Source organism: Dromiciops gliroides, chromosome 4 (genome assembly GCF_019393635.1).
Source record: "Dromiciops gliroides isolate mDroGli1 chromosome 4, mDroGli1.pri, whole genome shotgun sequence".
Lineage (NCBI taxonomy): Eukaryota > Metazoa > Chordata > Mammalia > Microbiotheria > Microbiotheriidae > Dromiciops > Dromiciops gliroides.
Window position 1 is genome coordinate 266,609,220 of NC_057864.1, and position 144,179 is coordinate 266,753,398.

At 37.8% G+C, this 144,179-nt stretch overlaps 3 protein-coding genes and 1 pseudogene across 3 annotated transcripts; 2 read left to right on the plus strand and 2 right to left on the minus strand.

Moving 5' to 3' along the window:
- Window positions 1-24,793: 24,793 nt before the first annotated feature.
- On the plus strand, window positions 24,794-38,112 carry C4H6orf141 (chromosome 4 C6orf141 homolog). The gene is made up of 3 exons (XM_044005627.1): window positions 24,794-25,340; window positions 25,912-26,033; window positions 37,554-38,112. The coding sequence occupies exons 1-2, from the start codon at window positions 24,987-24,989 to the stop codon at window positions 25,927-25,929; spliced, it is 372 nt and encodes a 123-aa protein (XP_043861562.1). The 5' UTR covers window positions 24,794-24,986; the 3' UTR covers window positions 25,930-26,033; window positions 37,554-38,112.
- On the minus strand, window positions 33,464-67,528 carry LOC122756367 (cytochrome P450 2K6-like). Its single transcript, XM_044005626.1, has 9 exons — window positions 67,343-67,528; window positions 64,246-64,408; window positions 61,162-61,311; window positions 59,997-60,157; window positions 55,181-55,354; window positions 52,097-52,238; window positions 50,992-51,176; window positions 44,401-44,542; window positions 33,464-33,717 (listed from the first exon to the last, which is right to left on the minus strand). Exons 1-9 carry the CDS (start codon window positions 67,526-67,528, stop codon window positions 33,530-33,532), a joined length of 1,491 nt encoding a protein of 496 aa, XP_043861561.1. The 3' UTR covers window positions 33,464-33,529.
- A 6,873-nt stretch (window positions 67,529-74,401) lies between these two features.
- RHAG (Rh associated glycoprotein) lies at window positions 74,402-108,807 on the minus strand. The gene is made up of 10 exons (XM_044004637.1): window positions 108,558-108,807; window positions 88,682-88,862; window positions 86,820-86,970; window positions 86,284-86,434; window positions 84,433-84,599; window positions 83,316-83,453; window positions 82,386-82,507; window positions 80,005-80,078; window positions 77,746-77,819; window positions 74,402-75,406 (listed from the first exon to the last, which is right to left on the minus strand). The coding sequence occupies exons 1-10, from the start codon at window positions 108,730-108,732 to the stop codon at window positions 75,332-75,334; spliced, it is 1,308 nt and encodes a 435-aa protein (XP_043860572.1). The 5' UTR covers window positions 108,733-108,807; the 3' UTR covers window positions 74,402-75,331.
- Window positions 108,808-137,780: 28,973 nt separating this feature from the next.
- LOC122753526 lies at window positions 137,781-138,319 on the plus strand (annotated as a pseudogene).
- The last annotated feature ends 5,860 nt before the right edge of the window (window positions 138,320-144,179 follow it).

Below are 144,179 nucleotides of genomic sequence, written 5' to 3' on the forward strand. Positions count from 1 at the left end.
TTTCAATTTATTGGGGAGTCCAGAAGTCCCTAATTAATTGGGTCCAATATCTTCCTCACAGTTAGAGACCCTCCCCTTGGGAGTTAGCTACTTTTATACACTTGGGAGAGCCCCAAAAATAGAATGAGGCAGTACAATTTCATGATTGGTTAACACCAGAAAAGTGGAGCATGGACTCTATGATTGGTTGAGGGTCAGGTCTGTCAATCATAACCACTTTGTCAGGAAGTTTTTGAGTTATTAACTGCAGGTTTGTTTGTTTGTCTGTTTTCCATTCAAGGCATTCCACCTGCTACCTCAGCAGGGGTTTCTCTAGGAAGTCAAACTTTTGGTGTTTTGACCTGTAGTATCCTAGGAGTGAAGGAAGTAAGGAGTGAAAGGAAAGGTCAAAATGGAGCAGTGACAGTGATTCAAAGGGGTAAGGGGTACTGATGCTGCTAGGAGCTTCAGGGTCAAATGTAACGTGTTACTCAAAAACAGTCATTTGATTTATCCTATAATCTTCAATGTTATTACCAATAATTAATATCAATATCATTAATATATTGGAGGTTATTTGGTCCTAACATATATAACTCTTAACAGCATTAACATACATAACTAACTTGAACTTGATCTTCTTCAGCTTAGTTTACTAACACAATCACTGATAGTAATCAAATCAGTATAAACCTAGTAAATACTAATTGATTTGAATACAGGGTATTGGAATTATGGTCACATGACTTACTGTGGCTTTCAGTAAGGTATTTCACTTTTCTGGGTGTGAATGACTTAATAGATAAACTTTACCTTTCTAACTCCAACATTTCTTGATTTTTTTTTTATTCTTCATAATTCAAGGTTTTTAGGGTACTTTTGTTTCATTATTTCTCTTGAAGCATATTTTCTGACCATGACACACACTTTATGGTCAAATGCAAAAACAAATCAGAGATATTTTTAACTGAGCTTTTATTTTTCTTGCTTTTTCAATTGCTGGATGAGGTGGGAAGTGTGAAGGAGAGAATACATCTAAAAATAAAATGTGTGGGTCTTCTTTTTAAGAAGAAATAAGAACCCCCAAGACAAATATCACTTTTTCGCAGATAATGCAGATTTACTTAGAGAACACTTGAGATTAAACTACAACTAATTGAAACAATCAATTGCATCAGCAAGGTACCAGGACTTAAAACAAATACAAATAAATCACTACTATTTTGTGTATTTAATAAGGATTGGCCAGCTGTGGGGTGGTAAGAGGGCATTATTATAACTATATTCTCAAAAGGTTTTGTCCACTGCAAACCCTGAAAGTGTATTCTTCCTGATTTAAAGTACTTATATATACTTAGACTATTTGCTATCTGCTTATTACAAAATGAAGAAAAACCTTTTAATTGTCTACAGATCCAGAACTCATAGTACAAAGGGTTCCAATGAAGAAACTTGATGTTTCTCTCTTTTTGTTTCATAGTAGCTATCAAGGAGAAAAATTGTAAACCAAAGTTGTCAAACTCCCAGCCCACTCCCGAGAGCAGAGCAGAACCAGATTAAAATATAAATGGAAAGAGTTTACCAAAATAAATAAAACTACAGTACAACATAGCTAATGTTAATTTGTGGTTTTCCAAGTCAATATGCAGTTCACAAGGATCATTGTCTATTTGAATGTGACACCAGGACTATAACTACCGGGTGGGGAAGAGAAAGAAGCCTTTGGCTTTGATCTCCTCTAGCCAACCATGTGGCTTGTGAACACCTGGCCCTGTTTATTCTCTTCTATGTTCGGTGGAGTAATGAAGATCAAATGAGCCTGTGAGCTTCAAAATTTTAGAAAAACCATCAGCTTTCCAGCAACGAACCCCCATGAAGAGCTAGACCTTAGAACTGACCTGCTTAATCCAAACCAGAAGTGTATGGAACCTGGGGCAAAAACATCATGTCCTGTAAGCAAGGGAATAACTCATCTATCAGCAATTCGGAACCGAGATTTTGGGAACCATGAGATGTCATCCTCACATCCCCCTCCAGTGAAATCTTATTCATCATTTAAAGACCAACTCAAACCCTAACTCTTCCATGAAACATTTCCTGATCTAATCAGTCAGTAATTGCTTCCCTTTCACAAGGACTTGGTTTCCACCTCTCTTAGGCACTTAGTACATTATTTTCTGTTACAGTTATTTGTGAAGTGGTAGCAGACACAATAAAGAAAAGAATAGATTTGAATTCTGGGGCAGCTAAATGGTGCAGTGGATAGAGTGCTGCACTTGGAATCAGGAAGATTCATCTTCCTGGATCTAAATCTGACCTCAGACACTTACTAGCTGTATGACACTGGGTAAGTCACTTAACCTTGTTTGCCTCAGTTTCCTCATCTATAAAATGAGCTGGAGAGGGAAATGGCAAACCACTCCAGTATCTCTGCCAAGAAAACCCCAAATGGGGTCACAAAGAGTTAGATACAACTGAAAATGATTGAACAATAATTTGAAATCAGGAAGACCTAGGTTCAAGGCCTTCAGATGCTCTAAAACTATATGGTGCAGAAGATATGGCTACCTGCAATTTGACTTGTGAAAGGAATGTCTATCCCAGAATTCACAACATGGATGAATCACTAGTTCATCTCTCTCTCTCCACTAAATTTAAAAAAAGAAAGAAAGTTTGTGAATGCCTTACAATTCCTATCACTCTATAAAGACCAGTAGGGAAGGAAATTAATCTTACCTGATCTTTATCATCTCCCCAAGCACAGTACTCTACCTGCCTATTAGGTAAGTCATAAATGTTGATTTGAATAGATCCAGATTTTGGAAAGTTCCCTTTATTTTTGTCAAGGCTATGCAGTTATTATAATATGCACTAGATGGCAGACCTGAAACCTCAATGCAGTTCCACTGTGACTAGAAATAGAATTTTGGACACATGAGAGACTTTGTAGCATCCTTAACAACAGGGGATAGTGCTTTGGAGATTAAAAAAACAGCAAAAACAAAGGGCATTGGGTAGTTGACAGTCATATTATTATTGTGTTTGTCCTAAGAGATGCTGTAAATAAAGTGAAAATTACTTTTAGTTCCCCTCTCACTATCCTTTTCAACACACTTCTATTTCAGGTTGTCCTTCCTCCAATCTCTGTTAAATATTCTATGCTCCATTCCCAGTGGCCTTGCTCTCAGTTACTTCTCAGTAACCTACTATTGTGTGCAAGAATGTAATAAAAGAAGCTGGATGAGGTGTTAATTAATATTGACTTAGGGTATTATTCCACTTTCTGGGAAGTATTTGCATTTTAAAAAGGTAAAATCAATAACAACTTCATTTGCTTCCTTAATGGGCATTAAAAAAAAATAAAAATTTGGTGAGGCAGTTGAGGTTAAGTGACTTGCCCAGGATCACACAGATAGTTAGGGGCAAGTGTTTGAGATCAAATTTGAACTCATGTCCTACTGACTCCAGGGTAGTGGTCTATCCACTTTGCTACCTAACTGCCCCAAGGGCATTCTTCATAACAATCTTATAATATAAATGCAGTTGAGAATGCAAGGGCTTAGAGAAGTTAAGTGACATACCTAGGGCCACTGGGCTAGTGAATGAAGAATGAAAAATCGGAAAACTAAAAGACTGATACCAAATTCATTAACTATTCCATAAAGTTGCATTCATAGAGTTCAGGCATATTGACAGGCTGATAGGAAGGAGATTTATAGGCTAAGTGACATCACCTCTCAAATCATACATATAATTCTACCTACTCAAAATCTTTCTCAACACTATTGCATTATCAAGGGGAAGTTTGCTGAGGGACTTTCTGTGTTATTTAGAAATGGAAGGAGGTGTGAAATATTGCTTTCTCATAAATAAATGCCATTGCCACTATTTTATTTAATAATAAATTATATAATAGGGTCAGCAGAATGGTGCAGTGAAGAGAGGACTGGGCCTAGAGGCAGGAAAACAAGAGTTCAAATCTAGCCTCAGACACTTACAATCTGTGTGAGACTGGGCAAGTCACTTAACCTCTGTTTGCCTCAGTTTCTTCATCTGTAAAATGATTCCTACCTCCCAGGGTTATCATGAGGGTCAAACAAGATAATAATTGTAAAGTGCTTAGCACAGTGCCTGTAAGTGCTATATAAATGTTGCTAAGTCTTTTTCAATTATGTCTGACTCTTTGTGACCCCTTTCAAGGTTTTCTTGGCAAAGATACTGAAGTGGTTTACCATTTCCTTCTCTGACTCATTTTACAGATGAGGAACAGGGTTAAGCGATTTGAACAAAGTCACACAGCTAGTAGTACCTGAGACCAAATTTGAACTCTGGAAAATGAGTCTTCTTGATTCTAAGTCCAGTGCCTCTATCCACTGTGTCATCTAGCTGCCTGTATAAATGTTACCTATTATTGTTGTTGTAAGTTAATACATACTATTTATGCTGCTGCTGAAGAGACATTAAACTTATTTACATAATTCCAAAGCCTTCTGGCCCCAGAGCCTAGGGTATAGAAAGAAGTAAATTTAAATTGGACATAAAGAAAAAAAACTTCCTAACAATTAGAGTAGCACTCAATGGATAATGAGTTGCCTTGAATGGTATTGAGTTCTCCTCGCTGGAAATATTCAATCAGAGACTAGACTATTACTTGTCAAAAAAGTTAGAGAAATTTCTGCTCCGACAGGAGTCGCACAGAACCATACTTACTAGCTTTGCATTCATAGACATGTTATTTCCCAACTTTAAACTTCCTCATATTTAAAATGGGGAGCATACCTGTAGTACTTATCTTATGGGGCAGGTAGCTGGCTCAGTGGATAGAGTTCCAGGCCTGGAGGAATTCTTCCTGAATTCAAATCTTGCCTCAGACATTTACTAGCTGTGTGTTCCTGGGCAAGTCACTTAACTTTGTTTCCCTTAGTTTATTCATTTGTAAAATGAGTCAGAGAGGTAAATGGCAAACTACTCCAAGTATCTTTGCCAAGAATTCCAAATGGGGTCATAAAGAGTTGGACACATCTCAACACTTACCTCTATGAGGATCAAATGTGATAACTTATATAAAGTCCTTATACTTTGTCCTAGGACATTTTTCCCAGAGTTTGTTTTATATTCAAGATATACAGAGAGAAGGGAATAAAAGCTCCTACTTTAGAGTTAAGGCAAAGGGGAAGCTGTGACTATGCATCATGACAACATCCAAACTCAGTGGCTCTGTGATTTCATGCTAAAACCAGGACATTGTTATATTATGCCTTCCTTCTAAGCAGTGTTATGCTCTATGGATATTTAAGGAGTCCAACCCTGAGGTATACCCTGCCTGAAATGATCATTTGTAATGCAAAGTGAAGCTTTGAGATTTCTTAAACAATAGAGATCATGGGGCAAAATAGCCCCTTTTGGCTTTAATTTATCTTTGATCTTTATGGATTCTAGAGATTCTGCTAGGTAGAAAGATTATGTGCAAAGAACAAGGTACCTGGATTCTAGGGCTGACTCGTCCACTAACTAGCTGTGAGACCTTGCTTGTCATCTCTTCCCAGGCCTCAGTTTGATCATCTGTGAAATGAGAAGGTTACAAAAGCAAACTCCGAATGATTGTAATAACCAAGGTTGATCTTGGAGGATGGATGATCAAATATAACTTCACATTTCAGGTAGAGGGCTGAGGGAGAAGTTTAGTAAATGAACTGTTGGATCTGAAATCCAAAAAACAGGTTTGACTCTTGCCTCAGTCATCTACCAGCTGTGTTACCCTTGGCAAGTGCCTTAATCTTTCTTGACCTCAATTTCCTCACCTGTAAAATGAAGAGGTAGAAAAGATGACCTCTAACGTACTTTCTAACATTTATGTAGTGCTTTGAGATTATTCAACAGGTGAGGAGAGGCGCTATTATCAACATTTTACAGATGGGGAAACAGAGTAGGATTGAAGTGAAGTGACCTACCTATTTGAAACCAGGTTTTCCTGACTACAGATCTAATACTCCATCACACTACATGATCTATCTTCTTATAGTAATGGTCTTATGACTTCAATAGAAGAAAGTTGAATATTCAATATTATTTTTGCTTAACAGCTTTTCCTTTACAAGCTTCTTTCTTTTTCTATTACAAAACTCTGTGCTCATTAGGACATAATGACTGTGATATTTTTTAAAAGCATCAATAAAATTTTTTAAAAATAAAAATAATGAAAGATTAATTATATGCTCTCTTCTGACTCTAATGTTTTAAGACTCTGTTTGTTTACCTTAGCTCTTCAGCCCAGCCCATTTCTCTGTTTACTTTAGCCAAGTAACACTTAGTTCAGCCTCCTCAGGATAGCTAGACTAAGGCATAACTCACACCCTTCTAATAATTTATTGAGCACTGAAGGAATTGAGGGGGTTAGGACAGCAAGTGGCTAATTGTAGGAATTGAGTGAACCACACTGACTATATCTTGTGACTCAATTCTGAGGCTAGCTTAGTATCTATTCAATTATGTGTCAGGGGCAGCTAGGTGCCTCAGTGGATAGAGCATCGGCCCTGGAGTCAGGAGAACCTGAGTTCAAATGTGACCTCAGACACTTGACACTTACTAGCTGTGTGACCCTGGGTAAGTCACTTAACCCCAATTGCCTCACCCCCCCCCAAAAAATTATATGTCTAGTACAAATTCTGTCTTTTGAATGCAGGGGGGAAAAAGGATACCTTAATTTGCGTGGGCCCCTCAATTAACCAGGTAACTAGAAGACTGTGTGAGGTCATAGCTGAAATACCAGCAGTTCCTCATGGTGGTTCTCTGAAGCAGTTTGAACTCATCTACAGAGACTTTCTTTTGTCTTTATCTTACTGTTTATGCTCAAGGTTTGAACTGTCAGATTGTGAATGGAATGAGGAACCCAAGTATTTGTCATTATCAGCACAGGTGGCAGATTCCTGATTGTACAAACATCTCGTTTACTGGGAAAAAAACAAGGCCATATATCTTAACTGTACCCCCTAAAATTGTGACCATGCTGTTTAAATATCCCTTTCCCCGAATTAATGCTGGGTCTCTCTCTTGAGAGTTCCTATGCATGCATGTTTGTATTGCTGAGCAGAAATAAAATAGGTGCTTATCCAGACCAGGGCTTCTTAAACCTTGACAAATTTTTGACTCAGAAATTTTTATGTGACTCTGGATCTATAGGTATATAACAAAGCTTCTTAACCTTTTACTGTTGCCAAATTTTTCATGACCTCCACATTCAATGGGGTCACAATCCATAGTTTAAGAAGCTTTGATCTAGACAACTGTGTTTCACTCTTTCTTTCCCATGGAGGACAGGTTTCTGTTTATGACATGAAAAAAGTTTATTCAATTGTGACAAATGAGAGACAACCTTCTTGTCCTGAGTGGCTGGGAAGCTAGACCAACTCTACCTGCTGCTTAGAGACTCTTAACTAAAGTTATAGTGACCAGAAACTCAATGAGATCCAAAGATTGGTGCAAAGAGCTTTCTCACAATTGTACATCTCAAACAACCCATATGCCTTATCTGAAAGCTGGCCCAATACTCATCAATCAGTTCTTATTTTCACGTTCCTCTGATTGTTTGCAGACACTTGGGAAGAGGGAGACATCTCTTTTTCTGAATTCATAGAATTGCACCTGTTTGCTCTCCTCCTTCCAACTTGGAAAATCTCTAATCTTCCATTCAATTAGAAATCAGATTATCTAATGTTGTATTATTACCTTTTCTATAAATGGCCTTATTTGATTAATTGGCTTTAATGTATTGTTTAATTGTTTTGTTTGTTTTTCAGGGTGAGGCAATGGAAGTTAAGTGATTTGCCCAGGGTCACACAGCTAGTGAGTGTCAAGTGTCTGAGTTCAGATTTGAACTTAGGTGCTCCTGAATCCAGGGCTGGTGCTTTATCCATTGTGCCACCTAGCTGCCCCCCTGTTTAATTATTTTTAATGTCTGTCTCCCCCCAATATTCAGGATCCATCAATGAGCTAAGAAAGGGGCCTGGTCATGCTTTGTTGTGAATAAATCAAAATTCGGTGAAAATCTTTGTTTTCCTCAGTCTTTTCATCCTTCACCCACCACAGCACCTACTATTTGCAAGGGATTGTGTTTAGAATGTTATGAGAGCTATAAGAGGTGTTAAATGCAGTCTTGGCTTTCGAGGTTCATGTCTTCAATAGGAATGGAGATACAATGGAGATAAACAAATAAAACATATACAGATTAAAATAGTTAACCAAGCCAGGCACTGTGCAATGCACTAATTAAGTGATGGATAGAAACATTAAAATAGAAAAGAAAAAATGACAAATGGCATAGTATTTCAGGGGAAAGAGAAATAGACTGAAGAAGCTGTTACTTGAACAAGTCCATTCAGAAAAGTCCTTCTCTGGGAAGTGGAATTTGAATTGGGTCTTGAAGCATGTACAGAATTGGAACAACTGGGAAAGAAGAACTGTATTCCAGGAATAAAGGAATTGTATGCAAAGGTGATAGTTCTGTTTAGGGGACAACTGGTGTCTTTAGCTTCAGCTAAGGGTGTATAGGGCAGCACTGGAACATAGGCTGAAAAGAAGTTAGACTTAGAGTCAGGAATGAATTATTATTCTTATGCTTATTGATTATATGGCCCTGGGCAAGTCAACTAACCTCTCTCAGCCTCAGTTTCCACATCTGTTAAATAACAACAACAATCAACACATCCTCTACAGGGAGGGTTGTGGTGAGGTTCAAACAAGATACTATATGTAAAATGTTTTGTAAACCTTAAATTGATCCAAAATGTTAACTATTATTATCCATTAAGGCTTCTTTTGTGATATAAAATATGAGCAATAGGTACTAGACCTTTAATTTCATTAGGATAAGAAACTACTGAGTGAGGAAAATCCCTCTACCTATGCAAGTGGGTTCCTTCTTTGAAACTTTTAGTTTTAAGAGTCGCTTACTTGCACAGGATTATTCAACCAGTACCTATGAAAGGCAAGATTTGAAAGCAAATCATCCTGGCTTCCGAACCACCTCTCTTGCTATGCCACAATGCCTTTCAAATATTAGTATTTAAAATATTGAGAAAATATTATCACAGTGACCTGATCTAAAGTCTTCACTTTCACTGGAATCAAAAAACATAATCAGTTTTTATAACAGAACATCTACTTAAATTCAAAGAGAGACCTTGGTTGGCTCCTTGAAATTAAGATTAGATAATAATGAATGTCCCTTTGTTACACAGAGGAAGTATTGCTCAGTTTATTGTGGCAAAATAAAACTTGGGAACCCCCCCCCTTTTCCAGAACTAAGGCCTAGCAAGCAAGCTGTGCCCTGAGCTTGGCAGGACAACAATCCTTTGTGATCACGCTCTGGATGACCTCACCCTCTGGGCTAGTCACATAATTCACCAGGTGTTCTCTGACCAAAGGCAAACACTGGATAAACTAGGGAAGTCCTGCAATGAATCAAACTTGTCATATGCTTGCTGCTCTCTCATTATCAGGGCTATAGCTCACTGGGCAGTCACTAGTATTTAAGTATTGAGATCTCCCTATACTACCTCAGGTACCCCCACTAGGGGCGGGGATGCCCGCACATGTATCTATAGCTCCTCCTTGCTTGCAAGCCTTTTTCCTCACTCTAAAAATAAAACTTTATTTAATTCCCGAGTCTCCTGTTTCTGGCCTGCTTTGTTCATCTCCTGTCATTCACAGGTTAGAGGCTGGTTCCGTTAAGTTGACAATTGAGAACCAAATCAAGAAGGGAATCAGAACAGCTTAGTGGCACAGTGGATAAAGTACCTGCTTTGGATTCAGGAGGACATGAGTTCAAATTTGGCCTCAGACACTTAACATTTACTAGCTGTGTGACCCTGGGAAAGTTACTTAACCCTCATTGTACCCCAAAACAAACAAACAAAAATACCTGCATACTGATTTCCTCAAAACTTGGTTCTCAATTTCACTTGGAAGAAGGTAATCTCTTGCTCACCTTTAACCTAAGAAAAGAGTGAGTGTCTTTGTTTAATTCAGTTAAGAGAAGTAATATTGTGAGTTCACCTTTTACCAGATTGAAAGCGGAAATTTTAGAGGAAGTGGTTAAATAGGGAATAATAGGCTGAAGGGCAGATATTTCTCATACGGTATGCCCAATATGAATATTTTTATAGTTCTGTTTAGTAAATCAAAAACCAGTATCAAAACTTTGTATCCTTGTATAAACCAAAGTAAATACTCTCTGAAATAGGATTTAGATCTCTCTTTCACCAAAGGAGAAGACTGAAGAACGCTAAGGCCAGTTCTTCAGAAAATAGGCCAGTTCTTGAGATTTAAATCCCTTTCTTCCTAAAGGGAAAGAAAACCAGAGAAAGACAAAGCCTGTAAAAATTAAAAGAAAGGTTTTATTAAGCAGGGAAGAAAACCTAGCATCATCATGGATGCTATTCAGCCTATTGGTGAATAGGGCACTAAGCAGTAGATTGGAAGAGTTTATATACAGTTTAAACAAAGACAGGTAAGGAATTTGGAGGAAAGGTGGGCTTAAAAAGGCCCACTCCCAAAGAGAGGGTATGTGTGTGAGGGATTCCAGGGGTGGAAGATATGGCCTTTGATACCCTATCAAGTGGTGTTCTCAGTGACAGGCAGTTCAATAATTCAAGGCTTGATTTTGCAGATTTTTCTTCAAAAAGAAAAGGACTGTTCCAAAGCCAGAGAATACCTGCAGGTACATATTCATAGTCACATATCCTGCAATAAAATACATCTTTGATTGGTTTGATTGATCAGGGTTACTGATTCCCTATAGGTGTAGCTTGGGTTATTCTCTGTCACACAAAGGATTGTTGGTGTGTTAATCAGTGAAGTCAGTCTTTATACAGTGGTTCTGGTTACCTGTATAATTGGGAGGGGGAAAGGGAACAAACAAATCAAGGTACTCATTTTCACACTGGTATCCATATTTCTGTTGAATTTTGTTTTTTGTCTCATGGTTACTATAAAATGTAGGAAATGGGTGGGGCAGTTCCACTTAGCCCGAATCAAATAGCACTATTTGTTATTAAATGAATTGTCTCTGTCAGACTTTGGCTAAAAAAATCAGAGAAAAGAGTTTTTCCTCCACAATTAGTGCTCTGAAAGTAGAAAAGCAGCAGTCACTGAATCACACACTATGTGATATTGTAAATAGAGTGTTAGATTCAAATTTCAAGAAGACCCGAATTTAAATTCTGCTATGTATATTCCCCAGTTGTGTGACCCTGGGCAAGTCACAGCCTCTGTATGGCTCCATTTCCTCATATGTAAAAATGGAATAATTATAGCACCTCCTTCACAGGATGGTTGTGAAGATCAAAGGAAATAATGTTTGTAAAGCTCTTTGCAAATCTTAAAGCATATACGTGATGGCTGTTATTATTATTACAGAATCACAGCTGGAAGGCCTTTACAAGTCATCTAGTCTAATAACTTAATATTACAGATAAGAAAACAGGCCCAGGGAGGTTATTTGACTTCTGCAAAATCAGGTGCTTTCAACTAGTAGATAAGAAGGAGGGTGTTAACATCTTCTCTTTAGCTCCTACATATTTCTGTGCTTTATTTCATGGTTTGGGGATTGAAATGAATTGTTTTAGAGGAGGTGAATTGAAAACTTAGAAAGGAATCAGGAAACATGTGGGTTATTCATATTTATTGTCAGAATAATTTATTATGAATGTCCAGCTAAATTCCAGGTCTTGCCTCCACCACTTATAAGCTGCTAGATCTTGCTTTATCCTTATTGGAGCTCCACAGTATTTGAATTCCTTTTTTTCTAGCTCCTTGCAATATTTTCTCCTTGACCTGGGAGTTCTGGAATTTGGCTATAATATTCCTGGAGGTTTTCCTTTTGGGATCTCTTTCAGGAGGTGATCAGTGGATTCTTTCAATTTCTACTTTAGCTTCTGCTTTTAGAATATCAGGGCAATTTTCCCTGACAATCTCTTGGAAGATGGTGTCTAAGCTTTTGTTTTGGTCATGGTTTTCAGGTAGTACAATGATTTTCAAATTATCTCTCCTAGATTTATTTTCCAGGTTAGCTGTTTTTCCAAGGAGATATTTCACATTGTCCTCTATTTTTTCATTCAATTGGATTTGCTTTACTGTGTGTTGGTTTCTCATAAGGTCACTAGCTTCCATTTGTTCAATCCTAATTCTTAGGCAGTTATTTTCATCAGACAGTTTTTTAATCTCCTTTTCCATTTGGCTTTTCAAACTGTTGACTTTTTTCTCATGACTCTCCTGCCTCACTCTCATTTCTCTTTCCATTCTTTCCTCCCTTTCTCTACATCTTCTTTCTATTTCTCCTACTTTCTCTTTAAAGACCCTTTTGAGAGCTTCCCAGTGGAGAGTTTAAAATCAAATAAGAGCGAGGCCAGGCAGGGTGAGAAGAAGCCCAATCATCCCCTGGGCCATGCTGTAGCTCGAACAGTGTGTCCTGGAAGCAGCGCCACACTTTAAGAAGGAGTTAAAAGTCAAGAAATAGTAAGCCAGGATGAGTAGGCAGAGAAAGCAGAAGACCATCGAAAACTTCTTTGGGGGTAAGGTAGACCACAATACAACCTCAGAAGAAGAAGATAATAACAGGGTCAAAGTTCCAACATCCAAAGCCTCCACCACTTATAACGCCAGTGTTGTATCTTTAGGTCTTAAGGGTAGAGAAAGAGGTAGATGGAGAAGAAAAAGAAGTAGGACCATAAAGAGAAGCAGAGGACTAAAGCAAGAAACAGAGGCAAAGAGAAAGGAAAGAGAAAAGAGGAAGTCAAGAGAAGAGGAAATGGAAAACAGAAGAAAAGGGTAGGTACAAGGGCATGAAACTCCAGTACTAAACCATGTGCCTGTAAGACAGCAGTTCTAAACTTTTGGGGCTCAAGACTTCTTTAAACTCAAAAAGTATTGAGGACCCCAAATAGATGGATATAGGTATAGGTATAGGTATAGATATAAACACAGATACAGACATGTATGTATATGTATTTGTGTGTGTGTGTGTATATGTATATATATATATGTATATGTATATATATATATGTGTGTGTATATATATATAAAATTTGTTTAGCCAGAAAAGATGTACCTTCTCACCCTCCCATGATAACCTTCTTCTCCTAACTGAGAACACAAGAAAAGCAAAACCCATTACAAGCATGGTCGATCAAAACAAATTTCTGTGCTGGCTGTAACCTAAGGGAAAAAATGTGTTATTCTGAAATCTGAGCCATTTGCCTTTCTGTCAGGAGATAAGTAGCATGTTTCATCATTAGTCCACTGGAATGCTCATTGATAATTACTCTGGTATGAGTTCAGCCCAATAGTATTCCATCACAATTATATATCATAACCTGTTAATTCATTTTCCAATTTATGAACACTCTCAGATTCCCATTCTTTGCCAGCTGAAAAAAGAGCTATATTTTTGTACATCCTTAAGAATTTGCTTTTTTTTCCCCCGGGGCAATGAGGGTTAAGTAACTTGCCCAGGGTCACACAGCCAGTATATATCAAGTATCTGAGGCTGGATTTGAACTCAGGTCCCCCTGAATCCAGGGCCGTTGCTTTATGTACTGTACCACCTAGCTGCTCCCAAGAATTTGCTTTTGATCTACCTTCTAATTCTTCCTCCCCCTTGTTGCCTTTCCCTCTCATTTCTCTGTTGAGTGAAATGGACTTCTATACCCAACCGTGAATGATTATTCCTCCTTCTATTAAACAGTTCAGATGGGAGTGAGGTTCAAGGGTCAACTGCTTTCCCCAAACCCTCCTCATTTGTTTGTTTAGATATCTACTAGTGCAACTAGATTATGGAAGATAATATTCCCTAACCCCTCTTTCCCTTCTCCCCAGTATATTCTTCTTTCCCTGTCTTTTCATTCTTTTCTTAACATCATCAAGACATACAAATGTATAATTTCCCCATATTAGAATGTAAGCAGTTTATGCTTGTTTCGTTCCTTGTCTTTATTATTCATGTTTCTTTTTTAAATGTTTTTCTTCACTTTTTTTTTTTGAACTTCAAAATTTCTCAGCAGCACTGGACTTTTCATCAGGATGCTTGGAAGTCTTCTATTCTCTCCCCTGCAGCATTAAACTCGATTTTGCTGGGTACATTAATTTCGGCTGTAAACCCATATACCTGCTTTCTGGAATGTCATATTCCAAGTTTTCCTCCCTTTTAAAGTGGTGACTACTATATCAGGTGTGTGATCCTGACTATGGCTTCTCTGTCCTAGCATTCTTTTTTTCTGCCTTCTTAGTTATTTTTCTTTTACTTGGAAGCTCTGGGATTTGACTATGATGTTCCTGAGAGATTTCTTATTAAATATAGGGTCGATCCAGGGTTGATCATCCATACATTGTATCCTTAGTATGATACATTCACATGCTACTTTGTAAGTTACTAGAGGGAGTTAGATATCTTTGGAGAGAAGGCCCTGTACACACTGGAAATACTGTTGATAAAATATTTTTGGAAGCAGTTATCATGTACAATTTTTTTTTAAAGCTAGACTGGGTTCTAGTGCTATCTTTCTAACACTAATCTACTACCTGATAGGGTAAATTATTTTGCCTCTCTGGGCCTCAGTGTCCTCATCTGTAAAATGAATAGGTTGGACTAGATTATCTCAAGATAAGTCCTTTACATCTATAACATTCTGATTCTGTACCTGAGGGGATAATTACATCTCTAACCTGGCCTTCATATAGCATTAATTTAATGTAATAATTTGAGAGGCAAATGATTTGCTTCTTTTTCTCGTAATTACAGCATCTGAGGCCTCCCTCAAAGGTTTGAGGCACCTTGTGAATCAGTACCCACCCAAACCATAGGTAGGAGCTCCCACCAATATGTCTACTTTTACCAGCCAACATGAAGGCGTAAAAACAAAGGCATAGCAAACCAAATAGTAAAACCAACAAAAGAAAGAGAAAATATAGCAGTATAATCCCTCCGCAGCCTTTTGCACATACAAACCGCACAATAATTTTTGATAATAGCTGAATTAGGATTGGTTTTAGCCACAATCAATGCCTCACTAATTATAAGGATGATTTTACTTGAAAATTCATCTTAATAAATCCTAACTGCCTTCATAGTTTTACTGCTGAATCCTCCCTATATTATTGAATGCTTCCAAAATGCTGAGAAAGTAATGTTTTCTCCTGAATCAGACCTCTGTTTGTTGAGGATGAATAAGGGCAAAAGCACAGAGCTGCCATGGGGCTGCAGGGTAAGGAAAGAGGAGAATCTGGTTCTCTCATTATCATCACTACATTGTGATGCAACTTCCTGTTGCACCTTGCTGACTAATAGAAATAGGCAAGCCTCACCTGAAATCTTGCCCGAAGCTAGGATGAAACATTAATTGTGTGATGGGTGAGCATATTAAAATAACCTCTGATACTGGAGCTATTTGATTCTAAAGTAAAATCTGAATGAAATCCTCTGATTAGTAAGAAGGTCCCAATGAAAGTGCCAGATCCAGGAGCTTGGCAGGCAAACGTATTCTTTGATTCAATTTTAAAAAGAAAATTGTTAAATGCCTACCATGTCCCAGGCACTGTGGATACAGAGATAAAAATGAAACAGTTCATTGAAAATGTAATTATTCTGGGACGGCTAGGTGGCGCAGTGCATAGAGCACTGGCCCTGGATTCAGGAGGACCTGAGTTAAAATCCGGCCTCAGACACTTGACACTAGCTGTGTGACCCTGGGCAAGTCACTTAACCCCCATTGCCCTGCAAAAAAAACAAAAAACAAAACAAAATGAAAATGTAATTATTCTACTAGGGGAAGGGTGAATAGCACAAATGAATCATGTATTAAGTACCTACTGTGTATCAGGAACTGAGATAGGCACAAGAGATACAAAGACATAAAAGAAACAATCCTTATGGTCAAGAAGCTTACATCCTTTCTGGGGATGCACACATACAAAATACATACAAGATATGAGATGGCAGGTTAGTTAGCAAGGAAAAGAAGGAGTAGAGTAGGAAATGAAGTGGCCTCATGGCTGGTGGTGATTGAGTTAACCTGTGAAGGAAACTAGGCATTCTAAGACATGAGAAAAAAGTTCATTCCAGGCATAGATGGATGACAGTCTTTATAAAGGTATGGAGGAAAAGCTAGGTGACAGAGTGGATAGACCACCCTGGAGTTAGGAGGACCAGTTCCAGATACTTAGTAAGCTGTGTGACCCTGGGCATGTCACTTAACCCTGATTGTTTCAAAATAAATAAATAAAGGCATGGACATGGGAGAACTTGAGTGATGAATAGCACAAATGCCAGTTTGATTGGAGTGAAGAATGAATAAATGAATGTAACATTTATTAAGTGTTCACTATGTGCAAAGTACTGGGCTAAACACTGAGGGTTATAAATAAAAAATAGTAAGAGAGACCCTACTCTCAAGAAGCTCACATTCTAAAAAAACAAGTAAATAAATGGAAGTTGTGTATAATAAAATTGGAAAGGTATTCTGAACCATTTGTTAAGGGATTTAAATGTCAATAAGAAAAAATTTTATTTTATTCTAAAGGTAAGACTATTGGGTAAGGAGAGACAGAAATTTACTATAGGAAAAGAGAAAAGACTTGAGGCAGAAAGACCAGTTAGGGAACTATTATAATAAATAGCCCAGAGGAGAGGTTATGAGGGCCTGATCTAAAGTGGTAGCAGTAAAAGTAGGGAGAAGGTTAAGGTATGCTGGTAAATGTTTAACAACAGTCTCCCTGGAAAAAGAAAATTATATAATGGCAGACTTTAAAACTTAACCTGTATTATCAACACTTTTTCTATCATTTTCCTAAGTCTAGACAATAAATAAAATAGTCGAGACCTGATTTGTGATGTTTGTAGATTTCCAAGGTGTAAATGTTCACTCTGAAATTTTAACAATTGGAACTCTAGAGCCAAGTCAGCCACAAGACATCACTGAGAGATAATTCAAGAGATAAGGAAGTAGTGGGGCAGCTAGGTGGGTGGGGCAGTTCCAGCTCTCTGGATTCAGAAGGACCTGAATTCAAATCCAGCCTCAGACACTTGACACTTACTAGGTATGAACCTCATTGCTGAGAGAGAGAGAGAGAGAAGTGGAATCATAAAGTCATAAAGTCTTGGCCATTGATTGCACACATAGAGTATGGAAGAACTAGTAGGATATGACTCCAAGCTTGAATACAGAAATAAAATAAATACAAGATAAGGATTAAAGGGTTTGAGAGATGGGGGAGAATAGACAAAACTCTAAAATTATTCAAGGGGGAGGAGAGTAAGATAGTTGGGGTCCTGGGGAATCTTTCACAGAGGAGCCTTGAAGGCAAATAAGAATTCTGACAGATGGAGATGAATGAAGAGAGAGTACATTCCAGGCATGAGATGGAGAGGAGAGATTGGGAGGAAATGCATGAAAGCACTAGATGAAATGCTAAATTTGGGGATCAGCATCTAGTTTAACCTGAATATAGAGTTTTTGAGGAAAAGTTATGTGAAATAAGGATTCAAGTAAAATGGTAGGCTTAAATGCCAGGCTGAGGAGTCTATATTTTGGCTTAGAAGCAAAAGAGATCTAATGAAAGTTTTGAGCAGATTCATGTGAGACATGGTCAGACCTATGCCTTAGGGATATTATTTTGGCAGCTGTTTTAAAGATGCACTGCAGAGAGGAGAGTCTGGTGTCAGAGAGTTTTATATTTAAACCTCAAAAAGCCTTGGCAATAACACTGAGGGAGAATAGCTCCTCCATATAACAGATAAAAAACAAAACAAAATGAAAAACTGCATCTGAGAGTAGTTCTTGTATCTTGAGAGAGAGAGAGAGAGAGAGTTGTTAAACTGCAAATCCTTCCTTCTCCAGTTCACCCACACTGGCTTCATCATTTAATAATCTGTACAAAGGAGCTGGGGGCAAAAGCTCTAGGTTCCAAAGGCTCCTCTGATGCTCACTAACTGAATTAATTTGGGCAAATCATTTAACCACTCTGATTCAGTTTCTTTCTTTGTAAAAGTGAGTAGGCTGGACTAGAAAGGCTCTAAGATTCCTTTCAATTTTAAATCAATGATTCTATAATTTCATTTGATCTTCACAGTTATCCTGGGAGGTAGATAGGGTAAGTATTCTTAACCTCATTTTACAGATGAGGAAACTGAGGTTATGGGAAATGAAATGACTTGCTCAAGGTCATACAGGTAGTTAGTAGAAGAAACCTCCATCTTCCAATTTCAAGTCTAACCTCCTTTCCACTGTACCATGTTGGTTCTGTTTCCCCTTAGTTAAAACCATGACATCCCAAATCATAAGAACAATCTACATACTATACTCTTCCTCCAAAAGAATACATGTTTATTTAGTGACAATTGTACAGGATGATGAGATATTTAGAGCTTTCTATCTGAATATCAGTGAGATTACAGAAGTATCAAAGAAATAATCATAAAACCATAGAATGCTAGGGCTGGAAGTGACCTTGAAGATCCTCTGAGAGATAGCATGTAGTGTAAAAGGCATGGAAATTCAAATTTCATCTCTGCCTCTTAGTAGCCATCTAGGCTGCTGGGACACACTTATGCTCATTGACTTTGTTCTCAGTAACATGACTTGGTAATTTCTAGGATTCCTTCTAGCTTTCAATTTAGTCCTTCATTCTCACAATCTAGCATTTATTCTAGATTCCTCACACTCTCTCACCACCACCCCTCCTCCCTGCCCCAGCCATATCCAAGCTGTTGCCAAGGCCTGACCATTTCACCCTTGCAATATCTCTTGAATATGTCCCTTTCTCTCCTCTGGCACTGCCAGAACTCTCTAGCTCAGGCTCACATCATCTCATGCCTCAATTACTGCAATAACCTGTTGGTGGGTCTGCCTGCCTCAAATCTTTCTTGACTCCAATACATTCTCGATTCAGCCACTAAGGTGATTTTTCTAAGATGTAAATCTGATCATGTTACCCTCTTTACTCAATAAATTCTAGTAGCTTCCTATTGCCTACAGGAGCAAATACAAAAATGCTCTGTTTGGCATTCAAAGCCCTTTATAATCTAGCCCCCTCCTACATTTCTAGTCTCCTACTTTACTCCCCAGCATGTACACTTTGATCCAGTGACACTGGCCTCCTAGCTGTTCCCCAAACAAGACACTCCATCTTTTAGCTCCAGGCGTTCTCTCTAGCTAGCCTCTGTGCCTGGAATGCTCTCCTTCCTCCACTCCAACAATTGACCTCCCTGGCCTCCTTTAAGTCCCAACTAAAATCCTACCTTCTGCAGGAAGCCTTCCTCAACCCCTCAATTCAACTGTCTTCCCTGTTAAGTATTTCCTTTTTATATTGTATGTCCTTAATAAATATTGAATGAATGAATGAATGAATGAATGAATCTTATCCCCCTCCCCTTACAAATCAGGAAATGGAATTGTTCCATGTAGTAAACACTTTCTTTGAAGGCAGAGATCATGTCTTTTTACCCATTCTCCTTACCTACTGCTCTGTACCTAGCAAATGCTCAATAATGGTCACAGAATTGACTAGCTGAGCAGCTTTCTGAAAAGAAAGTAAATGAACACCACCTGTTTAAAGAATTCAGGCCCATTTGGCTTCAATAATGGAAAGCATGAATAGGCTAGCCAACCAGTTAGCTAAAGGTTAAGAGTAGGAAGACTAAGACCTCTATTCTGAATGAATGACTATTGTTTGAATGGCCATCCATTTGCCAGAATCAACAAATAGTTCATCAATGTGATCTTCCAGCCTAACCCACAACTCTGAAGAGCAAACTGTGATACTAGCTATTTCAAGATACTATATAGTGTGCCTATGCCTCAGGAACCCTTGTTGCCAAACCTTCCTTAGGCAAAAATGATCATTTAAGGGCAGTGATGGTAAATGTTTAACAACTAGCTCTCAAAAAAAAAGTTTGCAGGATAAACTTTTAAATTTAACCTTTATTAACATTTTCTCCATCACTTTTTAAAGTCTAGAAAGCCAGAACAATACATTAATCCCTGAATGGTAGCATTTGTCAATATCTGAGGTGTGAATGCTCAGTGAAAATTTAACAATTAGCTAGCTGCTTCAAACTGGCTCCAGCAGACCCATGTATAAGGGTAATGAGGATCTCTGCTAAAGCAGAGCCCTTTGGTACAATGCTTAATACAAACCTTCTTTGGTATATTTGAGGAGGAAAAATACTCTCAAAATGCCTCCTCATGGTTTTATTTTCAACATTTAATTAGACAAAAGAAGCTTCAAAAACTTGGCATTTTCTACCTTTTGCCCATTCCCCACATGTGAAAAGTATACTTGATCCTTCATGACTAGGTCCTCAGGCATTTACCAAGTGACAACTACCTGCTTGAACAGACAAGTCAATTTACTCTCTAAGCCATGGGAATTACTTTAAAATGAAAATTTCTGACTAGTCAGGAAGGGCAGGCAGTGCAGTATGTGTCCGGGAAGTCCTAACAGAGCTTTTTCTAAGGAATGACTGTTAAAAATTAATTCTTGAGCCAATAATAAACACAGGAACATCTACCCTAGCAAGATAATGGGGGTAATGGAAGACGTGGGCAGGTTTCTTATGGATCTGAGAGGGAAGATTATAGTCACTGTAAAACAGTGGGATTGACATCTTTTCTATCCTCTTCAGAACCTCAAGAATCTGATATATCTACTTCTCCACAGCTACCTCACACTTCCAGTTCGACTGGGCAAGACAGAGGAACAGGGAGGAAGTCCACCTTAGTACTACTTATCTCCAAGTTTTAAACCATTCTGGAAGTTTTCCAGCCCCCAAATCATAACAGCTATTATACCCTAGTCAGTATCCCCTCCCTACTCCTGTCCCTAGAGAGACCCACCTATTCCCAGTTGAATTTGCCTGCAGACTTCATTCTTCTGGATTTGATTAATTTTGACTTCTCTTCATATGTCAATTTTCTATGATTTGTGTTGGCATGGGACTTTCCTCTCTCATACTACAACTCTTGTATAAAATAGGGATAAAGACAAGTGTTGTACCTCTGATTTTATTGGTATAGGAAATCTCCGGGTAAGAAAACTCTCTCTTCCAATTCAAGTTGGCACCTTCTCTGAAACTTACAAATTTTAGAGAGTTGTCTAGATCAGGGCTTCTTAAACTTTTTTCACTCTCCACCCCTTTTGGCCTGATAATTTTTTACCCAACCCCAGACATATAGGTATATAAAATACATTACTTTTTACTTTTGCCAAATTTTTCACACACACACACACACACACACACACACACACCCCATTCAATTATGCTACCCCATATCAGGTTTCCAGTTTAAGAAGCTTTGGTCTGGAGCAGTAACTTGTGCATGGCCACACATCTCTAGTATGTATTGGAGGTGGGACCGGAATCCAGGTTTTCCTGGTTTCAAGGTCCATTTTCTATCTACTACCCCACACCATTTCTCAAGACAGGGACAGAGTGAAGGCAGAGCCCAGTGCAGGAAGGACAGAGAAATAGGGTCAGAGAGCAGAGTCCCAGGGAGGAGGGGGTGCGTTTCATCCTAAGCACACCAGAGGTTCCTTGGCAACTTGGTGCTAAATAATTCCTAGATAAACTGCTTCTAGGCTGGGGTTTCCTCTATAGTAGGGCACTATCTTTTCTTTCCCCTCCCTAATCTATTAAAAACTCTTCTATAACAGTGGGTAAATTCTAAGGAGTTGCCAGAGGCTTGTAGAGATTAAGAAATGGCTTGCCCAGGTTTATACTACTCATGTCTAAATTTGCATTTCAACCTCAGTATTATTATTTTCATGATATAATTTTTTTTGGAAAGCCACTTTATTGCTCCTCTTTTTTGGAGGTGTCAAACACATGGCCCACAGTACTCATGAGTGCCAGATAAAAATGTAATTTAGATATATTTAACAAAATAAATTTAAAAACAATAATACATGGGTAATATTATTATGTGGTTTTCCAAGTCAATATGTGGTCCCCAGTGATCCTTATGTATAGTTTAATGGCCCCTTTTTCTATTTGAGTTTGAGACCACTGTTCTACTCCATGTCAGTCAAATAATAACATCTATTAAGGGCTTACTATATGCCTGGCACTCTGGTAAGTGCTGGGATTGCAAAGAAAGGTGAAAGATAGTCCCTGTTTTCAAGAAACTCGGTCAAATGGGGAAGACAACATGTAAATAACTATATATAACTATATATATGCACACACATACATATCTCACACACAAATATGTATATATAACATATATAACTCATATATATATGTGTGTGTGTATGAGATAATATATGTATACATATGACCAACTGGAAATTGGAATTAATCAACATAACCAACCTTTTGACATGTAGAGATTCTCTTTGCTAAAGGTTTTGAATGAGGAGCAGGGTCCCCTCCCACTCATAGATTCATTTTATTGTAGTTGCTACAGAGGTCAGCTAAAGAATGCAGGAGTGACAACCCACTTATACTTAGGAGATCCCTCAATCAGAACCCACCACAGTTGTTATCTCAGGAATCTTCACAACATTCCTAGGGGTGGAGGTGAGGGAGAGAGAGAGTCTAGACTGCTTTTTACAGATAAGAAAATATAATCACATCTCACAGTGTCTTGAGCCATCTGCTTTAGCTCAGCCTAGTCTAAATTTCTATTATTTATTGTCTCATACTTCTAGATTTTGTCATTAATGTAAGAAATTTCCTGCATAATGCAATCAAAGGGGTGATACAAAGCACTACCTCTCTCCAATACCTCCCCTTTCTTCCTTGTCCTTTGTTCTTATCAGGCTTGAAATTCCAATCTTTATACTTATTGTTTTGAGTTAGACAAGGGAATTCTCTCCAGAAGGCTACCTTTAACCTGCTGTCTAGGGGAGGGGGGAGGGAGGGGAGGGAGGGAGAAAAATCTGAAATTGTAAAGCTTGTATAAACAAAAGTTGAGAACTATCTTTACATGTAACAGAAAAAATAAAATACCTTATATGTAAAAAAAAAAAAAAAAGAAGGCTACCTTTAAACTGCATACAGAAGGAAGGAGTAGAGGTCCCTCTTTATCCGTATAGTCTTCTCTGAGACTAGCACAATAGCTCAGATTAGTTTGTCAGAGTAAAGAAGAGGCAAAGAACTTTGAACTAAAGGAAAGATACACAAGGAGAAACCTGGGGTGGAAGAAAAGCCACAAGGTTAAATTCTAAGTAAAGCACATAGATTTCACTGAATATAGAGCTATCAGACCAAATGCCAAGGCAGTGTCCTGAGCCTTAGAATATCCAGATTCATGAAATAAAGACAGAATTGTAATGGAATAAGACATTATCATTTTGAATGGGACAGTACTTGGCTAGATAAGGAATCAAATGAGGCTCTTTTTCCTCCTTAAAATCCCTGCCTTGTCAAGTCTGCCCCTTTCCTGGATTACTATGGGCAAGCCACTTGGTTCTCTGGGCTTCAACTTATTTATATGTAAAATGACGAGGGTGGACAATATGATCTATAAGGTCCTTTCCCACTCTAAATGGATGATCTTATGATTCTCCTTTTTCCACCTCTTCTATCTCCAGGGTTCAAAAATAAGAGGGAGAAAAATCAGTGCCACTGAAAGAATCAGTTACTTTAAACGTTAACCCATACATGTCACCCCAAAATGAACAGTCAGAATGTATTTTATAATAACAAACACCAACCAAGTAAAATGAGTGTAGGAATTCTAAGGAAAATGAAAATAGACTAAGCCTCTGTCCTAGAAATCCAAAAGAGGCAAGACAAAGAGAAACACAGCATAGAAAATCCTGTTTGCCCCAAGGCTTGGTGCTTCAAGGTGTAGAGGTAGAAGGACATTTATATAAGTGAAGTATAAAAGGCAGCAAAAAGAAAAAAAAATCTTGTAGGTTTTAGGAGTTTACTTCTTTCATTTGAAGGTTGGTTAGCCAGCAAAGCACTACTTTGACTTGGGGAAATTCAGGCCCTGCTGTTTCCTGTTTGTTGGTCCAAAGGTCCTTTAATTGTTCCTTCATCAAACAATTTTTAGGGCCAATATGATTGTGTTCGATGCAGAGGCAAAAGTTCACTCATATACAAATCAAAATGATAAGGTTGATCTTAGGGAGTGTTGGGAGGGAAATGAAAGATGAGAGGGAAAGGAGAGGGAAGAGATGGGAAAAGAGAAAGGTGGGTGGGAAAAGGAGGAAGGAAGGAAAGATGGGTCAGAGAATCAGAGGGCAGAGAAGATAAAGAATAATGGACGAAAAAAGAAAAAAAAAGGGCATTGAAAAAGAACACCCAGTAATGAGGATACACTGTAGTGGATACTGCACTACATGTTCTGTTTTATATATATACACACTTCATAAATATGATATATATGTAATGTGTGTGTATATGTATATATGTATAAATATGTATATGTGTGTATATGTATGTAGATAGATATAGATATAGATAACACACACATACACACATATATATGTATCTTTTGTTTTTTCTTAAAAGGAATTGGAGGAGGGGAAAGATGATTCTAGAAATGTTACAAGGGGCGGGGCAGAGAGGAGGCGGGGAGACGGAAAGGTAACTTCTGCCAACTTTAACATTTTGTTCAAGGCTGCCCCGCTTAGCTACAGACCTTTAGTACCGTCCCTCTTTTAGCCCCGTTCCTCTTTTAGCCCCGTTAAGCTGTATAAATATTTGTTGAATGAATTAAAATACTCCTCCCCCACGTGGGGACTAAAAAGTCGGTTCTGAGCTGGAAGGCAGGCTGATTCACTTAACCCACTGACTGGTGAAGATGAGGTGGAAGTCTGGACTGCGGAACCCACTTGAATTTCAGAACAAGTTGAGTCTTGAGACTTCCTTTGCCTTTATCCAACTCAGTTCACTCTTCACAGTCATCCAGCAGCCGCAGGAGCCAACGAAAACGCCACCAGAAGTTCGGACCCAAGGAGGGAGAGATGCATCCTCAGCAACGGCAGAATAAAGAAAAGGAGAAAGAATGGACCACCATTACAAGGTCAGAGAAAAGGTGCTCTTTCTTCTCGACCCAGAGCGGTGGCTCGGGATTCACAGGGACTACAGGACAAGAGGGAATGTGAGCGGTGGGGACCTGAAGAACGAGGGAGAAACTGAACAGAAGCTGCACAGCCCTCCTCCGGGCTCTGAGAGAGAGCCAACCCCCGAGAGCAGTCTAGAAGGCCCGTCGGGAACTGAAGCCAGGAACTTGCCGCCCAAACCCCCCAAGTCTGTGCTCGTGCGGGTCTTGGATTACCAAGTGAAGCAGGAGGTTCTGCAGACCGAGTGGATGAAAGGACAGATGACTCTGAAAACAGAGGAGCGCTCCATGACTTCGGTTAGTTTCTGGACCTACAGGGGGTAAAGAAAAGTCCCGAAACCTACCTGGAAATTGGCTGGGGGGGGTGGAGAGGAGAGGGCGGCGGCGTATGATTTCAAAGGAAATCACTTTGTGCCTAAACCCTGAAAGGAGGGTCTAATCAGACTCCAAAAGTCGTTTATTCCTTGAGGAGAAAGAAAACCGGGGGACTAGTAAATGCCCTGAGTGTAAATGATGAAAACTTCTAAGAAAAAAAGATACTTTAAAAAATTTTGGAAACCTAAAACGTATCAGCCCCCAATTAACTGACTAAAAGGTCAGTTTTACAACGCTGAGACGACACAGCAGGGAGGCGGAAGAGGTTATAGAAATCTTTGTAGTATTGTAACCAAAATGTTCTCTTTCTTTTGTGACTGTGATACTCAATACTGTGACAGCCTTGGGCAGTTAAGTACTACGGAGAAACTGGAGGAAATAGCTTCCTCGTGCTTAAGCAGTAAATAGGAAATTCTGATAAAAAGAAACCCGTTACTCTTTCTAACTAAAAACTTCCCATTAATCTCCTGGACTCCTTTCTCTTTCTGAAAAGTTAACGAAGAAGCTATAGAAGGTTTCGACTACTCCTAGCTGATGCAGCTCCATACAAAAATGAAGGACTTACTTGAGAAAGTGCCAAAGAATTGAGTGAAAGAGTGAAGACAAGACCCGGCAGTAAGTAGAAACCCTTTCACTCTCCAGTTTCCTGATACCCAAGTTATCTGTTTCCTTTGTCACTCCTGAGCGTTATGAAGAAAGAAAGAAAAAAACAAATGAGATAATTGTGGCAGAGGCAATCCCTTCCACGAGGACTTCCCTAAAGAATTGTCAGCTACCTGGTTTTTTTTTTTTTTAAAGCTTCTACTATGTGCCTGTAGATTCAAAACCAGAAATGAAACAGTCCCTTCAGGGAGCTTACATTCTATCTGGGGGAGACAACATGTATACAAACAAAATAAAAATAAGGTAATTTGGGAGATGGGTGGATAGGGCAATTCCAGCTGAGGGATCCCACTTAGTGTAGTCATAACTGGAGGAAGTTAAAGGTGGTCCTTCCAAGTGCACTCCCTTCTATCCAAAGGATTATTGTGTTGTTGATAAAACACAGTGAAAGTACATTTGTCAGGAAAATATATTGGAATGTGCAATTTCATAAAATACATGAGTGGCTCATGCTTGTCTCCCCTGCTTTTAAAAAAAGTTAATAGACAAAATTGAACTGAGAGTGCATTTTTTCCCTTTCCCAGGTGTCAAAGTGATTGGATTTCAATAGCTTTTTGTGTTTATTACAGTGGGTCGTTAAATGTCCTATTTATTGACCATATTTAATATCATGAATATAATTAGATCTGGTTTTCTAAATACCTAAGAATAATAAAATGTTCTCTGGCCTTATTCTGTGTAGAATATTGTATTAGGTGCTGGAGGAGGTAAGGAATGTTGATAAGGCCATGTCCTGCTGGCCATTAACTCTCCTGGTGTTCAGATTTTCTCATTTATAACTCAAGTGGATTGAACTAGATATGCCAGATATAAAACTTTGCAAGTTAAAAAAAAATTAATAAACCAAATGGAATTCTAGCTTAAAAAATAATAACATTTATTTACTACTTAAAAGTTAGCAAAATATATACATGTCCCTTTGAAATATGTATTATTATTTCCATTTTACAGATGAGGGACCTGAGTCTCGGAAAGATTGCCTTTTACCAGTTATTATACTGCTAGTATTAGATTTGGTATATGAACCCTTGATCTTCCTGACTCCAAATCAAACACTATCCATTATGCCCTAATAGACCTTCAAGGCACATAACCTTCAAGGCTTCAGTTTCTTCATTTGTAAAATAAGCAGCTCAGACTAGATATTCTCTATGGTCTCTTCTAGTTATAAACTATAATCCTAAATAAGTAGTTGAGCAATGTTTTATTGTAAAATCTTTACACCCTTTTTGTATTCCTGAATATGTAGAACTATTGACTGTAGAAAGTGAACTGGGCCTTAGAAAATCTTTTAATCCAGGGCTCTTGAGTCTGGTAAAGCATGGCTACAATCCCAAGAAAGGTGAGGTAACAGAGGCTCCAAAGATTAAATGACGTAAAGTGACATAGCTAGTTAAGTGGCTATTTATGGAACATATAATAGACTTTGTCTCTGTAGCCAAAGCCTAAACACAAACACAGTTTGAGGATAATGGGGTGGGCTAGACTGATGTGATAGCATTGAGGTTTGGTGGATGACAGAGTACTTAATTTGACAGCAGAGTACTGGGTTTCAAATCATAACTCTGCCATTTAGTACCTGTATGACTGTGATCTTGGACAAATCCCTTCATTTCTCTAGGCCTGTTTCCTTCATAATAAGGGAATTGGACTACATGATCTATAAGGTCCCTTCCAGCTCAATCTCTGTGATTCTAAGATAATATGCTACATCAGTCTAAAATGAACAAACATTAGGTAGTCTTTTTTATAGGGGTGAAAATTCCTTAATTCCAAAAGAGGCATGGCACACAGTGACTGGAACTGAACAGAGCTTCCTGTAGACTGACTGTGGCAGCAATCTCCCACCATGAGTGTTCGGGTCCTCACAATTCTACCAGTTCTATTTGGCACACCTTTCTATTTTGTGGCTTTTACTGACTATAGAGAAGAATTTAGAATTTGTTCTTCACTATTTTTTTGGAAACTAGTTATTCCAGTTTACATTTTGGTTCAGAAGACAGAAAATGTGTATGACCTCTAGTTAAGCTCAATAATCATGCTCCATGATTGCTGGAAGTATTACATACTTCCATGTTTTAAATTTCATTAAGTGGCAAAATTCCAAAGCTGAACTCTCCTCATATATTTGAGGTATTCATTTATGATTTAGTAGGGTGGAGTTTTAACTAAGAGAACATTAAACACTGAGAGATCTTATTTTTCAATGACCCCAAATGGAGATAATGATTTGCCTGTTCTGTATTTTCCATGTGTTTCTTTTTGAATTGGTTGTTAGGTTTTCATCCCAAACTAATACAGTGAATTAGAAAACTGCTAACGTTTTCCAGATTAAAAAACAATCTAGTAGAGGCAGCCCTAAATAATCTAATGAGTTAACAGTCTCTGGAACCTGAGTCAGCCTGTACATCCTTTTAATAGTGCACTCTGTTCTTTCCCTCCTATCAACACTTTAGCCTCTAACCACTTCTAAGCCAGTCCTATAACCAGAACTCCTATCCTTATTTCCCTTTTCATCTGTAGCTCCCTTTTATGTGTGGTCTTCCCCATTAGAATTTTTTTTTTTTCCGGGGCAATGGGGGTTAAGTGACTTGCCCAGGGTCACACAGCTAATTAAGTATCAAGTGTCTGAGGCCGAATTTGAACTCAGGTACTCCTGAATCCAGGGCCGGTGCTTTATCCACTGCGACACCTAGCTGCCCCCTCACCATTAGAATTTAAGGTCCTGGAGGACGGGGATTGTCTTGTTTACTTTTGTATCCCAAGTACTAACCCAGTTCCTGGCATTTACTAAGTGCTTAATGAATGCTTTTATCATTCATTAGTTTGTCAGAAAGTCTAAACCCCTCACATTCTCTAGAAACCAAAGGCCTTTATTGAAGCTTTGTTTTTGTTTCTTTGACAAAAGGATTTTTCATTTAGTTATTCTAAACTAATGGTTCTCCCAAAGAATCCCCAAAACTCTTTTAGGGGTTACTTGAGATCAAAACTATTTTAATAATAATACTATGATGTTTTAATTTTGAATATGGTAAATATTGATATATCTAACCCACACAAAACAAAGTTCTTTAAGGGGAAGCTCTTCCATAAATTTTGATACTGTAAAGGGGTCTTAAGACCAAAAAGTTTGAGAACTGTTGTTCCAAATCATAGATAAAGAAGTCCCTTAGTAAGGTCTTCTAAATTCTCATTATCAAGTTTTCCCTTTTTTGCGGGGGGAGGGGGGCGTGTGTGCGGCAATGAGCGTTAAGTGACTTGCCCAGGGTCACACAGCTAGTAGACACCAAGTATCTGAGGTCCTCCAGAATCCAGGGCTGGTGCTTTATCCACTGCACCACCTAGCTGCTCCCTAGTTTTCCCTATTCTTAAATCCAAAATGTACAGGGATTGTCTTCTCTGTAGAAGCCTCATGCTAGCTGTCTCTGGATCTTTCTTTCTAATGAATTTAGCTCTATTGTTCAGGCTTCTCATAATAAGTAAGGGAGAAAAAGAAAATTATTTATTTCATTTTGCCTCCTTTCAACCAGCAAGTATTTCATATCTGTCTACTCCATCTTGGGCTTCTAAATTAGGTGTAACTAGCCTTTCTTGTACGTGTAACTATTTCTCTCACATTTATACTTTAAAAGTCCTTCCTCTGCTATACAGCAAGACAGTTAAATAATTTGGTTGAACTTGCTACATTCTCAAAAGTAGTCTCATGCTGTTTCTTTTAGGTAGGGTTTAGCCTGCAGCCAGGGGTGGAAGAAAGTTAGGGTACCCCTTTTCTCTTTCTCTTCCCTCTCCTACCAGTTACTCAGGGCTGTAGGTGGATAGATTGTTTAAGTCATTTTGCCCCAAAAGGCAAAATGTTTATTGATTATTAAGGTGGATTGGACTCAAGAAGTCCTGGGTTGGTGACTACTTGCGATGCTCATGGGCCTGTGTGACCTGGAGCAATTACACTCAAACTTTGTAGTCATCATCTATAAAGTGAGGATGATAATTACTAGTTACCAGAGTTGTATGTAGAGCATTTTGCTAGAGTGTTATTATTCTCTCCTTTAACTCTACCCCCTTCCTACAGAATTCTTACTGGAATCTAGGCAAACATAAACTTCCTGAGTGTTGACACTTTTATATCTTTATTTCCTCAGTGCCTGGCACCTGGTACGTGCATTAACCAATGTTCATTGAATTGAATTCCATATTAACCTTGTGCTAAATGCCTGCCAAGCTTTTGGTTTTCTTGAGGTCCTTTGACTGGGGGATGAACCATAGTTGCACCCAATAGGTTAGACCAGTGGTGTAGAAGTGGGCAGTATATTGACTTAGCAAACTATTCACAAGTATTTTGTTTGTTGTGTTATATATTTATTTAGTTAGTTAAACATTTCATGATTATATTTTAACGTGGTTCTGGCCACTTGGGCCATAAGTTTGATACCTTTAGTCTCTTTTGTGGGCCAATGATTATCTGAACACTAGAGATTTGGAATGTGGCTGGAATGTCATTAGGTTTTTTTTGGTTTGTTTGTTTGTTTTAAGAATCTCATTTCTTTCCTTATCTTTCCTTTATTGACTGAACGACTTAATGACTTTGGGTTGTCCATGCTCTCTCTAATATAATGAGGATTTAAAAAAATGCCATATAGACTGTGAAATAAATGTAAAAGGTTAATAGGAAAGGAAAAGGAAGAGATTAGAAGAAGCTGTGTGATAAAGTAGAAGTAACAGTGGATTCGGTTTTGTTTCTTGGTTGTACCACTGATTCTATGTGACCTTAGCCACATCACTTTAACCTCTCTGTGTCTGAATTTCCCTATGTGTAAAATAAAGTGAGTCAAACTAGATAACCTGTAAGATCCTTTCCAGCTCTAAATCTATGATCCTACGATGTCTTAACAATAAGAATTGACATTTATCACTCTATGGTTTGTAAAGCATTTTAGATTTCTGATTTCTTTTGATTCTCACAACAACAGATAGGTGCTCTTATCTCTTTTACAATTGAGGAAACTGAGGCATTATATTTGAGAACAGGTCTCTGACTCCCACCTCAGTTTGCTGCCTCTCAAGAGAGACCTAGGGAGATTGGTGAATCTTTAAAGTACCTGTTAGGGAAGAGACCAGTAAAAAAGACTGACTGCCTCCTAAAACAAAATAGTCTTTGGAATTCTAAGATAAAGTTACTAATGTAAGGATTCTGTCAGTCTAGAGGTGAACATATCTCAGAAATGTTGTTAGTTTATGTTTAGCTAAAAAAAATAGTGTTGCAAAGTTTACAGTTGAAGAAATAATGCCCCAGACCTTAGCACTGTGTCTGGTACATCGAAGATACTAAATACTAGTTGACTGATAAAAGACATGGAATGGCATAGACTCAGCAAAAAGTGGAGAGTTTATTGAAGAAGGGAAATTTCCACACTCTCTCACAGGCTGAATCACATCTTCCCTGAGCAGCACGTGGGGAGTTTGTGGAAAAGAAAATAGGTGGGGTAGTCATTTGAATTATCAGATAAGAAAACAAATGATTATAACTGTTGAACACCTTGGTGTCTTTGTAATTATACTTTAATGAACAATGTAGAAAGGAACAAAGATATACTCAGGTAAATTAATTTTTGTAGGTGATGAAAGAAGTAGTAGGACATCTGGATAACTTTGGAAAGAAGAAGAATTTGAGGACTCCTAAGTTTGGATCTGAAAGATTTGAGATATAGCCCAAGTGATCACTAATGAAATCTGGCAAAACAGACTATTAATGGAAATTCAACCCTCAATCCTCAAGACTAACATGGGAAAATTAGTCTGAGTCCATCTCCAAAGCTGTATTTTTGGTCACTTGCACTATTTCCAAGAAAATCTTTTATCACTAATTTGTACAAAGGCAAAGACTAAGTTGTAAACTGGAAAATCCAGTCTGGGGCTTTATCAGATTCTTCCTTAGACATATTCAGCTCTAGGGCCACCAGCAGGTTATTTAAACTTTTTCAATCAACTGATAATGATCCTAAAACATCTACTTGGAAGGCTTTTGTAAGGAGCAAATAAGAGGATACATATAAAGTGCTTTAGAACTATATAAATGCCAGAAGTTATTATAACTATGATCACCAGCTTACATCCCTTTAAAAAATAGTGAGTCAAAACATCTGCCTGATAAGCAATCAGTAATTGGGGGATGAAGGGACAGAAGCATTTTTAGGAGGTATAGCTTTTAGTTTATCTGTCATCCTAATTCCATACTCTTTTAGGGGTCAAATGGCACCCAATTAAACTTTAAATGATTTAATAACCCTATGATAATTGTGATGAGTGGGGACATTAAATTTTGTATGTATGGAGAGAGGAAAAAAAAGGAAATGAATGGATTTTTAAAATATTAGAAAATATAGTTGAACAAGTGATAAAATGGTGATGCTTCTGATTACCTGACCTATAGCAAATGGCAAGGATCTGGTCTTTGTTCTTAAAGAGTTTACCTTGGAAGAGAGATTAGTATATTCTCTTCTCTCTGTCTGTCTGTCTGTCTGTCTCTCTCTCTTTCACTCCCTCTCTCTCTCTCCTCCTTTCTTTCCTCACCACTCTCTGTCTCTTTGCCCTTCTTCCCTTTCCTTCCTTCATGCAGTTTTACTTAAATTGGGAAGACAAGAAAGAAATGTGGGGTTTTTTTTGTTGTTTTGGGGTTTGTTTTTTTTTTTGCTTATTTGACATTTAGTAAATTTTCCTGGATTGTGTTGGATTTGTGGTGACTTATGAGACGAGAGAGAGAGAAGTACTTAGTTGGATGGTAGATAGAAATTTGTGACATCATAAATAATTACATAAATAATTACAACATAGTAATTGCTGATGTTTATGTAATTAAAGTCTTGCATATCAAGACAATACCTTTGGCACAGACTGTGCTCAATAGTTCTTAAATACTTTGCTTATAGGACTGAGGCCAGGGAGCTTTCAAAGTTGGTTTTCTTCAGCAGTGTACATATGGAGATGCTTGTAGGTCTACCAAAATCAGAGTGTGGTCCAATTTATCTTTGTGCTGATTATTTAAGGGGCTGATTCCAGGAAGCTTTCTTGATGTTTGGGAGTAGCTTGAAACTTCCATCTTTGAAGCAGAAAAATCTGAAGCAATAAGTGGCTGCTTGAGCAGCTGTGTCAAATGCCCCCAGCATCCACACTTAATGCTTTGGCTTTTACTTCAACCCTGAAGACAGGGGCATCAGAAAAGTGCTGCCCTACAACATATAGAAATGGATGACTGGTTGAGAAAGTCCTGCCACTGGGCCAAAAGGATCCCTGTATTTAGACCAGAATGATCCCTTAGGCAAATGAGATTAAGAGGTCTGCAAAGTCATCTGACTTCCCACACCTGGGTGGCAAAGCCTGAGCAGAAGGGAAGAAGAAGAAGAAAAAGAAGAAAAGAAATATAGAAGTCAGGTGAAGGAACCCAAGAAAGGCCCCTAGGAATATGGCAGAGCGCAGATCTTGTGGGGCATTGGTCGTAAGGTGAATCCAATGTCTGGTGTGAGATCCAGATCCATGTTAGAGACTCCAGGAGGTGGGTGGAAGATGAATTTTTGAAGGAGGCTGGTAAAAAACAGGAACAACTCCATTTTGGCCAGGGACTCTCCTGCACACATCCTCCACCCTATGAGGACAAATGTGGGGAACAGACTTATAGCAAAAGAGGCATAAATTAGAAAAATTAAAATAGAATAAAATAACATATACAGGTTTTTTTATGCCATATGGTGTTAAAGAGCTTCTTTATTTATCCAGATGAGCCTTACTTTCCCATAGGTAAATGCATCAACTCATGCCATCTCCACATCTGAGATATGCCCAAGATAGAAGTTCAGTCCATGTCAGCATGGAAGTAAATAAGTTTTATTGAGGGGAGCTTACTCACAAGGCCTGGTCCTTGGCAGCAGGAAGATAATGATAAAACTCTGTGCTACACTTAGGCCAGACCAGATATTATATACAAACAGAATAAAGAAGGCTTAGTGCCAAGAGATGGCCCATAGTCACATGGGTGGTACATATAAATTTTCCCATGGGAGTTATTTAACTGTTTACAGTAACCATGATGTTATATGTCACGTTCTCAGGTTCTTGTTCCAACCAAACAGTAAATATTTTATGTAAATATCTGCCTATTGCTGTGTGAAAAAGTACATGTTAGGTGCCGTTTTCTACATGAAGCTTTTTTTTTTGATCCTCTTGCTTAGTAACAGTCTTTCCCTTTTGAAATTACTTTTACTGTTTTTTTTTTATAGGCTTTGTATTTTCTTATTTTTGTCCAGGCTGAATTCTCACCAACCTCCACATCCTCCTCTTTGACCTCTCATTATGCATATTCCTTGCTGGTAGGGATTTGTTGATGTTCAGTAGTTTTAGTCCTGTGCCTCTTTCTTGGCAAAGATATTGGAGTGGTTTGCCATTTCCTTCTCCAGCTCATTTTACAGATGAGGAAACTGAGGCAAATAGGTCACACAGCTAGGAATTGTCTGAGGCCAAATTTGAACTTGAGAGGATGAGTCTTCCAGACTCCAGGCCTGACACTCTATGTGTGCCACCTAGCAGAGAATTGAGATTACTTCAGTTTTTTGCCCCTCTCTAGCCTGTTTTTTGTTTGTTTGTTTGGTAGGGAGAGAATGTGATTTCACTAATTTGGAGGAACTTCCAAAGTAAAAACTCTTCCCCCCAATTGGAGCTCATCTTTGAGGGTCCTGGGGCACTGAAGAATTAAGTGACTTACAAAGGGTCATAAAAAAGGCAGAATTTGAATTCAAGTTCTCTGGACACCAGGGCCTACTTTCCATCCATTACACCATGTTTTGTTTTGTTTTTAGATTTAATTAATAAAATAATTGAAATGTGAATTGTCTTAAGAGCTCTGGAGTTGTGGACATTGAAGGCCTAAAACACGGAAAATTTAAGAACGTAGAAGCTGAAGCAATGAGGAGAGCTCATGGTATACAGAAAAAAATAACCTCAACCAACCAAAAATGGGACACAGATGAGTAGAAGGGTTAATGAATAACTGTACTACCTATAGGGGCTATTATAAAGAAGAAGGCTTTTCTTTCATCCAGTCCATCCAGAGAATTAAAGAAGAAAGGTAGGGGGACAAGTCACCAGGACAGGACAATGTGTAGGAAGCTGTGCAGTACTACACAAGCCTAAGGGAAGAGCACAGCATCCTGCTGGGGCCAGTTCTGAGCACCTCAAAATCCCCGAAAACAGAGACCTAGGCTGGTGAACCATGAAATGTTCATCATGGGAGGAGGCTGAGAGACACTTTGAGATCTAGCCCCAATGGAAAGCACAGTTAGAGGGGAGGAAGTCAGGAAGGGGTGGGTGGGGGGGAGGGACGGGGACTGGAAAGTACCAAAAATTTCAGAACAAAAAAAATACCATAAAGACCTTGAACATAAACAGAGTTAACAGAAGGAGAAAATGGATAATGAAGAGAGTAAAAGAAATCCTTTTTTGAAAGGGGCACAAAAATGAAATTTAAAAACCAAAGAACAGTATACTAGCTGAAGGGGTGATATCAAGTGAGAAGAGGAGATCAAGGGTTCCTAGAAGAGAGCCAGTGAGACTAGGACCACCTTTAAAAAAGATTAAAGAAAAGTAATTGAAGGAACATAATACTCTGTCATTGATATAGCTACAATAAGAAGGAAAGTAGCCAAAAGGGGGAAAATTTTTTATCAAATTTCTCTAAGGGCTTAGTATCCAAGAGATATAAAATATGTATATGTGTATATACACACATACGTATACATAAACACACACATATGTATACAGATATACCATATATATAATACTAAATTATATGTACAGACATATACACCATCAATCCTCAGCTTTTGTGGGTGTAACATTCCTAGAAAACAATTCAAAAGCAAAAAATGCAAATGTTGATACATTGAATGTATGGGAAATTGGGGGTTAGTTTCCTGCAACCACCAAAAACTGATTTTTAACTATAGATTGCTGAAAATATACATTTCTGCATATAATTCTTTATAACAAAACACTAATTCTGATAACATGCACTTTTCCTTACATAGCAACCATGAAATAACCCATAAAATGTAGTACAAATAATTAGATTGGTAACAGGAAAAACATTTCATTTTAATTAGTAATTTCCTATAATCCTGACTTCTTATGATAATATCTCAATTAAAACAAACAAAACAACCCAAAATATTGATTGCTGCTGCTTTCCTGTATAGAAAGATAGATACTGAGATCTAATGGATGACACAGAATCCTGGTGAATGAACTGGTTAGGTTTGTTTCCCTTGCATAGAGTCACTGAACTGTTTTTTTCTTCGGACTTTGTTTGGATTTGATTGGATGACACAGCATCCTGGGGAGTGAATAAGTTGGTTGGCTTTGTTGCCCAGAGAGAGTTGGTTGGATGAATTTCATGAATAATAATTATAGTTAACATTTATATAGCACTTACTATGTGCTACTGTGCTAAGCACTTTACAATTATTATCTCATTTAATCCTCACAACAGTCCTGAGAGGTAGGTGTTAAGATTATCCTCATCTTATATATGAGGAAACTGAGGCAAACAGAAGTTGAGTGGCTTGTCCAGAGTCTCACTACTAGTGAATGTCTGAAGCCAGATTTGAACTCATGTCTTCCTGACTCCAGACTTAACACTCTATCTACTTCAACAATTATCTCTTCATCATGGTAGGGTCCCCTCTCCCATCACTTTTCTAATGCTCTTTTGAGGATGACTATAAGTTAAAAGAACTTTTAAGTTTTGTCCTTCTGAGACTAAAAGAGAAGAGTATTTGCACATCTGGATAATAGCTGAACTGTTAGTAGAGAAGTGGCTTTATGTGGTCACAGATGTTCCTGAGTGGGGAGTTCCACAGTAACTTTGGGAAGGTGGTCCTTCTTTGGGAACCTGATATTATATGGACAGTATGGAGTAAATGAGCCAGCCCAGATGCTGAGTAGGTAGTATCCACATAACCTGTGTGAGAAGTGTGGAGTGATACAGTGTGAGTAAAGACTGTAGAGCAGTAGATAGAAGGTTGATGTATCTTTGAGTTTTTATGATTCTTTTTTATTATAGATACCATGTGATATATATTGTGCATTTGTTTCTTAAACTTTATAGTTATTTACAGATAATTTATTTTTCCATCATATACTTCTAAAACATGACAGGCATAACAGAAGCAACTTGGTATAATGACTAGAGTACTGGACCTGGAGTCAAGAAGGCTCTGGTCCAAATCCTATCTTAGATGCTTGTGGCTCTGGGAAAATTACAACGTTATTTGTGGTTTTCAAATTAGACAGTATTAAGTAAAGCACTTTTGTAAACCTCAAAGTGATTGTTTTTCAGCTAATTTTTTTCTTTTTTTTTTTGTGAATCAAAAATCTGTTTTTTTTCCCCATTTATTTCTCCAATTCAAATAACTTAATATCTTTTTGCAGGTCATCTAGAAATCACCATGGGAGGTAGGAAGACATACAAAGCTTCTTCACTCCTGCTTCCAGAATCTGTAAATCCTCAGCTACTCAATGTGTGATGCTCATTGCTACAGCCAGCACTCCTCTCTAAGGATGGGAACCAGGAGTAAACTCAGCTGCTACCATTCATCAAATTGTTCTAGGCTATGCTTTATTTCACAACCTTATCAGAATTTACTCTTCCTGGTATATGCTATGTATGGATTTAATAGCAATACAAGCCATATGTGAATATCTCCATACACCACAGTGAAGACAAGGGACTACATTTACCCTTGGTCCCTAGCATTCCATGTCCCTCCTGTGTGTACTCACTCCACCAACTCTTGCCATACCTTCACCACATGAAATAATGCACTCTTCACTTCTGTACTCCTGCCCTAGTTACTGTTCTAAATAAGAGTAGAAACAACACAGGATATAGTCAGAAGACATAGGTTTTATTCCTGGCTCTGTTATGTTGATCAAATAACAGCTAATTGCTGCTTCTATCAAATGCCTATCCACTGCTCCCCTTCTTGTTGTCTAGCACCTTAATTTTTCTAGAATAAATTCCTATGTTAATAGTGTCTTTTTGACTTAACTCTTCATGGAAACATCCAAGGAGAACTTTTTGGATCATTGTCCACCTCCCAACCTTGAAGTTTCCCATCTCCATATATCTACTCATTAGCTAAATTATCTGTGGGTCCCAATTAGAAATCTTTTCATTCTGAAGTTACATGTCCTCCAACCTAGAATTAGAAATGTGTATGTAGAGGGAGTGACAAGTACACTTAGTTAATACCACTAAGAGTCAAAGGGAGAGGGGCAGCTAGGTGGTGCAGTGGATAGAGCACTGGCCCTGAAGTCAGGAGTACCTAAATTCAAATCTGGCCTCAGACACTTAACACTTACTAGCTATGTGACCCTGGGCAAGTCACTTAACCCCAATTGCCTCACTAAAAAAAAAAAAAGAGTCAAAGGGAGAATGAAAATATTTCTAATCATTACCTTCTGTGACTAAAACTTCCAAGTAGGTTATATATATATATGCGTGTGTGTGTATGTATATGTATATATATATATATATACACACACATAAATACACACATACATATACATATACATACATACATACATACATACATACATACATACATACATACATACACACATATATATATATCCCTTTGAAAGCAGATATTTTCCCTTCATTACAGAGATGGGGGAACAACTATGGGTATTTTGTCAAGTCGTGGATTTGTTTAAAAATGTTCCTTTAAATTTTTTTGTTGTTGTTGTTAGAAGGAAAGGCTCACTGGGTAGAAGGGAAGGAAGGAACTATTTGGAAATGAATATGCTGTAAAAGCAAAAAAGAATCAACAAAATAATTCTAACTGAGTGTCTTAGCACTCTGCCCCCCCCAGATATGCATGGATTAGTAACAGATCAGGCTACCTCCACAAATAAGTGTTTACAAATTCCCTTGATGATACCTGTTTAGCAGGATTTTCAGGGATTTCGAGTTGGTTTTTCCCTCAAGCACTGAGCATAGTTCCCAACTCTTAGTACCACTTAATAAATGTGTGGTTCCCACTCTTCTCTCACCCTGCTCCAATAGACAAATGCATGATTGCCTTTTAGGGCCATCTGACTCTGATATCATTAAAGGAGTTTTAGTATATCTAACCCCATAGATATCTACCCATTGTCCAGGCTCATCTAGTTCTTATTTCAATTTTGACCCCAAGTCTTAATTTAGGATGCCACTGAGGAGAGGCATTTCATTGATCAGTGAGTTTATCAATAGCAATCAACGAGGAGACTAATCTCATGGATAAAGAAAAAAAAATGCTATATAGGAAATCAGAGATCAGAATTCTGGCTGGTCTAATTAAAAGCACATGCATGTGATTAAAACTGAACAGCCCCACCCCTAGCTCCCTTTCCACCCTTAGAAAATAATACTTATCTTAATTCAGTATGTGATAAGCTAAATGGGACTATTTATTCAGAAAGAGGAAACCAAACTGGAACTGAAAGTAAGAAATCTGAGAATTTTTGGAGAGTTTCCAGTTCCAACAGGTGTGGTGTGAAATTAGTTTGGTAAGATTATTCTTTGGGGTAGCTCCATTCTTGTTTTATTTGTACTGTGATAGTGCTATTTACTGAGAATAGATAAAACTACCATTTTTGGTGTCCATCCATTTTTCATTCTGAGGTTAGCTTAGCTGCCTTGGTCAACCTTTTAAGATAGTTTCAATTAAGGGGAAATCCTAGAACACAGCACAGCTGCCCAACTGTGGGAGAATGGGGGAAGGAACTCATTTGAAGTCATAGACAGTGTAGTTCCTTTCATTAAGGTGTAAGGTGTGCACCCAGGGAATTGTTTTTCAAATGGAACATTTATTAACTACTGATACATAAAGTCCATTTTTATTTATTTATAGATAAACTTATTTTTTAGTTAACTGAAATTTCTTTTTAAAAGACACACAAATTATCCATTTTTTAAGATTTAAGTGTGTGAAAAGCCTGTGCTTCTAGTGCTGCATTGGTAGTGATGAGGCTTGGGAAGGCTACCTTCTAATATCTTACTATTTTAACTTATTTGCCATCAAGAGATAAAATGAGTAGTTTTTGTGCAACTGAAGGAGTATAAATGCTGCTAGCACCATCTAAGAATCAGTGCCTGGGGGCAAAGCGTGGGTTGCCCTGCATAGTTACTGCTCTGAATAAGAGTAGAAACAGCACATGTTATAGTCAGGAGACATGGGTTTCATTCTAGGCTATGCTGCTTATTTGTTGTTTGACCTTGGGGAAAGTCATTTACTATTAGCCCCAGTTGCCTCATAACTACCATAGTTATCTCATCCATTTATTTTTCAGGATCAAATGAAATATGTAAAGTGTTTTGTAACATAAAATACTATGTAAATGGACTTGGCTGTAATTATTATTATTATTAATCACTAATCCTACACTCTCCTGAACCTATTTCGAAAAATCCACCTTCCGTGTATTGTACTATCTCCATGAAGTGTGTGAGGCAAAATATCTCCCAATTCTTAAGAATAGTACTTGCTAAGAATTTAGAATAGGGACCAGAATGGCCTGAGAGTGACCTATTTCCTTTTTCCCCTCTCACTCTTCTATACTGCCTGCAATCTGGCTTCTCACCTCATCATCTAACTGAAACTGCTCTCTCCAAAGTTTCCAATGATCTTTCAATTGTCAAATACAGTGGCCTTTTCTTGGTCCTCTTCCCTCCTTGACTTCTCTGCAGTATTCAATACAATCAATCACCTCCTGGATGCTCTACCCTCTCTGGATTTTTCATAACACTGCTCTGTTTCTTCATTCCTGTCACGTATATCCTTCCTCGTGGTTGTCAGCCCCTCTCGCCCCCCAAGTGTCTGTCCTGAGCCCTCCTCTCTCTTTGTCCTATTTGTATTATCTCACTTGATTATTCCATTGTCTCCCATGGGTTGATTCTGATTTAATTATCATGCAAATGATACCCAGACCAATATATACAGATGTAATATCATTCCTGGACTGCAGTGATGCATCAATAGCTTTTTTGGGATTTCTCAAATTCAATTTCCCATAGATATCAGACTAAACGTGTCCAAAAGGGAATTTATTTTCTTTCCCCACCAAACCTTCCCCTCTTCACAATTTCCCTATTATTATTCAGGGCACCTTATCCTCTATCACCTAGGTCTGAAAACTCAGTGTCTCACTGTATATGGATATGCAATTGGTTGCCAAGGCTTGTCAATTCCACATTCCCAGTATCTCATATACATTCCCTTCTTTCCACTCACATAGCCACAATATTAATTCTAGCCCTCGTCACCTCTTACCTGGACTATTGTAATAGCTATCTAACTGCCTCCTTACTTCTTGGCACTTTCAATTTATCCTCCACTCAGCTGCCAAAAATGTGTTTCCTAAATCACTGGTCTGATCCTGTCTCCATTCCACTTCTTACCTCTAGGATCAAACATAAAGCACTATTTATAACCTGGTCTGTTTCTACATTTCCCATGTTCTTACACTTTCCTCTCTGTGCACTCTGATCCAACTACACTAACTTAATTAATCCATGCATATGACATTCCATTTCACATCCCCATCCCTTTGCACTGCCTGTTCCCATCCCTGGTGTGCACTCTCCTCTACTCTGCTTCTGTTTCCCTCTCTTCCTTTAGGACACAACACAAATCCTACCTTTTGTGGGCCTTTCCCTCTGAGATTGCCTTTTTTTCTAACCTGAATACACGTCTTCTATACCTATTTATTTACACGTTGTTTCCCCCATTAGGAAGTGAGCTTGAGGACAAGGCCTTTCTTTGTGTCCTGTTCCTGTCGCCAAGTAAGGGTTTAATAAATTCTTATTGATTGATTGAGATTACTGGAATGTGAAGGATAATGACTTCCCAGACAGGTCAAAGAGAAAGCTGATGTTTAAATCCGTGCAATATAGAACAGTTAAAATACGCAACTCATTTTGTCCATAAATGTTTATATTTCCTTTAACCATTGCTCTAACTGCAATTTACAAAAAAGTAGTAGTTACTGATAATTTTTCTCATTAAAGAATTGTATTCAGGCAGCTAGGTGGCAGAGTGGATAAAGCACTGGCCCTGGATTCAGGTGGACCTGAGTTCAAATCCAGCCTCAGACACTTGACACTTACTAGCTGTGTGACCCTGGGCAAGTCAGTTAACCCTCATTGCCCCATCCCCCCCCTCAAAATTGTATTCACAATTGTACATGGTTAATCTGACGCACAAGTGAGAGACTGACCAGTTTATATTCCTGTTTTTCTGTTATTTATACCTGAAGAAATCCTAAGCTACACCCTAAAGAGGTTGTAAATTTGTGACCATTCACCTGGTGGCAACTATCTGAAGAAGGGAATAGTGTCTAAAAAGTAAGTAATCCACATCCTTAGGGATGGGTAAACTTCCTATCCCACCCAGCCTATTTTGTGAAAGTAATATCACTGATTCTAAAAATAAACATGAAGAATAAATCTCGATTAGCTTGATTAACAATGAGTATTTCTGTTTGTGAGACAAACATCACATTGTTCTCATGACATAGCAAATATATGCAGATGCATTTAAGACACCTGGAGGGTCAAATGCTCCCAGCTATCACATATCAGCTGTGTTTTGAGTTGCCTAACTGACATGCCTGGGTGAATCTATGCTTTGTCTCTACTGCTGTTAGCAATGAGGGAGGAAGAGAGGGAGGAAGAAAGAAAGGAAGGGGGAATGAGAAGTCTGCCAAGAATGATGACCACAGGAAGGCAAGAATGTGGTTTGCAATGTTGGATTTTTTTTCTTTCATCTTCACCTTATCTTTTCTGAGTAATGAAGGCTAATTATGATTTGATGGAGTTGCAGCTTTTGGTTTTCCTCTTATTCATCCTGCAAATATTTATAGAAGACCTACTCTGTGTAAGGCACTGAAGCTATGTGGGAACAAGGATAAAAACTGATGTAGTCCCTGGCCTCGGGAGATTAAAGGAGATTAAAGTCTACCTGGGGATATGTTACATAGAAATAAAAAACAATAGTACAAGTAGAATGTGGTAAGTGAGGAGCAGTATGGTGTTCTAGAAAGTACATCAGATTAAGTATCAGAAAATCTGAGTTGAATATCAGTTAATCTACTTAACTAGCTTTGTGACCTTGGGTGAATCATCACCTTTTTGGCCCCCAGTTTCCTCATTTAGAAAATTAGGGGGTTGGCCTAGATCAAAGGTTCTTAACCTGGGGTCTGTGAACTTAAAAAAAAAATACAGGGGCAGCTAGGTGGTGCAGTGGATAAAAGCACCAGCCCTGGATTCAGGAGGACTTGAGTTCAAATCTGGCCTCAGACACTTGACACTTAACTAGCTGTGTAACCCTGGGCAAGTCACTTAACCCTCACTGCCCTGCAAAAAAACCAAAACAAAATACACACACGTATGTATGTGTGTATTCATTCACACACACACACACACGTATAAATGTATTTTAGCATAATTCTTTTGTAATCCTGAAGTATCCATAAATTTAACACCTGAAAGTATCCATGACACACATGAAAAACATTAAGGACTTTGTCTTGGTGATTCTCTAAAGGCTTTTCCCATTTAAAAAAGAATCTGAGTAGCTTAATGGAAGTACAAAGTTCTGGAGCACTGAGAAATGCAAATTCTGTCTTGGGAGAGGAATAAGGCAATAGTTGGTGCCATGAACTAGGCCTCATAGGAGGGATAAGATTTCAAATAGGGTAAGGTAAGATTTACACAGGTGCAGTTATGATGAACAATAAGATGTAGTTTTAGTAATATACACATTTCTGATAAGGGAAAGAAAAGATTTCCTAATAAAATGGCTATTTTTTTTTCAGGTATAAAAAAGAAAGGAAATATTAAAATCATGAAGAACCCAGGATTAACTCTGTGTGTTGGCAGAAATTGGCCTCCACCTACCTGGGCTTACTTGATCCTAATTTATTACCTTTACTAAGTGTTGCTTGGCCATCTATACACCTGGCACTGTGTCTACTACACAGCCTAGCTGCCGCTTATTACCAAGATAGAAGAGGCAAAAGATGGGGAGCATATGAGAAACTTTGTTGACTTTTCAAAATTGCTAGCACCAACTTCAACTTGATTGTAGTTACAAAGTCAAATACCAGATAGCAAAGTGTGAAAAAAGTAGGTTGTTGGAAAATCCAGTGCCCAAATGGCTTCCAGAATTCCCAACTCTAATATTCCTTTGTCTTCCCCACTGAATCCCAGAGATGAAGGGTCATCTGTTACCTGCTGAAAAGGGCAGGAATGCATCTCTCTTGACAAATTTTCCTTCCACAGTGAGAAAATGCTGGGGGTTGAAACTGTAAGGTTTTTCCCACTGGGTTTGGTCTTGAAGTACTGAGGTTAACAAGATGATAGTCTCGGTTCCCTAGAAATAAAGTGTTCGTTAATAATGTTAGTGAAAGAGCGGTAAAAGGCTTCTGGGTTTTTTTTTTTTTTTGCTAGAATGTGACTCTTGGTGGCTCAAATCAGAGTTCATGACCTTTGAGAGGTAGCATGCCAAATCTCTCTTTATTCACCTCTAAAAGCACTCAACTCTCTCCACCTTGCCACTTCCTCCTTTCAGCTTCTTTGTAATGTGTTATTTCTCATTATAAAGTAAATTCCTGGGGGCAGCTGGGTGGCACAGTGGATAAAGCACTGGATTCGGGAGGACCTGAGTTCAAATCGGGCCTCAGACACTTGACACTTACTAGCAGTGTAACCCTGGGCAAGTCACTTAACCCTCATTGCCTGGCAAAAACAAACAAACAAACAAAAACAAACAAACAAACAAACAAACAAACAAAAAAACCAACAGAAAACCAAAACCAAACAAACAAAAAAAAACCCATTTATAAAGTAAATTCCTTTAGGGCAGGGATTGCCTCTCTTTGTATTTGTATTTGTATTATAAGAGTTAGTTCAGTGCCTGGCACATGCAAAGTGCTTCATAAATGTTTATTGGCTGATAGGAAAAAAAAAGGAAATGACAACTTCCTTACACAAAACCATGGAAGCTTTTTATGTTACTTTTTCAATAAATCATTAATTAAAAACTGAAGTTTAAAAAGATAAAATAGTGGATTATACTTTCTTATATCTTTTAATAGTTTTTAAAAATTTATATCAATCTCTCATCTATTTGGAACCCACCTGGGTATATGAGATAAGATATGGGTCTAAAAGGTTTCTAAATGGTTCCAAAGGTTTGTCATGCTGGGGTGGGAGTGGGGATAAGCTTCCACTCTCTATAAAATGCTCCAATAGCATGCGTCTCAAATAGCCTCTGACAACCGAAGCCCAACTCCTGGCCTTCTCGTGGTGGAACTGTTTCCACTAACAGGAGAAGGGGTGAAGGCAAGTCACTGGCGCCTTAAAACCAGTCGCTTCAGGCAGGTGGGGTTCATTAGCCTTGGCAGGCAACCCGCCTAGGGGAAGGAAACCCTGGTTTTAAACCTCTGCTGCCTTGTGGCTATACCCATGTATGGGAAAGGCTTCCAGAGATAACCCCGAGGAAAAATCAGGAGTTGGAGTCCCTTAGGCAGTTGGATGTTGGACATCACATCCCTCTGGCAACTCCTGCGGAGGCACTGGTGCCAAACTGTATTGGCTCTGCCTCTCCTTTGGATCCACCAATGTCTCGGAGAGGGAAAACCTGCTACATGGGCAACAGCTTGTTTTCCATATTGATCTGCCCAGGCCAGCGCCCTGGAGAGGACACTCCAGCTACTCCTTGTGGGGTAGATACAACACAGGGTATAGTAGTTACCGGTTATAAGTCACTCAGGAGCTGCAACTCCCATATCGGACTGCACAGCCACACTGTGTGGCCTGTGGCTCTTCAAGGCGCTGATCGTCCGCGACTGGTGGAGGCCTACTACTACTACTACTACTATGGGTCTAAATCACTTTCCTGTCCATTAAAAAAAAAGTGTATTTTTAAAATTGTGAATCGAATAATCAGCAAAAATCACTGACCTCTGTCAAAAATCAGGCTGTGTACCCAATGAAACGTAGTGAGAAAACTAGACAGAGCAAGGAAAAATCAAACAGAGTATGTCCTTTGAGGATCAGAGTGAGGCATGTCAAAAACCAGACAATGCATCTCATGAAACAAGTGAGGGACAGTTCAATAAGACAAGCACCCATTTTTTATTATTCTGTTCAGCAAAACAAAGCATGAGTGCATGAGAGCTTCTCAGGAGAGGAGCTTGTTCTAACTTGGGGAAGGGAAATATTTAAATAGTTGATCCAGATAATTATTGGGGTGGGGGAGTCTTTAGTCTTTTGGACAGTTAAGTTTTTTGGTCTCAGGCATGAAATGTTTGTGCAGCTGGAATTTGTCACTTTTGCAGAAATATTAAGGCATCTAGTTTGGGCTTAAAGGTTTAGTGCTGCATCAGGTCCAGCTCCTGCTTCCACAACACAAATCAGTGTGACAGTTCAAGCCTTGAAAGCAAACAGTGTGATAATGTAACGATTGGAATGACGCCACCTGCTGGAGACTTACTGTAGAAGAGTTCCGCCCATGAAGCGAAGGTCTTTGAGGGCAAGACCAGGAGTCTTTTCTTTGGCGTCAGGAAGTGACGCGGGCTAGTGGGAGGAGGAAGGAAGAGACTGGCGCTCAGCCTCACTGTCTTTCCTTTGGACTCTGGTGGAGAGCTGAGCTAGAAATGTGCTCTCCCTTTAATAGATAGGAATCTAGGCCTTTTTCTCTCTCTTTACCAAATTCTTATTCTCCTTAATAAATGCTTAAAAGTCTAACTCTTGCTAAAGCTTATAATTTATTGGCGACTACTCATTAGATATTTTAGACAGTTTAGCTAAAATTTTAGCCCTTAACAATAAGAAGGTGTGAAATGGGGTCTTTACAGATAAAGATATATCTTGGGAGTTCCATGAACCTCCAGATGTCTCAGGGATGTTGAGGAGGTGAGATTGTCTCTAGCACTCTAGCAGATAAGGACGTCCCTACAAGGACCATAGATCCCTAAATGACACAGGGGGAGAAGTTTCTGTAGATAAGTTGGTATGTGCTTTTATACTCCTCAGGATTTTTACTACTTGCACATCCTGCCGAGTCTATTCTCTGTCACCACAAAGGAATTTTCCATTTTCTACACCTCCCAAGACATGAAGAACAGGAAAGAGGAGTGTACAAAAAGCTATCAACTTCTACCAGTTCAATTTCTTTACCAAAAATATGTACATAAGCTCAACAAGGTATTAACAAATTGTTCTATTTGTGACCACATCTGCAACTCCCTATTTTCCCTCTGTGTACCTTTTAAAAGGGTTTTATTAGAGCTCTTTCAAAAATTAAAAAAAAAAAATTAAGTACCTATCATGTAGAGAACATTGTCGAGGCATTAAAAGGAGATAGGAAGTTTAGATAAGATTGTAGAATTTGATGTGAGTGTATGTATGTATGTATGTATATGTGTATATATATATGTGTGTGTGTGTGTGTATATATGTGTGTGTGTGTGTATAGTCATTTAGTCCAAAGCTTTCATTTTACAGGTGAAAAAACAAAAGTTTTAAGTCAATAAATTGACATTTATTAAGTGCCTACTGTGTTTAGGCAGATAGGTGGTGCAGTAGATAGAGTACTGGGATTGGAATCAGGAAGATTCATCTTCATGAGTTTAAAAAAAAAAATGAGCAGAAGGAAATGGAAAACCACTCCAGTATCTTTGCCAAGAAAATCCCAAATGAAGTCAAGAAGAGTCATACATTACTGAAATGACTGAACAAGAATAAAAAATGTGCAGGCACCAAATAGATATAGAAAAGATACAAACATGTATTAAGTACTTACTGTATGTTCTGCACTTGCAAATTTTATCTCACTTAATCCTTACAATAACCCTGAAAGATAGCTGCTATTATCACCCCCATTTTACGATTGAAATTGAACCAGACCAAGGTTAAGAAATTTGACCAAATCCACATAGCTAATAAGTGTCTGAGATTTGATTTGCATTCAGATTGAGGCCCCAGGGTTCTATCCACCTTACCACCTACATGCCTCTGGCAAAAAAACCCAAAACAGTAGTGCTTGCTCTCAAGGAGCTCACAGTTGAATGAAGACACATGTTAACAATTATGGACAAACAAGACACATACAGTATAAATTGGAAATAATCAACAGAGGGAAGAGACTAGAATGGGGGCAGGGTATGGGGCATGGGCAAAGTTTCCATAGATGATAGGATTTTAGCTGAGGCTTGAAGGAAGCCAGGAGGTATAAATGAGGAGGGAGAGTATTCCAGACATGGGAACAACCAGTGAAAATTCCTGGAGTCTAGAGATAAAGTATCATGTGCTAGTAACAACAGCAAGGAGATGATGTGAATGGATTGTAAAGTACTTGGATGGGAGTAAGATATAAGAAGACTAGAAAAGTAGGGGAGGGGCAGCTAGGTGGCACAGTGGATAGAGCACTGGCCCTGGAGTCAGGAGTACCTGAGTTCAAATCCGGTCTCAGACACTTGACACTAGCTATGTGACCCTGGGCAAGTCACTTAAACCCAATTGCCTCACAAAAAAAAAAAAAAAAAGGAAGAAAAGTAGGGGAACAGGTCATCAAGGACTTTGAATTAAATTACAATATTTGGCCATGGTCACACCCGTGGTAAGTGGTAGAGCTGAAATTTGAACTCAAGCCTTCTGGCTCTAAATCTAATACTATATATTGTACTGATAATAATAATGATAGATAGCATTTATGTAACTGTGAAGTCTGCAAAGTGCTTTACACATATTTTCTCATTTTATTCTCACAAAAGCCTGGAGGTGGGTACTATTAAGAAAGAGAGAGAGAGACAGAGAAAGGGAGAGAGACAGAGACAGAGACAGAGAAACAGAGAGAGACAAAGGGACAGAGAGACAGAGACAGACAGACTGACAGACATGGAGACAGAGACAGAGAGATAGATAGACAGAGATAAGGAAGGAAGGAAGGAAGGAAGGAAGAAGGAAGGACAGAAAATAGGAAGGATAGAAGGGAAAATGAAAGAAAGGAAAGGAATCACAAAGAAAGGGAGGAAGAAAGAAAATAAAGAAACAACAAAAAAGATAGGCTTTTGCCTAAACAAAGGTTATATGAAGAAGGAAAGAAAAACTAAGACAGCAAATACTAGCCACCTATTTTACAATACTGCCTGAGTAAAACTGGCCATCGTGTTAATCAAAATCTCTTATAATACCTTTTCAGAGATATGACAGGGGCAGGATAGTCAAGCAATTTTCTACTTTAAGGTACAAAACATGAGAAGTCATAAGTTGTGTTTTAAAAGAAAATTCTACTGTTTCTCATCTAGAAAATGCTCCTCTACATGGCATATAGGTATTTATAATGAGTTAAGCTGAAGGGTTTTTATTGAAGACTGAAAACTTCCTGTTGACAAGTGGCCTTTCCAGCATACACAGAAGTCTTATTCTAGCACAACACCCCTATCACAAGTGTTACATGTTGCCAGCTCCGATGCAATATCTACATTTAAAATGAACAGGTTTTAGTCCTAGTTTTGCCACCGATGTGTGTGATCTTGATTAGGCAAGTCACTTAACCTCTTGAAATATCAGATTCATTATCCATAAAATGAGAAGATGGACAAATGATTTTTAAGATCCCAATTAATTCTAAAATCCAATTCTATGTGATAGCTTTTTTTTTCTAGAAAAAAAAAACAACACCAAGTGCTCCATATTTTCCCACAACTTTTGGGATAAAATGACTGCAATAGGAATGCCTTCTCTTTTATAATATGCATTATGAAACATAGCTTGCCCTCTAATGGATAGAGTGCTGTGCTTGGCATTAGAGAGATCTGACTTCTTATCCTTTCTCTTCTACTTAACTGCTATGACCCTGGCCTGTAGTGAGAAAGATTTGACTTCAAATTCCACCTAAGATACTTACTAGCTTTCTGACCTTGGGCTAGTCATTTAACCTCTGTGTGCCTCAGTTTCCCCCTTTGTAAATGTGGACAATGATCACATTTAACCTCCCAAGATTGTTGCAAGAATCAAATTAGATAATTGTAAAGTGCTTAGCACAGTGCCTGGCACTTAGTAAATGCAATATAAGTGTTAATTTTTGTTATTATCATTATTAATCTCTGTTACTTCAATCAATTAATTCTCTTGAATTTATCACATGAGATGGATGGGCATAAATGGCTAACCTTTAAAAATGGAAGGAACAAATCCATTTTAGTCTTTGAGTTGTATATAACACTTGGGATGTATATTAAGGAATATAACTGGTATAAAACCCCCCAAAAATCATCAATAAAAGTTGTTGTTGGGTATTGTTTTTGTTTTTGTTTTTGTTTTTTTGCAGGGCAATGAGAGTTAAGTGCCTTGCCCAGGGTCACACAGCTAGTGTCAAGTGTCTGAGGCCGGATTTGAACTCAGGTCCTCCTGAATCCAGGGCCAGTGCTCTATCCACTGTGCCACCTAGCTGCCCCCAATAAAAGTTTTAAAAAACAAAATAAAATTGAGGAAAAGAGAGATAAATTACCATACAGAACTCAACCTTTGATACCACTTCTTTAATTTTGTATATGTCACTCAATCTCTTTTAGCCTCACTTGCCTCATCTCCAAAATGAAGAGGTTGGACTGGATGGCCTCTGAGGATACTTATACATATAACTCTATAATCATGTGTTCTTATGATCCGAGGACTTTCCCTTTAAATAAGCTACTGCCCTCTTCTTGTTGTTCTTGTAAAGATCGCATCATAATGATACAGATTCTCTCATTTTTGTTAGCCGAAGTACCTTCATCCTCTCCACACATACATTCCATACTCTGACTCACCTACCTTTGGAATATAATAGTTTTTAAAGATGACATCTTTGGTAGTTTCCCGGGATACACTCATTGGCAGAATGTTAGCAAACCTCTGAATTTCATGGATGACAGCATCTGTATATGGCATTTGAGTTCGATGCTCAATACGAGGCTGGGCTGATCCTACAACTTTGGCGATCTCATTGTGGACCTTTTCTTAAAGGGTGAAATTGGGAATGGGGAAGTAGAAGAATTAGAATATACATGAGTATATATGTACATATATATGTATAGTAAAAATAATTATTGAGATGGCCTATTTTATGTTTGGTGAAGCCACCAAAAGTGCCCTTCTTAAGAAATTTGTGTAATTTCATCAAGCCATTGTTAATCCAAGGTTTAGCATGTATGATTTACTCTACTATAATATGAAGAGTCTAGACAAATCATCTATAATCAAGTGATTATGGTACAGTGGGTAGAGGGGAGCCAGGAAGCCCTGGGATGAAACTGCATGTGTGACACATACTGGTCCTGTGACCCAGACAAGTTACTCATTTATTCCCTCTGTTGCCAAAACCTGTTGATTTTACCTTTGTAATATTATCTCTTTGATAAGCTTTCTTTTCTTTTCTGACATGGACACCTTGGTGCAGGTTCCCTTCTCTTAATGTTTGGATTGCAATGGCCTGTTGGTTGGTCTCTCTGCCACAAGTCTCTCCACACTCCAGTCCATTCTCCACCCAGCTATCAAATTGATCTTCCTGTAGGGCAAGTCTGATGTGCTGGTGTCACTCTCTAATACCCCTCCTTACTACCCCCTCCCACCCAGTTTAATAAACTACAGTGGTTCTTTATAAAATCCAAGATCAAATATAAAATCCTCTAAAAAGCAATGAAAATTGGTAAATAGACTTCACAAAGTCCAGATATAAGGATAATGCTGTTGAAAGAAGCTTAATTCAACAATAAGATTCATCATTAACAAAGATTAAAATTTCATGTTAAAAAAACAAAACCAAGAAAAAAAAGTGGAGGTGAGATGAGAAGAAGAAAGAACAGTAGATAAATCTAGGAGAGGCAAGAACAAAAGACACAAATACAAATTTAATTTAAAAAAGAATGCAGGTCCTTACTCTGGATCTCGGGATACTTCATCATAAGCAGAATTCCCCAACGTAGGGTGGAGGCAGTAGTCTCTGTTCCAGCAGTAAACAGGTTAGTAACAAGGGCCACCAAGTTGTCATTGTTGAAGTAGTCACCAGGCTTGTCTTTTTCCTGAAACAGTGAAATGGGTAATGAGGGATTGAAAGACCACCACCACCACCACTACCACCACCAGAAATCCAGTCCCAGGTAGAATGATGATAGTCAAACACATTTATACAGATTTCAAACTAAACATTTCATTCATCCCAACTCCTTTTGTGGAATTCTGGATAAAAATAATTCAGTGGAAAGTTTCAGGTAAGAACATAAGCCTGATTTTGATAGAATGAGAGAGAGAAAGAGACTGCTTGATATTTAGTTATAGATGGAGAAGCTAAAAAAAACCCCTATTAGCTGAAGATATATTTATTCAGGAAGGAATATCTTAAATTCTCAAAAGAAAATGGTAACAAATGTCAGATATCTTTTATATCTGACATTGGTTTTAACTGATAGTAAAAATTATATAATAATAATAATAATAATATAGCTGGGGGTTGGGGGTTCTCAAAGAAGTTTCCTATATATTAAAACCTCAGAGTTTTAAAGGGACATAGGGATAAGTCAATAATTCATAGAATAATAGAAGTGGAAGGAACATCAAGTCATTAAGTCCAATCTCCTAATTTTATAGGTTGTTATTGGTCCTTCATTTTTTTTTTTGTGAGGCAATTGGGGTTAAGTGACTTGCCCAGGGTCACACAGCTGGTAAGTGTTAAGTGTCTGAGGCCAGATTTGAACTCAGGTCCTCCTGACAACAGGACCAGTGCTCTATCCACTGCGCCACTTAGCTGCCCTTGGTCCTTCATTCTTGAAGAGGACCATGACATGAGGGTGTCGTAATGATTTGCAGTGACTTGGATTTAAGTGAGAAAGGGCTGTGCAAAATCACCAGCATCATTCTCTCCTCCAGAGCCATCTGGGTCCAGTGGCAAGATATATATCAGGATGACTAGTGATGGTCCTGGATGTTTAAGGCAATTGGGATTAAGTGACTTGCCCAGGGTCACATAGCTAGTAAGTGTTTGAGGTGACATTTGAACTCAGGTCCTCCCAATTTCAGGGCCAGTGCTATATGCACTATGTCAACTAGCTGCCCAATTTTACAGATAAGAAAACTGAGACTCAGAGAAGTTAAGTGACTTGAGCAGAGTCACAGAGCTAGAAACATAGCTGAGGCAGGATTTGAACCCAAAACATTCTGCTTGGATGAGACTCTCATCACACTGCCTGATCCACTAACATTTATTTAAGCATCTTCTATGTTCAAAGAACTGTGTTAGGTTATAGGAACACAAAAAATACAAATAAACAAAGGAAAGAGTACTTGCTTCAAGGGGCTTACATTCTACTGGGGGGCGGGAGGCGGGCAACCTAAACACAAGTAAATTGAGAATAAATCCAAAGTAACTTCAATAAGATAAAGTATTGTAAGGAATTAATTGTGATTTGGGGTTTTCATAACCCTATCTTTGCTTTATTATGGTCAGACTGAAAAAAATGTAAGCTTGAAAAAGCTAAGAGAAGATGGGTGTGTACTTTGAGAGATAATTGAACAAACAAGAGGAACTCTGACTACAGGGAACATTTATTGAAACTAAGTAACTAATAGCTTCCCCATGCCCACATGGGTCTGGCCAGATTAAAGTGGGGACAGCCCATGTGGGTGTGCTGAGCCAATTGGAGACTCAGCATGGCTAAGAATCACCACTCCCCTTCCTGTGGGGGAGTCAGTTAGATTCAGTTGGATACAGTTAAAGAGGTGGTTAGAGAGGGTTCTGAGGGAAACAGGGAAGGAAGGAAGGTAAACTTTGAGGAGCTGCTGGGGTTTTTGACCTTTGGACCAAAACAGAAGAGACTACAGCTAATAGCTACAGATTTGGGGTATTGGTGAGTTTGTGTTTTTTTTTTAGGCAGAGCTAGCTCTGGGTTGGAGGCAGGTTCAGGAGCCTGGGGCCTTTTTACCCCAGAGATTTATATATTGTAGTTTCTAGTTCTATTAATCTCACTTGTGTTTTAAACTTGTTGCTATTAGTAGACCTGTGTTTTGTGTTTTTGAAAGAGGCTGTTTCTTTTCTTACCCCAATATTAAGGCGGGTTGCCCAATTAACTCTTCTCATACTAAATTTGGTCCTTATGGTACTAATAATGGGTGGTGGTGGTGGAAGAGGAGGAAAATCAGCAAAAAACTCTTAGTTATGCTTTGAAGGAAACTAGGGATGCTAAGAACCAGGGGTGAACCGGTGGGGAAGGAACTGCATTCTAGGCATGGGGGACCATTTATACAAAGATAAAGAGATATGAAATAGAAGGCATAAGGTAATGTAATAGTAGGAAATAAGACTGGAAGTGTAGGCTGAAGCCAGTTTGCAGAAGTTTATAAATGTCAGGAGGAAGATTTTATATTTTTATATCACATAGTTTGCAACGATTGGAATGATGCCACCTGCTGGAGACTTACTGTAGAAGAGTTCTGCCCATGAAGCGAAGGTCTCTGAGGGCAAGACCAGGAGTCTTTTCTTTGGCATCAGGAAGTGACATTGGGTAGTGGGAGGAAGAAGGAAGAGACTAGCGCTCTGTCTCGGGCTCTTTCCTCTGGACTCTGGTGGAGAGTGGAGCTAGAAATGTGCTCTCCCTTTAATAGATAGGAATCTAGGCCTTTCTCTCTCTCTTTACCAAATTCTTATTCTCCTTAATAAATGCTTAAAAGTCTAACTCTTGCTAAAGCTTATAATTTATTGGCGACCACTCATTAGATATTTTAGACAGTTTAGCTAGAATTTTAGCCCTTAACAAGTTCAATCCTCTTTCTAAATGATGCTTTTAATATATTATTTCATTGGATCTTTGAATACAAACTAATAAGTAAATGGGGGAGAGGGAAGGAAGACCATCAGAATTACTTGTACCTGTATTAATATTGTTAGTCAGGCCATCTGGACCTTTTGTATGGAAAGACCTTTATGAAAATCCCTTTGATTAAGGCAAGCCCCAAAGGAAACCTCTAGTACCTCCTGTTGTCTGATAAGAAAGGCATCAATGAAACTTCTTTGGTCGTTTTTATCCAGTTTTTGAAGGTGGTTTAAGAAAGTCATCCTTATAAAAGAAAATAATTCATCTCTATTCTTGAGTACTGTTTTGTGATCTTGTAGAAGGAACCCCAAGACTGGGAACATATTGAAAAGCTAAAGGAATAAAAAAGAGCAAGATGAAATATGCATAGAATCTTGGAGTTGTAAGAGATCTCAGAATTATCTACCTTTAGCATGAATCTTCCTTGTTAAATCTCCAAAAAGTAATCAATCAATTAATCAACAAGCTTCTCTCCCCAACCCCCATATCCCTTTGTTTAACACTGGTTGCTAGATATAAAAGGGCTCACATTCTGTGGTAGAAATAACATTTATACACATAAAAATAAATACTAAATATATGCAAAATAAATGTAAAGCAATTTTCAAGGTGGCACATCAGCAGTTGGAATGAGAAGGTCTGGAAAATCTTCATGTAGGAAATGAAATTTGAGCTAAGCTTTGAAGGAATCTAGGGATTCAAGGAGGCAAAGGGGAGGAGGGAGAGTATTCGAGACATGGGGGGATAATACATGAAAAGGCTCAGACATGAAGGATAGAGTGCTGTGTGTGAGAAAAAGCAGGAAGGGCCAGTTTGGTCAGGCTGAAAAGTACACAAAGGAGAATAATGTGCACCCAGTAATAATTCTGGGTAGGTTAGAGTCAAATTATAAAGTTTTAAATTATTAAAAACAAACAAACAAACAAAAAACTTCAACAGAGAACTGTCCCCACGTTAACCCAAAGTAAAATACAACTAGAGTGAAATACAGTTCATTAAATTGTGTATCATGGTACTAGAGTGAAGTACCCCCCCCCCCCCCCATGGCTTATGAACTAGAGTGAGGAACCTTAAGTTCCCCATGAACCAGAGCAAGGAGAAATCAAAAGACTATGTCCTTCATGAACCAGAGCAAGGAATGTAAAAACAAAATAAAACAAAACAGAGCTCCATGAAACAGAATGGACAGCTCAGTAATGAAAGTACCCATTTGATCATTAATTCCTTTTAGTAAAACATATACATGTATGGGAGCTATTCTCAGAGAGAATAGCCCACTCTAAATTGAGGAAGTTAGATATTTAAACAGTTGAGAAAGATGCACAGTTCCTGGACAATTAAGTTTATTGATAGGTCAGTTAGGTTTGGCTTAATTCCCTGCTTCCTTTCTTGCAATAGGATGCCCTTGATTCTATTGGCACATTACAAATTAGCCTGATAACTCACTCCTTGAGCCCAAGCAATGAGATAGAGGATGTGAAGCAGGAAGTCTCTGGGAATCTTTGCAGATAATGATGTTTCTGGAAGGACCATAAATTCCCAAATGTTTCAGAAGAAGGCTGTTTGGTTTGTGCTTTTATTGTCCTCAGGAGTTTCTATTTGCACATCCAGCCAGGTAGATAACTATCACCACAAATGACCTTTGATTTGTTAAGTCAGGTTTTAATACAGTTCCTCTGGAAAATAAGGGAATTCTAATAAATTTTGTACAAAACTTATGGGCAATAAGGCATCACTATTTGATTAGGAAAGTTACATTATCAGAGCTGAGTTTTAGGAATATAACTTTGTTGTCTATATGGAGAATGGATTAGAGAGGAGAGAGACTTTAGGCAAGAGGAACATTTAGGATATTATTGAAATAGTTGGGGCCAGAGGTGATGAGGGCCTGAACTAAGCCATGTGAGTGGAAAGGAGAGACAGAGACAGATTTGAGGGGTATTGTGGAAGAAAAAATGACAATCACCCAATCTTTCATTTGTTTGGTTTTTTGCAAGGCAATGAGGGTTAAGTGACTTGCCCAGGGTCACACAGCTAGTAAGTGTCAAGTGTCTGAAGCTGGATTTGAACTCAGGTCCTCCTGAATCCAGGGCCAGTACTTTATCCACTGTGCCACCTAGCTGCCCCCACCCAATCTTTTCTTAAATGCTACCAGTGACAGAGAATTTATTACTTATATATTAAGTCCATGGCATTGTTAGACAACTCTTATTTGTGAGATGTTCTTCTTAGCTACATTGATTGAGAGTCTATCTCCTGTAACTTACTATTATCTTATGATAGACTCTTAGAGCTGTACGGAATCTCAGAGGTCATCTAGTTCAACTTGTGTCTGAATGTTCTACCCTTTTGGGCTTTTTTTTGGTACCTATCTTGTTCTTTAGTTCTTTCACTTGTATCTGACTCTCCATGACCCCATTTGGGGTTTTCTTGGCAAAGATACTGGAGGGATTTGACATTTCCTTCTCCAATTTATTTTACAAACGAGGAACTGTGGCAAACAGGGTTAAGTGACTTGGTCAGAGTCATATAGCTAGTAAATATCTAAGACTGCATTTGAACTCAGGAAGATGAATTTTCCTGATTCTAGGCCCAGTACTCTACTGAGCCACCTAGCTGCCCTTTTGTACCTATGCTAGTATATAAATACTGTGAGACAGCTTCTGGTATTATTTCATTTCCATATTTAAGTATAATGAAAACAGTGTGAATTATTTTAAATAATAGTGTATATTATAGCTACACATATTTAAGTATAATGATTATGATGTACACTTATCTAGTGAGTTACAATCAACTAAGTTGCACTTTTTTCACAGTAGCACTATGAATATGATAGTGAGTTACAGTTTACTGTTACATTTTTTTCACAAGTTCTATGAATATGATAATTAAAGTACTCTAATTTCCATTTTATAGATGGGGAAACTGAGGCTTAGAAGGGTTGAGTGACTTGGCAAGGTTACACAGCTAGTAAATACTGGAGCTAGGCATTGAACTCAGGACATTCATAGAATGAAAAGCAGAAAATTTGGAACAGACCCCAATACATATTAAAATCATCAAACAAGAAAATGGACAAAAGTATACCAGAACTACAGGAATGCCCTTATAGTTACACATTATAGTTGTATATCTCATTGTCCTCAGCACCCTCTCTTTATTATAGTTAATGGAGCTGACATTTCCCAGGAAAAGGAGTATTTTATAGGATCAGAAGTGTGACTTTCAAATTATGAACTTTTAACAAGACCTATTCTTTCATCCATCTATGATACATGAAGGCAGTTTGCCTATTATCTGTCCTGTTTGCCTATTACCTATGCCTGTTATCTACAAGTATGATAATGGAACACCCTTGCTGAGAACATATCAGTTCTTGAACTTCTATTGCATACCTCATGTTTGCTAATAATTATCTTTTTCAAATCATTCCATTTCTTCAAAGCATTTACTCAAATGGGTCAATTGCTGAGCTGAGATTCCCCTTTAATAGAATGGGAAAAGATGGGTCAAAAAGGGTTGCTGTGGGGCAGCTAGGTGGCACAGTGGATAGAGCACTGGCCCTGGATTCAGGACTACCTGAGTTCAAATCCGGCCTCAGACACTTAACACTTACTAGCTGTGTGACCCTGGGCAAGTCACTTAACCCCAATTGCCCTACTTAAAAAAAAAAAAAAAGGGTTGCTGTAATGACTAAGGACACATAGGGAGTTTATGTGTTGCTTTAAGGTTTGCAAAGTACCCGTTTGTGTTAGGTAGGAGTGCTGAATCAGAAATAAGCATCTTTGGAAAGGATGAGAATTACTCCATGCAGAGGAAAAACTACTGGATTTGAAGTTAGGGGAGTGAGGGTTAAAATTCCAGTTTTGCCACTCACTATGTAACTATGGGCAGATCTTAATTTCTCTGGGCCTCAGGTTCCTCATCTATAATGGTGGGTGGCAACTCTTGGAGTGGTGGGTGAAGTGGGGGTAGGGTGGGAAGGTGGGGAGAGAAGATAGGGATAGGGTCAAAAGAGAGACTGAGAAAAAATAGGGAGTAAAAATAAGATGGAGGGAAATTCACAAGTAGTAATTCTAACTTCGAATGTGAATAGGGTGTTTATAGGGGCAAAGAACTGGAAATTTCAGGGATGCTCATCAATTGGGGAATGGCTGAACAAGTTGTGGTATATAGTTGTGATGGAATACTACTGTGCTATAAGAAATGATGAGCTCAATGATCTTAGAAAGGCATGGAAAGACTTGAATGAAATGAGGAAGAGTGAAGTGAGCAGAACCATGAGAACACTGTATTCAGCAACAGCAATATTGTTTTAAGAATGACTTTGAGTGACTAAGTCATTTTGACTATTATAAATACACAAATAAAAAATAAAGGACAGGGGCAGCTAGGTGGTGCAGTGGATATAGCACCGGCCCTGGATTCAGGAGGACCTGAGTTCAAATTTGGCCTCAGACACTTAACACTAGCTGTGTGACCCTGGGAAAGTCACTTAACCCCAATTGCCTCACAAAAAAAAAATAAATAAAGGACATATGAAGAAAGATGCTGTCTACATCCAGAGAAAGAACTGATAAAGACAAGTATATATAGAATAACTTTACATATATACCTTTTTCTGTCAAATGGTAGCCATCTTTAAGGCAGGGGGTGGGGAGGGAGAAAAGAGGAAAAATGCAATTTACAAGATAACTCTCTTGTATATTTAGAGGGAATAGCAAGATGTACATGGTAGATTTGCAGTTTCTTATGCAAATTTCCATATGGAAATACTTCTTTTGTTCCATTAATTGAAAATAAAATAAATTTGTAATGCAAAAGAGAGGGGGGGAGGATTAAACTGGATGGTCTCTGAGTTCCCCTCTATCCTTATATCTGTAGTCCTTAAGAAGCATGCACTTTCATTCATTTAATTACTTAAGTGTATCTCATAGGGACTGACATTAGACAAGAAATAGAGACAATTACCATAATGCTAGGACCTCCTGCAAGTCTCACATTTTCACCAATCAAATGCAAAAGTCTCAGGAATTGAGGATCTTGGTAGTTAAACCTATTCCCAAACAATATCGACACAATGATGTTGGCGACAGAGGCATTCATTATTGTATTGGTCTCAAAGGGCTTTCCTGGAAAACAATTTGTTAGCTAGGTTGTACAAATTCACATACACATTTTTTCACATACCCAATGCCAAAATGTTACAGAATTTTAGGTCAAAGAATGATCAGTGATAAGACTATGAACTAAACCTTAAAGGATAAGGAAGATTTTCTTGGAGGTTTGATAGAATATGATATTAATAAAACCAACCAATCAACTTACAAGTATTTATTAACATCCTAATATGTGCCAGGTATTGTGTAATCCAATTCAAGACAGATTTATCAAGGACCTTTCATATGCAGATAATAATTATAGCTAGCATTAAAGTGTTTTGAGGCTTGCAAAATACTTTAAATATATTATCTCATTTGCTCTCACAACAACTCTGGGAGGCAGGTGCTATTATTATCCCCATTTTAGAGATGAGGAGAATGAGGCAGACAGAGAAGTTAAGTGACTTGGCCCAGGTCAGGCAGCTCATATGTATCTGAGGCAGAATTTGAATTCAGGTCTTCCTTATTCAAGGTCCAGCATTCAGTCCTCAGGGTCATCTATCCTGTCTGCCCATCTCTCCTTTGGGAAAAAAACAGCTTCATAGTATGTGGGCCTTGGAACCATCATTTACTTCAGCTTCTCTATTTTGTAAATGAGGAAGATGAGGCTCAGAGGGTGAAATGACTTACCCAAAGTCATGCAAATAGTAAGTAATGGGTCAAGGATGACTAAAAGGAGTTTTTTTTGGATTATCTATGTTTTCATTTGACACATTCCAATGGACATAATAATATTGAAATTATGTTATTTATAAGGAGGTGTCATAAGTGTGCATAAAACATGGGTGGGTATATTGGCACAGTCTGGTGAAGCGTTCCCATTAGCCCTTCCCTTCATAGGACAGGGATGGTCTAGTGGAAATGTTCCACCAGGATGTATTGGGCACACTGCAACCATATTCTGTGCATGCCTATTTATCTTAATTTATTCTGCTCCAAATCCCTAGGTTCTTTGATTAACCAGACCAACTCACCTTGATGGGACTCAAAGACTTGTATTAGATGTTGACATTCTTCCACAATCCTCTCTTCTATGGCCCTCTTGCCCATGCCAAAGTTCCTCAGAGTTGTCAAGCTGAATCTCCTAATAATTTTCCAGTTTTCACCATGAGAAAAGACAATTCCTAAAGGTAAGGAAAACCTTTTCAAATGCTTACTTGCCACTTTATTGGATTAAATACAAGTATTTATCAAACTCCCACTGTGTGCTCAGCACATAGCAAGTTTGTGGGACATACAGGAAAATAATAATAACTAGCATTTATGTAGAACATTAAACTTTGAAACATGCATTATCTGGGGTAGCTAGGTGATACAGTGGATAGAGCACTGGCCCTGGAGTGAGGAGGACCTAAGTTCAAATGTGGTCTCAGACACTTGACACTAGCTATATGACCCTGGGCAAGTCACTTAACCCCAATTGCCTTGCCAAAAAAGAAAAAAGAAACATGCATTATCTCATTTGAACCTTATAATCCTTTGAAGCCAATAATGTTAGGGAATGCACCAGTGATTTCATTGTTACTGGAATGTCCAGGTGAACATATTTTCTCTACCAGTGTGACACCTGTGAAACTTATCGTCTTAGAAACTGCCTAGAATGCTGACAGGTTAAGTGAGTTGACCAATATCACATAGTTAGTATATGTGAAAAGCTGGACTTGAACAGGCTCTCTCTGGCTTCAATGATAGATCTCTATTTACTATGCCACAATGCCTTACAGATGATCAAACTGAGTCTGAGAGGTTAGTGGCTTGTTCAGGGTCACAAAACTAGTAAATATCTGAGGTGGGATATAAACACAGCTCTTCCTGATTGTAGGGTCTGCTGTTCTTTATATATCAGGATGACTCTGAGAAGTGTAAGATACAGTGCCTACCCTTAATGAACTTATACCAGAGCTTGTCCCTAGGCACCTGAATTTAGAAGGTACAAAATATCATGTTAGGTCAGATCATTGCCATCTCCCTCCATGTTTATAAAGAAGATTATAAAGTTTATAAAGAAGATAAGACCTAAGGCTCACGCTGAAGCCTTCTGACCACAAATTCAGTGTTCTTTCCATGACAACATGCTTCTAAGAAGCCTCATCACATTTGAGTCATAGCCTCACCTAATGGTTTGATGATAGACTGGCCGAATCATTTCCTCACATGAGTGTTAGCTAACCCAACCTCCCCAATCATTTTGTGCCTCTCAGACGAAAGGTGTGATCACATTTCTCATCTTTTTTTTTTTTTTTATGTTAAAGGGGCCAAGAGTATTCCCTGCAATTCTTCAGTGCTGGGTTTGTGCGGAATATTAGTTTTCCTGTTTGAAGAGCTACTTTGATATATGTGGAGGCTGCCATGGAATTACTGGCTCCAATAGCTTTGAGTTCTGTTTTTCTGTTTAGGTTCCTGCTTCTCAAGAACCAGCTTCCAAAGCCTCCCCATGTATTTCAGAGATAAGTGATTCTGGGCTTTGACTCCACTCTGACAGATGGGCTATCCTGGAAGAGATAAATCACCTACTCATGCTGAGAGCAGATTTATTGACACCCATGAGAGGCAACATGATTTAGTATCTTAAGCCTTGGAATCATAATTCAAAGTCTTGAATTTTAATCTTGTCTCAGATACTTATAAGCTGTGTGATCCATGGAATATCACTTAATCTTTCTGGGCCTCAGTTTCTTCTGTGAAATGAAGGTGTTGGACTGGATGAACTATATGGTTCTTTCTCCCTTTGAATCTACAATTCTGAAGATGACCAATAAGTAGTTTAACTCCTATTTGAAATAACATGATTTACATTGAAGAGCATGATTTACATTGCTGATCATTCCTAGATAGAATTTACATCCTTTTAATTACTTCTTTTTTTTCCTCTTTTTTTCTTTTTCTTTTTTTTTTCCAGGACAGTGAAGGTTAAGTGACTTGCCCAGGGTCACACAGCTAGTGTCAAGTGTCTGAGGCTGGATTTGAACTCAGGTCCTTCTGAATCTAGGGCCAGTGCTTTATCCACTGCGCCACCTAGCTGCCCCCTTAATTATTCCTTGATAGTAAATTATATTTGAAGGGGCAGCTAGGTGGCACAGTGGATAGAATATAGGATCTGGAGTCTGGAATATTTCTCTTCCTGAATTCAAATCTGGCCTCAGGCGCTTACTAGCTGTGTGACCCTGGGAAAGTAATAGTAAAATTTGTGAAATGAACTGGAGAGGGAAATGGTAAGCCACTCCTGGATCCTTGCCAAAAAAAGCCCAAATGGGATCACAAAGAGTCAGACATGATTGAAAAATAACTTAACAACAACAAAAGTAAACTATTTAATCAATTAATCACAAATAGAAAATTAATTAGTTGATTATTAAGTAAGAAATTTATTAAGTACTCTTATGACTGCCCAGAATAAAAAAATCACAAGTCCAAGCCAAAAAAAAAAAGCATACATTTTGTGCGTATGTGTATATTTAAATATGTAAATTGCTTGAAGAAGTTAGAGGTGGAAAGAGTTTCACAGTAACTCAGAAGCAGCTGGGGTGTAGTGTATAGAGCACTGGATCAGGATGACCTGAGTTCAAATCCTGCCTTAGACATCAGTTGTATGTCTCTTGGCAAGTCACTTAATCCTCTATGCTTCAGTTTCCTCATCTGTAAAATGAGGGGTATGATCTTGATGGCCTGGAGGGCCTCTTCCAGCTCAGTATCTATCATACACTGAACCAAGTTCACCCCTCCCTCTCATTTTTCAGAAAAGGAAACTAAGGAACACTGACATTAAATGAGTTGTATTCAAACTCAAATCCTTTGACTCCAAATTCAGGATTCTTTCTTCTGCCGTATCCTCATGCTGACTCCATGCTAATCACTAACAATCTTTGTTTTTTCACTATAAGAATTCTGCTAACTAACCCCTCTCTTCTTTGAGACAATAGGTGATAGTTATGTTTGTCCTGTACGTTGTCAAAGGGAAAAATCAAACCACAAAGGTTTGAAAAGGCAGAAGATACTGAGCTTACAATGAAGTAGAAGAGTTAATATCCTAGGAGATATATCCAATAGAGCCTGGTTACCTTTTCCTTCAAATATTTTTTCAAAAATAGGCACATGAGCCCTCTCTCCAAACTGCTCAGAGTAGGTCACTAGGGCATCCTTCACTGTCTCATATCCGCACAGCACCACCACCTTCTTGGGGCCCATATTAAAGCTGAAGATGGAGCCGTATTTCTGGGAGAGCTTTAACACAGAAAAAGAGAGAGAGATTCAGAATGTACAATGAAGTAGAAAGAGACCTGGCATGGAAGGCAGGAGATTTGAGTTCTAGTCCTGGTTCTGCCAAATTAAAAAAAATTCCTTGGATTCCTTCCAGGTCTAAAGATATATGATCAAATTTCCTAGAAATAGTGGCTTTTGTTCTTCATTTTGCCTTTAGGAGAATTTTTTTGTAAACAGACCTATACTTGATTTTCCAGTGTATCTGACCAATGAATTGATCACTGAATAATATAAGTTTCTACACACAAACAATGGACATATGTATATATATATACATATATAAATATACACACATTTATATATGTAAATATATTATGCCATGTACCATGTTATATAACACAATAGATTATAGTATATAACACATTGTATATTATATAACATATAATTATATGATACCACACAACATATAATTATGTTATATAACATAATAATATAATAACATGTTAGCATACAAAATGATATATGATATTATATAGAACACCTTATTACACATTTCACATCACCATAATGCAATGTTATATGTGATAATAGAACAAATGTGTATGTACAATAAATATGATATAATATCTTATTATAATAATAGATCATATGATATGATATGATATATCATGTAATAATTTATTATATTGAGTGAAAGTACATCTCAGCCAACAGACTCACATCTTCTTCCCTGGTAGATTGTATAGCCTATCTCTCTTGACTCTCTCTTGTGGTATCATTATACCAAAAGCTTATGTGAGTAACAGGGGTGAATTAATTAGGAATTAATTATGTTTAGGCATGAAAGAAATGTTCTCACCTTGTTCTGTGTAATCCTTCATTTCCCTTAAGGGAGATTATTAGGGGGAAGGTCTTGAGCAGTAAGAGACCAAATGAAGAAGTTATTTGAATGAATGTACCTCTTTTCCCCTAAGAAACTGGGGCCTCTCCTCTCCTCTCCTCTCCTCTCCTCTCCTCTCCTCTCCTCTCCTCTCCTCTCCTCTCCTCTCCTCTCCTCTCCTCTCCTCTCCTCTCCTCTCCTCTCCTCTCCTCTCCTCTCCTCTCCTCTCCTCTCCTCTCCTCTCCTCTCCTCTCCTCTCCTCTTCTCCCCTTCCTTCCCCTCCCCTGTCCTCTTTATTTTTTGAGTCTTCTTGTACAAAATGACTAATATGGAATTGTTTTACATGATTATACATGTATAACTTATAGAATTAGGAACTAAAATCTTTTTTAAAATCCCAAATGTTAAGAATTGTTTTAACATGTAATTGGGGAGAGAATAACATATTATTTAAAAAACTTGGGGCAGCTAGGTGGCACAGTGGATAGAGTACCTGCCCTAGATTTGGGAGGACCTGAGTTCAAATTCAGCCTCAGATACTTCACACAAGCTGTGTGACCTTGGGCAAGTCACTTAACCCCAATTGCCTCACCAAAAAACCAAAACCAAATACAAAAACAAAACAAAAACAAAAAACTCCCAGAGTTGGGAGACATAATGAAATACTTGACAGACCTAAAAGATGGAATGGGGAGTAATTATGATGTCTCTCTGGAATAGCAAAAGATCTGAATGAAGAAAGGGACAATTGTTGGAAGATCTTGCCCTACTACCAAATAGCTATCTTTAATTTCAAACATTAGTATTTTCTTTCTATGCAGCAAACATTATATTAGGCATCTATTAAGCACCACCTAGGGGTAGTGTGGCATAATGAATAGAATGCTAAGATTAGAGTCCGGTAGATCTGGGTTTGAATCCAGTACCTTGCTATCACTAGCTGTATGACCCTGGGCTAGTCACTTAACCTCTAGAAGCCTCAGTTCTCACCTCCACAAAATGAAGATAATTCCTATATTATTTACTTCATAAGGTTGGAGTGAGGTTCAGAGGAGATGATGTAGGTATTTAAGCTCTTTGCAAACTTTGAAGTGCTATAGAAACGTCCGGTTATATGCATGACTCTAAGTGTAGCTCAAATTGTAGATAATTGGGAGTCAATTGTAAGTGTAAAGTCCCTCATGGGCTTTATACTCTATCATATTGATTCATGAAACTTGACTGCAGCATTCGGCTCTGCTGAACACATAAGCAGAAATTGTAAATTGATTAACATTCTTTAAATTTAAAGGGGATGGTCTTCAATATGTGCCACATGTGTCAAGAATATTAGATTTGGTGTGGACCTTAGAGATCTTTCAACCCAATTCTCCCATTGTACAGAGGAGGAAACTGAGGCCTAGAAAGGCAAAATACTTACCTACTGGCATACACATACTCACAGAAGTAGAAACCACAGAAACAATGTCCCAGAGTGGCAATACCACTCATCATGATGGAAATAAACTTACTTATATTTGTTATCCAGAAAAAATTTAAATCAATGAACAGCATCATTTGAAAGCTGATCTATATAGTTAGTTCCCATCTAGTTATCTAGTTATATATTTGTGAACTACACAGAGACATAACCATCATGGATCAAATAGGGCTTAACCCCAAGGTGCTGACATGGGTTGTGGATCTCCTCTGCAGGACACTTTTATAGTCATACTCCCCTCACTGATGATTTTACTTATATTCCTCCAGAAGCATGTGGTAGAATTGCCCCTGTGTGAATGTTCTGGGAGACTGGTAGACCCACCAGGTTGTGGATACTCCCATTGTCCTTTTTTTCTCTAATTCCAAACCTGAGGCACCTCCTGCCCCCCTCAATGCTATGCCAATAGCAACAACCACCAGCTTCAACTACCACTAAATAACCACAAACTAATAACCACTGACCAACAACCAGCAAGGTCACTCTCTGACCTTGTGCCAGGCCCAGTTTCATTTAGTTAAGTCTCTGTTATTCCATATTACTTGAGCCATACTTTTGAAATGAGACTTTCCATGTACAAATTGATTATTTTTACCTTTAGCATGGTTTGGTAGGGTCTCTTCAGATTGAGTATGTGCAGGTTTCCAATGACTGGCAAAGGCCTTGGTCCTGGAGGAGAATGTCTCTTGAAATTCTTTGTCAGAGTAGGTTTAATATTTAAAATAAACATAAAAATCAGACTTAGCCCAGAAAGTATGGAAAGCAAATCAAACACACTCATTTTCTATCAGTAGTTGCTAGTGGTGCAAACCAATGAATCTAGCAAGATGGTAATGGAACAGAGTTGGTAACTGCTGGTTTTGCCTGGAAGTAGGAAGGTGCCCTGAACACCACTGGCTGTACCTTGTCAGTTCCTCCTATTTATAGGGACCAAGTAAGTAAACAAGAAAGTTTTAATGATCATGGTAAAAATTTGCCTCCTGGGTTGGTCTCTGTTTCCTGTCTCACTTTCTTAATCCCCGGTTTTACCTATTTTCACACATAGATATAGAGTTTTATGTCATTCATATAACAAGGATTAGTGTTTAAAATTTTTAGAGAGAGGAATAAACATGTTTAATCTTCAGTGCATAATTTAAGCTATATACTAGAGTGAAATGTTTTGTTCTGGGGATAAGTAGCTGCTACTGTAGGTACAAATAGAGGGCTGAGAGTCGGAAGATCCGGGTTCAAATTCTGCCTTTGCTAATTTGCTACCTGTGTGATCTTGGACATGTCACTTAATTTTTCTAGGTCTCAGTTTCCTCAACTATTAAAGAAGGTGTTTGGATTAGGTGACCATGAAGGTCTTTTCCAGGCCTGAGTCTATGATTTATGACTTGTTTTTCAGAGTTCTTAAGGACATAGGTACAACTCTTTCTCTTTCCTTACCTTAAAGAAAGCTATCTGAAGTATAAATAATTCATATTAATTACAGTGCACAGAAATTTATGAAAATAATTGACCAGAATGATATATTTTAAGAACTTCCAATCTCATCACCAAAAATTATAGTGTGAGGCTATTGGCAAAGTGTCAATGGGCAAAGCTATTGGCAAAATCCATGAATCATGCTGAATGTCTATGTTAGTCATCAAGCAACTCAGCAGTCATTCAAGGGAACCAGTAGCTTCACCACTGTGGATGTTGCATCTCCAGATGTTTGGGTCATCACAAGGTTGAGCCCAGGACCAGTCTACTCTAGGTCCCAAGCATCAGATTGCATATCTTTATAACAGTGGTTAGAGAGCTTTTAGGAAATTCTAACTAGCAAAAGTTTCATGGAATTTTAGATTTTAAAGTGAACTTAAAAGTAATCTAACCCAAATTTCTTATTTTACAGATAAGGAAATACCAATTTAGAGATGAAGTGATCCTCTAAGGTCACACAGGTGACACTGGCATAGCCCATATTCAAACCAAAGACCACCATGGCATGTCCAAGGTCACAAAACTATTTAATGTCAGAACAAGAACTAGACTCCAGGTTGTCTGGCTTTTCACAGTAATTAAACTTACTGAAATTCAGCAACTCTTAAGTCAGTCTGAGGTGCAGTACATAGACTACTCATTCTGAAGTTAGCAAGACTTGAGTTCAAATACAGCCTCAGATACTTATACTCTGCGTGAACCTTAGTTTATTACTTAGCTTCTCTTTACCTTAGGTTCCTCAACTGTAAAATGGAAATAATAATAGAACCTACTTCTTGGGGTTGTTATGAGGATCAAATGAAATAATATTTGTAGAAAGGTTAAAAAAAAAAGCACAGTAACTTTCACCTAGTAAGTAGACACTATATAAATCCATATTTCCTTCCCTACCATATCAATCTTTATGAGATTCTCTCACTTGAATTGAGATGAGAAATGACAGGGACAATGATAAGGGGTGTGTGTGTGTGTGTGTGTGTGTGTGTGTGTGTGTGTGTGTATGAAGGGGTGGGGAGCATAAGCCCAATAAAAGAGATGGGAGAAAACAAACATTTTAATCTTTTTCTATTGGTATGGTATTATCACTTAGATGTATTTGCTGTTGTTGGGTTGTTTCAGTTGTATCCTACTCTTCCTGACCTCATTTGGGATTTTTTTGGCAAAGAGACTGGATTGGTTTGCCTTTTCCTTCTCCAGCTCATTTTACAGATGAGGAAACTGAGGCAAACAGGGTTAAGTGACTTCATAGCTAGTAAAGTATCTGAGGCTAAATTTTAACTCAGGATGATGAGTTATTTCTGACTCCAGGCCCAATACTCTATCCACTGTGCCAGTTAGCAGCTTCCTGGTTTTAGTTTGTAGTTATAAAATGTTAATCTAACTTATTAAAAAAGAAAAATTTGGTCAGCTTTTAAAAACAGATTTTTAATTTTTATTTTTTATTTTTGCATCACTTAAATTTCCTTGTATTCCTCTTCCTTTTTATTCCCAGAGAGGCATGCCTTATAACAAAGAATTTAAAGAAGAAAAAATGAAAGCCCATCAATATCTAAAAAAATATGACATTCTATGCAGTGTTCTATACCCTTGGACCTTTCTCTTACATACCACATACTTAATTAGCTAAATTCCCTTGTTTCCCCCATTTTCCAGGTTTTTTTTTAAATTGTTGATTAGATACACCATAGTCCTTTAATAAACATATTAACCTATCATCTTGTAGACACAAGAAAAAGGTATACCTAGTCTCATGATTCATTATAGACAGATCCAAATTTTTGATGCTTAAGGTCTACACATTCTGAGTCAAAGGTGATAGATGCAAAGATGTGGGGAAATCAAAAGATCAGAAAATCCAGAATTGGAAAAGACTTTTTTTTTTTTGAGGGGCAATGAGGGTTAAGTGACTTGCCCAGGGTCACACAGCCAGTGTCAAGTGTCTGAGGCTGGATTTGAACTTAGGTCCTCCTGAATCCAGGGCTGGTGCTTTATCCACTGCACCACTTAGCTGCCCCCTGGAAAGGACTTTTACAGGCCAACCAGCCCAAATCAAGCAAGAATCCTCTCTCCAACAACCCTGATTTTTGATCACCCAACCTCCATTTGAGCATCCCCAGCTATGGAAAACTTCCTGGAGCAATCCCTTCCTATTTAGATAGCTATAGTTGTTGGGACATTTCTTTTTTCCAGATATGGAAACTAAATCTGTCTCCCTCCCCTATTGCTCCTGGCTCTGCCATCCCGAGCCAAGCCAAACAAGACTAGTCTCTTTCCCATGAGATCCTTTCATATACTTGAAGACAACTATTATATCCATTCTAATTCCTTTCTTAGCAGTTAAACTTTAATTTCTGTTGTATTCAAAGAGATCATTTCTTCTTTGGTGAGTTTTTCTTGGTTCTCACAATAATTCTTTTAATCTCTTTTCTAGCAGTTTCTTTATTTGCTGTCCCTCTGCCTTTTATACCTCCCCACTACTTCACCAACAAGTTTTTGCGTGTGTTTCAGTTGTTCTGTTCTCTGGGAGGGTGTCACTTTGCATAATATTCTTTGTTTCAGTTCTTCCTTGGTATACTTACCTCTTCATGTATACACTCCTACCTATGTCTCTGGAGACAGCCCATTCTGGATGACTTGCTGAAACTCAACAAGAGGGATTAGAACTCTTGGTTTTCTTTTAGCCTTTAGTTGATCTTTTCAAAGCATAGATGGGATACCACTCCCCTACTGAAGCTTCAGCAGCTGCCTCTTATCTCTAGGATAAATGATTAATACCTCTGTTTGGAATTGAAAGTGTTTTCAATCTGGCTCCAGCCTGTCTTTTCCAGACAAATTTCGTATTACTTTCAATCTTGCATTCTAGGTTCAGGCTAAAGTAGCCTATTTGCTGTTACCCCAAGACAGCATTCTATATCTTTCCTTTGTTCTATCATATAAGATGCCTCCCTTGCCCAGAATGCTTTTCCTTCTTCCTTCTTCAGTTCTTGAAATCCCCCTGTCCTAACAAAAACAGCAACAAAAGTTGTAGTAGTAGCAGTAGCAGTAGTAGTAGCAGTAGCAGTAGTTGTAATAATTTATATAACACTTTAAGTTTTGCCAATACTTTTGTTTTGTTTTGTTTTGGTTTTTTGCAGGGCAGTTGGGGTTAAGTGACTTGCCCAGGGTCACACAGCTAGTAAGTATTAAGTGTCTGAGGCTGGATTTGAACTCAGGTACTCCTGAATCCAGGGCTAGTGCTCTATCCACTGCACCACCTAATTGCCCCCTTGCCAATACTTTTGAATTTATTATATCATCTGACACTCTCAACAACCCTATGAATTAGGTGCTGTTATTATCCCCATTTTACATATGAGGAAACTGAAAGAAAGTAAGTGATTTGCATAGGGTCACATAGATAGTGTCTGAGGCAGGATTAAAACTCAGGTCTTCATGACTCCAAGTCCCTTGCTCTACCAATGCATTATCTAGCTGCCCGTAACTAACCTTCAGCTCAGGTGCAAACCTTTTGTGATCCAGTTATTAGTATACTTCCCTATTGTGCGAAATGTTGCTATTGTTCCTCCATTTTTTCATAGAGGATCAATGGCATCACAAGGTGATGTCTTGACTTTCAAGTGAATTGGATTTAAGTGAGGCAGAGTTGCACAAAGTTGTCAGCTTCACTCTTTCTTCCAAAGTCACTGAAGTCCAGTGGCAAGACAAAAGTCTAGATAACTGACTATGGCCTGGGATGCAGTGGACAACTTTGTTGTCCTTGATGTCTGAGAAAACTTTCAATGCTCTGTAGAGCCTATTTAAGCCGCTTTCATGGTGCTTGGAACAAACTGTTCTCATCTGACCATCCCGCCAGGGGAGGTTTTCACATGGGGTGCATGGGATGTTCAGGGAGGAAGACCACTTCTGGTGTGAAGGCTTGCTGAACCCTTTTCAGTGCTGCTCATCCATTTTTGGTGTCTACCTTTCTCCCAAATGCTACCTGTTCCTCCAAGAAGCTGTAGCATACACAGTGGTTGCACTGAAGTAAAACTCAGAAGATGGGTTCAACCAGGTTGAGGGTAACCCATAGGCCTCAAACTGGTAGGTGAGCTGGAATGTCTGCCTCAAGTGTGTGAAGACTCCCCTTTGTGAAATGAGTAGATGAGAATGCCCCAGGAAATAATTTTATATTTCATTGCCTATTTATAAAAATTATATCCTCCCAGTAGAATATAAATTTCTTGAGGATAGAGATTATTTTATTTTTGTGTTAATGTCTTCAGTGCATAGTAAATTGTGGATACTTAATAAGTGCTTATTGAATTCGGATAACTAATACAACCAGCATATTTTGTGAAAAGAACAATTTAAGCAAACATTTATTAAATACTTATTACATGTAAGACATTGCATTAGGTGTTTTGACTAGGAAAACAAATGAGAGTTTTTGCCTTTCGTTCCTGGATAGAGGATGATATAAGGGTGGGGCGATTGAATAAATCAATCAAGTGATTAATTTAAACCATTTAAACTGATGAGATGCTCAATCCAGTTAATTAATCTGAATTCTATGCTTTAGATTAAGTTTGAAAAGTTCTTGAAACTGGAGTGACTTTGCACAAAAAAAATAATTCTGAAAGGCAGAGGAAACTTGGTCATTCCCTAGGGGTCCCATACAAATTATCACGCTGATAGAAAAAAAAAAATTCAATGAAATGTTGGAGCAAATATTCCAGTAAAGTCCTCAGAAGGAAGGGTCTTGGTGGGGGATTGAAGGTAGAGACATGAGAAGTGTCAGCTTCAGTTTGAGCAATGATCTAGGACTTAGGATAACAGATTATGTCTTGCTTCCTTACTCATTACTTTTACAAATTTCGGTAAGATGGTAGTTGGGTTAAATTTTAATAAGAATCATAGGAATGTCTTAAAATTTTGCTAAACATAGGTTATCCTATCATTATACATTGTATGTTGGACAATTTCTGTCTGAAATCTTTTCAGACTTGTGGATTGGTAGAAGATACCCTCTTGCTTACTTATCTATCTCTGTCACCTGTTCTATCTCCATTGGACTTTTTCTTGTAGGGTTATATCAAAACTGTCATGTTTGCAGCAAACTTTTATTCTTCTGATGATCTTAATGCTGGGATTACAAATGTAATCCTTAAAGAACCTATTTGTATGAAAGTATTTATAGCAGCTCTTTTCATGGTGGCAAAGAATTGGAAACTGAAGGGCTGCCCAATAATGAGGAATGGATGACCAACTTATGGTATATGAATGTGATAAATATTATTATCCTATGATAAATGATGAAGGAAATGGTATTAGAGGAATCTAGGAAGACTTGTATGAATTTATATATAGTGAAATGAACAGAACAAGAAGAACAATTTATATAATAACACTATTGTAAAGATAAACAACTGAAAGATTTAGGAACTCTACTCAACATCAACACAATGACTGACCACAATTCAGAGTACTCATGATGGGACATGCTGCCCACTTTCGGAGAGCAAGGTGATGGATGGATAGATGGATGGATGGATGGATGGATGGATGGATGGATGAAGAGTACAGATTGAGTTTTTTTTTTTTTAAACACGGGTAATCTGAAAATCTGTTTTTCTTGACTATATATACCTGTAATGGGGGAGGTGTAGATGTAATACTTTCAGCCACGAAACAGCAGCCTAAGTTTCTTTGAATTATTTACACTTGGTACTTTTTTACAGCACAATAATGGTTATATTACCATTTTATATATCATCATTTGAATGTGATGTCATCGGTCTTCTTTGAAGATGAAGGACAGACAGCAGCATTATTTTCCAAAAATCAATGGGCATCAGCCTTGTTTCTACTTTTTTTCCTACCACAAGGAATACTACTATGAACATTTTGTTATATATAGGAAATTTCTGTCATTGAGCTCTTTGGGAGTAAATGTCCAGTAATGGAATGCTGAGTAAAAGGGTTTGCACAGTTTCATGACATTTTTCACATAATATCAAATTTGTTTCTATACTGGTAATTCCATTTTGAAAAATAAGAGGTGCTAGCCTAACTTTATATTCTTTTCATGGTGGATTAAAATGAAATAAAAAGAATTTATATGTATACACTGTATCTTTCCTTATAGTAAGTACTTAATAAGCCCTTGTTAAACGAATGACTCTAAGTATGCTAAGAAACTGCTAGGGTCCAAATGAAAACCAAAGATAAACTTCGTACTTAGTTACATCATTTAATGTATTAAAAAAATTACAAAATTAGCTTCAATAAGATTGGAATTTAGTGCTTATTGCAAAAAGTGAATATACAAAAACATATTTTAGGGTAAGTATTTCCATCTTCCTGGCAAAAGGAAAGAAGTATAATCCCCCCCCCCAAATTTGACCCAAAGAAACAGCAAATGTGACAAATACCAACCACATATTGCCTTTATAGAAAAAAAATCATTAATAAAAACAACTGTGTATTTATATCTTTATGTATTATTTTTCTAATGCATGTTTAATCAATAACATTCCTATACAGCGCACTATAGATATAGCATCTACCTTAAAAGAATTTAAATTCTGTGACTGAATAAATTATTTTTCCTACATATATAACTACTATTTTTAAAGTATATAAATGTTTTTGTGATCAATAAAATACAAATTCATTTAAAAGCCCTACTGAAATTATAGTAGCCTTTTGTCAGTATGTATTTTCTCAATCGATATATACTAATAATACAACTATAAATCATTTGGGGACAAATAAAAAATTACGTTAAAAAGTGTCTTTATAACTTGAAAAACTTGGGAATCTTTAATTTTGACAATACCATGCATTGGAAGATCCATCCTGAACTGGCTGTACCCAGTGGTAAGTTATCTTGTAGTCTTGGAAAGGACGCATGGGATCCATGAGACTTGTGGGTGATATCAACTCAGGCAAATAAGTAAACCCAAAATTCAATAGACATCTGTACCACCAATGAAATTCCTCCACTGGACATTTGGGACATAAAGTCTGTTCATTATTGTCTGTGTTCAAAATTTGAGAATTTTTGGACAGTGCTTTAAAAAATAAGAGAGTATTCTGGGAGAAAATTAGGTGAGGGCAGAAGATGGAATTGTTTTTAGGCCTCTGGCAGCAGCTGGCTATGCCCACCATTTTCATGGAAATATTGGTTATGTCCTTCCAATCCAGGAACCTACAAAAAATCAGATTGAAATATAAATATGTTTTTAAAAGACAAAAACAAAGAACAAAGGCATATATTTTAAAAACTGGGGCTCTTTGTCATTAGTTTGGAGGTAAAAAACAATTCTTGAACTGGTTATATAAATAGAATGATCTGGGTAAAAGTGGGGCTTGAAGTGTGTGTGTGTGTGTGTGTGTGTGTGTGTGTGTGAGAGAGAGAGAGAGAGAAAGAGAGAGAGAGAGAGAGAGAGAGAGAGAGAGAGAGAGAGAGAGAGAGAGAGAGAGAAAGTACAGTATTATCTTTTTTTTTTTTTAACCACCCAGTCTATTATGAAAACCAGATAACAGACACTGAGCTACCTGTCACTTTGGCCTGTTGGGGATGCAGGAGAGAAAGATAAAGGGGAGGAAGAGTAAAAAAAGAGAAGCAAAAAGAAAGAGGGTGACATATTGCCATTAATAATTAATGCCAGTTTGGCCAGGTGTTCCTTTTTTTTTTTTTTTTTTAGCATTCTGGTGTAATTTTCCCACCAGGAAGAAGGTGGGGAGAAGGCAGCATCTGTGGCTTGTGCAGCTTCAAGGGATTAAAGTAAATTGAATTGTCAGAAATGTAGTTTAATTGCAGCCCTGCAGTGGTGCATTTTAAAAACAGAGTGAACTGCTTTATAATAAGGAGAAGTTCAGGAGAAGTCAGATTGCAAACTGGCTTGAGAAGCAGCTTGGACAGAAAAAAACCATAACAGGAATTTATGAGGCACTGGGCCTCCAGGCCAGATGATGGTGATGTTGGAGATGGATCTGGGTTTTTAAACTTTTTCTGTGCTGTCAGTCTGGGAAAGCATATGAACCCCTTCTCAAAAGAGTGTTTTGAAATGCATAAAATAAAATATATAGGATTACAAAGGAAGCCAGCTATACTGAAATGTAGTTATCAAAATGTTAAAAACAAACAAACAAACCCATAAGAACTCCTTCATTAGAGGCACCTTCTGGAGAACAGATGACATTCTCCTACTGAGTAACCAAGAAATGGCACCAGTCTATATAGGTGTAGGTGTGGGGTCAACTCAACACAACTCCTCTGAGAGGCTCCCTTTTTTCTCTTTCTGTCTGAAATGTTAAGGATGGGATGGAATAGGGTGTTGTGTGGTGGGGAACTAATGGATAACCCACTTCTGCAAATGTCTTCAGGGCTCATCTATTCACTTGACTAAAATAAAGATCTTAATGGGAACACCAACTAACCAAACAGCTGAGAACTTCTTGAGGGAGTTACTGTTTTATCTCATTATTTCTGACTTTGTCTAGTACTCATAATCTATAATAAAAGTATTTGTTCCAAAACTCAAACATTACACACCAAAACTCGCACAATATTGGTAAGGAGGTAAGACTCTTAAGGGGAAATGAGGACAATTGAGACAATTTCAATAAGTTCATAAAATATTGTGTGGTAATTATCTTTACAGTTTAAATCCTAGATCAAACTGAGGTAGACCTCAGGCAGGCATTGGAGACTGTGAGTACAGGGAACACAGGTTGAGCTATCACCCCCAGTAGAGTTCAATAGGGAGTTCAGACTAATTGCTGAGGGGGATCCAGATTGGCCCTTGGTGTTTGCAAGAAAGAGGCTATTCCTGTGCAATATTGTTTGAAGAAAAGTCAACCTGGAGAAGTTTGTCGTAAGAGCACCACCTAGTGGACGATGAGAAATTGCAGCATTAGTGTAGGTAGCCAGTTCACATTCCTGGGAGGCACATGGATATTGCTGCTTACTTACCTGTTTTTCCACTTCCAGTGCCCATGTAAGGGTAAGTGCTTTATATAGGAAAATATTTACATGTATTGCCTTACATATATAATACTGGAATCATGATGAGTAGTCACTGAAGTACTCCACCTTTGCTTGGCCCACCTAACTGGATGCTCTTGGCTGAACCCATCTTGAATGCTAAAATTACATGATAGCAGAAGATTCTTTTTCCTTTGATGGGGAAAAGGGAGAAATTGTGCATATAACTTTTCTGTGCTGCCTTTTCTTGCCTAATTTTATTTCTATATTCCCTTAGCTCCCAACTCCAATGCCATCTTTTTTCTGTTGTAGAGCCCTCCCTTCAATCTCAGCATTTTTTTTTTGAAGAAATAAGATTCTGTTCCCTTGGCTTAAAATTCTGTTTGAATTTTGGTCTTCATGCCTTAGTTTCTCTTTTTGTAAAGTTGGGAATCAACCTGTCTTCCTAAGGCTGTGGAGAGAAATGATGTAGCTTGAAAGAATTCTATCCTGTAGATGGAAAAAAAAAAACACTTTAGCTGTGTCATTTTACATGATCATAAAACAGGATACTATACCTCCCAGTAAACAGAGTCATCATAGCAGTTTTGGTCAGGTGGCTCTCCCCATATGGGTATCTTTAGAATTAAACCTGTCAGAAAGAAGGTGACCAAAGATGAAAATTTGAATATAACAAATATCATTTACATAGTATTTCAGTGCCAAGTCAGATTCTTTCAGAATCTAATTGATTTTCTGACTGATAATCTTACTAAATATCTGGTTGCTAATTTTATTATCAATCAGTTATATTTTTACATGGTGACCTGTCCAAAACACAGCATCATTGGCTTCAAAGAGTTTAAAGTCAAGTTGACAAGATAAGACATATACAACATAAAACATTAAACACCAAAACTCAAGAAAACATATATATATCAAAGTGTTTGATACATAAGCTGCCTTGGGCACTGACTTATGTGTCTTTCTATGTTTGTGAGTACTACATGAATTTAGAGATAGGAGAAATCACTCTAAGCCTGGGTGGCAGGTGAAGATTCTATGGAAGAAGAGAGATTCAACCACATTTTGGAAGCATGAGTTTGATCTAAAGCATGTATAATTAATATATATGGTTTTTCCTTATTGTCAACTAAGTAGGAGGCATAATAATGTGGTTGAAAGGACATTGGATTTTTGAATCAGTAGTTTTGTTGTTCAGTTGTTTCAGTTGTGTCTGACACTTTGGGGTTTCCTTGGCAAGGATACTGGAATGGTTTGCCATTTCCTTCTCCATCTCATTTTATAGATGAAGAAACTGAAGCAAACAGGAGTAACTGACTCGCTAGTATCACACAGTTAAGTAAGTGTCTGAGGCCTGGCATTGTATCCACTGTGCCAGCTAGTTCTCCTTGGAATCAATAGACATAGGTTCAAATCCTGGCTATGACACACATACTACTTCTATGACCTTCTTGTCTAAATCACTTAACTTCCCAGAGCCTCAGTTTCCTCATCTTTAAAATGAAGAGTTGTATTAGATCTTTTCTGAGGTCTTATAGTACTTAGAATTGTGAGTCTCATGCCTTGCCCATAGTAGGTACTTAATAAAAGTTTGCTAAATTGAATTTTATTGAATCTGTTTGTCTCTAGATAGTGAGCTTTTCATGAATAAAAAACCTAGTTATATTTTGTGATTTTCTTCACTTCAAAGCTTTGGTTTCTGAAGTGGCCTTTATTACTGGTTCTCAAAAAAGCTATTAAAAAATAAAGAAAAGCTATTAAATTGGGCAGCAAGACATGATAAATATGAAAAATTAATAAAAACATGGGGAGATTTATCTGAATTGATACAGAGTGAAGTAAGCAGAACCAGGGAAAAAATATATACAAATGACAACAATGTAAATGACTAGAATGATGAAGCAAAATGCTATGAAATTATAACGTTCAAGAATGTACCTCCCTCTCTTCATTGAAGAAGTGGGGAATTATGGGTGTGGACTTTTACAGATCCTGAAATATGATTGATGTGTTCGTTCATTTTACTGAACTTTAAAAAAAATCTTTATTACAAGGTGGATATGTATGTTGAGGGCAGGGGAATAATCAGAAATAAATAGGATATAAAAACAGAAGGGATCAGTAATTTTTAAAGCATCTGTTAACATCAGCTTCTTCTGTGTGGTTTCATTTGGGACTATCAGTACCAATGGAACTTTCCATCTTTGACCAATGCCCCACGTGGAAAGCTTATCTGAAGACCATGGCTCTTCCTATATGACTAACCTTACCTGTTTCACAGTTTTGATTGGGACTGGCCAAAGTGGAGAGAGGAAATCTATGACCCTGGTCTTTAACGCCAGCTTTGGTTTTATCTTGCTTTGTTCTAGGCCTCCATAGTCCTTGGGCATTTCTAGATATGCTACCTACTATCCCATGCCTTTGCATTTCCCAGCCTCAGTTCTCCTCTATGTGTTGTCTCTTCCTATTAGAATGCAAACTCTTTGAAAACAGAAGCTGTCTTGTTTCATTTTATTTGTATCTCCAGAACTTAGCATAGTCTCTGGCACATAGTAAGTACTTAATAAATGGTCTATTTTCTAATTTTTTCATATATTCCATTAATGAGTTGTCTTCCTCCAACTCTCTTATTTTTAACTATATGACTGAACTAGTATTCACATCATAACACCAGAAAACTTTACTACCTCTGATGATATTGATTTAAAACTTATTTCTAAATTAAGTATGTAATTAAAAGTATTCAACAAGGGACTTTCTATTGCATATTTTAAACCCACTTAGACTTAGGAAATTATTTGTATATTACTAACCAGTTAACAGTCCTCCAACAATTGCCGTTCCTAGGGAAGTACCCAGGGCAGCTGCCTGCATTGCCATACTGGTCCTAGGAAGCCAAAAACAAAAACTTATGAGTTTGTTTTTCTGAGTACGTGTCCAAGAAGTCTTTCTTCTCTATAGCATGGTAATTGCTGCCATCTACAGTCCAGAGTTCAACATTGCATACTGATGGAAAAATTACAATGAAAAAATTTTGTCCAATTGTCTTTAATTTTATATTTTATATTCTATTTTAAGAGAACTGTATGGTCAGTGCTAGATGAAAACACTTTGTTTCCACACTTGGAAGTACTGTTTTCAGAGACTGTTGTTGTCGTCATTGTCGTCTCTTCTTCTTCTCTTCTTTTCCTCCTCCTCCTCCGCTTCTTCTTCTTCTCTTTCTCCTCTCCTCCGCACATCCTCCCCCCACCCCGATCTGTGGATTCAAATTCTGCTTCAGACATTTATAGTTTTGTAACCCTGGGTAATTCACCTCTCTCAGCCTTAGTTTCCTATTTATAAAATGTGAAGGTTAGACTCAATGGCCTCTAAGGTTGCTTCCAGTTCCAAATGTATGGATGACTTCACGGATAGGGGTCTTTTTCAGTAACTATTCTGAAACTTATAGTTTTGGATTGATGCCTGGGGCACTCAGGGGTTAACAGACTTTCCCAGAATCATACAGCCAGTATGTGTTAGATACAAGACTTATACCCGAGTCAACTCTTTTCCTACTAAGTCATGCAGACTCTAACAATCAGCGTCTGGTGGATCATCTTCAGGATAATCAAGGAAAGCGTAATGCTATAGCCAATAGCCAATGGTAAAACAGAGACTCTGTGCAAGTTATGATATCTGTTCTTCACTTAATTCAATTCAATAAACATTTACTAAATGGGATCAAGCCCATGAGTGGCTGTATAGTACTTCCATCCTTGGTGAGACAGGGAGAACCAGACTTTTTTTTTTTTTTTTAAAGAGAAGATTAAAGAAGCCCCCAGAGAATTGAAAAAAAAGATGAAAGATTATGTCTAGTGTGTTCAAAGGATAGAAACTATGCTTTTCACAAAGATGAACTCAGACCTTAAGGGTAAGGTTAGAAAATCTCAATCTCACAATTAGGAAGTCATTGCTAATGACAGGTGTCCAAATGTCATGTTGAAGATGAGCAGTTTATAGGAAACAGCATATTTCATTAGGTGATGAAGAATTTACTCATTAAAGTGTTTCCCTATAGTTATGTATAGTAAAAATAAAATAGTGTTTGTGAACTAGCTCAGGCCTACTAAGCTCTTGTCTTGATTTGCTTTTAGCAGTCGTTTTTTTGCTGCATTTTCTTCCTATAAATTTCTATGCCATGCCACTTTTGATTCAGGGTTATTTAGGAATGGCTTTCAAGTTTGTTTATCTCATACCCTCTCCATTTTGGTGATAGGGAACATGAAAAGAAGTTTAAACAGCCTTGGATTGCCTTTTCATGTGCAGTGGTGCCAATCCCCCCAAAGAGGTTAATCTTTGATAGTATTAGGTAGTGATTATCTGGGTTAATTATGAATAAAATTTAAATGCTAAAGTGGTAGCAACAGTGCAGTATCATTGGGTCGAAGAATTTAGATCCAGAAGGGACAACCCATTCATTTTACAAATGAGGAAATTGTCAAGAGACAGAGCCATAACTAAGGTGGAGAGACTGGGTCTGTCCCAAGGATGCAAAATTTAGAAGTCACTGACCAACTGTGTAGGAAAAACAAACAAACAAAACCCAAACTGAGTTTAGCACCTAGTCAGCAAGAATAATTCTTTAAATTAGGAAACTATGAATTCACTGATTTCTTTCTTTTTTTTTCTTCATGGGCTTCTTCTGCTGAATTGTCCTGCCCTTCCCTTACCCCCATTCCACCTCCCTTCCCTTTCCTGGCAACCTATCAAGCAACATTGTTATGGAGTCCTGAGGTCTTTTTCTTCTTGACAGGGGTCAGTGTTTTGGAGTAGCATCCTCCCCACCCACCCGTACACACAAATGAATCTGTTTTAAAATGTTGGTTTGAGAGCAGTTCACTTTTTTCGCCTCAGGTACATTTTGTGCTGTTTGTCCCAGCTACAAACATTTCTAATTATAGCTCTGCTGAGAGGTATGGTGATTGACAGACCAAATAATACAGCTTCAGACACTGTTGTGGATTATAAACTTCACTTGATATAATGTGTACTAACAGTGCCCACCATTGCTAAGCAACAAGGCCCTACCATCGCTAAATATTTCCAGGCCTCTCCACTGCTATCCTGAGGGCAATTAAAAGTTCCCTACCACTACTTTGAGGGTACTTAAAAGTTGGTTTCATGAAAACAAAGAACAATAATTTCCTTTACTCACTTATCAGTGGCTCCCATGGCTACTGCCACAATGCTTGCAATACCCCCAATCACTCCAGGCAAACCATGCAAGTTATGAACACCACATGTATCATGAATCCTCAGTTTGGTAGCAAAAATTGGCTAAAATGAAAAAAATATATATAATTCAGAAGTTTTATAGATTCCACAAATACTATCTATAGAAGGAAAATTTCTAATGGCTCTAATCAGAGCCATAACTAGCAATTTAGGTATACCCTGTGCAAGCAGCCCAAAGTTGCTCTCAAATCAATTTATAATTCATGTGAAAAATAGTATTAATTAATCATTTTAATCGAGTTGGGAGAACTTTATACCTTCTAAATTCTAATGCAATGGGGCAAATCTCTATTTGCCCTATACTAGTTATGACTCTGGTCATAACTTGACTTCTTGTATCGTACTAATAAAGGTTTGGTTACAACTACGTTCTCCCATATGTGTCTGAAACCCAGTGAATCCAGAGAATCAGAGTATAATGATATATAAATATGGTATTACTAGTGGTGGGTAGGACTGCAGTAACTTTGGAGATGTCAACAAAGGCCCTCTGGTTTATTCTCTCCACCCCACTTTCTGCTATATATTGTTTATAACTTAATTATCTTGATTTAGAAAAAAAAGCCATAATGATTTAAAAATGCTAATCATTTAGGAAAGGTAATACATTAGGTAAAATGTATTTACACTAAGGTATAAATGTCTAATATCCCTTATTGACATCAAGAAGAATGAGAGAAATCTGGAAACCACAAAGCACCTGAAATGAGGGTGGATGACTTAGGGGGAAAGGAATCCATAAAAAGGAAGCCAAAAAAACCAAATAAACTCTGCCCACCCCACATTATAATGTTGCCAATGACTATCATTCTGATGAGAGAAGCCGAGCACCATTTTATTTCCTACTTACTGTCAGAAATTTGTACCCCAGGACAGAGACAATTCCAGCAATACTACCAATTAGCATAGCACCGTAGGGTTGGATTGCCATGTCTGCACAGGTACCCACTGCTACTCCTCCTGCAAGGGTTGCATTTTGAATGTGAACCTATATGGAATATAGAAAGTATGAGGGCTGTGAGAAGATATTCTGCTGAAGAAAAAAAAGAGTGCCTTATGGAGTGTATGGTATGCAATAGACTTCTTTTTCTTCTGACACACTCAATAAATTCACAAGCACCTACTATGTGCCAAACATAAGACTAGGTACTAGGGATGCAAAGAAAAAGAAATTGAAATAGGCACTGCTGTCAAGGGTCATAATATCATAGATTTAAAGCCAAAAGGGATGTTAGAGGCAATAGAGTACAACCTGCTCATATTACTGATAAGGAAACTGAGGCAGAGAGATGTTAAGCATCTTTTCCAGGGTCACATAGCCAGTAAGTGTCTGACTCCAAATACAATGATCCATCTTCTAGGCCATGGAGTTGGCCAATACATCTTCATGTCCAATAGGGGGAGCTTTGGTCCTTATGTTTTTATGATTTTGTATTTATAAAGTGATTTCCTTCCAAAGGATTTAACATTCACACTGACATCTGGATTTTCACAATATTTCATGTTGGTGACTGACGAAGGCAATCACTAGGGCTTAGAACAGTAGTAGTGGGAAGGAAGCCTTGAGAAGGTTCAATGGGAGTAGGGAGAGGAGGAAGGGCAGAAGCCCTGAAAGACCCAAATTCTCTCAATTATTTTACTTTGGAAACACTTTTTTAATCCTGGTTGACCAAAATAAGCCACCTGAGTACTATGGGCTCTGTAGTTTAGGATCTTATAATATTTTACTTAAGCAATTAAGGCCTTTGAAAGGATCTTTTATCACTGAAGTGCCAAATATTATGCCATTGCCCATGATACATTATCTCTCTTTCCCTTCTTTACTTCATCCAACCTAGCTAGCACCAGAAGAAAGAAGCCTAGAGAGATGTTTTCCAGTGTCTCCCAGAAGGGAATTTAACCAGTGAGGCAAGGAGAATCTGTTCTGTGTCAGCCTACACTATCCCTTTGCACATTCTCATGCTTACCATATCAAGTTTTCCACGGTGTTCAACAAGGCTGGAGAATGCAAAGGCAGTGAGCACACAGGCGGCAAGTGAGAGATATGTGTTCACAATTGCCCTGTACTGATGATCTCCAGCATCAGCAATTGCAGAGTTAAAACTGGGCCAGAACATCCAAAGGAAAAGAGTACCTGTTTGCAAACCAAGAAAATCAAATATTATGTTCTAAAAAAAGGTTAGTTTTTCATGGGCCCACAGTGGCTTTTTTTCCCAAGGAAGTCTCAATTTCCTTGCAACTTGGTAGATCATTTTCGGAAAAGGCTATGACTCCAAACTCATCACCCTCACCAACTTGAGTTAGACTGGTCCTCAGAGACGGTCCACGACCAGACATTTACTTGAAACTATTCTGACATTATAGGTTCATACAGAGTTTATAATCTATTGGTATGACCTTTAAGAACTCATGGTCAACTCCATGCCATGATAGAAAAGATCATAGGATTTAGAGTGAGGAGGGACCTCATAAGGTCTCTGGTTCAAACCCCTCATTTTACAGATGAGGAAACTCCAACTGAGAAAGAATAATATCCAAGGGGCACACAGGCGAGATTTTGAACTAGGTCCCCTGACTTTAAAGCTAGTGCCCTTTCCAGTGTAAAGTGTTGACTCTTAGAGGAGATTTTAAATGTTAGATCTAAATGCAATAGGATTCTTTATGCTTCTTCCCATTTCTCTAGAGTACAATGATCTCTCTCTCTCTCTCTCTCTCTCTCTCTCTCTGGTGAGGCAATTGGGGTTAACTGACTTGCCTAGGGTCACACAGCTAGAAAGTGTTAAGTGTCTGAGGTCAGATTTGAACTCAGGTCCTCCTGACTCCAGGGCCGTTGCTCTATCCACTGCACCACCTGGCTGCCCCTGTCTCTCTCTTTTTAAAAAAATTCTGGAATTGTGATTTTATCGCTATAAGGAATTTCCAGAGGAAAATCCTTGGAAGTTGAGATAAGAAAAAAAAAATCTAGCTTTATATCTCTTAGTACCTAATTCAATACATTGTACTTAAATTGGATCTTAGCATTATAGACACTAGAGCTGAAAGAGATATATAGGGATTATCTAGATGAATCACCTAATTTTAGAGACAAGGAAGCTGAGGGTCACATAGCCAGCATTTGAACCCAGATCTTAAGAATTCTAGGTTAGTATGCTTTTCATTAGACTGTGTTGCCTTTTCTGTCTTCCCCCATAGGCTTATAGATTCATACATCTGAAGCTTAAAGGAACCTCAGATGCCACCTGATCCAAAATCCTCATTTTACAGTTTAGGAAACTGAGGCACATAAAAGGTAATGCGACTTAAGGTAATCTAGGTAGTAAGGAGCAAAGCTAGAATTTATACCTAAGGTCTCTGAGGTTAGTATCTAGTAGTACTCTTTCAATTACACTACTCAGGTACTTAATATATTTTTGTTGAATGAATGAATGAATGGATATAATAATATAATTGATAAATTGTATAATTATGATTGTATTGAAAGCGTCAGTTTTATTCACCTAGTGCAGGTATTCTTAACATTTTTGCACGTCTGAAATCCCTATGGAAGTCTGGAGAAACCTATGGATCCTTTCCTGAGAATTGTATTTTTAAATACATAAAATAAAATATAGTATTACAAAGAAAACAAATTACATTTAAGAAAATACACATATACATATTTTTAAACAAATTCATAGACCCCTGGTTAAGAGCCATGAACTAGAGCAATATGAATTGGCATTATTTGAATAGTTCTATCACATTAGCAATGACTCTAGACATCATAGGCTTCTCTCCCTGAGACAAGGTAGAACTGGGCAAAATTGATGTCTACTTACCGATCATAGCAAACAGATCAGAATGGTACACAGATTCTTCATTGTCATGCCTTCTCCCCCTGAGACCTGGCCGATATAAGACACCCGCTACTGCCAAACCAAAATAAGCTCCAAAGGCATGAATGGTCATTGATGCCCCAATATCAGTGGCCTATAAGGAGGAAAATAATCTTTATATAAAAATACTCCAACTGCTATTGATCTACTGACAGAGAGGGCCAATATTCCCTGACTAGAAAGATTTTTTCAGTTTGGCCTCAGAGGCCAGAGCTGTGATCAATGGATGAAAGTGAGAAAGAAGCAATGTAAAGAAACCTTCATAATTAGAACTATCTAAAAATGGTATAGGCTATTTTGGAAAGTAATGGGGTCTTTCTCACTTGGAGGTCTTTAAACAGAATCTGCACTATCCATCAAGAGTGAAGTTGTAGAAGAGATTTTTATTCAATTCATAGATTGGACAAGATGTCCTCTGAGGGTCCTTCCAATTGAGATTGTAGGAACTCCCTTTCTATATGAGATCTCCCAAGACTCACCTTCAGTATCTCACCAACAAGATGTTCGTTGGCTGCAAAGACAGTGATTTCTAAAATCGTCATGATTAGCATCTGGACTGGGCTTGTTTTGCCTAGGACAGCTCCAAAGGAAATTAAGACTGTGGCTGTACTGAAATCTGCATTTATCATGCTGGAGAGAATAAACAAATAATTAACAAACAAACAAATAGATGTAAAAAGAGAAAGAAAGAAGAACTAATAGAGAGAAGGAAGAAAAAAGAAAGTTAAAACAGGGAAAAGATAATAGAATCCTTCTACCAATCTCTCATTTGGAACTCAGGGTAGCCCTCACCCAAAGCTCCCCATGCTTTGAGTTTCCTGATACCCCAAATAAAACAAAAATGCCTTGTCTAAGTTCATCAAATATTTGAACTAGAAGGTACCTAAGAGAATATATAATCCAACACCTAATTTTTTTAATTTTTTATTTATTTTTTATTTTTTAGTGAGGCAATTGGGGTTAAGTGACTTGCTCAGGGTCACACAGCTAGTAAGTGTTAAGTGTCTGAGGCCGGATTTGAACTCAGGTACTCCTGACTTCAGGGCCGGTGCTCTATCCACTGTGCCACCTAGCTGCCCCCCAACACCTAATTTTACAGCCGAGGAAGCTACAGTAGAAAGAATACCAGCTTTCCAGTCAGAGGAATCTTGACTCTGATTACTTGCTTGACCTTGGACTTCAATTCATGTTTCTGGGCCTCAGTTTCCTCATTTATAAAACAAGGGAGTTAGATTAGATGTACTCTAAGTTACCTTCCAACTCTAAAACTATGATCCTATGAAGCTCAGAGAATTGGTTACTTTTCTAAAGTCATAGTATATTATTGGCAGAAGTAAAAACTAAAACTGGAGCCTGATTTATTCCAAATCCAGTATACTTTGCTACCTCCAACTGTCTCTCTGTTCTGTGTTCCCCTCCTCCAGAGTCTTCTTCTAGTAACTATTAATGTGAGAAATTAATTCTCCACTGAGATTTTAATGGTATATGAAGATCTAGTATAGAAACCGAGTAAGATAACATATTTACATGTAACTGGAGACTTCAGTGTTTAAACCCAAAGGAGTATATAATATGAGGATTTCTTATGTTGTGGTAGAGTTTATGGGATATTTTGGGGGCAGTAACACATTTTATTACCCTTCAAATCACACCCCTGAAAGAATTTGTTTACAACATGTAAGACTGTATCTGCCCATGAGAATAAAACAATGTCCTGTATTGTTAGAAAGCAATGACCTTCAATATAAAGAATGTTGGACTAGGACATTATAGTCTTGGTTTTATTGTATGACCAGACAGGTCCCATAAACTCCCTACATCCACTCCTCTGTAAAATAGGGGGCTGGATGAAAAGATTTCTAATGACCCTTCCAGCTTGGTGAAGAACATAAGGTAACCAGTTCAATATTCTAAACAATATACAAGTTAATCAGAATCTAGAATGATAGCCTCATAGAATTCTAGAGCTGGGAGAGACCTAAGAAACAATTCAATCCATCAGGCATTTATTAAACATTTTTTACTTTTTTCTAGGTAATGTGCTAGGCTCTGATATGATACAACAAGCATACAGAGAGGTGTATAAGATATTTGCAAAAGGAATATAAAATAACTTCTAAGGGAGGCACTAAAAATTTGGGGCAATTTCAATACCTCCTCACATTTTACTAGTGCGGAAACTGAGGCCCAGTGAGGAGAAATGTCTTTTCTAAAGAACCCACAATTTCAGAACAAGGTTTAGAACCCAGGTCAGTTTCTTCATGCTCCAGTATTCTTTCTACCACCCCATGCAAAGTACACTATCATCCAACAACATAAAATGACAAAGAGTTATCTTTACTTTTTGATGCCGATGGAGAATTTCTGGTGGTAGTGTAATATCCCCTGCATGAAGGTGCCCCACTGCAGACCCAGGGCAGCAATCAACAGGTTAATGCCCACACTGCTGAAGCCATATTTCTTCAGGAAGGTCATGAGGAAGCCAAACCCTGTGAAGATCATCACGTGGACATCCTGGAACACTGGGAAAGAGCACAGAGAAACCCTTCTGTTAGGGAAGCATCCAACAGGGTCCATTCACTAGGAGGTCAAGTCACCAAGGGCTTGGTTACAGTTGCCCTGTAGGGGGACAGGTGAGGAATGGGAAATCCTTTTGGTGGTGGTCTTGAGACTGCTCTCTGTTAGTCACAACAGATGTATACATAGACAATATACGTGTGTATAACTTACCATAGATAACATAAAATGCATATGTTTATAATATATATATATTATATGTGTGTATGTATATATATATACACAACTGAATGAAAATTATATATATATGTATATGAATTTTCGTTCAGTTGTTTCAGTCATGTCTGACTCTTAGTGACCTCATTTGGGGTTTTCTTGGTAAAGATGCTGGAGTGGTTTGCCATTTCCTTCTCCAAAATGGAGGCAAACAGGGTTAAGTGACTTGCCCAGGGTCACACAGCTAGTATGTATCTGTGCCTAGATCTGAACTCAGGTTCAGCTTATCCACTAAGCCACCTAGCTGCCTCTATGCGCATGCATGTATGCATACATAAACACAAACATGTATATATGCATATATACATATTAGTACACACACATACATATTATATTTAAAAATCAAGCAGTAGTGTGGCATCATGTGAGTAGGTCTCAGGATCAGGAAAGACCTCGAGTTTAAGTTCTACTTCTGATACAAAGTAGCTGTGCAATCGTGGCAGTCTCTTAACTTCTCAGAACCCTAGGCAACTGATTAAGACTATAAATTGAAGAAAAGGTCATAATTTCCATTGGTAGAGGAAGCTTCTGACTGGGAGTTCCCTATGGCAGTACAATCTCAGGCCCAGACACTTTTTAAAATTTAATTTTTAAAAAAAAAGCATAGAGGAGGGGCAGCTAGGTGGCGAAGTAGATAAAGCACTGGCCTCAGATTCAGGAGGACCTGAGTTCAAATCCAGCCTCAGATACTTGACACTAGCTGTGTGACCCTGGACAAGTCACTTAACCCTCATAGACCCACAGAAAAAAAAAACACCAAAAAAAAAATAGCATAGGTATTTGCCTGGTCTCTTTTGTTGAAATAGTGAATTAGGAAACTGAAGCCCAGGTAAATTATGACTTCCCTGAGGTCATAAAGTCAAGTAATAGCCAAAGTATTTTAGAACTCAGCTGTTTTGAATGTTTATTTTCTGTCTCCTAAACTTGTTTTATCTTTGTCTGATTGACCATGAAGAAATAATATTTTCTCCATAGAATCATAGGCTGGTAGATTTAACAAAACAAGTTGTCATGACCACCCCCAATATGTTTGAAAAACAAAGAAACAAACAAAATTATGGAGTTTTGATTTGGGTGTTTAAGATAGTTCAACATAAACTGTATAAGTTTGACCTTGTCAAAATATGGTAACTCCGTTGTGTTTCAGACACTTTGAGGCAAACAAGACATTCAGATCAACTTTTTAATTTTTGCCCCAAGGTCTTTGCTTTGCATGATGTCATGCTTACTAACCATAGGTATCTGCAAAGGCTTTGTCCTGGGCTCTCTTCTTTTTTTGTTCTATTTCATGTCAATTGGTTATTTCATTAGGTCTAATCAGTAACCATCACTTCAGGTGAGTCACGGATCAATATATATCTAATCTGAGTTTCTCTTCTAAGCTACATTGCTACCTCATCAGTTGCCTTTTGGGCATCTCAAACTTGATGTTCCATTGGCATGTTCAATATGTTCAAAATAGAACTTACTCTCTTTTGCCTGCAAATTCTCCCCCTTCCCCAACTTCTTTATTGCTGATAAGGGCATTGCAATCTTCTAGTTACTTAAGCTAGAAAACTTGGTATCATTCTTGCCTTGTCCTTGCTCAACCCATGTATCCAATCCATTGCCAAATCCACCATTTTAACTTTCACTAAAACTCTTGTATATACCCCCTTCTCTTCATTCACGTAGCCAAAATTCTAGATCAGGCCCTCATACCCTCTTCCCTAGACTGTTGTAATAGCCTCATAACTGTTCTTCCATCCTCAACTCTCTTCTCACTCAAATGCACTCCATCATCCACTTAGCTGTCAAGGTGATTAAAAAAAAGTAGGTCTAATCATCTTAGCCTCTTGCTCAGTGAGCTCCAGTGGCTCCTGATTATCTCCAACATTAAAAATTAACTCCTTTGTTTAATATTCAATATTCTTCATAACTTGGCTCCTTCAAACCTTTCTAGACTGTTTTTATACCTTACTCCCCTCCACATACTTCAAACTAGCTACACTGGCTTGGCTCATAATTACCCTAACAAAAAACCCCATCTTGTATCTCTTTGCCTTTACATTAGTTGCCCTACAACCCCAGAATGCTCTCCTTCTTCAGGTCCACCTGTTAGTTTCTCTGGCATCCTTTTAAACTCAGATCAAATATCATATTCTGTAGGAGGCCTTTCCTGGTCTCCACCTCCCTTCCCCATCCCTTTTGCTGGGTCTAATGCCTTCCTCTTTCAGATCACTTTCTATTTACTCTGTTTATATATGTATAGAGTAAAAAATTATACATACATACATACACACACACACATATATACAGAATAAATATATATGTACATGTACTCCTAAAAACACTATACATATATATGAATATATGTACTCTCTACTCTATATATTCTATATATGTAGAGTTTAAAACTGTACAGAGCAAATATACATGTACACATACTCTCCCAAACTATATGTACATACTGTAAAGAATATATATAATATATATGCATATATACCCATATATGTATGTAAACACATACATATACTCTGTGTATATATACAAAGCAAATAAATATGTATATACCCTTTTCACATTATATATATGCATATGCACATATGTACTATGTACTATTTATACATGTACAGAGTAAAATATATATATAAGTACATAGTAAATATATATGTGCATATACTCAATAAAACTATATGTACTTATATGCACACAAAATATACATATAGATATGTATGTACACACCTACACTTGTTTGTGTGTATAAAGAAGTAGCTAGAACAGGCTGTCAATAGGCAGCCAGGTGGCACAGTGGATAGAGTGCTGGGCCTGGAATCAGGAAGATCTGAGTTTAGTTCAAACCTTAGGTGTGGCCTTGGTCAAGTCACTTAATTTCTGTCTGTCTCTCTCCTCAGCTGTAAAATGGGGGTAATAGCATTTACCTCTCAGGATGTTATGAGGATTAAATGAAATAATATTTGTAAATCACCTGGCATATAAAAGGCTCTTAATAAATTCTTGCTTCCTTCTTTCCTCCTTCCACTAAATATCTCCTTCTCTTCTGTGCTCTGATGACAATTTATTCACTGAAAAATTGTCTCGATGGGATGTCTAGAGGCAGAGTCATAATTAGTAATTTTGGCATGCAGTTCAATTTAGTGTTGGGAGGGTATGGAGTGGGGAACTATCCTATAACATTGCCCTGTGAAAACATAAAGACTTAGGACATTGATCCTATGGGAGACAACCCAAGAACACATTAAGGGAGGGCACTGAATAAGGGGTCAAGGGAGAACTCATCTGGAGCATCAAGTTTCCCATTTTAACTGATTTTTCTTGCTAAATAGACATTAAATTCAGCTGAGTCAGTACTTCAGAAGGTGTGTAAGTGAAATTTCCCAGCACATGTTACATTTTAGTGTTCTAGTACAATCTCCTGATTGCACCCATCCTAGTTATACCCTTGCTGGGAGATTAGTTAGACTACCCCTGCCCGCTTCCCACCTTCAAGCAGTACTTTACTCAAACTACTTTGAAGAGATTCTAAAATTCTTTCTGTGAGCTGTTAAAATGTTAAACTTCATTGTGAAGAAGTTCTTAAAACCATTCTGGTCATTTTCTCTTATTTTATGCTTAGGAGAAATCACAGAATTACTGAAACTTAGAATCAGAAAGAACCTTGGGAGTAGACTGATCCAAATAATACCAGAAGAACATCAAGACCTTTGCTTTAAAAATTCTATTTGAAGATAGGATTCTGAAGTTAGAAGAAGCACTGGGAGGTCAATTCATCTGTATTTCTGCCTTCAGGCAGGAGGTCCAGTTTAGATATATTCTAGTGCCTCTCTTTGCTCAGTGCAGTCAGTCAGTCAGTCAATAACTACTACCAGTAATAGTAGTACAATGTCAGGCACAGGACTAAGCATTGGGGATACAAAAAGAGGTAAAAGATAGTTCCTACCCTCAAGGAATTTACAATCTAAAGGGTGAGACAACAAAAAACAAATATATAGAAATAAGCCACATACAGGATAAAAAGGAAATAAATGAACTAACTAAATAAAAAGGAAATAATTGAAAGAGGAAAGGTGCTAGAATTAAGAGGGGTTGGTAAAAGCATCTTATAGAAGATGGGATTTTAGTTGGGACTTAAAGGAAGCCAAGAGGTAAAGATGAGGAAGAACAGTATTCCAGGCATGGGGTACATTCAGAGAAAATGCCCAGAGTCAGAAGATCAAGTTCCTTGTTTGTGAAACAGCCAGAGGAGGCCAGTATCACTAGATTAAAGACTATGTGGTCAGAGGTAAAGTGTAAGAAGAGATAGGAGAAGGCTAGGTTGTATATGTATATACACATGTGCACACACACAAACATGTGTGTATGCACATTTTTATATGCACATGTATAGATCACTCCATACACATATAAGTGTACATACATATATGTATCTGTATACATACACATAAAGTACACATACACATATACATACATACAAATACACACCTTTTATTTGATCCTGGAGGCAACGGGGAATCACTGGAGTTTATTGAATAGGGGCTATGGTATGGTTGGACCTGTAGTTTAGGAAAAGTGGGGTGAGATATGAAGCAGACAGACCCACCAGAAGGCTACTATGATAGTCCAGGGCAAGAGTCCTGCATCAGAGCAGTGTCAGTGTCACTTTCAGAGAAGAGAAAGGGATATTTTTGAGAGATGTGGTAGAGGTGAAATTGACAATCCTTGGGGAGTAAGAGATAGTGAGCGTGAAGGCTAACATCTAGGTTTTGAGTCTGAGGGACTGGGAGGATGATGTTTCCCTTGACAGTAATAGGAAAGGTAGGAATGGAGAGATAATTAGTTCATTTTTGGACATGTTGAATTTAATATGTCTACTGGACATCCCTTTTGAGATGCCCAGTAGGTGGTTGGACGCGTGAGATTGATGGTGCAGTATAATAGAAAACAAAACACTGAACTGAGCCAGGAAACCTGGGGTCAAGTCCTTATTCTGTCACCCGTAATTCTGTGACCTTGAGTACATTGATTAACCTTTTTGTGCCTTAATTTCCTCAACTGTAAGGTTAGGATGTCATAATCTCTAAAGTTTCTTTCACTTTTATGATTCAAATACATATTACAATTGAACATTTATTAATGTGTTTTTCTCATTTTGGTCATTTCTATTTTTACTGACCTTATGCCTTGAGGCCGTTTTTGCAGTGGGCACAAATTTTAAAACTCAATAAATAAATATGCCTCCAAGGCCTAGGGCAGCCACATAAGTTAATAGTTTTAGCACCGAGGGGCCATTCATGTCAACATATGTATGTTGACAATCCTAACCCACAGGGCAGTTTAGGAATGTATCCAGCAAAAATAGTATTAACTAATGACTCCTATTTCTAAAGACCAGAACATTTTTCTTTGATCACTTAAAGAATTCTTCCTTTCCCTGAAGTTGAACATTTCTTGATTTCACTAGTAGTTTCCCAAGGGGTGGTTGACAGCAGGTTGCTCCTAGGCAAGAATAAAGACTCAGTTCATTAAAACATGCACTCAGGACAGAATCCCCAAAATCCATCAAGCTGACCCAGTTGTTATTTACTGTTTGGGTATTTTGAATTGTGCTCTTTTCCTAAATAGCCCAAGGGGCCATGGTTATTGGGTGAATTAAATAAGTTACTCAGAGTAACATAGGACACTAACCTCACTTGAGCATTTAAAAGCATAAGCTTAAAAGCCTCATCTTGCCTCATTTAGGAAGGCCTTATTTAAAGACTTAAATCATTGACTAAGAAAGCCACATGCTCAGAACAGTGAGGGCAGATTGAAAAAACTATACAAGTACTGTCACCTAGAGCAGGGCTTCTTAAACTTTTTCTATTTGTGACCCCTTTTTGCTTAAGAAATTTTTACACAACCCTGGATATATACATATATAAAATAGGTATACGTATCCTTTTACTGTTGCCAATTTTTTCACAACCACATGTGATCCCATTTGGGATTGTAACCCACAGTTTAAGAAGCTTTGACCTAGAGGAGCAATCCTGGCTTTATAAATAGCAAGAATAGGTAGTTTCCTATCAAACTGGCCTACCAAACATGTTCCTCCCACTGTGACTTCATTCTTTTGGTTCTTAAATGGTTTAAAAATTATTTTGTCTTTAATAGTTTTTTTTTTATTAAAAAGCAAATAATATTAGGTGAGATATAACACTTTTAGTGGGCTCTTATTCCTTTTGTTTTTTCTTTTTAAATAGCCCAACCTTTCAGAAGGGATTAAAACCAGAGAGAATGTTTGAGTGTCCTATGCATAGTAGGAGCTTAACACATTGTTGGCTTATTGAGTTAGGGTTTGAAGAGACCTTGGAGATCATGTAGACCAATCTCTTATTAGGGTAGTTGACCACCAGTGGCTATTACCCTTTGGCATGGCACAAAGGATACAGTTGACTTGGGAAGAAGGAAAATGAGGGTGAAGAGGAAGGAGTAAGCATGCTTGGGGAGTCAGAAAGATAAGTCAAAGATAAAAATCTATTTTTCAATTTTGCTTTGATTTGATAAACAGTAAGCATTATTAGTTGTATAGGGTGGGCCAAAAGTCATGAAGGAGTTTTAATATTTAATAATTCTTTAATTTTTGTTTTAAATGTACAATATCATAGCACCATATACAATATATATGAATTTACATTATGTGCAAAAAATCAAATATCATAAATGGTGAAAAGTAAAGAAAAAATTATTTTCAAAAAGTTACTAAGACATGACTTTTGGCCTACCCTGTATAAGCAGCATAATAGCTAGCATTTATATAACACTTTAAGATTCTCAAAGTGCTTTACATATGCTATTTTATTTGAGACTCACAAATGTGATTTAGGTGCTATTATAGTTATCCCTTCCACATCACCCAGTTAGGGGCAAGGTGCCCCTGCAATCTGGAAATCTGCCTGAAAGTTTTTGACCCTCCTTTTATAGGAGAGAGGTCTCAATTATTATGCCATTAAAAGATAAAATGTGCCATATTATGTAACATTATACATCTATTTTATGCATTTCTGAGTTTCTAAAGTTTTTTTGTGTTGGCTGTGGTTTCTGCAAAACTCTCCCCAAAATTCCCATTTAATTTCTTTATTTTTTTCTTCCTATTTTTTTTTTGCAGGACAGTGAGGGTTAAGTGACTTGCCCAGGGTCACACAGCTAGTAAGTGTCAAGTATCTGAGGCTGGATTTGAACTCAGGTCCTCCTGAATCCAGGGCCAGTGCTTTATCTACTGTGTTACCTAGCTCTCCCCATTTAATTTCTTATGCTGACTTGAGATATATCAAAACCACGATGGGGAAAGTTGTGAGGTGGAAGGGATAACTGTATTATCCTCATTTTATAGGTGAAGAAACTGAGACAAGCCAGAGGTTAAATGACTTGCCCACATACAACTAGTAAGTGTCTGAAGCTAGATTTTAATTCGGGTCTTATGAAACTCTCTCTCACACACACATACATACACATACACAAAGATAAAGTACTTACATTGTATCATAACTTTTTAGATCTGGAAGAAGCCTCGGAGATGTCTTAGGATCAGAGAAAAAGAGCTACAAAGACCTTGATAGGCCATCTAGTCAAGCTCCTTCATTTTACAGATAAGGAAACTGAGGACTAGGAAAGCTTTTTGCCCAAGGTCCCATACATAAGTAGAAATGGTATTTGGACCCAGGTTTTCTGACTTCAGAGTTAGTACCTAATCCATTCTGCCATTCTGCCATTCTGCCATTCTGCCTCCCAGACTATGTGGCAGAGACAGAATTTGAACCCAACACTTTTAGGTTCAACATTCTTCCCACTATGCTATGTAACTTTCTATTTTGTAATTTCCTAGTGCTTTAATAAATGCTTGTTGAATTGAATTGAATTGCAGAGAGGGGAACCTATTACCTTTCTATGCACTCGATGACATTTTTGAATAGCTTAACCGCTAGGTATAGTGGATAGTGTTGGCTTATAATCAGGAAGACTCATCTTCCTGATTTCAAATCTGGCCTCAGATACTTACTAGTTGTGTGACTCTGGGCAAGTCACTTAACCCTGTTTTCCTCAGTTTTTTAATCTTTAAAATGAGCTAGAGAAGGAAATGGTAAACTACTCCTGTATCTTTGCCAAGAAAACCCCAAATGGGATCATGAAGAGTTGGACATGACTGAAAACGACTGAACGACAACAACAACTACATTTGTTAAGATATTTTTACTTCTATCAAGCCCAGACCTTCCTTTTTGAAAGTTCTATCAGTTTTACTCATTAGGATCAAGTAGAACAAGTCTAATGTCAACTTCTGGGTAGAAAGTCTTACTTGAAGCCTGTCTTCATGATCCCTCTCACTCTTTTCTCTGATCCAATCTAGCCAGTTCCTTCAAGTGATTTCTCATATGATGTCACCCTAAAACCATTCACCATTTTGATTGTTCTCCTCTGTATGTTCTTCAGCTTATCAATGTTCTTATTAAAATATGATCTCCAGAAATGACTATATCATTCCATATAGGGTCTCATCAGGGCAGAGGAGAGCAGGGCTATCATTTTCTACTCCTATGAATATCTAATGAACCCTAAGGTCACATTAGCTTTTTCATCTACCTCATTGAGTTTCCAGTCCATAAAAGGCTTAAGTCCTTTCTTTAGATACACTGCTATCTGGCCAAATTTCCTTTACAAAGACCCCAAACAAAAACTTTTGCATTCAGTTTTTGACCCTAATATTACATGTCTAGCTTGGCTAAATTTAATACCATTAGACTCATCCTACTATTAGAGCCATTAGGATCTTTTTGCATCCTTAATGTCATCCTATATGTTAGCTATCCCTTCTAGCTTTGTATCATCTACAAATGTGACAAGATGACAGGGCACAGAAGCAGATGCCCTGAGAGGACTGGGGCTTCTTGCAGACTTTGAAAGAGTCTTGGGATACTCATATGGTCTTTAAAGGGAAACATATACACCTAGGGGCTATTACCAGATGGAGATACTATTCAGAGATATGGAGAATCTTCAGGAGGAAAAGGGGGAAAGGGATGAATACAGTGAGAGAAGGAGAGATGCAGGTAGAGAAAGCAGTTAGAGCCAGAGAAGAGAGAGGCACACAAAGAGTCAGAGAGACAGAGGCAAAGAGATAGCCACAGAGACAGAGACAGACAGATGGACCAAGGCACAAAGAGATAGACAGAGAGGTAAAGAAAGAGGCTAGACTGAAACAGAGAAGCAGAAATAGAGATAGAGAGTGAGACCTTGACAGGATTCCACAGGGGAGGAGAAAAGATTCCTGGACTGAGTTGGACATGGAAAGAGGCCCAAATGCACACAATCCTAAAGTCCTAAAGGGAAGAAAGATTTGCACAGAAGATGGAACCACAAGTACTTCAGAACAAAGCAGGAACAGTAAGAGGAAAAAGTCCAAATATAAAACTAAGGATAGGGCCCAGGCTCTTTATGTTTCTTCTGCCTAGCTGTATTCCTGACCTTAAATCTACTCCCACTGGTTTGGGGGATCATTAATGTATACATAATTCATGTTTTCTTGGAATAAAACTCACAATTGAGCTGTGTGAGCTCAGTCTATTTTGGGAGACCCAATCAACAGCCATGCAGGTCCTTGTCCAAGTCATTCTCTCCGCTTCCAGTCCTAGCTCAGTAACCATGGGCAAAGTTTTAAATCTTAGAACAATTCTCTTTTTCATTTTACCAACAGGTGAAAACTTTGACCTCTATCTTCAAGCCTGCAACACTTTCCCCAGCCCCTGTTTTTTAGCAGATGACCTCATCTCCCACTTTACTGAGAAAATGAATGCCATTTTTTTTTTTTTTTTTTTTTAGGCAATGGGGGTTAAGTGACTTGCCCAGAGTCACACAGCTAGTAAGTGTCAAGTGTCTGAGGCCGGATTTGAACTCAGGTACTCCTGAATCCAGGGCCGGTGCTCTATCCACTGCACCATCTAGCTGCCCCGAATGCCATTTATTATGAGCTCCCTCGTCTCTAACCACACAACTCAGAATTTCATCCCTTCCTCCTTGGCTCCAGGATCTTTTTTGTCAAGGCTAATTTCTGTATTTGTGCCCTTGTTCCCAAACACTCCTTTCTTCTCATAACTTAGTCCAGTAATTGTTCTTTTCCTTTCATTTCGAATTTCTCCCTTTTCACCTGGATCCTTCCCTACTGCCTACAAACACATTCAGGATTACTTTGTCCTTATGAATCAAACAAAGAAAACCAATCCTTCATTTGACCCTCATGTATCCTCAAGTTATAGCCCACATTTTTTGTCACTTTCACTTCCAAGTCTTTCTATTTCTTTGTTGTTGCTTTTCAGTTGTTTCAATTGTGTTCAATGCTTCATGGCCCCATTTTGTTTTTTCTTGGCAGGAATACAGGAGTGGTTTGCCATTTTACAGATGAGGAAACTGAGGCAAAGAGGATTATGTGTTTGCCCTGGGTCACAAAACTAATAAGTATCTGAATCCAGATTTGAACTCAAGAAAGTGAGTCTTCCTGAATCCTCCTACTTATTGTTTTCCCACTACTTACTTAATCCCTACTAATTGGGTTTCTTACTCTGCTATTCTACAGAAATTGCTCTCTCTTCAAGGGATCTTTTAATGACTAAATCCATTGGCTTTTTTTTAGTCCTCATCCTCTTGGACATTTCACGTTGTTGATCACCCTTTTCCTGTATAGTATCCCCTCCTTTGCTTCACTGATACTCTTGGTATCTGGGTCCTCCCAACTGTATGATTACTCTTCAGTATTCCTTGAAGGTCCATCATGCATATCCTTCTCTCTGTGTGTTGCTCAAGGTTTTAACCTAGGCCCCCTCCTCTTCTATCTACCTTTTTCTCTTTTGGTAATCTCACCTACTCCAAACGTTCCAATTTTCTTGGATAACTCCAAAATTTATATGTCCATGTTTAATGTCTCTTCTGAATTCAGTCTTTATCACCTGAACCCATATCTATATAGAATTCCTGTCAGTATCTTAAACAAAATGCATCTAAAATAGAACTCATCATCTTTCCTCTTAGTTTGTCCCTCTTCCAAACTTTCCCACTTTTGTGGCCAATACTACCATACTCTTTACCCCGATAAGTCTTGTCAACATCTCTTGCAACCATCTTTATCTCCAATGACACTGGAGTTCTCTTATATCCACAGTGGAAGTATCTTAATTTAGGTCCTCATCACTTGTTTCTTGAATTATTACTGCAATGGTATGGAGCAGTGGAAGAGGTGTTGACCTTATAATCATACAACCTGAATTTGAATCTTGACTCTGCCTCTTGCTATGTGACCTTGAGTAAAGTCACTTAACATCTCTACTTCTCAGTTTCCTTAATGATAATTCTAGATGACCTCTAAGTTCCTATGATCCCATGAGCATATTTATGATTTATGGTTTCCCTGCTTCCAGAATCTTCCCTCTCTACATGGCTGCCAAAATAATTTTCTAAGATACAAATTTGACTATAGCACTTCTCTCTTCACAAATCTTCAGGGGATCTCTGTCAACTCCAGGATAGAACGAAAACCCTTTAGCCTGGTGTTTAATGATTTTAACAATATGGATTGGACCTACCTTTCCAGCCTAATCTCATATTACTTTCCTTTATATTATCTACATTTCAGTCCAATTGAATTATTAGCTATTTCCCCAACTTGACATTCTATTTCCTATCTCAGCATCCTAGTATAGGTTGTTCTTCATGCCCAGAATATACTCCCTCCTCATTTTGACCTCATAATCCTGATCTTCTTTCTTGGTGCAGCTTAACTATCATCTCCTCTTTTAAGGTTTCCCTGATTCTCTCTAACTATTAATGATCTCTCTATAGACAAATTATCTTGGATGCATGAATCTGTGTAAAGTTGCATCTCCTTCATCAGCAAAATATGAATCCTTGGAGGACAATGACTAACATTTAAAAATTTTCTGTCTCTAGTGTCTAGTCTAGTTTATTGCACACAGTAGGTATTTAATAAATGTTTGTTAAATGAGATTGAGCAAGCATGCCATTCAGGCCTTTACTGGGTTACTGATCAAAAAAGAAGCTAAACAGCACAAAATAAAATGGGACACTCTACTGCAGACCATCTGACCATCTGACCACCTGACAATCTGACATATAATCCTTAACAATTGAATTAAAAGACTTAGGTCTGAACTCTGGTTCTGACATTACGAAGTTTGCCATTCCAACAATGATGTCCTGATTATTACTGTTATATGAGACATAAAACAAAGAGATATGCTCTCACTGAATATCTTTACCACAAGAGGGTATCTTTCATAAATCAAAATAGAAAAATGATCCCTTATAGATGATAATATCCTCCTGATGCTTTTGTTTGCTGATGATTCATTGCCTGCATTGAATACCAGAACATTACAAAACCTCCTCTATTTGATTTTTGATTATTCAAGTGATCAGCCATAAAATTAACATGAAAAAAAACTAAATGTATGAAAACTGCTTATTGTCAACAGTGTGACATGCAGTTAGATGGTGACTATGTTAAGTTAGCATGTTACTATATAGATTTAGAGTAAGCACTGTAGACAATGAATTGGGCCTAAAACTCAACAGGAGAAAAGTAGTGTGTGTGTGTGCATGTGGAGTGGAGTTCACATAAGAAATTTTCAGTGCTTTTAACTATCTTAATGTACTCCCTAGTGAAAAGATCCATTTTTCAATATAAGTATTCTCCCAATGAAACTCTTAAGGTTGTGAATTGTGAAGTATAATAATCTCTGGTTAGTTAAAGTTACAGTTAACCCAAAAAATAGTGGAGACACATTTTGAGTTGACATAAGTTACAGAATATTTCTGATGCTGACCTACACTTAAAAATGAAAGTAAGGCACATCATTGAGGAAATGTGTGGCCAAAAAAGAAAGTAACCAGTCATATGGTATGAGTGAGAAATGGACAGCAGGACTAATTCATTGGTATTCTAGAACTATATAAAGAGTGGAGAGAGGTAGTACTTAACTATTTTTGTGTCACTGACATTTTTGGAAGTCTGGTGAAGCCCATGAACTCTTTAGAATGATGCTTTTAAATGCATAAAACAAAACATATAGTATTGCAAAGGAAACAGATTATATTGAAAAATAGTTATAAAATATTTCAAAAATTCATTGACCTCCTAATAATAGTTATTTGTATAGTACTTTAAGGTTTGGGGAATACTTTACAAATATTGTCTCATTTGATCCTTATAACAATCTGGAAGGCAGTTGCTATAATTATCCCCATATTTCAGATACAGAAACTGAGGCAAGTAGAGGTTGTGACTTATCCAGGGTCACATAACTAATCACCATCTGAAGCTGCATTTGAATTCAAGTCTTCGTGATTCCAGGTATATCCATTTATCCACTGTACCACTTAGCTACTTCCTCCAGGTTAAAAACCCTTACCCTAGAGGCAGGACTCCAAAACACTGAGTCAATACTTTATAGAACAGTGGAATAATATGGACAAGTATCATACAGAATAAGAAGCCATAGCTGGGTTGGGATCTGTCCTTAGGAGAATAATTTCATCTTTTTTAGTCTGTTTCCTCATCTGAAAAATGAAGACAACAATGTACTCTTTACCTCTCTTGGTTGGTTTTGGGAAAATCCATTGCAAACTTTAAAATTCTGAATAAATGTGAACTAATTATTATTTGAACTGACTGGGCCAACCCTTTGAAAGAGATAGAGGAAGACCCTAGTAACTTGATAACTTAACTCTCTCTGTCTGTGTCTGTCTGTGTCCCCTGTTTCTATCTCGTTCTCTTTCTCTCTGTATCTCTCTTTGTCTCTGTCTGTCTGTCTCTGTCTGTCTATCTGTCTCATCTCTCTCTGTGTGTCTCTCTGTTTCCATCTCTGTTTTTCTGGATCTCTCTCTCTGTCTGTCTCTGTCTGTCTCTGTCTGTGTCTCTGTGTCTCTGTCTCTATCTCTCTCTGTCTCTCTCTGGCTGTCTCTGTCTCTGTCTCTCCATCATTTGCCAAATGTTATTCTTTATTGCTGCTTCCCTGATGGACCCTCCTAGGCACTGGGAAGGAAAGATCATGAGTGGGCTCATTTTCATTATTTTACTTATACAAGTCATAGGCAAATGACAACATAAATCCACTCTAATGGATAATAGATCTTAGAGCAGGAAAGGCATGCACGAAATCATGTAGTCCAGCCCCCTGGGGCACACACAGTAATAAGTCATGCTTATCCCAGCTTTTCCAATGTGATATCTGAGGCACAGAGTAGTTAAATGACCTTTATGAGTTCACAGAGTTAGTTAGTGGTGGAGAAGAAAGAAGAAAAGCCATATCTAGTGCTTTCTATTGTGGTTTTCCTTCCCTTGAACTATGTTGCTCCCAGACAATTCATTAATTCATCCGCTGTCTCATACATTGCCCAATTTCTTTCTTGTATTCTCTAGCAGCAGTGTGACTGTCAACTTAAATTGAAACAGTAGGGGTTGGTAGAAAGAGCATTGGACTTGGAATCAGAGTATTTCAGTTCAAACCCCATAATCATCTCTTTTTAGCTATATGACCTTAGACAAGTAAATTTTCCTCTCTTGGCTTCAGTTTCCTCACCTGTAAAATGAAATTCACATCCAAGTTTAATATTCTGAGTTTCTTTCCCTTATTTTCAAAACCTGTATTTTCATCTCCCTTTTCTTAGGACTAGTTCATGCCTGATACCTACTAGCTAGGTAACTTGATTAAGTCACATCCCCTTTGAGCCTTAGTTTTCTCATCTATAAAATTAGGGAGTTGGACTAAATCAGTGGTGCCAAACTCAACTAAAAATGAGGACCACTGCCCAAGATGGACATGAGGACCTGTGGCTGTATGTTGACTTAGAAAACCATAGATTATTTTTATTTTTTTATTGGATTTTATTTATTTTGTTAAATATTTGCCAATTTCATTTTAATCTGCTTAGGGTGACCAGGGAGAAGGAAATGGTAAACTACTCCAGTATCTCTGCCAAGAAAACCCCAAATGGTGTCACAAAGAGTTGGACACAACTGAAATGGATGAACAACAGCAAAGTCACACTCAGGAATGCTGTGGGCTTTGTGTTTGACATCTCTGGACCAGATGACCTTTAAAATTCCTTCCATATCTAAATTTACGCCCCAGTGATCCTATGTTTGAATTTTAGCTTCTGTTAATGGTAGATATCCATTTCCTTGGAAGAGCATCTAATAATAGTGATCATTTATATAGTTCTTACCATGTACCAGTCACTAAACACTACACAAATATTATCGCATTTGATCCTGACAATGACCCTGGGAGGTAGGTGCTATTTTTATACCCATTTTATGGATGAGGAAACTGAGGTAAACAGAGGCTAAGTGATTTGTTTAGGGTTGTATAACTTCAGATCTTTCTGACTCCAGGTCTGGTACTTTATCTTTGGTGCTGCCCCAAATGAGAGAATATTAGTAAAAATTAATTGGTATAGTAGTCCCTGACACATAGTAGGTGCTATATGGATGCTTATTTCCTTCCTTTTTCTCTTTGAATATCTCACAAATTTTTCGCAGAGAGGTAAGAGGTTTGTTTTAAAATAGCTAGATACATATGTATGTGTATTTATCTCTCAATTTCATACTCAAAAGATGCCTGATTTTGTAACTGTTTCCCCAGCCTCCCTTTTACTGCATCACTTTATGATGCAGATCATAACTCTCCATGCCTTAATGGATTATTCTTTGTGAACTGCTTTGCATGAAAACAATCATGAGTTGGTCCTGAGCCTCTCTTAACTTGGTTGGCTGGCCTTTAAAATGCAGACACATTATATTCTTTGGCCTATATTTGATAGTTTTCAAGCTTGGTAGGACCTATCTAAGCTCATATACAACCAGCCCAGATTTTAAGAATATCAGTTTACCTCCATGCCTATATTTACATATACATACACACATGTAGTCCCAGAAAGGGAAGCTCTTGCTATCAAAAGTCCTTGGCACTGTTAAATAGTTCAATATTAGAGAATGATATAATCAGTGGAAATGACACTAAACAAAACACACTAGCCTCTTCTTTGCTTCTGCACTTTAAGGACCATGGGACTTTTTCATCTGACATGTAGCAGAAACCATTCATATGTATTGTTTCCCCCTTTAAAACGGAACTTTCTTGAGAGCAGGAACTGCCTTGTTTTTCTGTTTGTGTCCCTAGAACTTAGCACTGTGTTTCAAACATAGTAAACTCTTAAATGCTTCATCAATCAGTTTATCCATTAATTTTGTTCCTTCAGTCATTTACTCATCCATTCAGAAAGTGGTATATTCTAAAAACACATTTATAAATCAATCCTTTGGACCTTGGAAGACATTTTCTAATATGAAAAATGTGATAAATGTTGTTTAGTTTCCTAGACTACACCACAAAACCCTATTTAGCTCATAAAATAACCACTCATTTTACTAGTCTGAATTTTGGGACCTGGAGCAGGGGGTCTTGCAGAAGAGAGAGAAGTAAGGAGGAGGAAAATAGTTACTTCACTTTTTTGGCACTGGGAAAACCTAAGGAAAGAGTCTGAAAAAAGTGGAATTTCATTGGGAGGAATCTTTTCACCTCACTCTTTTTATGACTTGTTATTTTAGTTTTCTCATGATGCCTTGTCTCTCTTCCTCTTAACCTACTCTCCTCCAACTTTCAGTCAATGTGATATCCCTCTCAGTTCTGCATGGCCCTTATTGGGGATAGTAGTAGTGGCAGCTGCTTATCTACATGAATTGATAACAAAATGGGCTTTACCTACAGTTTTATGTTAATTCATGTTCAGTATTAGCCTCACCAATTATTTGCTTAGCTATATTTAGTAGCTATCATATTGTTGTTCAGTTGTTTCAGTCATGTCTGACTCTTCTTGACCCCGTTTTGGATTTTCTTGGCAAAGATACTAGAGTGGTTCACCATTTCCTTCTCCAGCTCATTTTACTAATGAAGAAACTGAGACAAATAGAGTTTAATGTCTTGTCCCACAGTTTATAAGTATCCAAGGCCAGATTTAAACTCAAGGTCTTCCTGACTCTAGGTCTGGCATTCTCCACTGTACCACCAAGCTGCTCTCCGTAACTGTCATGAGAGTCTTTTAAAAAAGCATTAAAAATGCCATGATTTGAATCTCTTGGAATTGGGGGTGTGAGGATGATGTAATTATGCTCTTAAATAAGTGTTCCCATTTGGTATTCCTCATCTCCATCACCCTTCTGTTTTTGTATTATCCTCTGGACATGAGGTATGCTCAGCTTTGCAACACTAAAGTGGTTTGGCAAGGGAACTTGGACACTTCAACACTGATGATGCAAACGGGAATTGAATTCCAGACAGATCATTTCCTTCCTACATCTAAGCAGATAGAGGATGTACTAGATAGATAGATTGAGGCTGGAAGCATTTAGCACAGTGACCTCTCTGGCTTGGTCCTTCTTAATATTGTTTGATTTGGGGCATTATGTAATAGAAAGAGCTTGCACTGGGAAGGAATTAGGAGAGGAAGTTTTAGTCCTGGATCTACCATTCACTTGATATATGTGACTCTTGCAAAGTCACTTCACTTTATTGGGTCAGTTTTCTCAACTCTAAAGTGGGGATAATTATACCTGTTCTTCACACTTCATGGAATAATGCATGTGAAAATACTTTGATGAAGGTCAAGGGTCAATACTAAACAAATATGAGGCAATTACATTAATTTCACAGAGTGGTTTATCGAATTTGAAACTGAAGCTCCTTGGTTATCCACGAGGGGTCTATCCTTTACCCTTGAGGTCCAGAATTGTAGCTGTTGCTCATCTACTTGAGTATCTAGGTCTTCTTTTTAATCCTATCAACATCATTCTTTAAACTACATGATGGTTCACTATGGAGTAATGCAAGATGCTTCATTAAAACATTCCATGGAAGTTTGGCTAGAGAAATAGAGATCTGATTAACTAATATCCAAGAGCTTCAGTTATTACAGAGCAGGGCAGTGTACTCCTACCCACTGACTTGTTTTAAATATAAAAAGACATTTCCATTATTGAATTATAGTGACCTTATTTTCACCTTACTTCTTCATTTTTGCTCTCTCTTAAATTTCTTTTGGATTTATTCAGAGCGAAGTTTGCATTTTAGCTCTGACATTACTTGTATTCATTCATTCATTCACCTCATACTCATTTAGTCCTGTTGTGCTCAAGGCATTATGTTAGGGTTTGTAGAAGAGACAAAAATGTTCAAGACAGTATCCTTGCATTCTCTTTTCAGAGTTTCTCTAATATATAGTGAGTTTTTCCTCACTCTTTTTATAAGTAAGCCATAGGAAAAGTGTTGGAAAATGATAAGAGAGTGAGCATTGTTTTCTAGCTAAAGCAATAGAACATTCTTACAGCCCTTACTCTATGAACTGCTCCATCAATTTAATAATAATTGTTACTTTCTGGTTTTTAGGACCAATTCCCTCTCCTCCTACCCCCTCCCAGGGACTATGAAGCAGTTTCCCATTATTTTAAAATATATTTGTCTGTTTGTTTGCTTGTTGTCTCTCTCTACCACCCCCATTAGACTATGAACTCCTTGAGGGCAGAATCTGTCTTCTGACTCTTTTTTTTTATTGTTAGCATGACAGTATCCTGGCACATAGTAGGTACTTAATAAATGCTTAATAATTTGCTAATCCCAAGGTTTTTTTGTGCATATACATATGTGTGTGTTCTCTCTAGTCAAACCAGCTAATTCATTATAACAAAACAAAATAAAACAAAACCAAGCAAAGTGATTGTTATGCATCATATAGTACATCTGGAATCAGAGAACCTGCTTTTGAATAATATTACTGCCACTTTCTACCTGTGGGAGTTTGGGCAAGTAATTTAACCTCTCTAGACCTCAGTTTCTTCACCTGTAAAAAGGGGGAATAGGACTAGACAGCCTCTCAGATACCTTCTTATATTAAATCTGTGATCTTATGATTATTGGCATAGTATTATGTGGCGGTTGTCATAGTGTCATAGAATGGAGAGAAACCTTAGAGTTCATCTAGTTCCATCTCCTTATTCTATAGATGAAGAAATTGAGGCCTAGAGAGGTTAAGTCACTTGCTTAAGGTCAAACAGGTAGAAAGTAACAAAGGTGAGATTTGAAACCATGTCCTCTGCTTTTAGACAGCTTCTATCTATCTATGTTATGCTCATATAGATGAGATTATACACAATAGCAAAAACATATGAAAAGTTGGAAAGCCAATTCTATTTCTAAATTCTGGAAAGAGCCCAGAAGAAAATATTAAGAGTCTGAAGCAGCCAAGGGAGAGAACTAAAAAAACACGAATGTCCCATAAGAGAGAAATAAAGAATACCCAGGATTCATAAAGAATGGCATACTCACAAGGGTATAGCTCAAGGAATCTGTCAGGATGACTGAAGGTGGTATTCTGCTGGACATATTTCAAATTATTTTCATAACCAACAAAAAATCCAAATAAAATGATCATGCAAAGCTGCAAGCATATGGCCAGAAATGGGAATTTGAACCTCATGTTGGTATCAAAGAACAGTGGCATACTAAGAGCCTCAAGGACTGCAGGAGCTTGATAAAGAAAAGGAGGGCTGCTCTTTGGGTTGAACTAGCCTGCATATTTAGGACATCCCAATGACATGGCAAGAAAAAAATTAGAGTAAGTAAGACCAGTGCCAGTGTCCCACCCACGAGGGAGGAGCACATTTCTGTAATCTGATTCTTATTCCAAACACTGATGTTCAGTCTATGCAATATGTACTGAAAGAAGTCACATGGTAAGAAATGTACTTTTTCACAGATGTATGAAAGATACTTTCAGATGTTCGCAGGGGAAAAAGGGGGAAAACTGTTTTATTATGCAATGTACTAATTTCATCTATAAATAAAATGCTAATGATTTTCCTTTATTATTTCTATGATTTGTAGAAAATAAAATGACCTTGATTACATAAGCCATTACTCATGATTTGAAAATGATGGTGTCAGCTTAGAGGGGGAGTTATAGAGCTAAGCAGTGTCTAGACAAATAGGTACTATACAGAAAGTGGGACAAGGTGCCAAACCATTTAACATCACCATTACAGTTCCTGGATCTATCCTGGAATTGTTTTCATGGTATGGAGGAGGCCTGAGCCTTGTGAGAAAGTCCACACTGGCATTTCAAAACAAGTTCTGGCATGAAACGATCCTTCTAAATAAGAGCACTATTTTCCAAGGATTCCATTGAGAAAGGAAGTAAAGGGCCATTGAGAATAACTATAGTACAAGAAGACAACAAGAGTTTAAGAAATGTTTCTTGAATGACTAATGCAGAAATATAGTTAATGTGATTGTACATATATAACCTATATCAGATTGCTTTCTGTCTTGGGGAGGGGGGAAGGGAGGGAAGGAAGGGAGAAAAATTTGGAACTAAAAATCTTTTAACAACAAATGTTGAAAACTATCTTTACATGTAATTGGAAAATATTAAAATGCTTTTTTGATTAAAAAAAGAAATGTTTGTTGAATGAATGTTGAATAGACATCTATACATGCTAACAAGAGATAGTGATGAGTTTTCATATAAGATGGACAATTTCTGCTGTTTATGACAAAAACATAAAGGCAGTTAGGTGGCTTAGTGGGTAGAGCTTTGGGTCTGGAGTCAGGAAGATATGAGTTCAAATCTAGCCCCAGACACTTACTATCTGTGTAATCCTGGGCAAGTCATTTAACCTTTGTTTGCCTCAGTTTCCTCATATATAAAATGGGGATAATAGCACCTCTTTCCCAGTGTTGTTGTGAAGTCAAATGAGTTATATTTGTAAAGTGCTTAGCGCAATTACTGACATATGATAAGCACTACATAATTGTTACTATTAATATTAATAGAAACTTCAAATAAATGAAAGGAATATATATTTAGTGACTACTGTGAACAAAGAATAGTACTAGAGGCAGAATCAGACAGTCATATGTACAAGCAAGTATACACATGTACATATGATATTTTGATTTTTAGACTTCTCAGTGACAAAAACCAAACCAAACCTGGGAATATAAATAAAATCAGCAAATTCATACATGCAAAACATTTGTCTTGTCAATCTAAATTTATGTTATCAGAGAGACATGGGTAGCATAGTATAGTGGATAAAGTTTTGATGATCTGGATTCAAGCCCCACCTCTGACACTCACTAACTATATTACAATGTATAATTGACTTAATGTCCCTGAGCCCCAGTCAGCCCGGCGCCCTAAGAGTTTCTAAGTTATAGATACATGGGCTATGATCTATGTGTAGTTGAAAGGTGTTCCTATACCAATCAAATCACAAGTAACTGATGTATCATAAGTTTATATAAAACCAATCATGAAGATATCAGGAGTTTCTAAACAACACCCTGAAATTGAGCACTGTGGTTTTAAGTACTCAATAATGAAAGCTCACATTAATATAATTTTAAAAAATCTGTTAAATTTTTTTCTGGGGCAATGAGGGTTAAGTGACTTGCCCAAGGTCACATAGCTAGTAAGTGTCAAGTGTTTGAGGCCACACTTGAACTCAGGTCCTCCTGAATCCAGAGCTGGTGCTTTAACCACTGTGCTACCTAGCTGCCCCCACATTAATATAATTTTAAAGTCATTAACCCTATTTAAAGATGAAAACCGTAAATTTCAAAGAAAGATAGCCAGGTGCTGAACCACAGTTTTCTGAATATAAATACATTTTAGTTTTTAACAGCATACTACCTTCTTGCTACATAATAGCACCTGATGACTTAGTTTCTTTATGTCACACTCGTAACTCAGTGGTCATTCAAAGGTTCCAGCCGCTCAAAGGCAGAACATTTTGCATCTCTAGGTGTCAGAATTATGAATCTCTAGACACGTTAGGATTGAGCTACAGGAATTTTTTATTCCTTTCTCATGGGAACCACCAAACATCTTCTCATTAGACTGTGATGAGGAATCATAAACATACCTGGCTATATTCTCTCTCTCTCTCTCTCTCTCTCTCTCGTCTCTGTCTCTCTTGGTCTGTCTGTTTCTCCAACAAATATTCGTTCACAATACGTGCATGCATGCATATATATATATATAATTTCTATTATTTTATTTTTTAACATCACTTTCCCTTCTCTTTTCCTTTTTCATCCAGAGAACTGTCTCTAAAATTAAAAAAATAATAATTCAGCAAAATGTATACATTAGCTGAATTTGACAGTATATGTATTATACCACACTTATAGTCTTTACATCTGCAAAGAGGAGAAAGTACATTCTCATATCTCTCTTTTGAGGCTAAGCATAGTGATATTCAATTATATTCATGTAGTACAATTGATTTTTGCTACTTCCCAATCACTAGGCATCTACTTTGTTTATAGTTCTTTACTAATACAAAAAAAGTGTTGATAAAAACATTTTGGTATATAGAAGACATTTCTTTCTATCTTTAGTTTCTTGGATTATATTATTAGCAGTAGGACTTCTGGTATGTAGAATATTGATTTTTGGAGTCACTTTTTTTTTTTTTTTTTGGTGGGGCAGTGGGGGTTAAATGACTTGCCCAGGATCACCCAGCTAGTATGTGTCAAGTGTCTGAGGCTGGATTTGAACTCAGGTACTCCTGAATCCAGGGCCAGTGCTTTATCCACTGCGCCACCTAGCTGTCCCTGGAGTTTCTTTCTTGCTAAAATTCCAAATGAAAGCACCCAATTAAAGAAGAGGAATTAGATGAATATACTCACAACATAGATAATCAGAAATAAATCTTGAATATCCTTTATTTTTCATTTATCACTATTTACATTTTTATATTAGAATCTTGCACACACCACTTTTATTTTGGTACTTTCAAATACTTCCTCTTTCCTTTCTTTATCAAGGTCAGGTTTCTTCTCAATGCCACATACCTCTCAGTTAAATGAGCCAAAAAGGAAAAAAAAACATACCCCACACAATAAGTTTAACTGTGGTGTTGATTTAAAACAAAACAAAACAAAACAAAACACTATGATGCTCATTTTGTCCTTGAAAATGTTCTTTTAGTGTTGCTGTATATGGGAGTGTCCACAAAAGCTTTTATTTGAATTACTTGTTCTGTGTTGACTATCCTACTCAGTCATGAAGAATATTTTCACAAAGCCAGGTAGTGTCAGATGGAACTGAAAGATTTAATTTGATTAAATTCAAGACACCTTTGTTAAGTGCTTGCTTAATGTCAATGTAAGATACTGTTGCAGGAACTAGGAATGCAAAGCCCCTTTCTGGGACCTTACTATTTGGTGCCTAAGTTAGGATGCCTCATCTGCTTAAGCCCTACTGCAGCCCAGAGCTCCTAAACTCGTGATCCACCAGTCTCAGTTGGTAGCAAGGATTACATGCATGTTCCACCACGTCTAGATGCATGGGCATTCTCCATGACTGTGAAAAACACCTTTGGTAAATGTGTCTCCATGTTTTGTGCCTTATTTGATATTAATGCCAGAGGATCAGTGAACAAAATTATCTCTGTTTTTGAATCTATCAAGGAATCTTAAATGATCTTAACATATGTAAGGGAGATGTATTTGTTTTTTGTTTTTGTTTCGTTTTGTTTTTTGGTGAGGCAATTGGGGTTAAGTGACTTGCCCAGGATCACACAGCTAGTAAGTGGTAAGTGCCTTAGGCCGGATTTGAACTCAGGTACTCCTGAATCGAGGGTGGGTGCTCTATCCACTGCACCCTCTAGCTGCCCAGGGAGATGTATTTGTAAGAGACCCAAGGTCTGCTGTACTACAGAGCAAATACTTAAAAAAAAATCAACATTTATATAGCATAAGAATTTTATCTGGGCAAAGGAAATTTGTCCAATTGATTAGCAGGAGTTGCTCAGTTTGTAAAATATGATATGTGTGAATATATAATATTATATGTAATATATGATATGATGGGTATTATATGCATATATTATATTTGCATACATATACACATACAAATAAACAAAATAAACACGCATATATGTATATATGTCTGTATGTGTGTGTGTATATATGTATATATATGTATATATATGTATATATATATATATATATAGTGTAGAGAGAGAAATAGTTTCTTCTGTCTTTTTGTTTTTATTCTTCCCCAATGCTAGATAAATGAGTAGCAGAGATCGAATGAACTTGAGAACTTTGAAAATTTAGAATATCTAGCAGCTGTCCAGCAATGGTCATGCATAGCAGAATCTCCAATAGATACAAAAGCCTATCTTTGGGGAGTAACCTGCTTGAAGCAACCCATCTGTGGATTAATCCAGAACCTGAGAGATCATGTCCTAAAAGCAAGGGGCAACTTGTCTATTGGCCATGGCAAACCCAGTAGTGAACTTGGTAGGATGAATGCTTCTTAGCTACAACTTTAAGTCTGAACCCATTCTCTCCAGTGAGTAGGGTTGTCGAAGAGAGTGTGTCCTGGTTACAGAGATCTTTTTGTACTTTGGTTCTGGCCACATCCTTTAGCAAATATCCCTCTGTAAAAAAATAAATTATCTTCATTTCACCAATACAAAGGTACAAGAAAGTTCTAAAGGACTCATGATGGAAAAGACTCTCCAAATCCAGAAAAAAAAAGGAATTGTAGAATATATACTGATTGAACCATACTATTTCTTTTGTTTTTGGTGCTGTTGTTTTTCTTTTTTGAAGTTTTTCCTTTTTGCTCTGATTCTTCTCTTATAATATGACTAATGAAGAAATATGTTTAATGCTATATATATGCATATATATATAACCCATAAAAAATTGAAATTGGAAATCTTTTATAAACAAATGTTGAAAACTATCTCTACATGTAATTGGAAAATAATACAACACTTTTATTTTTAAAAATAAATAATCTTAATTGTTTGCTTATCAATGATATTGGGGAAATAGCAACTGGTCAAAATTGTAATAGGTGCTAAGTAATGGTGAGATGATGTTGGGGAGATGTTAACTTGTTGAATATTTTGGGGTATAGATTGGATGAGCAATAATATAAGAGAAGCCCACAATACCATAGGAATACCCCTAGAATCCTGAGGGAGGAGGAAGCAATAACCTTGCTCTAGGGTCCTGAACTTGCTATTATTAGTGTGGCTTGGGAGAGTAGTTCCATAGTCTATATGTGCTATACCTATTACTCCCCTTCATGTACTTTTGGTACAGTTAAACTTTCCTTCTTCATATGTTATGCACCTCTGAACTTTTTTTCTCTCATGTTTATAAGACACTACTACCCCACCTCCACTTTTTAGAACCCTGAATTTTCTTTAAAATTCACCACAAGCTGCCATTTGTGGATGAAGCCTTTTACTTTTGCCCACAGCTACTAGTACCTCCACCCACCAAATTACCTTATACTTCTTTTCTTTCTTTCTTCCTTCCTTCCTTCCTTTCTTTTTTTTTCTTTTCTTTTTTTTTTTGGTGAGGCGATTGGGCTTGTGACTTGCCCAGGGTCACACAGCTGGTAAGTTTTAAATGTCTGAGGCTGGATTTGAACTCAGGTCCTCCTGACTCCAGGGCCAGTGCTCTATCCACTGTGGTGAGCTGCTCCTATACTTATTTTCTATATCCTTATCATTCATAGAATGTAAGCTCCTTAAGGGCTGGGGGAGGAGGGCTGTTTGATTTGGTTTTGAACTGAGTACAGTGCTTGACACATATTGATTGATTGACAGTATCTGGGAAGCTCAAGGATCCTAAAAAGACTGGGTATTTTATAGAGAAGGATTTGGATGTGGCTCCATGTACACTGGATAGATTTTCTAGTTCTGGTGTTATATGAAGAGAAGTTGAATGGGAGATGGACGTTTCTAGCATGAAATTTTCCCAGCAGATTCCAGATGAGGGCAAGACTGACAGGTGAGAAGAGGGGGCCTAAGTTCTGTCACAAAGAAGACTAGGCCTCAAAATCCAAAGTTTTTTTCCAGACTATCATACTTATCATATAACAAATGTGATAGGTTTTAAAGTTCTTTGTGGTCATCACTGGACTGAGCATTCTGATTCAGAATATTGATAGCTTGGGGTCATGGATAATCTAAAATTCTACATCTTCAACATCATCTTCTTCCTTTCTTTCATTCTTTCCTTTCTGCTATATCCTGGATAAATTTGAAATAATCAACAGAGGAAAGACATTGACACTAGCTGTGTGACCCTGGGCAAGTCACTTAAGCCCAATTGCTTCGCCAAAAAAAAAAGAAAAAGAAAAAGAAAAAAAAAGAAAATGGGGGAGAGAATTATAGACATGAGCACAGCCACTGAGAGTGTTCAGAGTCAAAAGACTGAGTGTTTTGTTTGAGGAATATCCAGGATCCCAGTGTTAATGGAGCACAGAGTGTGTGGAGGGAGGAGAGACTATAAAATATAAGGTAGGAGAGGCAGATTATGATGGACTTTGAATGTCAAGCAGATTTTATATTTGATCTAGGAGGTAATAGGGAGGTATTGGAGTTTATTGAGTAGCGGGGAAACATGGTCAGACCTGTGCTTTAGGAAGATCACTTTGAGAGCTGAGTGGAGGATGGACTTGAATGGGGAGAAACTTGTGACAAATGGACTGACCAGCAAGATATTTCAGTAGTTTAGGAGTGAGGTAATGAAAGCCTGTACCAGGGTAGTGGCAATGTCCAAGGAAAGAAGAAGGCATATTTGAGAGATGTTACAAAGGTAAAAATTATAGATTTTGGCAACAGATTGAATATGGAGGGTAAGAAAGAGAAAGGGTCAAGGATAACACCTAGGTTGTGAGCCTAGGTGACTGGAAAGATGGTGGTACCCTCAACAGTAAAAAGGAAATAAGGAAGAGAAGATTGTAAGGGAAAGATAGTGAATTCAGTTTTAGACATGCTGAGCTTAAGATGTCAATGGGATATCCTGTTTAAGATGTCCAATAAGCAGTTGGAGATGTGAGATGAAGATCAGGAGGTATGGTGGAGAAGTAAATTTGAGAATCATCAATATAGAGATGATAATTAAGTCCAGTGGGGCCGAAGCAAAATAGTATAAAAGGAGAAGAGGGTACAGGATGGAGCCCTGTGGGAAATACAAAGTTAGTGCACATAACCTGGATGATGAGCCATCAAAGGAAACTGAAAAGAGGCAGTTAGATAGGTAGGAGAAAAGTCAGAAGAGAGTAGTGTCAGGAAAACCTATAGAGAAGAGAGAGACCAGCAAAAGTGAGTAATCAACAGTGTCAATGGGTGCAAAGAGGTCAAGAAGGATGAGAATTGAGAAAAGGCCATGAGATTTGGCAATTAAGAGATTATTGGCAATTTTGGGGAGAGTAGTTTCAATTGAATTATAAGGTTAGAAACTAAACTAAAGAGAATTAAGGTGAGAGTGAGAGGAAAACAAATTGAAGTACTTATTGTGGAACACCTTCCCAAGGAGTTTAGCCACAAAAGGGAGGAGAAATATGAGATGATCATGATCAGTAATGGATAATCACTTGAGGGTTTTTTTAAGGATGAGGGAGACATGGGCATGTTTATAGGCAGTAGGGAAGTAGATGGTAAATAAGGATAGATTAAAGATAAGTGAGTGGATAAGGATGATAGAGTTGACATTTTTCTGGCAAAGACAGAAGGAAATGGAATCACTGGTACTTGTGTATGTAAAGGGCAAGGAGAAGAGCCACTTAATTATGTGATACTGGATTGAAGGAGGAGAATGAGGGAAGTCATCTCCATGATGTGAAATGAGAAGGAGGCAAGAAGAGGGATGGATCTCTCAGCTATTGGTTTCCATCTTTTCAGCAAAATATGTGGCAGGGTTTTTCAGCCGAGAAGGTGAGGTGAAGATGAGACATTGCAGGTTTGGGGAAGAATAAAAAGGTTTAGAAGTGCCATTGTGGTGAAAGGGATAGTGAATTAATAAAGGGGGTATAAAAGAATTACCCTGTAGCATTGAAAGGCCAGTTGAGGCTATGTAACATAAACTGATAGTGAATCTGGTCAGCACTGGATTCTCCAATTTTGTTCAGTAGTACATATGTAGGAGTAAAGGCAATAGATGGAGGGAGTGATCCAAAGCTGAGGCAAAACTTCCCATCTTGATTGAAACTGATTCTTTCTTTCTCTCTCTTTCTTTCTTTCTTTCTTTCTTTCTTTCTTTCTTTCTTTCTTTCTTTCTTTCTTTCTTTCTTTCTTTCTTCTTTCTTCTTTCTTTCTTTCTTTCTTTCTTTCTTTCTTTCTTTCTTTCTTTCTTTCTTTCTTTCTTTCTTTCTTTCTTTCTTTCTTTCTTTTTCTTTTTCATTCCTTCCTTGCTCCTTCCTTCCTTCCTTCCTTCCTTCCTTCCTTCCTTCCTTCCTTCCTTCCTTCCTTCCTCCCTCTTTTCATTTAAATAGCCAGGATTTGATTTGTGAGTATAAGGCAATTTTTTTTTCTCTCTGTTACCTAAGCCCAGGTATTCTTAGATAATAAGAAATATATCTAATATTCATGTAACATATAAAAAGTAACATGCAAAATAGTGTGAAAAAAGCATTCTATATGGAAGCAAAAATTTCAGGATACATGGGGGATACCCATGTTAGAGTTAGAAGATAGAGTGTCATATTTGAGGAATGGAAAGAAGGCCAGTGTCACTAGATCTAATTCTGTCTGTCATCAGTTCATCCTGTGGTCTAGGTCATATTAGATATATTTTAAATGGAATTATAACTACTCTAAATGGAGTGTCCCTTTAACTGGCTTTGTCAGGTACACCTGTCTAAGTGAGATTTTCATTCATATTATCTCAGACAGATGATCTGAGTCCTCTTCACCTCTTGAATTTCTTTCCCATGACCAGCCAATAATGGCTTATCTTTCAACCTTTGCATTCTAGGTGCAGTCCCCTTCATTTTTTTCTTGCCTTTTCTTAGAGTGAAGAGATGCCAGTAGTTTACCAGCAGTTTTGCTACCTCCAAAATAAATTGTCTCCAAAGCCATTGGGAGGGGCAATATCTCATTCATTAATGAAAGTTAGTAAGAAAACTTGCTGTAGCACTTGGGAGATACTGGAAATTTCAGTAGTAGAGCTGAAAAGCACTTGAAGACTGAAAGGGTGGCATCTCAGGATACCAACAGCAATATAAGTCACCTCCTGTTAGCTTTGGTCAGAATGCACTGGAATCATCTAGATACATGTAAGACGGAGCCTCTTGCAAGGGGATCATATCCCCACATCTCGCTGTCTTGGTACCAGTGATGCTTCTGCTGTTATTCTTCTACTTGCCATCAAGCTCCAAACTTCCCCTAGTGTTGTTTTTTAAAAATTTATTTAAATTTTCTTTATTTTTTTTTTGTGAGGCAATTGGGGTTAAGTGACTTGCCCAGGGACAAACAGCTAGTAAGTGCCAAGTGTCTGAGGCCGGATTTGAACTCAGGTCTTCCTGAATCCAGGGTGGGTGCTTTATCCTCTGCTCCACCTACCTGCCCCTCCCTGCCCCCCACGTATTGTTTTAACACCTCTGCTCTTCTCATTGTCCAAAACGTTTCATTTCCCATTTAGCCATTTTCCTAGACTTCATGATTTCCAGACTCATCATTCACAGTTCCTCAACAACCTCTGCCTCTGAGATCTCCCCACCCCTTTCCTCTGATATAAGAGAGTAGAAGGTGGACATTGAAGAGGTCTTTCCAGATTCTCCACCATTTAAGATGGGTACCCAGGGAATTCACCTCAGTATTTCCCATTCAGCTGCTCTCTTAGATTTTGTGATCTCCAGAAATTTATCATTTTGCAAATAATTCTGTCACTCGCGTGTCCTCACATAATTTCCCCTGTGGACCGCAGGACTTTATGATGCTCCCACACTGGGTATCCTCCCCTCTTCCACTTTCTCCACTAGATTGTGAGTTCCCTGAGGGAAGGGACTGTCAAGCCTTTCTCTATATACCCAGGGCTTAGCAGAGTGTCTGATACAATAGGTACTTGATAAGTATATATTGGCTCTGACATTGGGGAAATTCTTGCATGGGCTTATGGGAAATGTAGTTCTCTAAATGGAACATGTCCAATACTTTGACATAAAAATAGAATGAAATAATTTATACCAAAATATTTTGGAAAAATATATGTTCTACAAATGTAGTTTAAGTACCATGTTGCCATAAAGGCAGAGAATATGTAGAATAGCTTTAAATGCCATTAAAATATTCATACTGAATCCTTTTAAACCACTGGCTCAGGTTTTATAGCTAAAAATCCCCTCCTCACTGCTACCTGAGCACTCAAGGACCCTTTTATGAACTCTTTCCCATATATCCACTAATGATATTAACCATGATAACCCTCTTCTTGCTCATAAAGAAATAATATTAAACAATTCTAACAACACAAGCAGTGCATTGGTATTCCAGAGAGCTCCCACAAGATTCGGAATCTACTCTTTACCCTTTAAAAGTTTTCAAAACTAATGAGTTGGAAACCATTTTAGCCAGCCAAAGCAAGCTGTTTTCCAAAGATAAGGGTGAACCTAGCTTTACACTTGTATTTTTTTTTAACCATTATCTAAGTCCCTCTCCTCACTGAATTTTATCTGAGCACCTCAGCTGGGTGGGGCTGAGCCAGCACCATGACCTCAGTGTCAGCACAAAGTGACATTGGCCAAGTTCTCCTCAGATAGCAGCAATGAATGTACTCTGCACAATTGCTATTGGCAGGGCTGGAGAGCTGGATAGTCGTGAATGAGAAAGGTGCTGTTAACATCCTTCCACCTTTCCTTTGAGTCCTACTTCTCTGTCAGTATCAGGTAGTCATCTTGCTCTAAATTTGTTGTCAAATAATCATAGTGGTACATGCTCCTCTTTGTTATTTATTGCCTTCTGTTTCTGTTTTGGCACAATAGATAGAGAGCAGATGAGGAACCTGGGGAAGACAAAGGTTCACTCTAGGTTCACTTAGATAGTGTCTGAGACAGGATTTGAACTTAGGTCTGCCTGACTCCAGGTCCAGTGCTCTATCACCTGGCTGCTTAGTCTAGAGAAGATCAAAAGGGTTATAGGATCATAGATTTAAGGCTGTAAAAGACCTTCAAGATCATTTTGTCCAGCCTCTCTCACTTTTTCCATGAGAAAGTTAAGACCCAGAGAGGTTGCCACAATCCATAGAGATTTTAAATAGCAGGGCAGCAAATTGAAAGCAGGTTCCCTGTTTTCCAGATTAACCATCTTTTCCACTATATCATGATACTACTCAAGGACCTGAAGGATTATTTTGTGGTAGATGAATTATGCTTATTCAGCTTGTTGCTAAAAGATGTAATTAGAATCAGTGAGTGGAAGTTATAGAGGTGCCATTAGGGGTGGGACAGATTCAAGCTTAATATGCAATGTCCCAAAAGTTTTTATGCAATTTTAAACTTTAACAGACTAAAACTTAACAAAGACTTTTGGGACACCCTATATAAAGAGAAAATTCTATTTTTAGTTATATATATATATATATATATATTCAATTAACAAGCATTAATTTTTCTCCCTTCAACAATTCTCCCCCTTGGGGGGAAAACATCCCTTATAACTGCTATGTATATTCAACCAAAAATATTGAGGGGGAAATTCCAAAAGAATGGGAAAAAATTATACAAGGTATCTCTAGAAAAATAAAGCATTTTACTACAAAGACATCAGACATTATTTTCTTAATCAAAATAAAAGAAGAAAATTGTAGCCTTTAAGAAATGTCTTTCTGAAGCTGACTAGATCATCATAGTCACCCAGGTGATTGAGAGTTGTAGAGACTATGAGGTCATAGTGGCTTCTTGTTTTAAAAGTATTAGATTTAGTAGAACTAAATGCATCTCTCTCTCTCTCTCTCTCTCTCTCTCTCTCTCTCTCTCTCTCTCTCTCTCTCTCTCTTTTATTTTGTGGGGCAATGAGAGTTAAGTGACTTGCCCCGGGTCACACAGTTAGTACATGTCAAGTGTCTGAGGCTGGACTTGAACTCAGGTCCTCCTGAATCCAGGGCTGGTGCTTTATCCACAGCGCCACCTAGCTGCCCCAAAATGCACCTTTAAAATTCTCTTCAAGCAAGGTGTTTCATATGCCTATGTTAAAATTATTTAAGATTCTATCATAAATCTCTTTATTTAATAACCTGATGAGTATTAACATCAAGTGGGGTCTAAAGCAGGAAGATATATGCTCAACTAAAGTATTCACTAGTGTCATAAAACCTAAGCAGAAGGCTTCTCTATCATCTGCCTGGAGTTTTGTGAATTTAATCAACTTCAGTCTGAAACTGAAAACACAGGGGAGAGAGCTGTGCATATAAATCAGCTAAGAGCAACATCTGCTAACATCTCTGCCACTTAGGCTAGACTCATTTTCCTCTAAAAGGTAATGAAACTGTCCTTAAGTCTTTATTTGTCCAGGAGACTTAGGCTTAAACTGTTTACTTAGCTTCCTGGTCACTTAAGTAACAAAATACCAACAGCAGAGGAGCCAGGGGATTCTCAGGCTTGATACAAACTTTGGACTTGTTGAGCTACTATGACAAATATGAAAGCAGAGGAACTGTGTCCAAACGAGTCAGTGACATCTCTTTGCTGAATATCTTTTCCATATTGTTAAATAAGTGTTCTTTTGTTAATTGCTAAATGGTAGATTAGTGTCTCATTTTGTTCTAATCCCAAAACTAAATCATCAGACCAAGTTGAGTCAGGCCTTATCTAAAATATCTTCCAAGTTAGGTTTTATGAAATTTAACAGGTAAATTATAGGAAGAAGATGATCTATGGGGGAGAAACAGCAATTCTCAATAGACAATATCCAGGAAGAGAGTCAATTAAAAAAACCCATGGATATCCTTACAAAAGGTACAATGTCTAGGTAATTTACAAGGTGAGCTAGAGATCAAATAGAAAAAAGGAAAATTCGATTTCATAAGCCCCATCAAGAAATGGTAGTATTGGGAGTCATAACCAGAATACAGCAGTAGAAAAGTTAAAATGAAATAGAATAATTAACAAGATTTATGGGCAGAAGAGAGAAATTATAGCATAGTGGGTAGAGAGCTGTTTTCGAAGCTAGGAAGACCAGTCCAAATTCCAACTTTGATACATACTGGTTCTGTGACATGGGGAAGATGATTTAACCTCTTAATGTCATGGACAACACTATTTGAATCTTAGGTTGCTGAGAAATTACATTACTAGAGAGAATCTGCATACTGGAAATTTTCTATGTGAACGAAATCAAAGGTCCAGATCTATCCAACAAATGTGTGAAGGCATCTAAGCAAGAATGTAAAAGAGGAAGCATGACAAAGAACATCAATGGAAAGAGAAAAAGAAGCAACGTGTGTGTGTGTGTGTGTGTGTGTGTGTGTGTGTGTGTGTGTGTGTGTGTGAGAGAGAGAGAGAGAGAGAGAGAGAGAGAGAGAGAGAAAGAGAGAGAGAGAAGACTATATACTCCACAAAGGAGAACACTAATAAGGAACAGGAATTTAGGAAAGTAATCACAAAATTGGCTTTTAAAATGATTACAATCTATCAACAAGCATTTATTAAGTGCTCATTATGAGCTAGATGTGTTAGGAATTGAAAGACAAAAAAAAGTTCATGCCCTCAGGGAGCTAAAATTCTATTAGAGGGGGACAGGATCTATGTACATGGACAAATACAGAATAGATACAAAGTAATGTTGAAGAAGACAGAAATACCTAAAGGAAGTAGGAAAGGCTTCATTAAAAAAACAAGATTTGAGCTGAACTTTGAAGGCGTTAGGAATTTTTAGAGGCAGAGGTGAGGATGGTTTGCATTTCAGGCATGGATTTGATTGAAGAAGACTATGAACCAGGTACCAAACTTATTGGAGAGGATGGAGAGTGACCTCAATGTCTGTATAATAATCAACAAAAATCTGGTGAAAATGTAGGGAACTAAGAAGGGGAGGTTGTTTGTCAATAACAGTGGCAAAAGGAAAGTCTGAAATGGAGTCAGGAATGTGCCAACTTTTCCTCCTAGCTTTCTGTGTCAGGTATGTGTGAGAGAAGAAGTTAGCCTTGGAGATGGTGGTGTCTCCAGGGGAAAGTCAAATTTCAGTGAATTCCCAAAGAAGGAAGGAATGTGAAAAGAAGAGAGCTAGGCTAGAAGAGGGTTGGTTAATAAAACAGTTGGGGTATGTGTGTTGCAGAGGCTACAGTAGGAAAGTAGGCTAGACATTAGGAGAAGGCTAGGACTAAGTTTGCTATTTGTTGAGGGTTTAGTTCACTGCCATTGCTGCTGATATTCATGTACTAATCTGAGACATCCTGTTTGGGCATTTGGAGTCAGTTCACCCTGGTGGAAAGGTGAGTATAGGAAAGAGTTGTGGGCATGAAGTTGTTACTGGTTCCCCCTACACAAATTCATCCATGGACTTCATATAACAAATTTTGGGGTAGGTAATTTGCCTATTGGACTTGGAAGCAAGAATATCCGTGTTCAAATCCTACTTCAAACATATAATAGCTTTCATACTAGGCAAGTCACTTTTTGAGTCTCAATTTCTACATCTATAAAATGGGGATAATTATATCATAGTTTTTATTGAGCATCAAATGAGATACAGTGCTATATGCCATACATTTTTGTTTGTTTTTGTTTTTTGTGGGGCAATGAGGGTTGAGTGACTTGCCCAGGGTCACACAGCTAGTAAGTGTCAAGTGTCTGAGGCCTGGTTTGAACTCAGGTCCTCCTGAATCCAGGTTGGTGCTTTATCCACTGTGCCACCTAGCTGCCCCCTGCCATACATTTTTCAAACTGCAAAATGCCCTCTGGCATTTATAGAGTTCTCTTCTTTGTTAGTTATCTTTGAGTTGATGGAACAACTTTGAGTTGATTGATCAACTCTCTTATTAGACAGTAAACTCCACGCAGGAAATTATCTAAACCTAGTGCATATAGTGTTCTCTGTATTCTAGGTGATTAATAATATTTACTGAATTTGAATTTCAAGTTTGAATTTTAGATGTGCACATGAAAATAATTCATTGAAATTTAGATTTGTGGAAACTAAATGCATTTAGGAAACCAGTAGGAAATGAAAAGGGAGCTGTTCCTACGAGGCTCTCAGTACATTTATTGAACCTTTTTAAAGTAGCAGGAAGAAGTTAGTAAATCCTTGGTGCAGCAGTAATGGCTTATTGTCCCGATAGATTTATGCCTTCCTCCCTGCTGTTTGGCCGCACAGTGAGTCACAGAAGTAGAACATTCTTACAGACTTGTGAAATTTCTATGCCTGACATTCCCCACCCCACCCTTCTCCAAAAAAGGAATTAATATTGTGGAACTTCTTTTCAATTTTTGAAGAAAAATAAAAATGGATTGTAGTAGAAAGAGTGAAAAATTCCCAAAGAGTTTACACATGAAATCAGAAACATTCCAGATAAGTTTTATAAATGACAAAGCAATCCAGAGAATTTGTTTATACAGACTATTTGTTGTTTTGAAGTGTATCGGTTTATTCCAAAATTAGGGAACAGACACTTATGAGTTTATCTTGTCAAAAATAAGAAAGGTGAGTGGGCAATCCTCAGCTGAGAGATGGGGAAACTGTTGTGTACAGAGTCTGACCAAACCAGTGGCAACAATAGAAAAAAATCTCTAGGTTTTTTTGCTTACCCATTGTAGTTATACAAGAGGACAATTGGTTAATTTGATCAACCAACCATCTCAATGGGAAAAAAGCAGCAGCAGTTTCCCCCCCAGAATATTTGTCATTCATTAAAAGAGGTCACTCTATTAGTTTTTTGTCTATAATTAATGCAATGTTCAAAACTGAGTTGATCACACAGGAAAACTAAGTGGATGAAGAATGCTCCTTGTCCAGCCTATGATAAATATAATATAGTTAAATGGGAAACCTATAGAGCTAGCCCATCAATATATTTATCATGGAAAGGCATAGCAAATGGAGATTGAGTTGGCCCAGAATTGAACATTAAAGGGAGAATGGGATGGATTGCTTTCGGGAAATTGCAAGGTTTGATTCCAGTTGCAAGATAGGATGTCAAGATTCTACTTGAAACAAAAGCCTGTATTTTTGCCTACCAATGACTTTACAGTTATATGTGTTTTCTGCTAGTCTTAGAATTACTAACTGAAGAATTGGAATTATAGATCAATTAAAAGGCAATGGAGAGATTGATGGTGAGTGTGAGGAGGGACTGGTTATGTCTGTATCTCCAGGACTTAGCATGGTCCTTGACATATCTCCTCCTCTTCCCATGTGAGAAGAATCATGATTTAGAAAACCGAGTGCTGGACCTAGTGTCAAGAAGACTTCAGTTCAATAGTAACAATTACTTAACATTTACACAAGGCTTATAAGGTTTGCAAAACATCAAATATTGCAATTCATCCTCACAACAATCCTGGGACATAGATGCTGTTATTAACTTGGTTTTATAAATGAGGAAATCGAGGTAGACAGAAGTTAAACGACCTACCCGGGGTCACACAATGAGTGTCTGAGATAGGATTTGAACTCAGTTCTTCTGAACTCCAGGTCCAGCACTCTTTCCCTTGCACCTCCTACTAGCCTCTAAATCCTGCTTCTGTCATTTACTAGACTAGCTGTGTGACCACAGGCAAGTTGCCTAATCTTGTCTCTTTAGATTATCTCCATTATTCCTATTTTTGCTGTATGGAACCAAACACAAGAAGGTATTACTGTCTTTCATGTGATACCTCCTCAAATACTTGAAGGTAGCTTTCATGTCTACTCAGTCTTTTCTTCTCTAGTCTAAAATTCCAAAGTTCCTTAAATAGATTTTTTTATTTGTTTGTTTGGTTTTTTGTGGTGAGGCAATTGGGGTTAAGTGACTTGCCCGGGGTCACACAACTAATGTCGTGTCAAGTGTCTGAAGCCGCATTTGAACTCAGGTCCTCCTGACTCCAGGGCTAGTGCTTTATTCACTGTGTCATCTAGCTGTCCCCCTTAAATGGATTCTTACACAAATTTTCTTAAGGCCTTTTACTATCCTGCTTTCTATACTCTGGGTGCCCTTGACCTTAACTGGTACCAGATGTTGGAGATTCAAAGACAAAGATGAAAACAGTCCCTGCCCTTGAAGACCCACATTCTTGGGGGTGGGAGGAGGAGAGGATATATGTAGATTAGTAAAAACTAAATGTATGAAAAATAAGAGAGCAGTTAGGTGGTAAAGTGGATAGAGTACTTGGCTGGAGTCAGCAAGTCTCAATTCCTTGAGTTCAAATCTGGCCTCAGACACTAGCTGTGTGACCTTGAGCAAGTCACTTAACTGCCTCAGTTTCCTCATCTGTAAAATAAGATGGAGAAAGAAATGGCAAACCACTCCAATATCTTTGCCAAGAAAACTCCAAATGAGGTCAGGAAGAGTCAGATGGATTGAAATGACTGAACAACACAACAAATGAAAAATAAATACTTTTTTTTGATTGATTGGTAAGGGAACACTACATCTTATGATTCCAGAACCATTCCTAGGACATAGGGTAATCTAGACCCTGTCTTTGTTGTCAGGGGGAATAATCATCTCTATTTAGGCAAAGGCTGAGCAGTGATTTGATATAACCATTTTCCCCACACACAAAGGCAAGATTTTCCATAAATGGAAACAATTCCAGGACCTTGATTGGCTCTGGAGCAGGGCTAGGCTCAAGCTATGCTTGAAGAAACTTCTCAGTGATATCTCTCTGTGCTGAAATGGTTTCCTCCTTACCTATGGGTATAAAGTTCCCACACATAAGAGGGTAATGCTTTTTTGACTACTTGGATGTCTGAAGACTGAGGAAACAATCATACCCTGCCCAGCTGATCAGGTGTGTTTTGAAAGGGAGGTGAGGGGGTGGGGCTATGACTCTTGAAGCTAAGTGCCACTGTATCCTTATTGAATATCCTTGCTATGGTAGAGCCAAGGAAGCCTTCTCTTGGGCAGCTAGCTAGGTGACACAACGGACTAGCTATATGACTTAACTCTGTCTGTTTCTTTTTTTTCCCAGGGCAATGGGGGTTAAGTGACTTGCCCAGGGTCACACAGCTAGTAAGTGTCTGAGGCTGGGTTTGAACTCAGGTCCTCATGAATCCAAGGCTTGTGCCTTATCCACTGCGCCACCTAGCTGCCCCTCTCTGTCTGTTTCTTAATCTGTAAAATGAGCTAGAGAAGGAAATATTAAACCACTCAATTATCTTTGTCAAGAAAACCCCAAAGGGGGTCACAAAGAGTCAGACATGACTGAACCAACCCAATAACAAAAGCCTCCTTTTGCTAATTATTTATGACCTAAGAGAGCCTCATTTCTTTATAACCTTGAAGTTGAACTGGGGATAATGCAAGTTTAAAATGAATTTTAAAATTGCAATATATATATATGTATACATATACACATATGTGAATATGTTTGTGTATATATGTATACATATGCATATGCATATATACACACACAAATGTGTGTGTGTGTGTGTGTGTGTGTGAGAGAGAGAGAGAGAGAGAGAGAGAGAGAGAGAGAGAGAGAGAGAGAGAGAGAGATTGACCTCTGAGCAAGGTATGACTTGAAAATCTAATAGTCCAAAACTTCTGGGGAGTTCTGCACTGATGGAACCTGGACCATGATTTAGAGTGCATCTTTGGGCAAGATCGTTCCACAAGCTGAGTCATATCCCATCTTCTTCCCCCCCAGCCCCCCACTTTTCACCAACCTTTTCCTTTCACCAAGTCAAAGGGAACAGGACTGTTTCTACTCACTCTCCCACAGTCTCATACCCCTCAGACTGCCCTTTGGTGACTTCTTCCTTTTCCCCTTCAAGTTTGTCCTTGACCTAGCCTGATTTCATTTTCATTAAATATTCACCTACTAAGTATCTCACTCTGTGCGAGGCGAGTCTTTATACTTGCCTTGTGTGATATCTGAAAGGGTTTAGGGGAAGGAGATGGGTAGATAGGAGCATGAATTTAGATTTAGCCCAGTCCTGCATCCTTTAGGGACTGCATTGGCCCCTGCATGTCCTCTCAGGACAGCTTAGTCTCTGGTTTCCCTCCTAAGAATGCTCACAGTGTGACATTTCCCAAACTTCCTAGAAGAAGAATGAATTTCCTAACCCTTAGGTTGAAAAGTAAACTTGAAGAAGGGGCAACAACTTTTCTCTGTCTAGGCCATTTTTCTGCTGCCTTGAGTTAGAGGAGACATTAAATGAATAGGTAAACAAACTCATTTGGAGGAAAAAAGAATTAATTATAAATCTGACCTCTCCTTGGAAACTTTGCTCTCAGTAAAAATACGAGCTTATTTATAGCTCTTAGACCTTCCGTGATCAACATTGATGAATTATCTTTTTCTTCTCTAGATCTCAGGTTTTTCTTAAATTATAGGTTGTTCATTTGGGCACTGCAATATCTATTTATTTTTTACTCCTGTAACCTGGCATCTAGGTGGTGTGGTGGATAGATTGTCAACTCTCGAGTCAGGAAACCTCATCTTCCTGAGTTCAAATCCTTCCTCAGACACTTACTAGTTGTATGACCCTGGATAAGTCACTTAACTCTGTTTGCCTCAGTTTCCTTATCTGTAAAATGAACTGGAGAACAAAATAGCAAACTAGTATCTTTGTAAGAAAAACAATCAAACCCCAAATGATGTCATGGAGAGCTGGAGACAGCTGGAATGACTTAAGAACAATAGAAATGTTATTTGACTTTGGCACATGACCAGACCACTTGAGATGAATGCATCCATGTAGGTGACAGCAGGGATCTGCTTCTGGGTGAAGGCATCCTATAATTCCCTACCATAGATGGGTATAAGTCTTTTCCACTGGCTACAAAACTGGAATGGGCTGAATCGTTTGAAAATAGCAAACTAGGATTGTCTTGTTCTGTCTTTCTGGCACTATTCAAGGGATAATGGTCTTGTTTACCCTAAGCATAGGCACTATTCCTTGAGCTATGTGTGGGTAGCAAGGACTACCTTTCTTCTCTCACTTTTAGGACTTGTGGCCCACAAAATGGGCTTAAGACTTTAGTCTGTTTTATTTGTCCTTCTCAGTTCTAGATTGCAGGCAATGAAGTCCCCAGGCCCAGGAGCTTGAGCTGTGACCCCATTGGAGGTAGGATTTCAGGTTGGATTTTGCTACCATCCCAGCAGGGAAGCCCTGAGTAGCCTGGGTACTAGAGTACATGTCTCAGGGGATTTTGGACTTGGAACTTGGTGGGGCCATGCTATAGAAGGAACTGAGTTAAGAGGTAGGGTAGAGAGGTATTATACCCCCTCCCTCTGCCCCCAGTCTCAATTTCCTCATCTATAAAATGAAGATAATTATAGCATTTACTTCACAGGGTAAAGATTAAATGAGATGATGCATATAAAATACTTTTTAAAAATTCAAGTTAGTTTTGGTTTAATAGACAAGTAACATGTTATAGTGGATAAGGTGCTAGACTTGGAGTCAGGAAGACCTGTTTGCAAATCTGGATTTAGACACTAGTTCAATAATTTTCTTACTTTCAATTTTATTAATCTCTCCTTTGATTTTCAGGATTTCTAATTTGGGGTTTAATTGGGGATTTTTAATGTGCTTTCCCCCTCTCTTTTTTTGTCGCATGCACAATTCATTGACCTGTTCTTTTTCTATTTTATTAATCTAAGCATTTGGAGATGTAAAATTTTCCCTAAGTTCTGTTTTGACTGCATCCCATAAAATTTTGGTATGTTGCCTAGACCCTTACTAGCAATGTGACGCTAAGCAAATCTTCTGAATTTCAGTTTCTCTATCTGCAAAATGGGGAAAATAATAGCTCCCACTTCACAGGGTTATTATGAGGATCAAATGAGATAATGTAGAAAAAACCCTTTGAGAACTTTAAAATGACCTACGGCTATTAGCTATTATAATAAATAACTTATAATAATAATCTTTGTACTCCAGGAGAGTGACATAATAAGACAATGTATAGCTGTGTAGAATTACATGGTGAATTGAGTGACATAGACTATAAGTATTTTGTAAGTTCAGAGAACAGAAAGCTCAGTGAAAGTCAAGGTCAGGTAGTGTGGTTTGAATACCCTGATTGTGATCCTGTCTCTGCCACTAAGTGAAGAAACAAAACCAAAACACTTTTTAAAAATCATGAACTTAAAAAATCACCAACCTCCATAATATTTCTTTCTTTCTTTTTTTTTTTTTTTAGTGAGTCAATTGGGGTTAAGTGATTTTCCCAGGGTCACACAGCTAGTAAGTGTTAAGTGTCTGAGGCTGGATTTGAACTGAGGTACTCCTGAATCCAAGGCCGGTGCTCTATCCACTGCGCCACCTAGCTGCCCCCCTCCATAATATTTCAATCTAAAAAAACACAAAAAAGATGGCATGTGAAACTGAGTACTTCAATTATGTATAGTTTTTAAAAAATGTATATCGTAAATTTAACAATGTTGTAACAAAATTACTCTATTCCCCATTCTGAACTGCTTTCCCCCCTGTGTATTCTTTTAATGTTTAATGTTAAATAGCCACTATTTATTTATTCATGTTTGTTTGTTTTCCCAAATGCCTCAGCACAATGTATTGTATTGGATAGGTATAGATCTGGGGCTTTGATTTAATTGATATTGGAAAGTATTGGGTCAGGAAATTCTCTGCAACAACTAGTATGCATTAGAGGCAAGGTTGAACTCAGGTCTTTCTGGCTTTGAGGTTGACTTTCTAGCTATTACATTGTGATTCCTTTTAGCTATGTAGCTTTTCATTATTATGAAGAATTAAGAATTTAAAGCCGAAATTCCTTGCCCATTCCTCAGGTTATCACACTGGACTGACCTTACAACTTCTTGTCCATTGAGGTAGGTCAACGACTATAATGCTTATAGGTATTAAAAAGATCTAACTCCTTCAAACAATTGATTTCCAACGTAAAAGATTTTTGGGGGGTTATTGTTATATCCCACAGACATATTTTCACCAAGACTATTTGTTGAAACTGTCAGAACAGAGGATGAAAAGACTGCATTGGTTTTATCCAAGTTTGTTGGGGTAAAGGGTAAGTAAGGGGTTAAATTAATAGACAATGATTGAAGAGACTGCAAGAGACAGTTGAGTTTGATCTGGTTGGAGTCTAATTCATAATATGAATTAGCTGGTAAAGCAGGGTAGCTTGCTGAAATGTAGAGTCTGAGGTAGAACCAAGTCTATTACCTGACTGTGTTTCCAGAAAGTAAGTTCCAGGAAGAAAAGGGAACAAAGGTGTCAAATATAAGGGGAAAACTTAAGCATAACTAATACAAAAATCTGATGCAAGTTGTGTAGAATGTAGAATAATATAATATCATGAATGGATAATATATAATGGAAATAATTAAGAAGAATACAAAAAAGAGAAAAATAGAATCACAGGTATCTTAGTTCAAAACAAGTTAGTCCTAACTGGGTGCCAGGATTAAAAAAAAATCACAATAATAACTGGCCTCAATATATTGCTTCAAAGTGTTCAAGGCACATAGCTGCCTCCTTACAATAATTCTACAAGTGTGATCATCACCTCTATTTTATACAGGAAGCCACAGCGTGGGGAAATTGTGACATGCCCCCAGTCAGGGGGCTAAGAAGTATTAGAGGTGAGATTCAAACCTAGGTCTTCCTGAATCTGAGTCCTACCCTCTATATACTATACCATGTTGCCTTTCAGGGTTGCTATCAACAGAAAGCAGTTGAATGGCAAAGTGAAACAATATAAATATGTATTCTTTTTACCATAATTTACTGGCCTGGCAACCCTATTATCCTGAAGTCTCACCATTTTTTTCTTTTTTTTTGGTGGGGCAATGAGGATTAAGTGACTTGCCCAGGGTCACACAACTAGTGTCAAGTGTCAAGTGTCAAGTGTCTGAGGCCGGATTTGAACTCAGGTCCTCCTGAATCCAGGGCCAGTTCTCTATCCACTGCACCACCTAGCTGCCCCCACCATTTCTTTTTAATTGAAAAGGTATTTCAGTATAGTAACATCAAAATATGTTTAGACATATTTCTATTTGCATGTTTTATGGTCTCCTTTATAGAGTTATTGCCATTTAGGCATTAAAACAGTCCAAATTTTAGTTATGCTCTTATGGTTCTTTAGTATAAGGACTTCTCTGACCTCAATTGTACTGGTCTTCTAACAACAGTCATATAGTCTTTCATTTAACCAGTATTTTATTTTTGAAAAAGCTTTTCAATTTGATGTAATCAAGTTATTTTATCTTTTGTGAGCCCACCCTTTATTTTGTTAAGAATCTTCTAGTCAATAGCTATGAATGGTAATTCATTGGCTTCTCTTCTGATTTTTTTTTTAATAGTGTGGCCTTTAATATTGACATCCTGTATTCATTTTGAACACATTGAAACTTAATTTCTGCCAAATTGTTTTCCAATTGTTCCTAGTATTTCTTGTCAAAAAAGGGAGTCCATCCTCAAGCAATTGATCTTATTAGGTTAATCAAACACTGGGTTACTGAGTGCAATTGTTTCTGATTCTTGCTTATCCACTCAGTTAGCTGTTTACTTTTCTATTTCTTTTTGTTGTTATTTTTGTTCAGTCATTCAGTTGTGTCTGACTCTTCAGCTTGCCAATCTTGTCAATGGAGTTTTCTTGGCAAAGATACTGGCATGGTTTGCCATGTCCTTTTCCAATGCATGAAGGTAAACAGAGAGTCAGTGATTTCCCCAGGATCCGATGGCAAGTGTTTGCAGCTTGATATGAAGTCATGTTCCTGACTCCAAACCAAGTATTCTTATCACTAAGCCACACAGCTGCCTCTTTTCTATTTCTTAGCCAGTAACAAAATAGTTTTGGTGATTACTGCTTTAGAGCATAATTTGAAGTCTGGAAGTGCTATTCCCCCTTCTGTCTAACTTTTTTAGGATTTCCCCTGAGACACTAGAGTTTATGTTCCTCCAAATGAATTTTGTTATGATTTTGTCTAACTTTTTAAAGTGTCCCCTTGGTAATTTGATCAATACAATACTAAATCTGGACATTTATTTAAGATTTATCATTTTTATTACATTGACGCCGGGCCAGTGATTTAAAACATTTTAGCATGGTAAGATAGCCTTTGAAAAGCCACGTTCAGTTTAAGGCCATCATGAGGCGCCAGAAGAGAATTCTATCATGAATACTACAACTTATTGGTTAAAAGTACTAAAATAGATGGAAAATGGGACTCATTAATACAAAACTATCAATATCTGAGAATTGTGTTAGATAATTGAATATGTTATAACTGATTTCAAAACTGGTACTGTGGAAAGTTTTGGAGTCAGAGGACATGGGTTCAAATTCTACTTCTGATGCCTACTAGTTAAGTGCCTTAGAGGAAATCATTTATCTTCTCTGGACCCTAGTTTACTCAAAAGAAAGGGTTGGATTTAATTTCTTTAGCTGTAGATTTGCGATCAATTTAACAAAATAGTGCATGTCACCGTGGGTCCATCTTCACCCTAGACTTAAAAAAACCCATGATCAATGGTTTTAGGAACAATTATTTCATTAGCTAAGATATTTGACACTCATACAGATTATAATCTTACTCTACCTTAACAGATGGTCTTCTTGAGTTGTGATTGGGGGGAAAAATCAGTACCTAGTGGTCAACCTTCTTGCAATGCATCACTCTGAATTCAGCTAAGTCTTTCTAGCATGGTAGAACCTACTAGTTCTTGTGTTCTTTGGATATGACCTCAAGAATCCAGGTTTATCTCTATACCACCAGGAGCTATTGGAACAGGACATTAGGGGGAACATGCAGAAAAAAGAAGATTTAGGACTTTAAATAAAATATAATGATGCAGAAGAATAAACAACCTCTCTTGCCCCAAACTTACTAACCCCCTCCTACCTCTCTCCATTGAATTCAAAACAATGAGCTCAAAAACAAATGAAACTAATTTATAAATTGCTTTTAGAACTTTCCAAACTTAGTGTGAGATGAGACCTTAGGGATTATTTAGTTCTATTTCCCTCCCCCCCACTGCTCCCCCCTTCTTGAAATCATTGTTCTATTAAAGAATACTGGGAACAAAATAGTTTTTGAAACCACATCCCAGTGGTTTGCAGGCATCTAAGATCTTTAGACCATGGCCCCCATGCCAACCTTTTTTTTTTTTGCAAGCCAACCTTGTAAAAATTTACTCGAGCTATTTTCAAATCCTTCCTCTGACACTCACAAGTTGTGTGATTATGAGAAATCCACTCAATCTTTTTGGGTCTCAATTTCCTTACCTGTAAAATGGGACTTTTAGTGTCTCTTCGGGGTTGTTGTATGGGTTCAAATAAGGTGGTATATTTGTAAAATGATGATAATGATACATGTAACAACTGTTTTATATGTTTGTTGTGGGAAAAAATGCAACTATATGTGTATATATATATTATATATACATATATTGTAACGATTGGAATGACGCCACCTGCTGGATACTTACTGTAGAAGAGTTCTGCCCATGAAGCGAAGGTCTTTGAGGGCAAGACCAGGAGTCTTTTCTTTGGCGGGAGGAAGTGACGCGGACTAGTGGGAGGAGGAAGGAAGAGACTGGCGCTGACTCTTGGGCTCTTTCCTTTGGACTCTGGTGGAGAGCGGAGCTAGAAATGTGCTATCCCTTTAATAGATAGGAATCTAGGCCTTTTTCTCTCTCTCTCTTTACCAAATTCTTATTCTCCTTAATAAATGCTTAAAAGTCTAACTCTTGCTAAAGCTTGTAATTGATTGGCGACCACTCATTAGATATTTTAGATAGTTTAGCTAGAATTTTAACCCTTAACAATATATATATAAATATAAAGGGATTAGTAAAAATTAAAACATGATATAAATGTCAACTATTGCTATTGTTAATGTCACATCTCCCTTGTGCTCTAGTTTGGCAATTAGGATTTTTGAATATACAGTATTTTACTTTTATGCTTATTTAAGTTTATCTTGTTAATTTACCTCATTGTTTCAGCAGGCAAAGATCTTCTTTGATTCTGATCTTTTTATTCAGAGTATTCACTATCCCTCCTAACTTTTTGTCACACATTTGTTAATAATAAAAACAACAACAATTGCTAATATTTGTTCAGAGCTTTAAGATTTTACAAATCAGTTTATGTGCACTGTCTCATTTGATTTTCATAACAAGCCTGTAATGTGGGTGCTATATTATTATTTTTATTCCCATTGAACAGATGAGGAAATAGAGTCTCAGAGAGTATAAGTGACTTGGTTAAGGTCACATATCTATTAAATGTCAAAGCCAGGATTTGAATTCCATATTACCTATCCAGTCCTCTTTTCACTATATCACACTGCCATAATCAACATACACTTTCTACTTTTAGGATTGAGAATTCTGAGGACAGACTCCTCCAGTACCCTACTAAAGATCTTTCTATAGTATGACATCAGTTCATTAATTAATATCCAATTTAGGCAATGTCAAGGGTAGCTAGGTGGATAGAGCAGATAGAGTGCTGGACCTGGAGTCAGGAAGACATCTTCCTGAATTCAAATCTGGACTCAGACACTTACTAGTTGTATGACCCTGAACAAGTCACTTAATTGTTTGCCTCAGTTTCCTCATCTGTAAAATGACCTGGAGAAGGAAATGGCAAACCACTCCAATACTGTTGCCACAAAACCCCCAAATGGGGTCACAAAGAGTAGGTCATAATTGAAACAACTAAATAACAACAAGTAAGGTCATTTATTAAGGCAATGGATTATGAAAATTGCCAGTCCCCAAACCATGAGTGAAACAAAACAATTTATATAGATTTCTTAAAATTCCCTATTTGTTTTTAAGAATTGAATTATCAATTGATTTTTATTTAATCAGTCATTTGCCAATTTTCAGGTTCAACTCAGTCCAACAAAAGATTTATAATGTAAAGAGTGTGAAGACTGAAAGCTGGAAGATATGGGCTCAGATATCAGATTTACTTTGAGCTGTGTGACCTTGGATAAATCATCATATCTTTGGACCTAAATTTTCTTATCTGCAAAATGAAGGGGTTGGACCATATGACATGTAAGGTCCCTTTCAACTCTAATTGCTATGACTTACTATGTTCAAAGCTTTCTGGTAGAAGTATCAGAGTAATATTACATATGTATATAAAGGACCATATATATGGAATATACTAATAGGTTTTTTTTTTTTTTGCGGGGCAATGAGGGTTAAGTGACTTGCCCAGGGTCACACAGCTAGTAAGTGTCAAGTGTCCAAGGCCAGATTTGAACTCAGGTCCTCCTGAATCCAGGGCTGGTGCTTTATCCACTGCTCCACCTAGCCGCCCCCCAGTATACTAATAGTTTTAAGATAAAATAGGTAAAAAGACTATTATGGTCTTTTTTAGATGGAGTCTGCAATCTCTTTTTATTCTAAACTGTAAGACTGATTTTTGCATAAGACTTCCCTGAGTTCAGAAAATAAATTATTTTCCTTTTATTTCTGGGGATGAGCCATGACTGTTAATGTTTCATGGAAAAATGATACTCATGGGTTGAGGATCTTGAAGAATGAATAGGGTTAAATCGATCGGAAAACATTAAAAGCACAAGGAAAAATGTCATTCAGAATTCGTGAACCTCAGTTACACAGTTATTGTATTGAATAGAGATGAAATTTTACCCACAACATTTATAGACATTGTATTATGTATGGGTACTTTGGTGTAGACTGAAATAGATTAATGTGCACTATGGTACAGAGGGAATAGCACTGCTCTATGTCTATTCCTTCTTTGTTTCTATGGAGAACAATACAAGAATGGGGCTGGAGGGTGGGGAACTGAAAGAGCTATATTCCTTTAGCCAAATTAAAGGAAGCTGGAGGGCTTGCACCAGACAGGTTTGAGATGAAAACATATATATGCCCACAGAATATTAAGTATAGCAAATTGAAGAATTTGTTAATTCTGTTGCACTGCATCCTGCTCTCTGCCACCCCCATGTCTCTTTGACTTCTTGAACTTTGCTCTTGATGCTAGTGCTTGTTCTCCTTCCACTCAGGACACTGCATATCACCCCCTTGACTGTTATCAACTGGTAAATATCTCAAGTGATTCTGGATGATCACAGGTTGCTTCTGATATGGAGCCATGCAAAAATATCCTGACACAGGTCTTCCCCTCATCCTCTCCATGTGGCTTCAGTCTTTCAGTCTGTTCCATGGAACCCATTCAATCTGGAAAAGTTCCCTCTGGGATAGGGATGGAAGGAATATAACAGACTGAAAGTAAGTACAGTGGAGGACTTATCCTTGTTTTTCCAGTAATCAGTTATGGGACAGGGCCTTCCTCTAATGTCCCATTATGACTTAAAGATGATCCTGGATTCTTGAAGTCCATTTGCAAATGGATTACAAGATCCAGCATGTCATACTAAACTAGAAGCATGGTGATCTATTTTATGTCTGTTGTCCAAGGACCAGTGTAGACAAAATTCATCACCATGAGGAATGATGATGGGCATATAGAGACAAATATTTTGGTAACAGCAACTCTTAAAGAGTTATGAAAAAGTAGTTGAGACAGGGGGACTCCAGGAGGCACAGAGGGTGATGCAATTGGTTCAAGACTGGCAGCTGGGGACAGCTGCCTGAATCAAAGGAGTCTACTATGGTTCAAAAATCTCCCATAAATTCAGCAACAGAAATTCTGGTGACAAGAAATGGAGAAGTTGAAGATTTCAGTAAGTATGGCTTTAGCATGGTGGCCAGAGAATACAGCAAAAAAGTGGACTAGTTATTTTAGGAGGTGAAACTAAAAATCCTGCAATGGAGAAATTAGAGCTTGTAAGAAAATGAAGCCTAAACATCTATAAGCATACTTGTCAACTTGTCTTTGAGAAGCTAGGTTGTGGCTCAAGAACAGTAGACCTTGGGCTGGAAGCTGAGATTGCTATATTAAGAGAAAATAAGAAAAAAATGAGAAAACATATTGAAACTGGCTCAGACACCATTCTCCCAGCTTTTTCAGATGATACACACTTTAGGCCACTCAGAGCTGCATTTGCTCACCTGAGTTTGAAGTCTGGTACTTCAAGAAAAATTTGGCTACAATGCAAATATTCAGAAACTGCTGGCTAAAATGGAGAAACTTTTCTTGGAACTCTCTCTCTCTCTCTCCATCCATCCATCCATTCATCCATCCATCCATCCATATATACATACATACACATAGATAGATAGATAGATAGTTTGTTTTTGTTTTTGCAGGGCAATGAGGGTTAAGTGACTTGCCCAGGGTCATCACATAGCTAGTAAGTGTCAAGTGTCTGAGGCCGCATTTGAACTCAGGTGCTCCTGAATCCGGGGCTGGTGCTTTATCCACTGTGCCACCTAGCTGCTCCATTTAGCTATTGTAGTTTGAAAACATCTAATATAGCTTTGCACTGTCAAGATACACATTTGTATTTTCTGGTTCTTAAGATGTAGGCCAGGGGCGCCTAGGTGGTGCAGTGGATAAAGCACCGTCCCTGGAGTCAGGAGTACCTGAGTTCAAATCCAGCCTCAGACACGTTACACTTACTAGCTATGTGACCCTGGGCAAGTCACTTAACCCCAATTGCCTCACTAAAAAAAAAAAAACCCAAAACAAAACAAAAAAAACCACAACAAAAAAGATGTAGGCCAGTTATGCTTTTTCCAAAGGGATGTTTACATGATTTGTATCAACATCTAATATTTTATATATGAATATATTAAATCTTTAAATATATTATTTTCGTGTGTTATTTTAAAGAGGATAGTAATACTAATTTACAGAGTAAAATTGTAGGTTATTCATGCAGCATTCAAGAAGAGGAAGTAGCTGTAATGATGGCTGATTAACTTGAGGAATGGCAACAGATCCCTTCTTTAAGGATGGAACTCTACTGCTAGAAGTTTGTTTTAAAATTTGTGAATGAAGAAGAATCATGCTATCTTTTCCATGAAGCTTCCAAGATCACACTTGTATTATATAACGACTTTGATTGCATGGTTCTTATTAGTGTTTTTTTTTTTAATAAAAAGTGAAACCTGCTTGATTGAAGAGATCACCCACTTGCCATTTGGTTGATCTTGGGCATTTTGAAAGGTAAATTTTGGGATACAAGCTCTAGGTCATTTCTAGTCTAAATATCTGCTATAGAAACTTTTTTAGGCAGTGTTGCCCTTTCAATAAAGTAGATTCTTAAACAGATTTCACTGTTATAATGCCATACAAGCCTTAAATCACAGAAGTGCCTTCTTAGATACAATAAGCTCCCTTTGAATCAGTATACATAATTCACAGCATAGCACCTTCCAAGTGATGTTTGCTCTGTCTGTGTCTAGTAGAAATGTCAAATTTCTTTGCACTCATTAAGCAAAGTTTAAAATCTGTGGAAAAATTGCTTTTAAAACTTTTATTCTTTTCGAAGACTAGTAAGTGGAAGAGCCCTTTTTCCTTTTTCGGTGCAGGGAGTAGTTTGGGTTGGAGGAGGAAGGAAGGAGACAGCAAGTATAGCCAGTGATTTCTTAGTTCCTGGGCAGTGTTGATTTCATGTGAGTGAAATCTCATTTTCCTTCATCAGTAGTATAATTCATATTAAATATAAATTCTCTATTACTTTTTATAAAATCATAGCCATTATAAACTAATATTATGTTTAGAGCTTTCTCTTTCAGATGTCCATTTATTTTGTTCTGAAATGAAGTACGCAAAAATTGCTGTTATTTACAACTATGTTGACTTGTTATATGTGTTCATATGCCTTTTGAATTTTTATGCCAGTTTTCAATGCAACACGACTCTAAATCATAAGCCTATTTTAAAGAATTCTTTACTACATATTTGTATTCTGACAGAGCCTTGATTTATTCCTTTGGCACAATTTCTTCTTATGATAATAGTTCATTTACATTCCCCAGAATGTGCCTCCATTGTTAATTTTATATTCTTATTAAAGGTATTTGCTGCATGAAAAAAGTTATAGAAAAGATAGAATAGAAATGATAGATGTGCCATGAAGAAGTACAGTGACAAAATTATAGCTATGTAAAGTATTGAAGCATTATAGTAAGTCACCTTACATAAGTCATTTTAACTTCTCTATGTATCAGCTTTCACATGTTTAAAATGCAATGTTCTGAGCAGGGGTGTGCTGGAACCAGATTATACTGGCTTGTGAGAGCCAATTGTTAAATTTTCAGTGTGAGCATTTAGACCTCAGAAATTGGCAAACACTACAAATAGGGGCTTAGTTTATTACTTTGTTAATTGCCTAAACTTAAGAGTGATGGAAAAACTTAATAATGCAGATTAAATTTAAAAGTGTTTTTTATATACATTCTCCCCCCTCCCCAGAGAGCTGATTGTTAAATATTGACTAGGATACTCCTGGTTCTGAAGACCTCTGAAGTCCTTTCCAGATGTAGATCTATGATACTGCAATGATTTTTATAGGCTGGGGCAGGACCTGAGCCGTCAAGAAGCAACATGGGGCTGCTAGACACTTGGTAGATCTTGCCTGAAAGGATTAAGCTCTATTTGTTTTTCTGGGGGGGTGTTGAAGAGGATGATGGCAAATGTTACATCCTACTCCATAGTTTTTTTATTAGAAGCATCATTAAGCATCAGTACAAACACTAAACTTGCTTTACATTTAAACTATTTACATTTAAATTAATTAATTTCAATGCCTTTAGTATCACAACCCTTTTTAGTGTGTCTAAGTCAGGATTTGTTGTTTGTTCTCATGGACTTTTCTCTATCTTTTGTCTTATAATAGTAGTTACTTTAAATCTCTTTTTTCTGGTTCTTTTTGTTTATGGATTGGTTTTGCATTGTACTATTTCCAGATTTCTTTATATTGTTCATACTTTCCAACTTAATTATATTATGACATTCTATTATATTAGAACCTTAGGATAATGAATTCAGAGCTGAAAGGTCATATAGTCGAACTCTCTTCTATTACAAATAAGAAAGCTTTGGCCTTGCAAGATTAAGTGACTTGACCATTGTGATGCAAACTCTAAGTGTTGTTTGGTCATTCAGTTGTGTCCGACTTCATAACACCTAAAGATATTTGAGTGGTTTGCCCTTTCCTTTTCCAGCTTATTTTATAGATGAGGGAAACAGTGTTAAGTGACTTATCCAGGATCACACAGCCAATAAGTGTCTGAGGCCAGATTTGAACTGATGAAGCTGAGTCTTCCTGACTCTACGTCCAGTGCTCTATCCAATGTGCCACATACCTTCCCCAAACTCTAAGTATCAGAGTTTGGACTCAAAACTAGGACCTCTGACACCAAATCCATCCTTTTGTACTGTGTCTTTTTTACCCAGGGGAAAAGTATCTAGATTTGTGATTTCTTTGTTACAGTAAATTTTTTGAATCACCTTTTTTTTGGTGGGGCTGTTGGGGTTAAGTGACTTGCCCAGGGTCACACAGCTACTAAGTGTCAAGTGTCTGAGGTCAGATTTGAACTCAGGTACTTCTGAATCCAGGGCTTTTACATTATCCACTGTACCACCTAGCTGCCCCCTACAGTAAATTTTTGATGAAGAAATATTGCCTGCCAGTGTTGATTGACACCTGCCATCCAATTTACAGTTACTTGAGGCACTAAGAAAGTAATGCAAATGACTTCCCCAGGGTCACACAGCCAGGATGTGTCAGAAATGTGACTCCTGCTAATTATGAGCCTAGCTCTCTATTTGCTACATCACACTATGTCCCTTGAATATACCACAGTATTTTTAATCATTCTCCTACTGCATATTTGCACTAGCACATGTAACTACAAAGAATAGTGGATTAAATTATTTTTCAATCTTTTAAACACTGAGATAACTTCCATGAACACCAGGTCATAGATCGAGTTTCTGTAAACTTGAGGAGCAAAGGCCTCCACAGGTTTATTTGAATTATTTGGAGGAAAAAATATTATATCTCCATTTAGTGATGCTGTACTATGAGGAATCAGTCAAATGATCAACCAACCAATACTTCTTAAATACCAGCTGTGTCAGCCTCCAGTGGTGCAGAACGGTTTGGGAGTTAGGACAGGACTTCAAAGACTACAGAATCCTTTCTTTGATTTTGGCTTTAAAGCTGTACTTACTGAAATCTGAGTAGATGTCGACAGTTACACTGGGTCAAATAAGCACACAGCACAGTTTTTCTGTTGTTAGCTTCTCCTGTGAAGTCTCCTTCACATGTGTGCCAAGTCAGATAGGACTGTCCCATGCCTCATGATGATGATATTCACTCTATTTACACTTAAAATATGCTTTAAGGATATTTCACTTCATCAGTGTGGACACTTTGTCTACCAACAGTCATTACAACTCCTTTCTAACTTAGGACATGATTTCTGAGGGCATGGGAAGGGTTTTCTGGGGCCAAAATATCATTACCCTGATTCCAGCTTGGTGATTAGCATCTCTGAACTCAGTTGGGTGAGTCCTGGGATGACAGACATATAAGCCAAGGCAGTTATAAAATATGCTTTCTCTTCTTTGTTGGTTTTCCGAGTTTCTTCACAACTTTACTTATATACCAATAGTAAAATAGATACACAGAGGGAACTTCCAAAATTTCTGTTCCAAGGCATATATACACACACACACACACACACACACACACACACACACATATATGTGTGTATATATATATATATATATATATATATATATATATATATATATATATATATATAATGTCACATTAGCTCTATAAGGGGTAATACAAACTTAGAGCAAGAAGATGCCTTAAAAGACATCTTTTCCAATCTCCTAATTTTACAGATAAGGAAATTGAGGGACAGAGAGGGTAAGTGACTTGCTTGATGTTACACAAATAGTGTCAGAGGTAGCATTTGAACCCAAGTTTCCTGACTCTAAATCTTATGCTGTTTTCACTGCATATAACAAGAACAATAACAATGACAACTAGGATTTATAAAGTGCTTTAAAGTTTGCACATGGTAAGTGCTATATAAATATTAAGCTGCTATTATTATTTGCCTATTACTATTGTTAATAACATTTATGTGGCGCTTACTGTATGCCAGGCATTGTGCTAAGTGTTTTACAAATATTATCTCATTTGATCTTCAAAACAATCCTGGGAGGTAAATGCTATTTATTAGCCCCATTTTATAGATGATGAAACTGAGGCAAACAGAAGTTAAGTGATTTGCCCAGGGTCACACAGCTAGTTAGTGTCTGAGGCCAGTTGAATTTGGGTCTTCCTGACTCTAGGCCCAGTGCTCTACTCTATCATTCAGCTGCCTATGATGATATATCATTTTTTATTAGGATAGCTATTTTAGACCAGCTCATCTGAGCACTTGCATTGGAAAATGAATTGAATCCTACTATTAACTAGCTGTGTGACCTTAGGCAAGCTTTTCCCCTCTCTGAACCTCAGTTTCCTTATCTTTAAAAATGATGGTGTTAGGGGGGCAGCTAGGTGGTACAGTGGATAAAGCACTGGTCTTGGATTCAGGAGGACCTGAGCTCAAATCCGTCCTCAGACACTAACTAGCTGTGTGACCCTGGGCAAGTCACTTAACCCCCATTGCCCTGCAAAAAAAAAATGATGGTGTTGAACTAAATGGCCTCTAAGGTCTTTTTTTGTTTTAAATTATCCTATCACTGTGCCCCATTAAATAATAGGATCACAGATTGAGTAATCTAGTTCAATTGTCTCATTTTACTGATGAGGAAAATGAGGGTGAGAGAAGAGAAATGATTAAAACTCAGGCCCATTGACTCCAAATACAGTACCCTTTCTATTGTGCCACGCTGTCTCCCAGTCCAATGCCTCATTTTACAGAATAGGAAACTGGGACCCAGAGATAGGGGAGGTCATACAGGTAGGATGTGGAGTATCTGAGGTTCAAACCCAGGTCCTCTAATTTCAAATACAGCACTCTTTCTATTGTACTGACTGATTCAGGGGAATTTTAGGCAGACCTAAATGCCTATGTGCTTTAAGATCTCCTAAGAAAAATATTTGTCGGGGCAGCTAGGTGGCACAGT

Bases quoted from the DNA above. Each gene is read 5' to 3' on its own strand.
- C4H6orf141 (XM_044005627.1), top strand. From the start codon at position 24,987: ATGGACCACCATTACAAGGTCAGAGAAAAGGTGCTCTTTCTTCTCGAC.
- LOC122756367 (XM_044005626.1), bottom strand. From the start codon at position 67,528: ATGAGTGTGTTTGATTTGCTTTCCATACTTTCTGGGCTAAGTCTGATT. The intron at 51,177-52,096 runs GTAAGGACCTGC...TCACCCTTTAAG, and splicing joins GAAGTATCCCGAGATCCAGA to AAAAGGTCCACAATGAGATC. The intron at 33,718-44,400 runs GTAACAGATGAC...TTGTCCTCATAG, and splicing joins ATTCCTGCCCTTTTCAGCAG to GGTGGAGGATGTGTGCAGGA.
- RHAG (XM_044004637.1), bottom strand. From the start codon at position 108,732: ATGCCACTGTTCTTTGATACCAACATGAGGTTCAAATTCCCATTTCTG. The intron at 86,971-88,681 runs GTAAAGATAACT...TATTCTCTCCAG, and splicing joins TTCTCCATCGGCATCAAAAA to CATGATAAATGCAGATTTCA. The intron at 83,454-84,432 runs GTAAGCATGAGA...TATTCCATATAG, and splicing joins ACCGTGGAAAACTTGATATG to GTTCACATTCAAAATGCAAC.